General features: G+C 41.6%; 5 protein-coding genes across 7 annotated transcripts; 2 read left to right on the top strand and 3 right to left on the bottom strand.

Moving 5' to 3' along the window:
- Positions 1-4,884: 4,884 nt before the first annotated feature.
- LOC119719831 (60 kDa heat shock protein, mitochondrial-like) lies at positions 4,885-37,529 on the bottom strand. 2 transcript variants are annotated; one of them, XM_038189326.1, is made up of 11 exons: positions 37,435-37,529; positions 22,327-22,520; positions 21,460-21,795; positions 20,430-20,619; positions 19,491-19,659; positions 19,112-19,211; positions 11,666-11,773; positions 10,921-11,058; positions 9,087-9,261; positions 8,380-8,558; positions 6,172-6,339 (listed from the first exon to the last, which is right to left on the bottom strand). In XM_038189326.1, exons 2-11 carry the CDS (start codon positions 22,513-22,515, stop codon positions 6,172-6,174), a joined length of 1,752 nt encoding a protein of 583 aa, XP_038045254.1. In that variant the 5' UTR covers positions 22,516-22,520; positions 37,435-37,529. The 2 variants fall into 2 exon arrangements, with proteins under 2 accessions (XP_038045255.1, XP_038045254.1); XM_038189327.1 differs by lacking the exon at positions 37,435-37,529 and having other exon boundaries at positions 4,885-6,339; positions 22,327-22,515.
- LOC119719832 (zinc finger and BTB domain-containing protein 41-like) lies at positions 22,869-31,559 on the bottom strand. The gene is made up of 2 exons (XM_038189328.1): positions 31,151-31,559; positions 22,869-25,037 (listed from the first exon to the last, which is right to left on the bottom strand). Exon 2 carries the CDS (start codon positions 25,032-25,034, stop codon positions 24,192-24,194), a length of 843 nt encoding a protein of 280 aa, XP_038045256.1. The 5' UTR covers positions 25,035-25,037; positions 31,151-31,559; the 3' UTR covers positions 22,869-24,191.
- Positions 37,530-38,510: 981 nt separating the features above from the next.
- LOC119719830 (10 kDa heat shock protein, mitochondrial-like) lies at positions 38,511-59,106 on the top strand. The gene is made up of 5 exons (XM_038189325.1): positions 38,511-38,669; positions 56,017-56,076; positions 56,573-56,731; positions 57,456-57,545; positions 58,139-59,106. Exons 2-5 carry the CDS (start codon positions 56,074-56,076, stop codon positions 58,193-58,195), a joined length of 309 nt encoding a protein of 102 aa, XP_038045253.1. The 5' UTR covers positions 38,511-38,669; positions 56,017-56,073; the 3' UTR covers positions 58,196-59,106.
- Positions 59,107-59,923: 817 nt separating this feature from the next.
- LOC119719828 (citrate synthase, mitochondrial-like) lies at positions 59,924-84,394 on the bottom strand. Its single transcript, XM_038189321.1, has 10 exons — positions 84,166-84,394; positions 74,828-74,878; positions 72,426-72,533; positions 71,842-72,039; positions 70,882-71,070; positions 68,028-68,227; positions 67,051-67,180; positions 65,596-65,697; positions 65,071-65,280; positions 59,924-63,631 (listed from the first exon to the last, which is right to left on the bottom strand). The coding sequence occupies exons 1-10, from the start codon at positions 84,211-84,213 to the stop codon at positions 63,467-63,469; spliced, it is 1,401 nt and encodes a 466-aa protein (XP_038045249.1). The 5' UTR covers positions 84,214-84,394; the 3' UTR covers positions 59,924-63,466.
- A 140-nt stretch (positions 84,395-84,534) lies between these two features.
- Positions 84,535-100,170, top strand: LOC119719829 (proteasome subunit beta type-3-like). Of its 2 annotated transcripts, XM_038189323.1 has the most exons (7): positions 84,535-84,785; positions 87,935-88,119; positions 88,637-88,744; positions 89,017-89,194; positions 96,487-96,581; positions 98,477-98,539; positions 98,593-100,170. In XM_038189323.1, exons 1-6 carry the CDS (start codon positions 84,783-84,785, stop codon positions 98,523-98,525), a joined length of 618 nt encoding a protein of 205 aa, XP_038045251.1. In that variant the 5' UTR covers positions 84,535-84,782; the 3' UTR covers positions 98,526-98,539; positions 98,593-100,170. The 2 variants fall into 2 exon arrangements, with proteins under 2 accessions (XP_038045251.1, XP_038045250.1); XM_038189322.1 differs by having other exon boundaries at positions 98,477-100,170.
- The last annotated feature ends 19,170 nt before the right edge of the window (positions 100,171-119,340 follow it).

Below are 119,340 nucleotides of genomic sequence, written 5' to 3'. Positions count from 1 at the left end.
AGGGGCGCCAAGATCGCCAGATCTTACCCCCTCTGTTTTTTTTCTTGGGGGTAGGCCTACCTGAAGGACCGGGTGTACTGCATTGTGCCAAACACCGTGCGGGAAAGTTCGCCAACAAATTACTGTTGAAATCCAAGCCCTCAGAAGAACACGGATGGTCCGCAGAGCTATTGCAGACATGTCACGGGCACAATGCATTGATCTGAATGACAGACAGGTGAACTAAGGTCGAGCAGCAGGACAGTGAAAATGCGAACCTTATCTGTAATTCAGATTCAAGTTCAATAAATGTTATTCCATTTAATTGATGTCCTGTTCTGCCATTCCTTTTATTTCCTTCATTGTCCAGATGCCCATAGTTGTCATTGAGTCGATAGCAAAAGGCTTATTCTGAACATTGTGTTGGTACAGTGTTTTCAGTTGGGTAGTCACAAAGGAAGGCCTCTTTTCATTGTCTGAATATCAGTGAAATTATACTGACTGTCTTCAATATCCAGACCGAATGTTGGATGAAGAGAAACAAAACTAGTTACTTTTCCCGTTTTTGTGGGAGACAAGAACTTATAAAAAGGAACATTTATTTTTTACTCTCCCTAGATACTAGGGGAATAAAATCCAAATCCAGTCTTGTAGCAAGACTACGTGATTCCAACCGACTCCAGCATCCTCCAGATCGAGAAGGGACATAGTTTCAGTTACGTTCAATTCTCATCACTGGTTTTCACACAAAATTAAAAACGCTTCTTCATGGGCAAACTTACCATCTTGTACACACTATTTTTTTAATCAAATTATTATCTTAAGTTCGAAGTAAAGTGCTATTAGTCCCTGGGATAGGGCCATTTAACCGAAAATGTTTATGATTAATCTTAATATTATTTTCTGTTGTAGGGTACCTTGGGACATCCGAAAATGGGGCTCTTGCACAGCCGGTATTTTTGCCTTCCAGCTCCAAAAAACAAGAAAAAATATGGTTGGTCCGTATTCGTGATCCCAGGGCATATATTGCTTTGCGGACACCCCCCCCCCCCCCAATCCTGTGACTTTGCCCTGATTGGGGACAGAAATGAGTTTGAAACTCACACTTATTCCAAAGATACACACTTTCTTTAGGCCCCTATAATTTAAAAACTGCCTGAGACCACAAGCTTTAATTTAAGTGGTAGATAAGCTTTCTGTCTTGAAAATTGGGCTCGCTATGGCCATTTTTGCTTCCCCTACCCCTAAATCACTCAAAGCGGCTTTATAGTGGGTGGCATAGCAAACCTATTGTGCATTTTATGATAACAGTGCCAAATTTGGTACGGAGATAGACCAATATCATATCAACAAATGTGGATATTGGAGCATCGCAGATCTGGCCCTTGATGGCTGTGGGAGCCATCATTTTAAAAGTACTGAGTCATGCTGAGACAGCACTATTTTGTAATGCGTTTTCTCGTGCAATATTGAGGCTAACATGGTTTTCTGCCTTTTTTCTACACGCTTGGATGCGAAACAGGCATAAACAATGGATTTTCTTTCAATACGTCATTGAAAAAAAAACCTTAATAATGCCTGCCAGCTGTCAGGCCTGGCTACACCTGCAAGAATTGTACTTCACTGTAATGTAGAATACAGATGTATATGTAGACCTACACAAAGTTAGTTGGGAATTCAAGTTCTGACTCGCCAAAAATGACGTCCTGGCAATGTTTCAAGAAGACCTTCCAGTAACATAGCAGGAATGGGCCTGGCAGAAAGCTTGCCCCACAAATAAAAATCAACTGATTTTAGTCACAAAAAATGCTGAATCATCATTTTTTTAAAAATGCAATTCTGTTTCAAGCTTTGGTGAACAAAAAAAATTCTAGGTAATTTTTATCACTGTCAACCTTAGTTTCCCTATACAGACATGCTTGTAAAATTCAGCGATGGTGATTCCTTGTTATTTATGGGGTGTCGATCGAGGAACAAGCTGGTTAAAAGTTGGAGGGGTGGGGGGGGGGGGTTTGGACTGTCAACAATATCTATGCACATTCCAAATATGCTGCATTTGTTGTCTATTATTTACAAATAAGTGAAAATATGGCATGGGAACACCATTTAGAGAAAACTTACGGAGCACATAACAATATACATTTGCTAAAAGAAAAGGCCTATATATGCACTGGGATAATTTTTTTCGGGAAGGGGGCCAGAACATGAACCCGCCTCCCCCCCCCCCCCCACGATACTCCCTCCCCCGGGGCCATGTCCCACTTTCCCGGATTGGTTTGTACATGTATTTCATTAATTACACGTTTTTAGTGCAGTCCGGGCATGTTGGTCAGTGACAGGTCCAACTTAATGAAGTCTTACAGCTACAGACACTTTTTGAAATTGCTTCCACACAACGAAATAAGCAAAACGAATACAACCAATGAATTATGATATTTTAGTTGGTTTGGGAAAAACAGATGACAAAATGTGGCATAGTAGTGAGCCCCTGCAAACTGACCTCCCCCAACGGTGGATTAAAGGGGGAGGGGGAGGGCAACGGGGCCATGCCCCCCCCTTTGTTTTTAGTTACGTCGCTCAAAAAGGCAGCTATTGCGTACACCGCCCACAAAACTCAACCAAAACAATAAATATGTAACCCCCTCCCCTTGCTTTCTATATTAAAACACAATTTTTTTGGGGGGGGGATGTAGTCGAAGAAAAAATGTGTCCAAAAATGTCCGCCCCAAATTTAATGTGAAAAACATGGGGAGGAGGTGCACATTTATTGTTTTTGTTGAGTTTTGTGGGTGGTGTATGCAACAGCTGCCTTTTTAGCGACGTTACTAAAAAAAAGAGGGGCATGGCCCTGTTGCCCCCCCCCTCCCCCTTTAATTCGCCGTTGGGGGAGGTCAGTTTGTGGAGGCTCACCCCCACTATGCCACTTTTTGTCATCCGTTTTTTTCCAAACCAACAGAAATGTTATATCTCTAATTCATTGGTATCATTTTGCTTATTTTGTTGTGTGGAAGCAATTTCAAAAAGTTTCTATAGCTATATAAGACTTCATTAAGTTGGACCCGTTTACCAACATGCCCGGGCTGCACTAAAAACGTGTAATGAATTAAATACATGCACAAACAAATCCATTTTCTATGGACAGATTGGACACGTTCGGGAATGTGGGGCATTGGCCCGGGGGGGGGGGGGGGGGGAGGATCGTGGGGGGGGGGGGGGGGGAGGTGGGTTCATGTTCGGCCCCCACCTGAAAAAAGTATCCCAGTGCGTATATATAGGCCTGTTCTTAATAGCAAAGAAAACGATTACGAAACAGTGCTGACTCAGCATGACTCAGTACTTTTGAAATGATGGCTCCCACAGCCCTCAAGGGCCAGATCTGCGATGCTCCAATATCCACATTTGTTGATATGATATTGGTCTATCTCCGTACCAAATTTGGCACTGTTATCATAAAATGCACAATAGGTTTGCTATGCCACCCACTATACAGCCGTTTTGAGTGATTTAGGGGTAGGGGAATCAAAAATGGCCATAGCGAGCCCAATTTTCAAGACAGAAAGCTTATCTACCACTTAAATTAAAGTTTGTGGTCTCAGGCAGTTTTTAAATTATAAAGAAAGTGTGTATCTTTGGTATAAGTGTGATTTTCAAACTCATTTCTGTCCCCAAACAGGGCAAAGTCACAGGATTTGGGGGGTGTCCGCAAAGCAATATTTGCCCTGGGAACACGAATACGGATAAACTTGGAACGAACCATATTTTGTCTTGTTCATCCATCCTATCAGGATCGTAAAAAGTGCAAACAGGTCACGACGGGACCATTTTTGAGAGAGCAGAGGCCCAAAATATGTTAGCCGTTTCTCAAAAAATTAGCTCCCAAAATATCAGTTTGGAGCTGGAAGGCAAAAATACCGGCTGTGCAAGAGCACCATTTTTGGATGTCCCAAGGTACCAGAAAATATTAAGATTAATCATAAAATTTTGCGATTAAATGGCCCTATCCCAGGGACTATTATTATGTATGGCACAGTGCCGGCGTGGCAAGGAATTCTGCCCCCCCCCCCGCACAACGGTCCGGTGGGACAGAATTCCCTAGAGAAACGTGCCCCGCCCATAATCTTTACTAGTGGTTCTATTTTTTTCTGATACTCGTAATGTTTCCTGACCAACGGGAGTGATTTGTCTTTCCTTTTCTATTATTTTTTGCTATCTAGCAAATATCGCGTGGAAGCTGCGTAAAATGAGTGGGGAAAAAAGTAGCTCCAGCGACTGTCGCGCGTGGGTGACCTCATCCTTGGGGGACATGTTCTCCGTTGGAGACAATAAAACATAATAACCTAGGATTAACTGTCTTGGCCGGGAGGCGTAATTTTTTTTCCTACGAGGGTTAGGGCAATGTCATGAATAATTCAGTTTTTCCTTTGAATCATTGCAAGACTTAGGTTCTCGTTCTATTTTCCCCTTAATTTAAAATTATCTCAGTGATAAATTTGGAGAAGAAAAATAGCTGATGAAAATGAGCAGCGACGACGTGGATTCGAACCAGGGATCTTTGTATCCATAGCTATCCACTAGGCTACTGTGTGGTAGCTCGACGAAGACCGTTCTTTAAAATGCTTTAATGTATTGTAACTAGTTGAGTAACTAACAACAATGCTGTTGATGTCATTGTCCGTTCTCATGGATAAACATGAATTATTCATGACATTGCCCCTAACCCTGCTAGGAATAAAAATTACGCGGCCGGGAGAGGGAGAATTTCAGACATCACTACAATGTGTGCACTTTTCTAAATAAAGTTTCGGTCATCATCCATGATAAATACAAGTACGTGTACATGTATGCACACACACAAACACCCATGTCTACGTCATAAAAAAAATAGAACGCAAAATACATGAGTGATACTGAAACTTGAAAATTGTGTTTTATGGTATTTATTACCAAATATGGAAAACATTACCATGCCGGTGGTTTTGTATTCAAAATAGGTACTTTTTTAATGGTGTCTGTGACTGGCATACCGAATCCCCTTGAAACAAAGTATAATTATGAGTGATTCTCACTGAAGAATTCTTAACTTTGACATTCATGATATTCAACCATGTTAATTTAAGGAAGTTTCCCTTTTTGAGAAACAAATTATGCAACTGGCTAACAGCATGATACAAATGTACATGGACAACGGTGTAAAAAAATGTACCTCTCTACAAGTTTGTACACACAAAATCCTAACTTTGATTCAAATAAATGCCAAAGTACAATATAAAGACTTGCAGTATCCTCCATTTTATAAAGAAATGAATACAATATATCTTAATTTGTCAAAGCATAATTGGGAAAAAGTTCACCTATCTAGTGGTACAATTACAAGTTTATTGAAGAAAAAGTGTGCAGTTATCCGCAATTTTGATGACATAATAAAACAAAAGATCAGAATCAATTTGTCTAAACTATACAATGTACATCCAGGCAACAAGTTAAAATGAAGCCTAAGATACCATTCACTTTGATACCAATTTGCTTAATTAAAACCGATCTTTCCAAACCTAATTAATAGAAATTTGAAACCAGATTACTTGAAATGTTGAAACTTTTGAAAATAGTTTTAGTGTTAAAATTTGTATTATTCAATTTACTCTGGCAATGTTTCTGATAGATATGTGCCACCACCCCAACATCATATAATCCCATTCCTCCATGAACTGGGACTGGAATTTAACATGAGGCCTTCTGTCTTGATACATGTACCAAAGCAAGCCCAGTAAATACAAAAAGCCTCATAATTTGGAAGTTGCTGACGAGGAACAAGGGACTCAATTTCTTTTCATATCTCAAAGGGTAAGACCAAGTTAAAATAATGACTCATCCACTCATATTATTGTGATTGATAACTCCCCATAATTTCAACAGTTACAACAGCTGGAATCATTATCATTTGGACTATTCAATAAACATCCAGTATAGTTTAATAGTCAGGCTAATTATTGAAACAAAAAAAATCATATCTGTATTTAGCAGTTTGAAATTACACGAGACAGACCAACAAATCTTTGAATATCTTCAATCACTCACATGTAGCCAAGAAGAGAGACATTGACAAACATGGACCACTATTGATTTATAGTACATTCTATGTAAAAGCCAAAGGATCTATTAAATATGTTATAACAGTTCCTAATGAATAGGTGCTTACATACCCATACCACCCATACCACCCATTCCCCCCATGCCACCCATACCACCCATTCCACCCATATCAGGCATCTTGTCGTCTTTAGGGATTTCTGTAACGATAGCTTCTGATGTGGATAGCAGCGACGCCACACCCGCTGCATCAACTAGGGCTGTTCTCACAACCTAAATCAAAGGATGAAACATGGACAGTCATTCAGCAGTTGTAAACTATCTACACATCATCAGACACCATGCACTCAAGCTTGGGTTGAAATGAATTCAGTTGAAGTCTATGGGAAATGAACATGAATCTATAACTAGCTGGCTCAGTACTCATTCTATGGCATTCCAAATGTCTTTCTACCAAAGAGCAATAAAGTCAACATGACACTGATTGGTGCCACTCACTTCATTTGTAAAACCGAGTTTTTGCCTGCACTGCGACAAGTGCTTGGGCGGGCATATTTCACTCAATCAGATAGTACTTGCATGGTTTTTGTCAAGCCCGCTTATTTTTTGTTACGTTATGCAGTTTCAACCTCATATGAATAGGAAACTCTACCTTGAACTATAAGTTTTGCCTTGTTAGGTCTTTTCATCCTTTTTTTTAAACACTATACACATGCATCCCTGGTGAAGAGCAGTGGTGAGTGAAGACAGGGGTGGAACAAACAATCTCACATGAAAAGTTCATGAGTGAAATCTTTACAGTTCTCTTGACATTGGTTGTGTATGTGTGTTTTTGCATTAAGAGTTGTGTAAATTTGTTCAATATTGGGTTTTACCTTTTACAACTTCTTGAAATTATTGTTTGCTAAGCAGTGATGTAGTGCCTTGATGCTGGGCCTTGGCCTTAAGGCTGCCTTAAGGCTGGATTTTAGGGCCTTGGCCTCGAGGCTTGAGGGCAAAAGCCTTGGCCTTAGCCTTGAGGGTTCAGGGCCTTGCAATTTTGAGTCAAGGCTCTTCAAGGCCCATAGATTTTTGCATTTTCCAGATAAATCTGTTCGAAATTTTGCTGTTACCATTTTAATCGTATTACCATGGAGGAGGGAAGCACCCTATAGATTTGTGTGTTGGGCACACTTCCACTTTTGTAGCATCACATTTTGTTACCATTGTAGTAGATTTGCTGCAAAAATATTCCGTACACTTGTGGGGCTAATGAGATGATCACTTTAATTGCATATAACTATGGAATAGATCTGATTGGTTGTATATGTCTACCTGATATTAAAAGTGCTAAAGATTTGCATGTATCTGTTTTAGATAATGCTGATATTTCTGACCATGTTGGGCCAGTAAATAAAAATTTCCCAAATCATTTTCTTGGATCTCCCTTTTGTTACACTTGGGAGAATTGTGTGTCAATATAGAAGTAAATCATTATTTTGTTTAGTTAAACCATATTGAAGACCTGAACTTATACTTTAATAGATACAGTGCAGTCATAAAACGGTGTAGGCCTATGCGAGCATGTTGATTGCAATAAAAGAAATGTTGTTCTTCGTAACGAGCAATTCGTGATGATATGGGCGGATCTAGGGGGGCCAAAAGGGGCCATGCCCCCCCCCCCCAAAAAAAACACGAAACCATTTTTTTTAATGTGATGTCGTAATAAAGGCAGGCAATGAGTACACCGCCATCTTTTCCTAAAAAAAACATTGGTTAAAATGGTCAGAAATTGCCTCAAATCGCACCACAGAGCATCTCGAATCCAACAATTTTTCGGGGCCCTTAAGCGGGCCCCGAAGCCCAAGCCGTAATTTTTTGACCCACTTTTTTTTGGGGGGGGGGGGCCAAAATTTCTTTGCCCCCCCCCCAAAAAAATTGTGTTCTGGATCTGCCCTTGCGTGATGATGTGTCACTCATGTGACTATAATTAGTTCTATATCAGTGGTCATTTCATAAAACAGGGCCTTGGCCTTGGCCTTGAGGGTTAAGCCTTGGCCTCGAGGCTTGAGGGTCAAAGCCTTGGCCTTGGCCTTGAATGTCAAAGCCTTGGCCTTGAGGGTCAAAGCCTTTGCTCCAACACTGATGCTAAGTGCCCTCAGCAACTTAAGTAGAAAAACACTTCACAAGCTTGTTCAGATAAGACGGTTGTCTCCAAAGGCCTGCGCTATTTTTCTAGCAAGGTTTCATCTGGTGGAGGGTAGTTACTACTCTACTGCTATCTTAGAGTTTCCAAAATAAATGTTAAGATTGGACTAAATAAGATGTGCTTACCTTTGTAGGGTCAATTATACCAGCCTTGACCATGTCTACATATTGGCCATTCATTGCATCATAGCCTACCTCCGTCTCTGAGGTCATGATTTTAGCAACTACTAATTGCCCCTCAACGCCTGCATTGTTGGCCAGCTGGGTACATGGCATCTGTAGTGCTTTGCGAATGATGCTTACTCCTGTTACAGCAATGAAATAAAATACACAATAGATAACACTAAATTCTAGAAGTTGCGGTATATATAGACTTCAATAAATTCCTACTAAACCTGTTGAAAGCCATAACATAGATCATAACTTTCCTGCAGTAACACCATTGAGTTAGAGGATTGCGTCATCTATACTGTAATGTAATAGGTCAAGTAAGAGCATCTGTATTTCATCCGAGATATGAATTCAAATCAATATGAATTCAAAGGCCATTATGAGACTGTGCATGGGCTTTTGTACTGAAGATCAATTACAGAAAGTGGTTTTCACAAACAGTATTGATATTTGTAGGTTTCAATTAGCTTCGGAACAAAGTACCAGAGTACACTACTCAATAATACACCGGACTTCCCAACATACCCATAAACTTTGAGAAATTAAAAGCCATTAAGAACCACAGTTCATTGATCTTGGTTTTAATGCAATGGGTTAGGTATAAACCTGATATGCATCCACTGTAGTGTGGACTTGTGGTGTATACCTAGATCCTAACTTACCTGTAGCTTGGTCGTTATTGGGTGTTTGGAGATCATCTAATGATGGTATACATCTGAGTAATGCTACCCCACCTCCAGGTACTATCCCCTCCTCCACCGCTGCCCTGGTGGCATTCAATGCATCATTCACACGGTCCTTCTTCTCATTTACTTCTATATCACTTGAGCCACCAATCTGAAAACGAAAGTAATATCGGGTATTTTACCAGAGTGTGAAATAAGACACAAAAACTGCTCATACAAAAATAAATGGCATGGCATCAATTATTTTGAGCTGTTATATGCACTTAGAATGCATTCAAGTTACATAAGTTCGGACAGACATGGTTAATGTCGGATACCCAACTCCATCTTTCACCCTCTAGTTGAAATGATGAAACTGGCATATGGCAAAAATTCGGAAAATAGGCCGAACAATAATACGTGTCCGAAATCTGGGCCGCGCTGCAGTTACACACATGTACACTGTACATGCATGTACAATACACTTCATGCCCAATTTCCGGACACCAACTCCTGATTTATTTTCGATTCAAACATAATTTTACGATGAAAAAAAAAAAATGATCAGTGTTTTCATTGCATAAAACGCCTGAATTACAGTTAGAGTAATGGAGTCATCAACAAAGAAGTTCACTTCTTACTTGAGAAAGTCAAGGAAAAAGTCCGAAAGACAAGGGCACTGTTCATGGTGCTTCAATCATGTCAATCGTGATTCAACCACAAAACTCCACTACTCCACTTGCATTGGTATGTGGGAAAAATCAGGCATTATCGTCTATCTCTTCCAACAAATGCCAGTGAAATGTTTCGCTAATGCTCTCTTCGCTATCCTCGAGATAATCATCATCATTTTTAAAGCATTGCATTTTGAACAACTAAATCTGAAACCGCCGAAAATCGCACAACATAATGATTTTATCCACTGGATCGTTCACGAGGCTACCCATTCCCGACCGGCCATGTGCAGACGGTACGGTGCGGTACGTACGCCGATAACATTGCATCTTTGCACGCACGTGCGACACAGTGATTTTTCCATGTCACCTGTCAATGTTTAACCTTTTGTCCAGCCGGAAAAGGCTCCTATCAGTGTTATGGCCTGTGTTTCTACCGTTGAAACACTCCAATAACGACTGGTGAAAGAGATTAAAACTACGTTTGCGATGATTTTAACGTGCCATTTCCATCGACTTTTCTTCGAAATTATGATTGAAATAAAATGACATTTTGTGAAAAAATCGTTACACAAAATCAAATTTTGTGGGACACAAAGAAAATCTGAAATTTCGTTGGAAAATTCAAAAAGTCAGATTTCCGATTAAAATCGGAAAAGTTTCATCTCTGCATTCTATTTCTTTGCAACGGTTTACATGACATGTATATTTCCAATGTTTATGAGCGACCACTGAATTGAACCCATGGAATACAGAACTCATGTACCCCACGTACATCACTTATGATTTTTTTCCATGACTTTTGAATAATATCATTATCTCCTCTGCATTACAGTTAAACTAATCGACCATTAGCATCTGTCTGTGTACAAGAGTCTAAACAAACAAATGTGGTCATGCCAAAAAGACTTCATTATCAAACAATTGAATTCTTAACGATTTGTTTGTTGTGATACAATCAATGAGTTTTGTACACCCTTGAGATAACGGCTTTGCCTCAGTATGAACATTTAGATATGACTTTTACCTCTTTTATGGGGCCCTTCACAGTTACAAAAACCCCAAAATTTCTTTTAAAAAAAGGCAAAACTGTCAAACTTTTTCTTTTGACTAGAAAAGTAATGGAAAAAGAGTTGGTAGCCTGCAATGTTGTTTACCTTTAATACTGCCACTCCATCAGACAGCTTGGCAAGTCGCTCACTAAATTTCTCCTTCTCATACTCGGAGGTTGTTTCCTCAATGTCATCCTTGATTTGAACAATACGGCGATCCAAGGCTTCCCGATCACCTTTACCCTATTCACAAATGACAAGGCCATGTGTGCATTAGAAGAGACCGTTCTACAAGAATACAGAGTCAAAGAAGAGCCCACTCATCACTGTTATAACAGCATTACAGAAAGAGTACTTACTGTTTATAACCAATAATTATCAAGCCCCTCATTCAGGCTTGATATTTTCGAATGCTTGGCAAATGCACTAGAGGATCACATCCATGCTGAAAATCCATTCTAAACATTTGATTTTTCCCCCAACGTGACTAAAAAATCTTAGGCAAACAAAGCAACGGTTTCTAGCAGTGTTTATCTAATGGTTTTTTGGTGATGAGCACACAACTTTACTTTGTGAGTGTGGTACTTGTCATGTACAATTATAGTAACTTTCTCTCTAACAAATAGGAAGAGAGTACACTGGAACAAGACGCAAAAATGAATATCTTTTGTACTGGTTTACAAACTAGCCTTAAATATGTAAATGAAATGAGTTCAAGTGTAATATTGGAAATGTATTTATTAACAAACAAGAATTACTTCACATTTTATAAAAACTTTCAATGACCATTTCAGGAACTCAAACATAAAACCCGTCAAAATACAGAATAAACCCGTTAGGAAGTACTCACTTTGAGTATAAGTGTATCATCTTTAGTGACAGTGATTTCACCTATCTGGCCAAGGTCCTGCAGTTGGACATCTTCGATCTTGACATCCATGGCTTCATCTCCAAACACCTGAGAACAACACAATGTCAGTTCAACTTCTTATTAAGAACAAGTTCTTGTCCACATTATTAGATTTCACAAAACAATATAAGTTCTGGCTGTAGTGATCCTCTTTTGGGTGAGACAATCTATGCTAAGACATGTAGTTTCAAATTTACACGTGCAAGTTGACCTTGAAGTTTGGGTTCTGGTATGGTTTGGATCTTTGTCATTACCAAGAGGTTTGGTTTCAGGTTTAGCAGTAAAAGGAAATGTATGCTCTGGCTAAATGAAACTAGTGTTTATCTACTCGTCAATCACCAGCAAGCATTATGAGTTCAGCAGGCCTTTTCCCGGACCCAGCACATTTCAGTGTTTTTTCCTAGTACTATGGATGAATTATGAGGTCTCCCAATGTGCATACCAACTGATGCTGGATGTTTCTCCCCCTGGTTTGTAACACCAGACACATTGGCGCTGCAAATGAGCCACAGCATTCTGTACCAGTGTTGGAGGTCTTGAGGCCTCGAGGCCGATTTTCATGGCCTCGGCCTTGGAGCCTTCTGGCGTCAGCGAATTGGTCGAGGCCAGGTCGAGGCCGGCTCGAGGCCGCCCATTTTGATGTGTTTTCTATTTCAATTAATTTAAATTTTTTACCATATCTAACCTTCGAGATACTGCCACAGTGGTTTCGTGAAACGAAAGCATATACAATGTACGCACGAATGAACACTGGTAATGGTTGCATTGAACGTACTCGCGTACGTAGCGTCTTCGCCTAGGCTGCGCTATGGCCGTATATGCGGGGACAAAATCGCATCCGAAGATCAGAACAGCCAATCAGAGGGCGCCTCGATTATTTATGCTGAGTTGTACATGTAACTGCTGCCATGTTGGCTGTTCTACTCTGCATTAATAATATGATAGAGCCCTGTGATTGGCTGTTGTGAATGATCCTCGGATGCGATTTTGTCCCCGCATAGGCCCTATACGGCCCTAGCGCAGGTGATGCACGTGTGTACGTTAATGAACTGAGGATTTTTTTGTACACACCCGGAGTTGCACCGAAAATGTCTCTTTTTATCTTGTTCAACTTGATTCTTTTCGCATTTTGCATGGATCCTCTGCTGCAATAAGAATAAATCTACAGTCACATAGGGGACTTTTTATTTGTAATTTGAACGGAAATTGAAATCATTTGCAAAAATAGCAAAAACCGCCGTTTAAGTCAGGGGCTTCGTTTCCATGTCATACCAATGACGCCATTAGCCAAGTAACGCTGGAAATTTCAAGCTACACTTGTCCGACGTACGTCCCTGAATATGAGTGAACGTCACAAGTGCAGTAGCCAAAGCGATAATGGGACAGGGAACTGAAGTGAGATGAATCAATGAAGAACTCAGAGGAGATTATTCTGTTGTTTCGGTCTGTTTTGTTTTGGTCTGTTTGTTTCACAGCTTCTGTGTCTAGCTTCTTGTTGGACAGTGGAAGTGATTCATCAGCGAATCGAACTCGTTTGGGCGTAGCCAGGGATTTCATCTGGCTGGGCATCTCACGTAGGTGCGAACGGTTGCGACGTAGTCTGTGTCCATTGGGTGTGGTGACTTCATATGATCTAGGTTCCTTACAGACTGTTGTGACTTCACCAGGCAACCAAGTGTGGTTCTGCTGGTCCAGGATTCGCACTCGTTGGCCAACATAGAGTTGCGGGAGTTCTTTTACTGCTTGTTTGGCATCATGGTCGGTCTTCATCTTTTGTCGTCTTGCCTCTAGCTGGTCTCTGATATCCTCAGCTTTCTGGGGGTTTCCTTGCAGGTGGTTGTTTGGCAAGGTAGTTTGTATCGGTCTGCCGAAGAGAATTTCAGCTGGTGACGGTAGTTTGGAGTCCACAGGGGTTGCACGGAGGTTCAAGAGTGCTATGTCGACATTTTGTCCAGACTTCTGGCATTTCTTGATCACTGACTTGACGGTTCTGACTGAACGTTCCACGAAACCGTTTGAACGTGGATAACGTGGAGACGAAGTTGTGTGCTTGATGCCCCATGTGTTACACATGTCTTCGTAGTGTTTGCCTACAAATTGGGGGCCGTTGTCTGACATAACCTCAGCTGGTGCTCCAAGGAGGCTGAATGTGTGTGAGGTGATGCCAGCAACTGCTGCACTGGTTGTGCTGTTCAACTTGTGAACAACAGGGTACTTCGAATGATAGTCAACTATCAGTAGATAGTTGTCTCCGTGGATTTCAAACAGATCAGTGCCAAGTTTGGTCCAGGGGGTCGAAGGTACTTGATGTGGCTCCAATGGTTCCTTTTGCTGTTTGGGTTGGGATTCCTGGCAGTAGGAACACGCTTTGACAAGTTCATCAATATGGCGATTGATGTTGGGCCAGTAGACCGACTCTCTGGCTAGACGTCTTGTCTTCTCTATACCCATATGGCCTGTATGGAGCTGTTGTAAGATATCCGTCTGAAGTGAGTCTGGAATGATGACTTGTCTTCCTTTGAAGATTATTCCCCAGGAGATACCAAGCTCGTCCCTGTATGGCCAGTAGACCCGTAGGTCTCGAGGTAGTTCCTTGACGGAGTCTGGCCAGCCACTGTATATTATCTGACACAGTGCACTTAGTACAGGGTCTCTTGCTGTTTCTCTCTGCAGTTGCTCTTGCTTAGACTGCCCAAAATGCACAAGGTCCATGCACATGGCGTCTTGGCCTTCATAGACATCAAAACTGCTGACCAGTCTGTCTAGGGGTATGTCATCACTCTTTGTCGGGTTTGGCAATCTGCTTAGGGCATCTGATAGCGTCATTGTTTTCCCTGGTCTGTACTGTACGTCAAAGTTGTATCCTTGCACCTTAATTAGCAAGCGTTGCAGACGAGGTGGTGCACTCGAGAGGGGTTTCTTCCAGATCATCTCAAGTGGCTTGTGGTCAGTGTGGAGTGTAAACTCTTTCCCGAAGAGATAGCTATGGAACCTGGTGATGCCGAACACTAGGGCTAGTGTTTCTCTCTCTATGTTAGAGTAGTTGGCTTGTGCCGGGGAAAGACTCTTCGACGCGAATGCTATCGGCCTGTTGTTTTGAAGGAGGCAGGCTCCCAGACCCTTCTGTGATGCGTCGACTTCCAGCACAGTGTGTATCTCTGGGTTGTAGTACTGGAGACACGCTTCAGTGGTGATGGAATATTTCAAGGCTTCGAATGCTGCTTGATGGTCATCCTGCCACAGATATGGCACATTCTTCTTCAGGAGATCCCCGAGGGTCGCTGCTTTGTCTGCCAGGTTAGGGATATATGCAGAGACGTATGTGATCAGGCCTAGGAATTTTTGCAGGTCTTCCTTGTCCTGAGGTGTTGGAATGCTGTGGATGTCCTCAATTCTGCCTGGGTCCGGCCGGATGCCGGTGTCGGAGTACAGTGACCCAAAGAAGTTGATTTGGTTGGTCTTGATGTGGCATTTGTTGCTGTTGAAAACTAAGCCTTCACGGCTGGCTGTTTGAAGTAGATTCAGGAGGTTGGCATCGTGTTCTTCCTCAGTACGGCCATATACAGCAACATCGTCAGCAATGCCGACGCATCCTGGGACCTGTTCTATGATGTCGTCCATGCACTGCTGGAAGATGTCTTGGCTGATGGAGAGACCAAATGGAAGGCGCTGGAAACAGTACCGGCCAAATGGCGTTCGAAAGGTGGTCAGCTCTTGGGATTCTTCCTCGAGCTTGACGGCCCAATACCCAGCTTTAGCATCAAGCTTCGAGAAGAATTTGGCTTGAGAAAATGCTGGGTTGAGTTCCTCCAGTGTGGGTATTTTGTGCGGACATCTCTTGCGGCTCTGGTTCAGCCGCTTAGGATCCAGACAGACCCTAAGTGTCCCATCTTGTTTCAAGCTCGTGGTTATCGAACTACACCAGTCGGTGTGATGGGTGACCTTTCTAATTACACCTTGCTGTTCCATCTTGTCGATCTCTATTTTGAGCTTCGGCTTCAGGTGTATGCTACACTTCCTGGGCGCGTCAATGCTCGGTTTAGCATCCTCCTTCAGATGAAGAGTTGCTCTGGCTTTGAAGTTTCCAATTGTGTCAAATTGGTTAGGGTACAACCTCACGAGGTCGTGGACCGACTTGATGGTGTCATGTGACAGATTTTGGGGTTCACCTACTCCTGGTTGTTTGGGTGATGCAGGGGGTTGAGGTGACGATTCAGTGGAATGGATGGTGACCACTTCAAGCTCGCTGCACATGGGCAGGCCGGCTATGGCTGGTCCGGGTACATCTACGACGTAGAATCTGTTCTTTGTCCACTTCGGTGTCTTGTAGCGGCATAAAAGCTCAATGCACCCTAGGCATACAATCTCTGTACCGTTGTATGCCATCAGCTTGGACTTCACAGGCTGGACGAAAGACTTCCATCGACTTCCATACATCTGTTTGATCGTACGGAGTGGCAACGTGTTTCCTCCGGCTCCAGTGTCAACTTTTGTGATTAGTCGGTGTTTGCCGATGAGGTCGGGGCAGATAACGTCAAGCGTTGTGTATGCCTCCCTGTTGTTGTCTATCGAGCTCATGCAGAGGTTCGAGACAGTAACTGTGTGGAATACTGTTTCATATTCCTCTGAAGCTTCTGCTGAATGGATGGGTTGTTCATCTCTGTTGGTGTCATTTGGCTTCTGCTTGCCGGCATTGGATCGACTTTTGGATCTTGGTCTGCGAGTTGTATTTCCTCGCGATGGGCTGCGGCCACGTCTGGACGGAGATTTGCCCTTGCGTTTACCCTGGCTTCGGGTCTTTCTGCAGAATTTGGCCCAATGGCCCTTGGAACCACATGATTTACATGTGTCCCGGTAGGCAGGACACCGTCTTGGTTGGTGGGATAGACCACAGTTGCCACAGGTTCTGCCAGTGGGTCGGAAAGCATGGACAGCTGTATGTGACGCCTCCAACGTCTCAAGGCACTTTTTGCCAGCAAGGATGGCTTCGTACTTCCGTCCCTCTTGTAGCATGTCATCGATGCTAAAACCAATGGGTTTGTCTAGAAGATCTTTCTGGAAAGATTCAGATGTGGTAGACGCAATCACTAATTCGATGATGCGTTCCGTCATTTCCTCTGGCCCGAAGTTACATTCGTGTGCCTTTGCTCGGCATCTGTTGACAAAGTTGTACAGGGATTCATCTGGTTTCTGGCGATACCGCATAAGCTCCAGGCGATGTATGCGGAAGTTCACTTTGATGTGTAGCTGCTTCTCGAACAACTCCCATAACTGGTTGGGGATCAGTTGTTCTTCTGCTGACAGGCTTGAAGAATTTATCATTTTGAGGCCTCCAGTTCCGACTGCTATTTGTATCTTAACAGCACGCTTGGCAGGATCGGTGATTTCCTGGTCCCTGAAGCTCAGGTCCATCCGTTGTTTAAAAAGCTTAAACTCTTCTGCGATGTCTGTGGCACCCCAGTTCATTTCTGGGAACTTGGCCATGATGCAGGGCTGTGGGATAGAAATCTCTGGGATACAATTCAATATGCTACAGCAAACGAAATTGTAAACAATAGCAACTGCAATGTAGCTTAAAGGTAAGTGCTACGATTAGTGATCACAATAAATCACAACAATATAATTATTTCAATAATAATTTTGACTATTCAACAATATATTTGTCAAAACACATATTATTGTTCATATATGAAATGTCCAGAGTTCTTTTGGTGAGCAGTCCTTTCTCCAAGAATGTCCAAACACAGTTTGTCCTGCTGTTCCACAGAAATGAGCGATGTACTGTCAGATTTCCAACTTGACTTGATGTCCCGTACAGGCCTCCGTAGATATGATTGATGCACAGTTCCGGCACTGGCGGATGAATACGGCGAATGTTCACTGTGATGAGCGGGAAGCGCACAGTTCCGGCGATGATGCGGAGTGATAGGGTCAAAGGTCACACTTGACGTAAAGATGCGTGAAGCGGTTCACAGGGCTTGTGATGTTCACGGAACTATTTGTTCATACGCACAGCTACAAGAATGTGTGCACGATAGCAAAACAATGTTTAACAATATGAAGGTGATTCAAAGGTGTACATTGTTGCGTGAACTGGCTGGGTGGGGGGGGGGGGGGGGGCTGATGATCACTCCCGTAGATCAAACTTTTGACAAAGTTATTGTAGTGACTTGCCTTGGTCACGCGATGGTGCGACGGGCTGGTCCCTGACCGGTCGACCGTGTGTACGGGTCGAGTAAGCTCGGTCGAGTCCCGGTGCGGTCGCGTCAAATCGGAGCTCGATCAGCTTTCACTCAGCTCCACGAAAAAGACGAAAAAGTCCTCTGTCGCTATGATGCCGATGGTCGACTCGGGGAGAGGGGTTTTCTCTTGTCCGTGCTGTCCACAGCACGGTATAGCGGTCCGTCTCAGCGTTGGCTCGGTGATGGCTTAGGCTTGGCTCAGTCCGGCGAAGACTCCGGGCTAGGCTACGCACGCAGCTGAGTTTCAGTTACGTTGCGTGCGGTGTGCAGTGGGCTTGGCTACGGTGGGTGTGCGGCATACAGTGTGTGATGTGGTGCGCTGAATCTACGCACGCGGCGAGTACATATGGATATGTACAGTTCACACTGGCGATCACAGCGGAAACGTTGTTGTCGCGGAGACAATTTCTGCTGCTCTCCGGTAGTTTTCAGTTACTCTGCTTAGTTGAGAGTGATGGGTGTTCTCTGGCCTTTTTCACCACCGCTGCCACCATGAAGTGAGATGAATCAATGAAGAACTCAGAGGAGATTATTCTCAGGTTCTGTGCCACTGCAGCTTTATTCATCAGACATAATGTAAGCGTGAGCGCGGGCGAACTGTTCACCTAATGTGCTTGCGCGCATACAAAGTAGTGCTCATGAAGTATCACAACAGGAACCAACCCGTTCTTCGCATGCATGCCTTGTGCAACGTACGCAAAGCATGTCTGTCCTGTGCTTCAGCTTTCCACGTGCGTGCATGATATCACTCAGTTCATCAAAATGACCACGAATTCTTGGATCATCCAATTTGGCTGCAATGGCTACGAACAATTTGAAGATCATGGCAAGAGGAAACACATTGCAAGCTGTAAATTTTGTAAGCCAGGCACTCCAAAACTCAGTGAATTCAACCAAAAAGATGTTAAAAATCCAACAAAATCTTAGCCTTGTTTTAGTGATTTATATTTGATTACGTGTTTTAATAGCTGGCCTCGGCCTCGGAGGTGGTGGCCTCGGCCGTTGTGGCCTCGACTACAACACTGATACCCCACAGGATCCACATTCTCCTGACTTGCATAAAATACTGTTCTTTTTGTTGCTATCTTTCAACAAAAATCCAAAATCAACTAATTGAGTTGTTTGCAACAACATGACTACCTACCAATCCTCCAGTAGCTATGGCCATATCATGTAGCTGGTTCTTCCTGTTATCTCCAAAGCCTGGTGCTTTGACAGCAACTACCTGCAAACCAACCTTCAGCCTGAAATCACAACAGATACCATACAACATGATAATTGACACAGTCATACCCAAAACCAAAACACAATTTCATTTTGTAAAATTAAAAAAAGGTTGTGCTGACAAACATTCAGGGATAAAGTGGATTCTGACATTTTTGCCTGAAATCTGAGTTACAAAGAAAAGTATACAGGCATGTATGGTGTTATTCACAAATGAAAACAGCCTGGAATCAGGCAACGGCAGGACTTACATCCCAACACATTGCTGCATATGAATCTGGTTAATATGTGGACTTCACCTGTTTAGAACCAGTGTACTGAGTGCTTCTCCATCCACATCTTCAGCTAAAATGACTAACGGTCTCCTCTGTGCATTAGCTAACTCCAGGGCAGGCACAATGGCCTGAATGCTAGAGATCTTCTTCTCACTCAACAGAAGCAGGGCGTCTTCAAAGAAAACTTTCTGCCCTGCAATTACAAGTGGATTCATGTATCAATCATCATAAATATGTTTCAACTGATTAGTTTCAAGTGTTCAGTTAATTCATGCCATATATAAATGAAAAGTGACTGAATTCAACAAATGTTTATAATGAAAACTATTTTTATGATGAAGATTATTATTTCAAATAGAGCTTGAATTTCCATTCAGCTGGAAATATTTTTTAGAAGCTATCTACAATTCCTCACCCTCGCAGTAAACTAACGTGACCCACAGTAAAACTGTACTCCAGAACTTTGAGATCAAACCAACAATGTCTTATGTCTAATTCTTCTATATCTACAGAACATCTCAGGTGTTTTTAATAAAAGTGACTGAAATGGTTTTTTTTGGGATATGATATTAGGTATTACAGTATCCCAAGTCAAGTATACTTTAAATAATTGGCTGTCCAGAAGTACCATACAGATCAGTACATTAGGCCATTGCATACTTTCCATCTCACCAAGCCGTGTTGAAATCAACACTTCCCAACTGTGATCGCTGCGGAACTGGGTCTGATATAACATGGGTTGACAAGGCATTCCAGTCATACTTACATTGGTGCGTGCATGGGTCTAGGCCAAAGATTGTGGACTTTTGTTTGCCCGGGAAGAGCCTCTCAATTCTAGTCCCTCCCAGGAATGAATTTACCAGCGTAGAGTGTTAGACATGTGTAGAAGTATGTTTGATTTTTACGAGTGTGACAGGGGTTCCTGATACCTCGGGGATCAGCCCTGGGCCTATTGATTCTTACCTTTAGCAGCGTTGATGAAGTAAGGGGAGATGTAACCTCTGTCAAACTTGAGTCCTTCTATGACTTCTAGTTCATCATGAAGTGTCTTGCCATCTTTGACAGTAATTACACCATCACGACCAACACGCTTCATAGCTTGGGATATCAGGCCTCCAACTGCTTGGTCCCCATTGGCTGAAATGGTTGCAACCTAAAAAACAGAATCCATTTCATGGAATGATTAATACCAAAGATGGACTTCAAATATGTTCCAGTTGGTTTTCTCAACCAGAAGGTTCATTAATTTGAGAGGAAATGGGGATGAGGAGTTAAAACTGAATATATTAGTTCATGAGTCATGGGTCACAAAACAAGAACATGAATAAATGTTACCCCAGACACTCTTGTTAGAATAAGCCGAGGCTAGCACTGATGAATAACTGTAACCTTTGCTATATTGAATTTAAACAAAGACAATCAAACTAAAGAACTACATTGACCTCCAATGTCTCCCCAAGCATAACAATTCCCCTCTTTGTAGCTACAGTTGAGACAGTACTCCTGTATGGTTGCGAGAGCTGGAGTCTTACTTCCACCCTAGAAAAGTCTCTTGATGGATGCTACACAAGAATGCTGAGGGCAGCACTGAACGTGAGCTGAAAAGGGCACATCACCAACGCTGTACTCTAAAGCGGGCTCCCAAAAGTTACTGACAAAATCGCCAACAGAAGAATGAGGCTTGCTGGCTACTGCGTGAGACACAAAGAGCTAGCAGTTAGTCAGCTGGTGCTCTGGGAGCCAAGACACGGTAGCCGCAGGAGAGGACGTCCACCCACAACACTTATCAACACACTGTGTAGGGAAACTGGGATAGAAGGGACTGCTGAGATCAGATCACTAATGGAGGGCCGTGCAATCTGGGCATCCATTGTAAATGCTTGGTTGAGGCTGCCATAAGTAAGTAAGTACATTGAATCGGATACTGAATGTATGATTGTATGGAATTTGTGTCAAGATATTAAAAAAAACAAAAAACCAAGCACAATCTTACCTGCGCTATTTCCTCTGGTGTAGTGACAGGCTTGGAGAGTTTCTTGAGAGCATCAACCACACAGTCCACTGCCATCATGACTCCTTTACGGATCTCTACAGGATTAGCTCCTTTACTGATGTTCTCAAAGCCTTCCCGAGCTATGGCTCTGGCCAGCACCGTGGCTGTTGTGGTCCCATCTCCAGCCTCTTCATTGGTATTATTGGCCACGTCTTGTACCAGCTTAGCACCCAAGTTCTTTTGTTTGTCCTTTAGCTCAATAGATTTGGCTACAGTTACTCCATCCTTGGTGATCTTAGGGCTACCCCAGCTCTGCTCAATAATCACATTACGACCCTGGCAAGGATAAAATAAAAGGAACAGTACAAGCTTGAAGCAAGTCAACTTGTATGGCCTCTCTGTCCTGACTTACCAGTCAATGGTGAAGTCTTATTATTCCCAGGAATAGATCACAAATATTATTTCAAATGTGGAATGTATATAATTCTGTTCACCCCTTCTCCAATTGACCCTAACCCTCCATGGTATTTTAGCTAGAAACTCTGCTAAACATGCAACACTTGTCAAAGTGGGAAGCCCACCCCATTTAGTGAGAATCAACACGTCAAAAATCACTACTTTCCATTGTGTACTTACTCGACACAGTGCTAACTCAACCAGAGGCCTTGTTTGCTCAGTCATCCATGGCAATGACAAAATGAACTTAATACCGCTGAATAGAGGACATCCTGAACTTTTTCCTGATATATGTCTTTTTTTCTGAAATATTGAGTGGATTTGTGATAATTTACATTTAAAGATGGGTATAATTTTTAAGACACTGTGAAGATACAACATTGTCAAATGGAAGACTATTACTATTAGTACCTTTGGTCCAAGTGTGACTGCCACAGCATCAGCTAGGAGATCAACTCCTTCCAGCATCAATGCTCGACCCTCTGCACCAAACTTGATGTCTTTAGCATAGCAACGTGTCAATGCAGGTGCAGCGTATGAGGAGGAGGGTGCTAGAGCCCTGGCCAACACAGGCCTCATGATAGCTGGTAGACGCAACATGGCCACTACACAGGAGGCAAAGATAAACAGCAATTTGCATTCATGTACGTGTTAACCTTGTATGAAAATTTGGGACACTCAATACTGCGGATGAGAGTCCCAAAACCTAAGGTATTGAAAACATGCAACGCAAGAAAATAGACTGGCACCTGAAACAACCAGTCCAACACAGCTTCAGTACAGCATCAATCAACTGTGCCAGAAGAAACGTGGCAAGTTAGGAACTAGTCTCTATTTATTACACATTTCTCCATAGTCAGTCACTGCCTAATGACACTGAATGAAGAGGTCAGTCTTTTCAAATAGTTAGACCATAGTAAGCCTGTTCGGTATGACGATATTTCACGATATTGTGACGTTCTTTCCTCCCACAAATTATTTTATTGAGTTGCGTGCGGGAGCGGCTCCGCACGCGGTGGGGATTCTATATGGGCGGCGGGTTCTCAACAACCCGGGGGGTGCGTCCGTTTGGGGAAAATATATCCCCACTTGCAGGCAAACCCTATTGGACAAGCAAGTAATTGACAATCGGAAACAAGATATAACTTGTACTACTCAATGCACCATTTAATTCGCACCAAATGAATCGGAGGTACATGTACCTCCAAGCACAGTTACCTCCAGTCACCTCCAGTTACCTCCGGAGGTGATCAGACCTCCAAATGGTTTCCAAATAAATTATTCACAAGATTTCTGGCTTATATTCTCTCCTAAATTTCACCTAAAATATGCGGACTTTGGATAACTGTGCGCTGAATTACCCCAAGCTAGACTTGCCCTAAATTAAATAGCTGGGAAAAGTGTCACGATATAAATCACACTATTTTCTACTCACAATATTAGTTGTGGAGATCAGCGCACGTCCGCTCAAAGTGACAGCAAAATGGCAAGTGAAGTGCGCCGCGCCTACGGCGTACGCGTAACCAAGCTCCTTAGCAACTTTAAAATACGCGCTATAAATTTGGCTTCAGTAAGCGCCCAACTATGCGGTTTGTGCATGCAGTGCAATGCCAATGCGCCCAATTCTGCGCCGCACACTAAAAGAGCCCAACGCGCAACAGCGCTTTCGCTGGTACCCTGTACCGCCAAGCACTCATGCTTGCACGCTATGTACATTTTATGTGCGCAGCTAAAAACGCCCAATCTCTAATTTCTATCGCCCAATGAAGACCAGCTGCCAGAACTAAAGAGAATCGCCGCGTGAGAAGTAAGTCATGAAAGTGTTTACCAATTTGCGCTACATAGCCCCACTCGAAGCCTGAACGGTCCCCGTTCACTTAGGCTGAAACTCTAACAAGCAAATTGGTTAAAAAGGTGAGGGATAAAGGCAGCAATTATTTTGTGATTAAACAATTCAGCAATTCTAATTCTTTCAAGACATTTCCTTAAAAACATTGACTCTATAGCTAATTTCACCGATGACCAGAGTCTGTTGATCCTCAACAAAAACACTTGAACAATGAATTCGTCAACAATTATCTGAATTAACAGTAAAACATTAACTGGGACGATAGAGTCCTTATCCGCAACACTTAATATTTCAGAATAAAATAAAAACACTTAGACTCTCTTGTTGATTAACAGGTGGCACTAGAGTCCTGATCCGCAACGCGACGAGGAACAATTAATTGAAGTTAAAAGTTAAGTCCAGATAGACGAACTTGAAGACTTTGGATCTACTTGCTGCCGGCTTCATACACCCTGGTCCGCGTCACCTCGGAAACCTTGTCGCCGTTGCGGAAATTCGTCTTGGTGACGACCTCTGTCACCTTGGTCAGGCCGTTGTCGATGGCAATATTGAGCAGGGATGATTTCTTCTTGGTGACCTCCTCTTCTTCGTCTGAGTCCTCGCTTGACTCACTTGACGAGGCCGAGGCTGTAGGCAGATTTTGCTGTTGAAGTTGGCTTTTCAGCCAGGCTAGGGGTTTCCCGCTCACTGGTGCCGAAACCGGGCTAGGTGTCTTGTTGTGGGTGGGCAGCGGCTCCTCAGCGGTTGCTGGTAGTAAGGATAGTGATGCGGCTGGCGAGATCACCACCTCCTCAGCTACTGGAATGTCCATCTCATTCCAGACACTGCATGGTGTAGGCTGAGGAGGTGCCACATGCACCGCTTCTCGTGGTGTGGGTGGAACTGTAGCTGGATATTTAGCTGGAGCATTTACTGTCTCCGGGGGACAGCTCGCCGTTGCTGCAGGTCTTGCCCTGGGGCTGTAGGACACTTTTGCGATATCCCTCCGCTCCATCCAACGGTGACTGTGTGGTAGCTGCCCCTGAGGGCTGCTTGAAAAATGGAGGTCATCCATGTGTTTCGGATGTACCCTTCTGTAGTGTCTGCGAAGGTTGTCCCGCCGTTTAGACTGGAATTCACACCTCTGGCAGTCGAGGTATCTGGGTGGGCCATGGCAATCTTGCAGATGCCGGTAGAGACTTCGTCTCTGCAAGAATACTTTCGGGCACTTGTTGCACCTCAGCAACCTGCTCTCGTCCAGATCGTCTGGAGTGGTCATTGGTAATGGCATAGTCTGAAATAAGAAACAAGAAGAAGAGAGGGTTTAGTAACATTCATCACCCTCTAACAATCCCTGTACCTCTTGGGTACTCTACGATTTCTTACTGGCAACTGCCGTCGTTTTACAGGAGGTACACCGCTCATCAAATCGGAGGGTTTCATAGAAGATTTTGGAGGGGTCCTCACCCACTCATTCAATGCCGCAATGTTTTCTTCAGATTCACATTCCTGAGTTCCCTCATTGACATTGTTAATTACCTCCATGGAAGCGGCTTCAACCGGCTCTTCCATGGCCTCACTCTCATTTCCTGACTCATTATCTACACACTCAATAGATCTGTCTTGGGGAGGGATTTCCATCCGCTCATTACTGATTTCTTCATGCTCACTTATTAGGCTTTCGTGCCTGGGTTCAGTCCAATTTTCAAGGGTTTTGCCCTCATACAGTTTCAGCCGGTCAAAGTGCACTACTTTTGTCCGTGCCCTTTTACTCTTTTGGAGTCGGAACACTACATCCGAAAGTTTATCAACTATCAGATACGGGCCCTGCCAACGACTTTCTAGTTTTGGACAGACTCCCTTCCTCTTGGCTGGGTTATAAACCCAAACAAAATCTCCTTTGTTCAGCGGTTTGCCAGACACATTTCGGTCGTAGCCTCGCTTCTGTCTTCTCGTACTGGATTTAAGATGCTCACGAGCCCGATCGTGAGCACTCGTTAGTCTTGTTCGTAACTCTTCTGCATAATCCAAGTCGCCACTCGCAGGGTGCTCGAGGTGAACAGTCAATAGATCAATCGGCAAAGCCGTTTCCCTGCCCAACATCATCATGTTGGGTGTCTCTCCTGTGCTTTCCTGCGGAGTGGATCGATATGCAAATGTTGCATATGGCAACTGCAAATCCCAATCCTTTTGCTGCCTGTGAGGCTCTATCATGGTTGCAACCATGTTGATGAGGGTTCGATTGAACCTCTCTATCAGTCCATCGGATTTTGGATTATAGGGTGTGGTTCGTGTTTTGTGTATACCGAGTGTACGGCACACTTCACCAAACACGTTTGCTTCAAAGTTTCTTCCCTGATCAGAGTGAAGTTCTGCAGGGACCCCATATCGGCAAATAAACTGGGTGACAAGGACCTTGGCAACTGTTTGTGCTGTTGTGTCCACAAGTGGATATGCTTCGATCCACTTTGTAAAATAATCGCCCACTACCAGTATCCAACGATTCCCATCGTCGGTGATTGGTAGCGGGCCGATTATGTCCAGTGCTACTCTTTCCATTGGATGGCCAACTGGAACCTGCTGTAACGGTGCTTTGTTCCGCTTAGGTGGTGATTTCCTCTTTGCGCATCGTTCACACTTCCTGAGGAAGGAACGGACATCTGCGCGCATGCCACACCAGTAGTAGCGACACTTTACTCTGGCCAGTGTTCGCTTAAACCCAAGGTGTCCACTTGTTTTTCCTGCATGCAGTTCTTCCGTCACCGCTTTTCGTAGCGACTCAGGAAGTACAATTTTCCATTTCAGTTCCTTGCCATCATCAGACTCCCACCTGGTGTATAGTACATCATTGTTGATGTGTAACTGATCCCAATGGCGCCAATAGGTCTTGATGGAAATTGACTTCCCAGAAACGGTGTTCCATTCTGGCCTTTCTGTTGAATCTCTTTTGGCCTGGATTACCCAAGAAGTGGAGGAATCCTCTAGTTGGGCCTGCGTTATGGCTTCATTGGTTATTTCTGGCTGTACCTTTGTTATTCGAACCACACTCTCGTGTACTGCCGTTTCTGACTCATTCTCTAGAGTCCTTCCGCATTGTCTACATGGTTGCCTAGATAGGCCGTCTGCATTGGAATGTTTCAAGCCTGGTCGATGTACAATTGTATAATCGTACTCGCCAATGACTTCCAACCACCTAGCCAACTGACCTTCTGGGTTGCGAAAGTTGATAAGCCATCGCAAGGAGGCATGATCAGTTCGGATGATTATCTTCCGTCCGTACAAATACTGCTTGAACTGTCGTAAGAAGAAGATCACTGCGAGTAGTTCTCGCCGCGTCACACAATAATTCCGCTCGGGTTTAGATAGGGTTCTGCTAGCATATGCAATCACCCTTTCACTCCCTTCTTGAGTTTGTGAGAGCACAGCCCCAATTCCATCCCCACTAGCATCAGTGTCCAGTATATACTGGCCCTCTGGCTTGGGGTAGGCTAATATTGGTGCCTCTTGCAGACACTTCTTGAGGGTCTCAAATGACCTCTCACAATCTGAGTCCCATATGAAATCCCGAGACTTCTCGGTAAGTTTGTGCAGGGGCTTTGCTATGTCTGCAAAATTTCTGATGAAGCGCCGGTAATAAGAGGCCAGTCCCACAAAACTTCTAACCTCTTTGACGTTACCAGGCGTTGGCCAGTCTCGAATGGACTTGGTTTTGTCTGGATCAGTGGCGATGCCACTCTGCGATACTACATGACCTAAATACCTCACTGTTTTCTGAAACAGGAAGCATTTTGCTGGCTTTAGTTTCAGGTTTGCCTTTCTGAAGCGACTGAACACTTCTTTCAGGCGATCCAATTCCTCGGTGACCGTTTTCCCATACACGATCACATCATCGAGGTACACAAGCAGTGTCTGCCACTGCAACCCTGCGACTACTCTTTCCATTAACCGTTCAAATGTGGCCGGGGCGTTGCTGAGCCCAAAGGGCATTACTTTCCAATTGAACAAGCCTCCTCTGACCACAAATGCAGTCTTTTGTTTCGCTTCGTCATCAAGCTCAACCTGCCAATATCCGGAGGATAGGTCTAATGTGGAGAACCATTTCGCTCCGGACAGGGCGTCTAGGGAGTCATCTATCCTTGGAACAGGATATGCATCTTTTATTGTAACTGAGTTTAGCCCTCGATAATCCACACAAAATCTTTTTGTGCCATCTTTCTTAGCAACAAGAACCACATTCGAAGCCCAAGGGCTTTCAGATGGTTCTATGATTTCTCTTTCTACAAGACCTTCAACCTGTCGGGATATTTCTTGTTGATTGCATTCAGGTTGTCTTCGCAACCGCTGCTTCATAGGTCGGGCAGTGCCCGTATCGATGGTGTGTTTCACCAGGTTGGTCTGACCTAGATCGGATTCACCCTTGGAGAACACATCACCAAACTCAATTAGGAGTCTCTTGACCTCGTCGTGATAACGAGGCTCTAAATTCTCAACGCTTCTGTCGTAGAGTTCTCTGAGATGTAGTGGGACGTGCACTCCCATGGTAGAGTCCTGCTTGCACTCAGTTTCAATGTCACTTTCCTTCACTTCTGTGAGGACTCCAGCTGTAGTCCCACAGCGGAGTACCCGTTTGTTTCTACTTGGGTTTAATACCCTTAGTCCAACTGTGTCTTGGTCAGTCCTTACAAGTGTTCTAGCTAACACCAAGCCTCTTTGGGCAAGCTCTCCACCATTGCCTATTGGCTCTATTATTCCAAGTTTGGCAATCCACTCTTGGTTGGACTTTACATGCCCCAGCACTATAGCTTCATGCCCAGGTGGTATAGTAGTGGTTGTGTCCACCACTACCCGATAACAGAACGAGGACCCAACTCGATCTGTACAACGGATCTTTTCACCATGGATGTGTAAGGATAAATCATTAAGATCTAATACTCCTCCGGTCGGGAGAAGATAATCCATGCCCAGAATTCCTGGGATCGGCAAATCGGCCACTATTGCCTTAACAAGAGCAACTGTGTGGCCAACCTCAATGTCAACTTCAACTGTACCCATTATGTTGCCCATAAGGCTACCTCCAGCCTGACGAACTTGAATATGGCTTGTGTTTAATTTGGGTCGTTTTTCCATAGGGATCTGGGAGTAAACAGACTTCGATATAATCGTGTCTGTCGACCCTGTATCTACCAGAAATTGTACACTGATAGATCTTAACACCCCTCGTACAAATAACCCTTCTTTGGGTTCCTCTAGGGGAACCGAGTTTGTTTCCCGTTTTTCTAACTCTGGTTTGGATTCTGTCCTCTCTGGGGGACAACTGGTTGACCCATTTTCTGGAATAGCGGTCTTTCCATGGGTCCCGTGGTAGACCGCCCGGCGTTTCCCGAACGATTTCTCGGGGAGGGACACTTTCTTGCAAAATGCCCCCATCCTCCGCAATTGTAACAAGTCAACACCTCTGATTGTGTAGCGCCTCCAATGTGTACCTCACTATGAGGTATTCCCATCGGTTGGGGCGCCTCACTCACTGTCTGGAATTTATCCTTATCTGAGCGAAATGCTTGTTTAGCTGGTCCCAACTGTGGGTTTCCCTTGTTTTCACTCGCTCTACAGTATTTGGGTTTTCTTGGCGATGGATCTCTCTCAGCTTCCATTCGCTCAAAGTTTTCTGTTGCCAATGCAGCTCTGATTGATTCGTCAAGGGTTTGGGGCCTCGCCCTAAATATGCCCTCTCTGATTGACTGGTGTTCAATGGCATCAGCAAAGTGGACCCGTGCTAGACGGTCCCGTCCACTTTCATCGAACTCGGGGTAGGCTAGGGCCACTAGCTCCATTATTGCCTGCCCCAACTCTCTCAGGGATTCTTTCTGACCCTGTCTGCGCGTTCGCAATTCCATTAAGAAATTTTCGGCCATTTGTCCCGGCCCGAATTGCGCTTCGAGTTGATCTATCAATTCTTTATACTGGAGTTGTCCACTTTCTCGGTTACAACGCCCTAGCACTTTCAGTGCTGCTCCTTTTAAGCTAGCTGCTAAAAACACAGCCGATTGTGCATTGCTCCAGCCGTTTGCTGTTGCACATGCTTCAAAGTGCTGACGGTAGTCTTTCCAGGGACTTTTTCCGTCAAATCTATCCGGCATTATATTCGGCCGACCACCACGTCCGGTCATTGGATGCAATCCAATTTCATCTCTCTGTCCTGTCCGTACAGGCTCTGAGACTACGGGACGAGGTGTGGAGGTCACAGGCCCTCCATAACCTTTAACCTGAGGACCTCTTATAGCCACACGGCTGTTTTGATCCTCACTTTGTCTGTCTTTGCTACTACATTGCATGACTGTATTTGTTGTTAGGGGCACCGTAGGACTGATCCCAGTCGCATACCCCGACGTTTGGAGCTTCAACTCCCCCATTAAATCTTTGAATTTCACCTCTGGATCATCCTGCACCTCCGGGAGGTGCAATCCAGGCATTTCAACATTATTCCGATTTATAATCGGTTTATCTACTTTGTTCGGCTGGACTTTCTTATCCAACGCCATGCTTCTAAGTGTGTATCGGAGCTGCTCTTCCTGCAGCTGAATTTCTTTTTCCAGCTCCTCTAATCTCATTGATATGAAATTAGGGGCGGTTCCATGGGGAGGTACACCACTCTCACCTCCGGAGGTGACTGTACCCGAACCTGATATGACCTCTCTGGAGGTCCTGTGGTCCGCCATAATATCCCAAGCCCCCTTTTATTTGTACACACAACTGCAAAATAATTCTCAAATAACACACACTCTATATAGCACCTCCGGCGGAGGTACACAAATCAGTGAGGCGCTCACACTCGGAAGAGGTAAGCAAACACACACACAAAAATACAACTACTTGCCTACCAATACTAAATTTTTCCCTACAAGAATCCCACTTCTGACACCATTTGTGACGTTCTTTCCTCCCACAAATTATTTTATTGAGTTGCGTGCGGGAGCGGCTCCGCACGCGGTGGGGATTCTATATGGGCGGCGGGTTCTCAACAACCCGGGGGGTGCGTCCGTTTGGGGAAAATATATCCCCACTTGCAGGCAAACCCTATTGGACAAGCAAGTAATTGACAATCGGAAACAAGATATAACTTGTACTACTCAATGCACCATTTAATTCGCACCAAATGAATCGGAGGTACATGTACCTCCAAGCACAGTTACCTCCAGTCACCTCCAGTTACCTCCGGAGGTGATCAGACCTCCAAATGGTTTCCAAATAAATTATTCACAAGATTTCTGGCTTATATTCTCTCCTAAATTTCACCTAAAATATGCGGACTTTGGATAACTGTGCGCTGAATTACCCCAAGCTAGACTTGCCCTAAATTAAATAGCTGGGAAAAGTGTCACGATATAAATCACACTATTTTCTACTCACAATATTAGTTGTGGAGATCAGCGCACGTCCGCTCAAAGTGACAGCAAAATGGCAAGTGAAGTGCGCCGCGCCTACGGCGTACGCGTAACCAAGCTCCTTAGCAACTTTAAAATACGCGCTATAAATTTGGCTTCAGTAAGCGCCCAACTATGCGGTTTGTGCATGCAGTGCAATGCCAATGCGCCCAATTCTGCGCCGCACACTAAAAGAGCCCAACGCGCAACAGCGCTTTCGCTGGTACCCTGTACCGCCAAGCACTCATGCTTGCACGCTATGTACATTTTATGTGCGCAGCTAAAAACGCCCAATCTCTAATTTCTATCGCCCAATGAAGACCAGCTGCCAGAACTAAAGAGAATCGCCGCGTGAGAAGTAAGTCATGAAAGTGTTTACCAATTTGCGCTACAATATTTCGATTTGATTTTCATATCGGAAATCGTATCGATCTCATAAAAAAAAAATCGGCACATCGTGGAATTCGATATGCTGAAAAATATCGCGATATTCTTTTGTAGTACCGCTTTTGTAACCATATAGTCAACCCCTTGAGTTTTAAAACTGTCGCTAAAGCGCTCCCATGAAAAACCGCAAATTCACTGTTACCGCATTGTACCGCGCGGTCTTACCTAATCATGGGCAGAACCAACTGACTAACGTCACGTGTATTGGATTTTGCGTCTTCCACGTGGCAGTACAAACAACACAATTTCACCCCACATACCAAGTGCCGAAATCGTAATCACGTGCGTAGTTAACCGAAGGGAAACAAAGTCTCTGACATTTCGCAAAGAAAATACTGTGCCTGTTTCATTTTGACGGAAATGTGAAGTTGTACAGACAGACAAAACACCGCAAATACTTGAATTGTAGATTATGACGTTGAGAAGTGAATGTTTCGTTTCGGTGTGCGGCCAGAGGAGACACCCCGGGTCCGCAAATTTTCTTTTTCCAGCCAAAACGACATCCGCATACGCACGTTAAGCGCCCTCTACGATACTTTTATGATACATGCACACCATATACATGTATTAGTTTCCCTTGATTGAGGCGAGCAGTGCGACAGCTCAGTCAATAAAAATTTTGTGTTTTACACCGCGAGGTTGCAGGTTCGATTCACGGTATTGCACATGAATTTTTTTTTTTCATTTTCTAACCTGAGGCTTGGGAGGATTTGTTTAAAAAGGGAAATAAAGTCCGAATTTCATATATTTAAAATTTTTGATTTTCTTCTCATGTTTTTAGAAAAGTATAGTCCAAAACGCCATAGCGTATTGCAGATGTCGTTTGGGAGAAGAAAAAAAAATCGCCACTGGGCCGACTCCGCGCAGGCGAACTAGATCAAATTTTCCTGCACGTATTTTCCTGACTCGTTCCGTCTCTTCCTTGGTTGTGCCCGGGCACTTACACTTGCTTAGTGCCAAAACTGTCCCAAACCCAAACTTCAGCAACAAAAAACGTCGTAAACCAACTGTTCAATCGTGCCTTTTATTTCGTTCACAGAACAGAAAATGCATCACAAGAAATTGGACTGATCCATTAATTTTTGTAAAGGGGTGCTTCACCCTCATTTTGGAGTTTTTCGAAAAAAATCTTTAGAAAAAAAAATATTTTGTTAGTTTGTAACGATGAAGAACTTTTTCTGAACCAGGAGATATTTCGGACTCCATTAAAAAAAATATTATTTGTAATTCTGAAAAGGTGGAAATACTGGTAAATTGTTTTCAATGAAGCACACCCTTGCCGCAAATGGTGCGGGCTGTACTATGAGTGCACGTGGGGATCAATGCGGCGTGCATTGCGTGCTAGTGCTTCGTTCTTTCCTCGCGATAGGATTTCTATTTGCACATTTTTATCCAACATTTCAAGGTAATTTTTTTTGATATTTGAATGTGGAATTTGTTTTCTACTTAAATTGGCAAAGTAAATGAGACTCGAGTCAAATAAAATTGACGATTTTGTTCAGGACATATTGGGGTTTTTTTCGCGGCAGTGGATCGTGACTTCGGTCGTGTTTTTTTGTTTTGTTTTGTTATTCCATTGTTCCATGAATGGAAAAATGACGGCATCACGATAATATCGCGATATCCGATATATTTTTTTCACGATATGCCGATTTAAAAATAAATGGATATCGAACAGGCTTAGACCATAGTTGGACATGTACCAGTCTATTTTGGTGAACTTAGTCTAGTACTTGGGCAGAAAAAAAAATTACTTCTGCTTCCGATTACATACCTATCAAAATTAGGGTCGGTCGTTTGGAAAAAAAAAAATTTGCCAATTTTTTTTGTGCAGATTGAATGGGGTATTCAATTATATGCGAAGTTTTAGCCTGAAGTATTTCCATTGCACAACGAAAACTATACACAAAATGGCCACAAAAAGTGAATAAAACCTACCTTAATTATTGTCAATATATTTACGTTCGATAATTCGTAAAAAATAATGGAAAATTTAGGTCGTTCGCACCATATGCACAACGCTAGTCAAGACGGGAAGCTGGCCAAAACTCCGAAGTGTGTGATGCACTGTGCATGTGTGGCCCGCGGCCGACAGACCTCGTTTTTATGGTCGAAATTTCTTTCGGGAACCACGCAGCATTGTATCACTCCAAATACGAGTAGTGCAATCTCAAAATGAACTCTTGAACACGGAAAATACATACACAGACAGGCTAGATCAATTCTGTGAATTAACTTGCAAAATGTTCTTTCTCCATCGGTGTTTTCTTGGCATTTTTATGATGTCGAATCCGACCAGTTGACAGTGCACGTGCCTGCAATGCATAGCCATGCTAGCGCTATCGATCGCAAAGCCATGACAGACTGGTTACCGCATTTTCATCATGTCTTCTTTCAAATTGGCCCCTGCGCGGCGGGAACCAGTCGTTGCTGCATTGAGCAAGGTTTACGCGTGTGATTATAGTCACCGTGACATCGAATTGCAAAGTAGTTATAATCGCGAAGCGAATTTGTAAAAATAACGAAGGTTTCTTTTGAAAAAAAATAGCGAATGTAAGTAAGAAAACAAATAAATACAAGCATTTATTTGACGCAAAAGGGTTGTTGAGAGGTATTTTGTGAAGACAGAAAAGACAACAGGTTTTTATTTTTATTTATTCAATCATTATTATTATTATTTTTTAATTGCTGATACATTTCTTAGGGTCGCAGCCTAAAAATAGGGTCGGTCGGGTAACCGGAAGCAGAAGTATTATTTTTTTTGGCCTTAGTAAAAGACAGTAGGGAGTTAGGGTTTTAATTAAGGTTTGCATAAATGTAACACAAAACTGACTTTAGGTTGATGATGTTAATTTGGTTCCATCTTTGAAATTAATTAAATCTTTGAAGAAAAGTTAATACTAGAGAAAGTGCTGAGGGAGAGGGGGTGTGCTGGTAGGTGGGTGGGGGTGGTTTCAAGGGGGGGGGGTTCTAAAGGCATGAAAGGGGGAGGGAGATGCACCCCCCCCCCCCCCCCCCCCCGAGGTCTATGCTTCTTGCAGCTGAAGATACATCAGTTGACTTGCAGTTCACATAAACATGATAATTGATATAAACTAAACAACTGTAGAAAACCTCCCAGTACATTACATATGTACATGTATATGGAGTGAAAGACATCAATATTATTAGATGTTTGCCAATCTCCTGAGCTGAGCCTTAATTTTTAGAAACTTGTTTCGAAGTCGAAACTACACATGCTAGGCCTACAATTAAAAAAAAAAAGACTCCCCCCTCAACAAAAAACCCCCATGACAACGATTAATAAATTCTGTATTTATTCAGTTCCAAATGGACAAATGATTATAAAAAAGGTCTAGGCTACCATACCTACTGACTACACTGAAGTAGCTTGGAATACCTTGCTCTAAGCATGCTAAGTCTCTCCCTTGCCCAGTTGCCAATGCATGAGCTGGAGTAACTATAGAATGCAGGGCCACGCCATAGCCCAGGTTGGACGAAGTCTTCATTGCATTACGACTAACGTCCAGGATGAGAATTCTCTTCATAAGACCACCCAAAATTTGGACCAGATTTTTGTTACGTTTTACCTCGTTACAGAAGCTTATTTCACGCCTACATTTTCTATGTGTCCTTACCTATTGGGCCGCTGGGTTCAGGAATTCCATATGTGATGCTGACCGACATTAATCAGGAAAATAAACTCTAAAGCAACGTTAAACTTGTACGTGTTTGTAGTCTCTTTTCGTCAGTTTATTCCCAGAGTCGTACGTCATGTACATGTACGTGCGTACGTACGAAAGCGCGCACGCACGCTAGTGCCCTCATTTGTTTAGTTTTGGTTGGAACCGTGACTTCACTCCAGCCAACCGATGTCGCGAAAACGCTCAACAAATGACCAAAGCCGAAACGTGTTTCTGGTAACTGGCGCGAAAACACGCTCGGTCATTGGATTAGTGACCGCGCCTTCAAGTAAGTGCGCGTGCGTACGAGGGTGGTTACTAAGCAAATCGCGCGTGCGCACTGCATATTCATGCTGCATAGTCTGGCCCCCGGACCAGACGTGATATGAGCGTCGAGAATAATTGTCCGGTCTATATCTAGGGAACCAGACTACACGCTGCATAGACGTACATCATGTACGACTAGAATAGACTCGGCGGTGAGAAACTGATAAAAAGAGTCTACAAACACGTACAAGTTTAACGTTGCTTTCAAGTTTATTTTCCAGATTAAGGTCGGTCAACATCGCATATGGAATTTCTGAACCCAGCGGCCCAATAGATAAGACTACATAGAATACTACGACGTAAAAATTAGCTTCTCCAACAAGGTAAAAATATTGAAAATACTGGTCATAAATTTTTTCGCCTGGTTTTGAGCACTTTATACCCTGGACTCCCTCCGTTACGTAGGGATGAAAGGGAGTCCACCTGGGCTAGGCCACGCCAGAGCAAGGGTTTTTTTTATGTACTTGGAGCCTTGGATTGAGGCTGGGGTCAGTGGGCAGCGTGATTGACGTGTGCAGGACGCACGCCGCAGGCCCAGTGGTAGTCCGGTTCCCAGACCAAAAGATTCTGACTATTCCTGGATCAGGAATAGTCAGAATCTTTTGGTCTGGGAACCGGACTACCACTGGGCCTGCGGCGTGCGTCCTGCACGCGTGATTGACAGGTGAACGATCTGCGCGAGGGCATTGTTCAGTTGGACCATGGAGATAGCTCCATGGTTGGACCAAGTTGCCAAGAAGGATCCAGAAAATGTCATAAATTACGCAGCAGCTGGGCAACTGACACTGGCAGCAGGTTCTAATTTTGTTATTAAGAGGGTAAGTGTATTTTTAAAGCATAAATGAACTGTGTTTGAAGTCGCAATGTGGAAATCACTTTCAAAATTTCGGCGAGTCAGATTCCAAGATGGTGGACGTGTGGCCTATGTTTACGGAGGCAGTCCAGTAAACTGGCCACATTATGGGGCTACAGTCGACCTAGCTCCGAAAATCGATCGTGGAGTCGTGGAGCCGCAGTCGATATCTCCGAGAATTGCGCCCTCTATCGGTGCGCGTCTCTGCGACTCCGCACCTCCGCCACTCCAGTGCCCCGCGTCTCTGCGACTAGACTCTGCGACTCCACGACTCCGCGCCTCCGCCACTCCGGACAGTGCCCCCTCGCCCTCCTCCCTTCCTAATTTGCGAGCCCATTTAAAATGGATACGGATGCTTTGTTCTCAAAAAAATTCCGCCGAGAATTGCGCCCTCTATCGGCGCGAGTCTCTGCGACTCCGCGCCTCCGCCACTCCAGTGCCCCGCGTCTCCGCAATTAGACTCTGCAACTCCACGACTCCGCGCCTCCGATCCGTACCGTGCCCCCAACACATTTACAAGCACGCCCTCCCTTCCCATCCTTCATGAGAAGCTTAGAAGACAAGTTCATTCGCTGTACTTAGCACTTTTTGCAGCTTTGCATATCTATTACTAATTACTCCTATCCATCCACGCCTCCAAGCAAATTAAAAAACCTTGCTCCGGCGTGGCCCTGCATTCTATAGTTGCTCCAAAATAACATTCACATTCACAATCAGTGCATTTTTAACGGTCATATCACCCAGCATGCCCAGACTCCAACATGTCCAAGCGGTTTTAAAAACAGACTAGGGGCCTACAGAGAGTGATTAATAAAACCTGCAAAGCACACATTTATTCCCTTAAATAGTTGCTCGTAAAGTTAACATTTTGAAAATCGTCAAATTAACATGTATGAACACTAAAGTGTCTTTTTGAAGAACATTAACAACACAAATATTTCACAAATCTGAGGTTTTTACCTGAGGTTTGGTTGAAAGTACAACAGCAAACTATACCCACGGCCGGCACGGTCTCACCACGATATTACATCAGGGACATGCCGCATGCATGCAGCGCAGCTAGCTGGCGCTTATCACACGTGGGTCATTGGAAGTTTCTCGAGCGTAAGTAGTCTTGCTTCGTGACTGCCCCACCGAAATGTTTGTAGTTAGACTTGATTCAAGTCTGAAAAAGTTATCAAACGTGTGTCCATAACAAGCTTACGACATGGAGCTATTAAAGCTCGGAGGCCGGGGAGAACAAGATGCGGGCTTTAGTTTAATTGAGTTAAAAGAATCTTGAAACAAACGGTGGTTGCTTGTTTTGTTTATTGACAATTTAATTTCTATGTTCCGCGTGGTGATCGATTTTGTGTACATTGGGCCTTGCTCTATGATTGGGCTAACATCTTGGCCCCTGTTGCTTACTAGAATTGCTCTACTTCGAGCTTTATTGAATTTTTTTTTGAGGGGGCCTAGACAAGATTTTTTTTTTGGGGGGGGACTAAAGCCCCCAGGCCCCCCCCCCCCCCCCCCCTAGAACCGCCACTGCCCTAGCCCTAACGAGAAAGCTATTCAAGCTAAATAAATTGGGGGAGAAATTAAAGAGGAGGCCTGGTGCCATCGTGATGTGATTTAAATACACAAAAACTTTAAAAAAAAACCTGGCTTTTATTTTAGTAACTGATCCAATAATATACCCATCCCCTCAATTTCACCTTTTGATAATTGTAAAACAATGTAATAATATTAATAGTGTACATGTAATAGAAAATAAAACAATAAATTGGAATTCGGAATTCGACTGAATCGAACCATCGATTTTTCCCCGTCGCAGGTTGACTTTTTCCACCAGGTCACGTCCGCGTCTTTCACGGTAACTCTTTTTCTGTTTTAGCCTCTGAAGAAGAACTTGCCAAGTTCGCAACGTCAGGCCACATTAATTTTTTTAATTCTTTTGTAACTCTACAGCGTTTTTGAATTATTATGAAAGGCGCAGGTGCAGTCTGGTTCCCAGGCGGTCAACTCGGAAATTTAATTCAACAAAATTTGAGCTGATACCCAATCTCGCAAGATAAAGGAATTCTCGTTAAATAAGTCAGGGGATCGTTGCTCGTGTCTTACACACGTGTTCGCGTGTTACGCGTACGAGAGCTCGAGAGCCGACTAGATAGACTGTGGTTGTTCGCCGGTTGCCGATTGCACGGTCACGAACGGTACGTATAAATCATCATTTAACGTAAAGTAAATTGTGTTTTCGAGATAGATATGTTTAGGTAAGAAGACTCTTTTAACGAAGAGATAAGCTCCACAGTTTGTTAAAATTGTTGAACTTAGGATACTTTTGGAAAGACATTCATTTCATGTTCATATTTCATTGCACCATGATTGCACATTATGCAATTGCATTGCCACTGTGCTTGTGCATGCAGGATCGACGAATCCAGTATAACAGTAACTGGGGGGAAGGGGTGGGGCATGTTATTGGGAGGGGGGTGTGAACAGATGTTGAAGGTATGCCCCTATGGACCTTTTTACTGATATTATGATGGACTGCACAACCCACCATTCAAAATCATCAACATTTTTCATATAGTATTAACTGTTGTTAGTTCTGTTTCTTCGTGAATGACTGTTGCACGGTATCATGTATGTCTGACTATGATGAGGTACATTTTTTATGTCATCTGGGTTGGAATAACAGGGGAGTCCGCTTTTTGGCAATCGTGTATCTGTGGGCCCGGCATGTTCATAAGGGAACAACATCCACTTTCAAATTATTTGACCTACCAAACTAGGGTTTTGAAATTTTGAGGGAAATTTGGGGGTAAAACAACGATGACAACGACAAAACGCAACACGAAAATAAAAATGGCGGCACTGTGCGATGTACCGTGAGCGTGCAAGGCGCGCTGAATCGCACGGCACCAACTGTTAACCGCGTAGGAAAATTGTTATTTCCAACCCAAGAAACTGTTCAAAAATTACAAAATAGGTGTCCTTATATTGAGAGAAGTCTGCTTTAGGTTGAAAATGTCATATTTGAGTAATAAAAAAACACTCTTGATGCTCATTTGATCGAAACAAAACAGGGGCCCTACACTACACGATCGCCCGTTTTTTTTTAGGGACTCCGCCATTGTTCGACCTATGAAAACATAAGCTTAGTAATACGCTTACTTCCAGCTCTATATGTATGTCAAATTCCCGATGAACATTAGCTGGAGTTACTCAAGCTACAATTTGTCCAGGATTTGTCATTTTTTCTTTAGAAAATCCCCATAAATTGCCATAGGCATATACATGTACTTTCTGGCCTAAGTGTTTTTTTGGGGGGCTCAACATAAAAACTTAAAATTTTTCTTTCGTCCCGTGTGCAGCTAGCAGCTGCAGGAGGTTGAAGGAAATCAGCAAGGCTCCTCTCTGCACACATGAACGAATATTAACTCTGTGCTTTGGGGTGTCATCCATAACAGTTAGGGCCTAATCGCGGTGCTGATCCGCACCGGGCTGAACCGCGGGCTGAATCTCAGGCTGTGACATTAAATAGTACTAGTACTAGTAGGAAGACAGTGCTGCCTACTTCCAGAACTAGAAGGCACCCATCTGTTTGGTAGTTCTAGCACTATTCATTTTTGGGGACTTTTTGAAACAAATTGCAACAGTGGATTTTGTTGCATTGTGCAAACCCAGTGCATACCAGCCTTGATACCAAGCAGTTACCCTGCTAAGTAAATGCAACCACGTGCAACAGTGGATTCTATTGTATTGCAGTAGTAGGGGAGGTGGGGGAACCGGAGCAAAATGGAAAAAATCTGCGGCAAGCCTGAGCACGCCGCTCTCGATTCTAAAAATAGTTGGGGAAAAATATAGGGGAATCCCCCGATCTCAAAAAAAAAAAATCTGACGCCGGGTGTGGGGGAGAAAAAAAAAAAAAAAAAAAAAAAAAAAAAAATCTGACGCCGGGTTTGGGAGAGAGAGAAAAAAAAAAAAAAAATCTGACGTCGGGAGAGAGAGAGAGAGAGAGAGAAAAAAAAAAAAAATATCTGACGCTGGGAGAAAAAAAAAAAAAAAAAAAAAAAAAAAAAAAAAAAAAAATCTGACGCCGGGTGTGGGGGAGAAAAAAAAAAAAAAAAAAAAAAAAAAAACTGACGCCGGGTGTGAGAGAAAAAAAAAAAAAAAAAAAAAAATCTGACGCCGGGAGAGAGAGAGAGAGAGAGCAAAAAAAAAAAAAAAAAAAAAAAAAAAAAAAAAAAAAAAAATCTGACGTCGGGAGAGAGAGAGAGAGAGAGAGAAAAAAAAAAAAAATATCTGACGCTGGGAAAAAAAAAAAAAAAAAAAAAAAAAAAAAAAAAAAAAAAAAAAAACTGACGCCGAGAGAGAGAGAGAAAAAAAAAAAAAAATCTGTCATCGCTAAAATGAGGTGATGTCACCACCACGTGACCTTGAAAAATATGTGAGTCACCACCACGTGACCTTGAAACGTGTTGAGGCACGATAGAAATTTGGCGTAAACAACGCGACCTTGAAAAATGTGTGAGTCACCACCACGTGACCTTGGGAATTTTTACTACAGTCAAGCTCTCATGGATTATGAAATAATTGATCGCCCTCCAAAAAAAATGAGAAAAAAAAAAATATATTATATTTCCTATAATAAATGGAGAGTAATATGTTCAGACCGACCGTCAAAGGATATTCTAAATGGAACAAAGCCACGCTGCGTGATTACGTGCAGCGGTATAATATACCGCACAATGAAAATGTTTCTCTTACTCGTAAAGTTTACATCGAGGGGATAAAACATTATGAAAGTAAATTTAAAAACTTGAGGAAAAAGAAACTTTATGAGCTCAAACAGATTGTAGACGAACACAATCTAGAATACGTACCGACGGGTTATAAAGGACGAGTTTTGAAAAAAGATTTAATCTCGGCGATTAAAACATACAGACAACCCGAATACTTTACAGAGTCAGCTTTTAGAGAAACGAGAAGGTTTAGAAATTATTACAGAAACTGGGAATTAAACCCCAGACTTTATAACCATGATTTAATCAAGTTTTTTGATTCGCACAAGGAACAAATAGTCAATAAAATCAAGTCAGAATTGAGAGAGCTGAGAGGTTTAAAAATGGAGCTCACAATCAAAATAAAATATGAAAAAACCAAACCGGATGGTACGATCGAAACGATCGAAGCTATTCATTATAGCAAGCCAAAAGCCGTTTTAAATCAAAGTCAAATAAAACAGGCTTTAAAAGAAGAGATCGACCAGATATTTAGAAAGGATGAAAGGTATACGAATCAAGGATCGGGTTGGGCAGTCGATACAATACTCGCGTTATACATCAACATCAACAGATATAATCCAGCGAGAGGTAGTTCTTACATAAACCTACCCGAACATCTTAAAATTAAACAGGCGATGATCAACGTACAAAACAAAGACAACGAGTGTTTGAGATGGTGTTTGAGATCTGCCTTGGGGTTATACACAGACAAAGTAAAAAATCAAATAAGAAATAATCCTAAATATAAAATCAACGAAAGCAGACCGTCGATTTACACCAAAGACGACGGACTCAGTTTTAAAGGCGTTGACTTTCCGACACCGGTCGATCAGATACCCAAGATAGAAAGACAAAATAATTTATCGATAAACGTATACGGTTATGAGGGTGAGATATATCCATTATACGTGTCTAAAAACTATGGGTCACGAGAGATTGATCTGCTTTTGATTTCTAAAGGTGACAAGCATCACTATTGTTGGATAAAATATTTTACGAGGTTGATGTACGACGTTACGAAACATAAATGTAAGAAATATTTTTGTCGAAGATGTCTATGTCATTTTACCAATCAAAACAAATTAGACAGACATATCGCCGATTGTAAGGGTATAGATGCGCATCCATCAAAGATTGTATTTCCTATGGGTAAACCAAAATACATAGACGGGCAACCAGGCGAAAGAGACGTACCGATATTAGAATTTAAAAACTATAGGCACAAACAAAAAGCACCATTTGTCATTTATGCTGACTTTGAATCCATACTACAAACAACAACACCCACACAGACACTAACATCTAAACCTACTCACTCAGACAAAGAGACAAACACAAAAAAGATTAACGTTCACAAAGCTAGCGGTTATTCGCTAGTTGTAGTTCGATGCGACGCTAAAAATGTGTATCAAGAGACTTATAGAGGCAAAGACGCTTCAACTAGATTTATAACGACGTTGTTACAATTACAAAGCGATATTAATTGCATATTTGAAAAACCCCAAACCATGAAATTTAACGAGCGAGCTAAAGACCATCATGATAAAACAAACGCGTGTTGGATTTGTGAAAAACCAATTTATCCCAATTACTCGAGCAACTGTCAGTGCCAGAAGCCCAGAGAACCCAAGACGATAAAACAAAAGAAAGAATATCAGTACAAAAATAGTAAGGGATTTATCGAGTCTAAATGTCTCGACTGCAAAAAGAGCATTAATAAATTTAGAAAGGTGAGAGATCACTGTCACGTCACTGGTAAATATAGGGGTGCCGCACACGCTTATTGTAACCTCAAACTACAAATTAAACCCGGTTGTACACCGATACCGGTCTTTTTTCACAATTTACAAAATTACGACGCTCACTTGATCATGCAGAGTATTTCAGAGTACGGTAGCCAAACAGAAATACAAGTGATCGCTAAAAATTCAGAAAAGTATATTTCGTTTTCGATAGGAAATCTACGATTTTTAGACTCGTTTAGTTTTATGGCATCATCGTTGGATAAATTAGTGAAAGCTTGTCCAAAAGAGTCGTTTCAGCTACTCAAAAAGCATTTTAAACATCCTGACTCGCTATTACAAAAAGGAGTTTATCCGTACGAATATATGAACTCGTTTGATAAGTTTCAAGAGACCAGCCTACCACCCATCGGCAAGTTTTATAGCAGACTAAAAGACGAACATATATCGCAACAAGACTACGACAGAGCTCAACGCGTGTGGAACGAGTTTAATATACACAATCTAGGAGAATATCACGACTTGTACGTGACTACCGATACGTTATTACTTGCAGGTGTATTTGAAAACTTTAGAAGAACGTGTATTACAAACTACGGGCTAGATCCAGCCAATTATTTTACCGCACCCGGATTGTCGTGGGATGCTCTATTAAAACACTCGGAAGTTAAACTCGAACTATTGCAAGACGTAGACAAACATTTATTTTTTGAAAAAGCAAAACGAGGAGGTATATCGAGCGTGGGTGGAATGAGACATCACAAAGCCAATAATCAATATCTCGATGACTACGATTCAAACAAACCCTCGAGTTATATCGCTTATCTGGATGCCAACAATCTGTACGGTTGGGCTATGAGTCAATATCTACCGTACAGCGATTTTAAATGGACACCCTCGAAACCGTTTACCGAAGAAAGAATATTAACGCTTAAGAAAACGTCCAACACCGGTTACTTTTTTGAAGTAGACCTCGATTACCCGCACGATCTACACGCCAAGCATAACGATTATCCCCTAGCACCCGAAAATATGGTCGTACCCCAAGATTGGATGTCTGATTATCAAAATGAGTTATTGGATACCGAACCTAGTAGCGACGTACAAAAATTAACGTGTACGCTTAATCCAAAACAAAAATACGTGTTGCACTACGTTACGTTGCAGTCATACCTCAATCTAGGTTTGAAATTAAAAAAGGTGCATCGCGTGTTAAAATTTAAACAAGCGCCTTGGATGAAATCTTACATCGATAAAAACACGCAACTCCGAACCAAAGCAACCTCTGATTTTGAGAAAGACTTTTTTAAACTGATGAATAACAGCGTGTTTGGTAAGACGATGGAAAACGTCAGAAACAGGATTGACGGTTACCTACTGAGAGACAATAACGAGAGCGATCAAGAAAAATACAAAAAAATAATTCAAAAACCGAGCTATAAAACAACAACGCCGTTTTCAGAATGTAACCTGTCGTTTGTCGAAACGTACAAGACTAAAACCTTGTTAAACAAACCCATTTACTGCGGAGTGAGCATCTTAGATCTCTCTAAGACGCTGATGTACGATTTTTATTACAACCGATTGAAAGACAAGTACGGAGATAAAATCAGGTTGATGTATACAGATACGGACAGTCTGTTGATTGTCGTTTACACGGATAACATATACGAAGACATGCAATCTCACGGGCGACACTACGACTTTTCGAATTACAATCTGGATCACGAGTTATACGATCCAACCAATAAGAAAGTGATCGGTAAATTTAAAGATGAGTTTGGAGGTAAGGTCATTCAAGAAGCCGTTTGCGTAAGACCTAAGATGTACTCGATTTTAGCGGATGACAACAACATCACTCTTAAAAAAGCCAAGGGGGTCACAAAATCGGTCACTGACAAAAAATTAAAACACCGGCACTACTACGACTGCATCTTTAAAAATAAATCTAAAACAGAAACGATGACTCACATTAGATCGGAAAATCACATCCTTTACACCATATCTCAAAATAAACTATCGTTGAGTCCGTTGGACACAAAGAGGTACATTTTACCGGACGGTATAAACACGCTCGCTTATGGTCACCGCAATCTAGATATTAATTAGGCGGTAATTGCGTGTCCTCGGGTACGACTTGAAGCTCTTGTCTCACAAAACTCCTTTTTGGGCCGTTTTGAAGGTAATAAAGAGTAGGACCCGTCGTGACTTTTTTACCGTTAATCATTTTAAATTGACTCGTTCGTTTTTCCACATTATAAATGTCTACGCTCCAAATGGGATCCGTGGCTCTTCTCGAGGTTCCACCCTCTTGCTCGCCCGGGTAATATAAATATCTAACCATAGCGTCTTGCGGTAATTGTTGCTCTTTTGTTTTAACGGGGTTAGCCGGCGATTGCCGGACCTGTTCTAGTTTAACCGCCTCTGACGGTGCTTTAACTATTAGTCTCGTCGTTTCATCGTTTATAGCTTTGATCACGCTGGGTAATCGCTCGACCCATTGCGTGTTTCTACTCTCGGGATTTAACATTTCTTGAGCGTACTGATGACCAAACAGTCTCTCGGCTAGCGTTCGATTAAATCTTTCTACGATACCCTGCGACCGGTGGTTTCCGGGTTCGCCTACGATAATCTCGACGTTTTTTGAAGCCATCCATTTTTTAAATGCACCTTTAAATTCGGTACCGGCATCTACTCTCAACGTTTTAGGGTAACTCAAAGGCGACCTCGCGTAAATCTTGACGATAGCATCCTGGGTAGAATCTGCCGTTTTAGAAACCAAAGGTTCTGCTTCGTGGTATCGACTCGCTACGTCAACAACCGTCAAAGCGTATTTATAAGTCTTGCGTTTTACTTTATCCCAGGGTAGGTATAGCACATCCATTTGGTGAAAGTCGTTTGGTGTTTCAAACTCTCGCGAAGTACTCGTAGGCCTGGGTACATACGCAGGAGCCGGCAGATAAATTTGCCAGATCGCTTGTTTTTTAAGCCAATCCCTGATTACCTTTTTATCGAATTTGGTTTTATCGTGTTCAAACTTTTTATTTTCAAGTCTAAGGGATGATGGCAGCGAAGAGCGTAAGAGACACGATTTAGCGACAGAACAACTCTCGGCCGCCAGAGATCAGTGGCAACGAGAACGAACAAAACGACTCGATTTTCTCAACGAACGTATCAGAAAACAAAATGCCTCTAAACAAACATTTTCCAACGTAGACCAAGCGTTGCGTTACTACAACGAAATGACCGGAGAAAACGTCGAGTTACCCCGCGAACCCAAACTCGAAGATTTTTACGAGCCTAGCGACCAACAAATAGAAAAAGAACTGGTGTTTATCGCGGGAGGAACGCTTTTGGTGGGCTTCTTGGCTTACAGATATCTTTAAATTTAAAACTCGTATTAATAAAATGAATGCGTATGGAAAAAAGCTCAATCCCAGCAGGCTATTAAAAATACCCAGATCTATCAAGGGTGAGAGAAAAGAGGTGGTCATTACCCACAATCCTAGTAGTATATCGGCGGGGCAAACGCTGAGAGTTAAGTTTCCTCAATTGGGCGTAGACGACGTGATCGTACCCGGCACTTGTAAATTAGCTTTTAGTTTAGAACTCGACGGTGGAAGCGACGACAATAGAACCATTTTTAGCAATTTGGCCAGAAATTTAGTCAGTGAAATCAGCGTCAGGCTTCAAGGTCACGAAATTATAAGTTATCGTAACGCCGACGTGTATCACAACTTTAAAGACAATTGGATCAACAGCTCGGCAACTCGAAACATGGCGTACTCGGGCATAGAAAAAGAAAACGTGTCTAAACTAAGAATTGGGGCTGGAGATGCTAACGCGGGCGCCAACAGCGGTAAAGATCAGGCTATCGCGGATGCCTATGGTAACAGATATTGTATTCCCCTAGACATTGACATACTGACTTCGCATCACCCTTTTTACCCCAGCGGTTTAAAACAACCTCTGACGTACGAGATAAAGTTTAACGATCACGAAAAAGTAGTCAACAGTTCAGATACGGCGGCGATGTATTCTATCTCAGACTTGTCTCTCGAATACGAAGTGGTGACCAACAGAGACCTAGCTATCACCATCAGGAATAAACACAGGGGGTTAATGCAATATCTGTTTGATAAAATCCACTCGCTAGAAGTTAGATCCGTCAACAAATCGGACATGCTTTGGAACGTCAGCGTCAATCAACCCATCAGGAGTCTCAAGGGTATTTTGTTTTTGTTTAAAGATCCCGCGGTCAAAAATCCGCAGCGATTTTACAATCCAAAAATAACCAAAACATCGGTGACTGTAGAAGGTAAACCCAATCAACTCTACAGTCAAGGCATGTTTCAGTATCAACACTGGAATGAAATCAACAAGTTCTTTGGAGACAGCGATACCGAAAGCGGGCGCGGAGTAGCTAAAGACTTGAATTTGACGGGTTTTGACCTCGGAGACTACCTAAAAGACAAGTACGGTCTGTGGCTCGATTTTAGAAGTAACGACGACAACTCCGCTCACGGATCCGGTAGGAAACTCGGAGACGGAGGAGGCATCAACATTCAATTTAACAGAGAAGCCGAAAGTCAAGGTGACCTCACGATGTACGTATTTTTGGTCATGGATGCTCAATTGAACTTGGAAGACGGGAATTTTAAATCTCTGTTAAGTTAAAATGACACAACCGCATTGCGCTTTAATCGTCGGCAAAACAAATTCCGGTAAAACCAAATGGATTTTGGATCTGTTAGAGTCAGACTATAAAAATACATTTGAAGCGATAGTCATCATTTGCCCTACCATATTTAAAAACAAAACGTACATCGAAAGAAATTGGATTCAAGCAGATCCCGAGGTATACCTCTGCGATCCGGATTTGTACAAGATGACGCTCAACGAAGCGATCGATTTTTACAGTAAAATATTCGAAGGTGTTGCCACGCTGTTTATCGTGGACGATTGCTCTTCGGATCAAGAGATTAAATATCGTAAAAAGACGTGCGCGCTAAGCAAGATGGCGTTTAGCGGAAGACACATAAATCACAGCTGTTGGTTACTGACCCAAAAGTACAACAGCGTTTTAAAAGATTATAGAGAAAACACGGCATGGTTAGCGTTATTTTACTGTAAAGATAAAACATCGTTTGATCAAGCGTTAGATGAAAACGACGTCGTACCCATTGAAGAACGAGATTATATAAAACGACGTTTGAGAGATGTGAAATATAGTAAATTGGTCGTATACACCGAACCTCCAGTTAGTTACGAGCTATTTGAGTAGGTCAATAACCTAGCTTGTCAACAGATATGACCTAGCTCATCAACAAATAGGACCTAGCTCATCAACAGATATGACCTAGCTCGTCAGCAAATATGACCTAGCTTAGTAGCAACCTATTTAACAAGCTATACATGTATTACAATTTGTTAATCAACAAACGTCAACAAAATACATTTTGCTGTTAGTAAATGATAGCAATATTCGAGTATTTGCAGTTTTTGGCTATTATCGTCATATCGATTAATTTATCGTTTTACACCTACGAGTACCTTTGCCTTTGTAACAAAGTTGCAAAAGCTACAACAAAATTAAATTCCTTTCTAATTAAATGGAGGACCTAAAACTTACTTTAACGAACGAACAAGATCACAACGCAGAACATAAAGATCGTTTGTGCGGTGTCGTAGCGGCCGGAAACTCTAGAAAGTACTTGGGAAAGGAATACACCGTTAAACATATCGAAGCTCTTGACAGCAAAGAACTCGACAAATTATATCATCTGTACGAAACTAAATTTGGAAATGAAATTGTTAAAACCGTTGGTAAATACACTTTAAGTCTATTTTCGAGAGTGTTAGCTGTGGTTACACCCGTACAAGTTTTAGGATATAACGTCACTATAGATTCTGAAGAAGAACTCACCAACGACTTGAGTTCTGATCCTATTATAAGCGCGAGTATGGCTGGTATGTTGAGCGACGTTTGTTACAAGTACGGAACTTTAATATCGCCCCTAGTTGCTACGATTATCACAACAAAACATTTGAAATTTAATAAACCTAATATAATAAATGGAAGATCAGAAAGCAGCGATCACAGCTCAACCAGCAGAGACAGAGACGCCCCAACCGATAAAAACAACGTCGTCACCGACGGTAACGAGAGTGACCAAGACTAAAAATCCTAAACGAATACAGCAGGGTAAAGCTTTAGCCGAGCACAATAGACAGATGAAATTAAAATTAGCAAAAATGAACGTAACATCGGACGAAGCTACGAGCTCACCGGACTACAACTCTTGGGTGATGTGGGGGGCTATAGCGTCTATAATAGGAGTGGGGTTGCTGGTACTAACAAGAAAGACAACTGCGCCGGTTGTACAGCCAGTGCCGATAGTCACGCAACCCACTACACCCATCGCCCCCAAAACGCTAGACATGGAATAGATCAGACCTTTTAGGTCTGTAGCTAAACCAGCAATTTAAAAATTGTTATATTAAAAACGATGAGTAACTTTGACACCAACGGAATAGCTAATACGATTTATCACGGAGCCGTCATATCGGGTCTTTCGATGGGATACGCCATGGTAGGAAATAAACTACTCAAAATGAAAGTGCCGGATTTAAACAAGCTAAGCGTAGAAGATGTGGCTAAATTGACGGGTATTATAAGTGGAGCTCTGGCCACGCAAAATTGGTTGGTGACCCAGGGTATACTACCGGGCAGTATAATGAAAACGGCTTAATTTAAATAGGTTTATTAAATAAATGGCCGATGGAGGATTTGACTTTGACCCTGTTGATGATTACGATTACGATGACGATGATGATGTAGCAGAGACCAATGTAGATGACGACTTTGATACTACTACACCACCGCTAGACACAGAAAGCGTCCTGGGCACGGGTACAATAAGCAGTTTATCTATAGAACTAATAAAAGAAGATGTTGATTCATTTTACAAACAAAATAATATAGACCCCGCGTTTATCGACCCCAACGATTTTGAAATTGGTAAAGACAGAAATCTATACGTTAAAACATATAAAGGTCGAGAACCATTATCTTATAGACGAGGTGGTCAAAGAATATATTACAAATTAAGTACCTTACAAAGTAAATATGGTACCGCATTTATTCGCGACACCCTCAAAATCGCTGACTATAAACCAACACTACTTGCCAAACTAAAAGATAAACTCGAAAAAGTACAACCCGAGAGTATCCCCTTGACAGAACTACCCAGAGCCACCGATGAGGTAACCGAGATTATAGACGATTTACAACGCGACACCGGCGCTCAAACGGAGGGGTTAAATTACAGAGAACTCCAGGGTTTAGACAAAAGTCTTCAGACGTTAAGAGGTAACCTAGAACTTAATTTAGCGCGTCTCACAGAACTAGACCAAGAGATATTTGATGCCGAACATGATTTAGGTGATCATAGGATCAGCAAAGAAGAACGACGAGAGTTAAACGATAAATTGAGCAACTTAGACGCTGAAAGATCCGCCAGATTAGAAGCCGCAAAAGCCAACGAACGAGGGCTCAAAAGTCAGATCGCTAGAATCAAAGAAACGATTAATAAAATATTGGGCGACGACACGACTCTGGCGGAAAAGATTAGAACTCTGTTTAGAGAACAAGGTGTGACCGTAGTGAGTATTTTAGCCGCTTTGAGTTTAGCCATCAGCACCATAGTGAGTAGCATCGTCGCTAGCGTGAGAGGTGTGGGTGCCCCAACCGCGCCAAAACCAACACCAACACCAAAAGGTGGTATCAAAGAGTGGATTTCAAAACAACTCGCTAATTTTGCATCTGCTCTTCAAAAACTCGGAGTGAGCGCGTTGGGTGCTCTGCCGGGTATCATAGGCAGCGTATTGAGTTGGATATTTAACGCGCTGAGTAAGTCCGTATCGTGGTTGGCCGAACACGTGTGGGCTTTGTTTTTGGGTGTGGGAGCCTTGGTGTTTGCGTACCTGCAAAAACGATGGTAGTAATAGTTATCAAGTTTAAAAAAAAAACAACAACAAAAAAATAAGCCTTACCAGCACAAAGTTGGTAAGGCTTATTTTTTTTGTGTTGTGAGATTAGAGTGTGACTTATCGCGTTGCCTCGTAAGCCAAAATACCCATACCAACGATAGCTAATATTCCTACCGTCAACGATAATTTTTCGTCTTGGTGAGTTTGTAGTTTCGTGGGCTCGTGTGTTAAAACTGTAGGTGTTGGTGTTGGTGTTGGTGCTGGTGTTGGTGCTGGTGCTACAAAATCGTTTGTCATAGGCTCTAGGGGTGTTGGTGGCGCGACATCATCGGTGTCATCAAAAGAGTCGTCCGGCTGAGGTTGTGAGTTTAAATCTAACACCAAACCAGTTTTCATACTCTGGGTAGCGATTTGAAGATTGTTGTTATAACCGTCGTGCGTTCCAACCCTCAAGTTCATATCCGATGGAATTAAATACAACCCCGGTTTCACAACAAAATTTAAAGGCGTTCTGGCATACTGCAAAGAGTCTTGAAATTGATCGATACTCGTTTCCATGTCGTCTACTGCATTGATGATATCTTCAACGATGACGTTAAATTGTCTCTGAGCGTCTAATCCGGTGCCCGGTGATAATACGCTCGTTTTTGTTTGAGCCTGCGCACCGAGTAAAGCGTACACGTAAGATCTGATCGATTCGTTGATCTTTATGATTCCCGCGGAGGTAAACGAACTCTTGGCGGGTATAAAATCTAACCAAGCCATTTTGACGATGTCGTCTTGTTCGAGATAACCCTTCCAATGCTTAAAAAAAGCATCGTGTTTTTTTGGATCGTCTAAACCCCAATTTTTATCACCCGTGGGGTTGATAAAATCGTCGAGTGTGGTCGTGTTTTTATCATAGTCTAACGGCAAGAGTAAAAATGATTTTGTTTTTTCGTTCCAAAGAAAAAGCCGACCTAAGCCATAAGTCTTTTGATCTCTCGTCTGTTTAAAAGACTTATTTTGATCGATGGCAAACGTCCGACAGATGTTGGTAAATGCTCCACGATCATAGGTGTTGCTGAGAGCGTCAAACGAGTCTTCTCCCGGTATTGCTACGGCCATGTCGTTTAATATCCTTCTCACCGTAAAGTATAGATGAAAATTAAATAAGGCTTTAACGTAACGGTTGTTCGAGTTTAAAATATCGATTCCAACACCACAGCCCGTTGTAGCGCAATAGATCGCAAAGTTTAACTGATTTTGATAAAAAGACATGGGGTCTATTTTCCAACGAAGTACAGCATCGTTGGTATTGAGGCGAGATATTTTATAGTCCGAGATTAAGTCGGGAAACGGGGTTAAAAACGTGTTAGACGCGTTGACTGTAATCTCGAGTTCGCCAGTGAGATACGGACTGTCTAGTACATGCGCTGGGGTGGTAGCTTGTCGTTTAGCTACATTTTGATTTACTTGTCTCGTTACCTGATCAGCTATCGATTGTATCTGCTTTTTTAACGACTTAAAATCACTCATTATTTTAGTTTCAGTTTTAATATAAAAAGACTTTAAAATAAATGCATTCGTTTCACTTGTTTCAAAATGAGCAGACGTTTAAATTAGAAGACGTCGTAGATAATTTAAACGGTCAAAAATCTATACGCGTAAAAAGGGTGTTGTTTAACGCAGGATATTTTAATATTTCCAGCGCCACGGAGATTGATTGGTTTACGCAAATAGATGGGAGACCCGCGTTTACCACAGATAAACCTCCCCCCATACCCGCGGAGTTTCTTTCAGATGTACACATAAGAACGCCGGATAGAGATTTTATAGAGCGATTGTTACCCGATATACCATACCACTTTTTAATTAACGATGAAAATGTTTTACAAAAAACTATAAACGATCTTATAAAAGCGTACGAAGACGATAGACTAGAATCCGTTTTAGAATCAAACAAAAGAAAAAGAGCTATTATAGCTGAACGGCGAGGGTTGATTTTAGCCGCCATGAATTCAGAAATACCAAAAACTGAATTAGAACTTAATACGCTTCAATCTTTAGTAAGAATATTATTTGTTAGAGAAAGAAAAATCTTTGAAGGTGAGGAATTGGCTTTAAAGTTTATTGAAGGAGAAATGGGTGCGAGCGAATTGAGCGAGTTGAGAGATAGTAGGGAAGCAGGGGTAATTATAAGGGGAAGTCTTATCGTGACGGGTGAGGATTTAGATTTTATTCCTCCGAGTCATTTAGAGCCGTTGCCACTCGGAGTCACCGGTTCGGTCATCATAGCACCGGGGTGGTACGACGTCGATTGGTTCGATTTCATTTTAAATTCTATACCCGGGGTAAGTTTTCGAATATTTAGAGAATCTAAAAAGGTGACGTTGGTGATAACCGACGTCAATCTCAAATTGCGCTTGAACAGAGAAGTATCTCGATTACTCAATTTACCCAAAGGAAGACTGGTACCCAAAGTGGTGTATACGGGGTCTTACGACGTTAATCCGTTTAAATTTTTGTTTATTCACTGCCCGCAATTAAGTACGAGTGAAAACTTTTTTAATGGTCGTCCTTCTGACATCTTAAAAATCGTACCCGTGGCTACGCGCAAACCCGATATTGATAGAGCCGAGGGATTCAAAAATCTTAAAAACGGTATAATCGACAAACTGACATTTTCTATCAGCGGTGAAAAAGGACAGGTATTCAACAACAAGGGTGAGGGTATCATTATCGAGTTGGAGATCTTTTAATTTTAAAATCTTTTTATATTAAAAACATGAGTGTAGATGGTAAGGCGTTATACCCCGATATTTCTGGAGATGTACTCCGATTAAATAGTAACGAAGAAACAAAAGTGTACAGACTTAAAAAGATTGAAGAGATTCGATCTTTAATCTTGAAAGAGAGAGACCACCGAGAGCGCACTTATAAAAAAATAAAGAGAGTGATCGACACTATTAATTACGTAGAGATAGGATTAGAAGGATTGGGGGTTGTAGCGGGGGCTGTCAGTATTCCCGCTCTCTTGGGTGTTATATCAGCCCCCGTTGGATTGGTGCTAGAAGGAACGTTTATAGGCGCTTTTGGTGTAGATATTCTGCTTAGAATCGCGTCTAGGCGATTATCCGCCAAGCTAAAAAAGCACGACCAGATTAAGATATTAGCAGACTCCAAACTTAACACGATTGAAGAATACGTGTCTCAAGCCATCAACGACGGAGATATATCGCACGAAGAGTTCTTATTGATTACGAGAGAGCTCGCCAAATTTAACGAGCTTAAGCAGAAAATTAGAACAAAGACCAGCACAAAGCTTCAAAAGATTAAAAACGATACAGACTTTGAAAAAGAAGTTAAAAAACGGGTAGACGAACGGCTGGCAAAAGAAAAAAAATCTCTTATCGAAAAACTTACAAGTTCAAATTCTCGGTAAATAAACATTATGAAAGCGAACCACCGAGTTATACCTCTATTTCACCTCTTAGGGCTACGCCCTCGGCCCCGCCTTTATTGTAGTGGTCATCGTATATTTTTAGTGCTTTATTAAATTGATTTTGAGTCACTTTAAATAAATCTCTAACTCGTTCTTTGTCTAATCCAACGACGTGATGATAACACGCCGCTATTAATGACCGTTTGACGCAACCATTTCCCCTCAATGTTTTGTAATTAACGAGCTCGTTATATTTATTGATTGTTTCTTGGACATCTTCTGAGTCTTGCTCTGGACAAACAGACAAAATAAGTTTCTCCACAGTTTTTCTTTTGTTTCTCTTTAAAGTTGACCAATTGATACGATCTTCTTGCACATTTTCTGCCGAAAAATCAAAATAACGTGAAACTATTTCACCGCACGTTTCACAAATTAAAAAACCATTCTCGATGATTATATGATGATCGCACTTATCCCCAAGTTGTGACGTCCCAAAGTATTCCATCTATTTAATAAAAACCGATATTATTTTTTATTCATTTTTCAAATACTCGTCGGTCTAAACATATTACTCTCCATTTTTATATTAAAAAACAGCTCCTCACCTTTTACAGGGTAAGGAGCTAATTTTTTTTGTCTCGAGTTTCAAGGTCACGTTGTGGTGACTCACACACGTTTCAAGGTCACGTTGTGGTGACTCACATATTTTTCAAGGTCGCGTTGTTTACGCCAAATTTATATCGTGCCTCAACACGTTTCAAGGTCACGTTGTGGTGACTCACATATTTTTCAAGATCACCTCATTTTAGCGACGACAGATTTTTTTATTTTTTTTTTCTCTCTCTCTCCCGGCGTCAGATTTTTTTTTTTTTTTTTTTTTTTCTCCCGGCGTCAGATATTTTTTTTTTTCTCTCTCTCTCCCGGCGTCAGGATTGTTTTTTTTTTTTTTTCTCCCGGCGTCAGAGATATTTTTTTTTTTTTTCTTTTTTTTTTCTCTCTCCCGGCGTCAGATATTTTTCTCTCTCTCTCTCTCTCTCTCTCTCTCTCTCTCTCCCGGCGTCAGATTTTTTTTTTTTTTTTTTTTTTTTTTTTTTCCCTCTCTCTCCCGGCGTCAGAGATTTTTTTTTTTTTTTTTTTTTCTCTCCCCCACACCCGGCGTCAGATTTTTTTTTTTTTTTTTTTTTTTGAGATCGGGGGATTCCCCTATATTTTTCCCCAACTATTTTTAGAATCGAGAGCGGCGTGCTCAGGCTTGCCGCAGATTTTTCCCATTTTGCTCCGGTTCCCCCACCTCCCTTACTACTATTGCCTTGGCACTTTAGTATTATGAGCAGTTACCCTGCTAAATGCAACAAGATGCAACAAGCACAGGGACTTGAGTTGCCTGTTAAATGCAACAGTATATTAGTATGCAACAACTTTTTACCTTTGTTGCTTTCTGTTGCATTTTGCAGGGTCAGGTAAAAGGAGCCTTATATATTTGCACCGGGCAAATTGATTATTCAAAACTCCTCTCCACTGCATCTTCTCCCTCGTCTTTTACCACGTGGTTCAATTTTATCAATGCTGAGTTTAAAGTAACCTAACATGTTTTTGTTTTCATTTTTAACAGGAACATTTGCATTGCGTTGCTGACCAAGCAAGGTTACTGACCAAGCAAGGAGCAATTATGGTAGGTTGCTAGACTTTGAATGTTGTCATTTTAAGGGTCAGTACAATTAGGGTTTTTAATATAAATTAAATTTAAAATTAATTTTAAATAACACCTTGAACTTGAGCCAAGACATTGAGTTACGTAAATAGTTGTTTGGGTAGACAGCTTTATATAATTGTTATGGTCCTAAAAATCACAAAATTCAGTTGTGGTTGTTTTGAAGAAAAAAATCAGTTCTATTAATGTACATCTACAGTTGTGAGTAAGTTTGGTAAAAACCAGTTACAAAAGAACTCAAAGGAAGCCCTTTTATTTTCTAATTATCTCTGTAAATGCCACACAAAATCTCAGTAGATGCATCAGGCTAATAGTGACAGTGAGATTACTGAAACTTGTATCTTGTCTCAAGTGTTCTACGTTGAATGTTGAACTGACTGGTAGATGGCCTATTGAAGATACATGCACACAAGTGACATCAGTGTATTTGACTTCTTTTTGTTTACTTGGTTCATAGGCTGGAGTACGGAAATTGAAGCCTTTGTTTGATCGTATCTTAGTGGAGAAATTTGCTCCAGAATTGAGGACTAAGGGAGGCATTATGCTGCCTGAGAAGTCTCAGGCTAAAGTACTAGATGCAACGGTATGTGCTGTAGGTCCTGGATCCAGAAACCAGGTAAGTGGTTCTGAAAGACATGGGGCCAATACAATGATATCGCTAATAATGGTTGGCAGAAAATCTGAAGCATACTTCATAGCATGACTTGCTTTGCATGTATGGAGATTTCTACTGCTGGCTCAACTATTTGAAGTAAATTCTGCTGCTGAAGTTGGCATGCTTTTGCTGTGCTTTCTGCTATCAGTCTCTGTGAAACGGATGCAGGCTCTATTTGCAGAAGTTCATGTGCTAATCAGCGACACGAAGTTAGGCACTGAAGTGCATGTGTGAATGCCATGCAGGAACATTATACGACCAGTTCCTTCTGAAAGTGCATCCACCCATTGCATCTTCACGTGAAGAACTGAATGGAACTGGCACTTGGGTGTGTTTCAGTGATTAAATCAAAATTAACTGCAAGTGTTGATTAATGTTTAATGTCTCAAACTTACATAGTTTAGTGACAATTGAGATATAGAATAATTAATTATAGATAGTATATTCACCTTTTTTGCCCCCCCCCCCCCCCCCCCCCCGGAGTAAAGTTATCCCTGCATGAAAACTTCACATTCAACTCCTTGGACATTTTAGATACACGTAGGGAGTCAAAAGTCATCCCTTCATGAAGAAGTTACAAATTGCATTCATCAGTCAGTGCAAACTGTACTTTGATTGTGCAGTTGGACGTTACTTTTCAGAGGCCAGATCTACTAACTTCCTATTATGTCTCAATTTTTTTCAGAAAGGAGAAACAATGCCAGTGAGTGTGAAAGTTGGAGACAGGGTTTTACTTCCTGAATTTGGAGGAACTAAAGTTTCCCTTGAAGAAAAAGTAGGTTTACAGTTTGTTGCAAGTTCCCTGTGAAAGTGCAAATAAAGTGACTAAAGTCACACATTTTCTCAAATACACACAATCCTTACAAGAGATATTATGTTTACTTCATGGCTTATGAAATGAATGAGGAGTATACTGCCTAAATTCGTTCCCTTTACAGTTGCAAATTTAGTCGTAGACCTTAAAACTCAAAATACTGAAATACAGAGTGGGGGACATTCTAGCCCTTCTACAGCTCGAAATAATTTTTTTTTTTTTTATTTCACCATAAGCCTTGGCTTGGCTTGGCTTATGATGTATTATACATTGATTCCTAGCTAGGATGATTCCTTTTTAAATTACAATTTAAAAACATCATGAACCTTTAGTTTTCCTGGCTTGCAAGATGGATTCACAAGACATCCCAAACAGAAGGTCTACCCATATCGAACTCATATTGAGAATCATCAATAACTGTGTGGATGGTTGATCAACTTTGATTAATTCTCACTCTATTGAATGATCAAAAATATTTGCAGTCACTATGAACTGTACTTACTTGTTTCTCAAATGGCTTAGGTTTTAACATGAAATTGTTTTTCTTGTTGCAGGAGTACTTTTTATTTAGGGAAGGAGATATTCTAGCCAAGTGGGAGGAATCTGCCTGACATTGATGTTGCAATCTTGACATAGCTGTAAACATTGTAATTATAAAGCCACCCAAAGCGAGACCAGACAAAGCCGGTGTATTAACTGTACATCTCCCTGTCAGCTATGGACACATACACACCCTGCACTTGTATAGAAATGTTGAATACAATGTTGATTGGAACAAGATGATCCGACAGGCTGAATGACAGTTCAAGTCAGTTATAGGGACTATTGATGTGCTGTCTGATCACAGATGCGTTCCACAAAAGACAGTGACTTTATGAGGATTATGTTGCATTTTATTTCTTATAAATCTCTCTGTTTAAATATGATTGACATAATACGTAAATCATGCTGAATTATATATTTACACACCTGCCCGATATTCTTAGACTGTCATTGTTTTCCAGGCTGATGGCCTGTAGTGTGTTTTCAAAAATATGTGAGATTTGAGGTTGCATTAAGTGTTAAGTATATGGTAACAAAAAGATTTAACATAACATGAGTGATTTTACTTCAGAGTGTAGAACTGTGCTTAGACATTAGACTTTTCCTTACCATTTATCATATTTGTCATATCAATTTTTTTTCTGTTAGTAAATTCAAATTGATATCTTATCAGAGCAGTTTTGTGTCTAATTTTACACTATGGTACTATTTTGCCAGTTACTGCATGCAGCACATTGACCCAGCTTGGCAGGTGTAGTATTCCATATACATGTACACATTAATTTTATTGGTCTATTCATGGAAGCGTGCTCATATTTGGCAAAAAGGAATCTAACTTATCCATTACCAAATTTATATTCTGTTAAAGTTTGTATGGTATATTGGCTGAAGACCATCAAGTAAAGTCCAGCAACCTTTTCTCTGTTACTTTTGTTACTGACAATAAAAAGTAATTTCTTTGGCCATGTCTGCAGTCATACTGTTGTTTTACAGGATGCATGAGTAATTGGGTTCTCTCCAGAAATGGCCTTAGAGAGTTTGAATGTAGGCCTTAATTTGTTTCAAGTTCCCAACACCACACTAAATGGCATCAGTAAGGGAGGGCTTGATGTGACCGACTTACAATCATGGTATTCATTCAACACTATAATGCAGTTAACAATTGACGTCTGCTGTGATGTGGGATATGACATTTCAACACCCAAGGGGCACAAAGCACCCGTGACCCTGGGTTAATATACTACATGAAGTTGGGACTTCTTACTGCAATTACTCAATACTGTTGTATGATTGCTTGTATCTTGGAAAAATGCGTGGCTGATCTTAATCTCATTACATAAAAAGTGAGGTTTTAAAAGCTTTTTTTAATACCCTATCCACAGGAGCGTACATTGTGATTTTCAATAAAAAAAAATTCAGTGTAATATTTGGAAACATTTTGCTAACAATTGTGTTTATTTTCCATTTGTCTTGAATTTCTCATGTTATTCATTAGACTGGAATGGCATTGTTTACCAAGTGAATCTAGTGTCCAAAAAAAAAGGTAACCCACCGGATCTTACTCGCGTTGCACTTAGGAGGATTTTTGGTAGTGATGTAAAATTGAGGATTTTTTTTAAGTATGGCATGTGTAGGTGCCCATGTTGTTTCAAATGTCAAATTAAACTAAACGTGGACTGATTTTTTGGTTCAATGTCTCCTTCAAAAGAGCTTTTGTATATACAGAAAATATATACAGTACAAAATTTAAACACTGAACTTCCAAAATCAATAGTCAAAAAATGAACGCAATCACGTCGGATTAAAACAGGAGAAGCTTTATTTTCACGGGGTCATTTCAATCCACTCAAATGTCGTGCACACAAGTTAAACTGCAGATCAACACATCTTGTATGTAATGTGTAACATCTTTTTAGACACTATCATTCTTATTTCATTCAACACAATACATTGTCTTCATTTAATTTTACATACATTCTTTTCATGAGGCTGTGAATGAAATACATGTATCCTCTGAGATTTCTTCTTTTTACCAAAGTCCACTTTATGCTGCAATTATTTATTACTTCAATAAACAACTCAACAAATTTTGAAAATGAAACAAATAACTGATAACCAAATTAACCAGAAGTAATTGCTACTGTGATAACAGCTGCATTTCTGACACAAATCTCTTTTGTATAATACAGTAAAAAACTTGTCAGTTACAGTCATTGAACTTTCAGTGCAGTGAAAATCAGGGTTGAATTCCACATAAACAAATCTTGTAAACACTTTATGAATGATAAGTGAGTGGAACACACCCTGGCTGGAAAGAATGAACTAGGTTGGTGGCAATGTTCAATCCTAGCAGAGTGGATGAAAAGAGACTGGATGAGCAATGTACATGTATGTCCACTGTATAAAACCAGATGTACGGCTTTGCACGATGAAGTGTGCAACTTGGCAGAAGTTTGTGAGATACATTATGTAAAGTTAAGTATAAAAGGGTAAAGAGGATGAACCTGTGTTTACAGGGAATGGATTGCCCATCTCTCTTTTTTTTAGCGATTGGGCCAGACTCGTATGCTGTTGTGTGGGAATCGCCACACCTGCTCCACAGTGAGTCTGTTACTTTCCAAGCATTGAATAATGCTGGTGCCCATTTCCCATTTAACACCTGGGTTGAGAGGAGTAATTGAGGTAAAGTGCCTTACTCAAGGGCACAACACGCAAGGGCACAACACGCATGGGCACAACACGCATGGCCACAACGGGCTCGAATCCACAACCTCACGATCATGAATCCTGTGCTCCACCGCTAGACCACACGTGGCCATTATGTGAAGTAACTGTCTTGAAAAAGAGAGGGTTGACTCTTCTAGTTCTCCGCACTACCTCTCTTTATGGGGATAGTTTACATTGGTGGAACTGCAAACCAAGTTTTAGATGTGTAGAGTTGTTATTACCCCTCATCAAAATGTTATATTGTTCAAGGATAAAATTGGCATCATGGACAAAACACAACAATTGATATTTCCCAAAGCAACCTTTTGAAAAATGAATTTGTTTAGAAAAAGAATGAGGTTGAAATGCTATGTGGAATTGAGATGAAACACAAACGTGTACTATGGAGAACTACATGAGTGTCAGCCTAATTAAAATGTTAGGGTATATATATTTAAATTATTTACAATGTTCACAAAATGCCAATATACAGCTCTTAGTATTATATGCCAATGAAAAGACTGTTGATTAAAGCAATCATATATTCTTCACACTTTTGTTGTCAGAGAATACTAAGAAAACACAAACTTTCAAAACGAAACTACGGGTATGAAATGATCACGGTACTCATACATATTCATGATGTAACTTGGCATATCATGCAGTGTGATGGAGTGGTTTTTCTGCATGTTAACTTACCAAAAATGCATCACGCATGACATTATTGCACTCATACATGTCAGCAGTGATGAGCAAGTACTAATCTCAGAATCTACTAAATGCAACTCTTATTTTTTGATGAACAAACGAGATTAAAATCTAAAAAAAAAGTTATGAATATGCATGAGGTAAAGTGTAAAAACAATTCAGTATCATTGTAATTGGTGGTAGGCAAGTAAAAGCAATGAATTTCACTTACTGTAGAAATGTATGTGGACTTTTGAGTTACAACAATTCGGCCATCACAGGAACTCAAATTGCCTATACTCTACCCCGGAACCATTTCAACATTTTATGTTTCATTTTAATCAGTTTATTGTAACAGATTGTACAAAAACCCTTGACAGCATTTCCTTTCTAGAGCCAAAGTCCTCTACTCTAAGGATGTTTATAACCTAACATGATGCTGCACGTACAAGTATATATCTCTTAGTCTTATACCGGTACATGTACTGCTATATATCTCAGGCAATATGAACACTGCTAATAATCTAGAACCAAATCCTCCATGGAAACATGCTATCTCTAGTCAAAAAAGTGTAGGGGCCCAAGCCTTGCATAGGTAGTGTACAAATGTGACCATGTGACCATTAAAGGTTGTAAAGTTGCACATGTTGATTATGCATTACAGCACAAAAAGCTAACAGTTAGAAAATATGGCCAGGAGTCAATCAGAAATGAAGTGTTTTGATATTCTCCTTCCGTTCTGAAAAATCAGGAATGATTGACATTCCAAAACTAGTGAATATCAGTAAGCCAACTTTGAAGCCAGTTCATATGGAAATCTAGTAAATGATAGTTGAGTGACTTTAAAACACATAACTTGGCATAGAAAAGAATTTTGTATCAAAGCTGATGATACCATTTTTTTCAATTATGCATTAACCTAGAAAGTGAAATGTTCAACTTCACAGCCCATTGGTGGGAGACGTCACAAATGTGAGAGTAGTCTTTACGCTACAGTACAATATAATCTCCTAGCCACGAGGGGTACACGGTGCACTAATACATCCCAAAACTTTTTTTCTAGCTCTATGTAGATACATCCCTTGTAGAAAGACACTATTAACAACACATCCAAATTTTAAAAATGCTTTCCCTTTTCCCCTTATAAAAACCACCTACGTCCATATCTTGGTAAGCCCATGAAGACAAAGTTGACAAAAACAACTATTGCTGGAGGTCAGATCAAACTGTTTATCATTTATGAATAACATACGGCAACTTAGTAAATGTAACATTACTTGTTGTTTGCATCAATATGCCCAGTTCAATATTGCAACTGCACATGCATGCATCAAGATGATTGATGATTTGTTTTCTTGAAAATCAACAGTCTGCCCTATGAATGCAAAGTCACAGAAGGTACCATCAACATTGAATTAAAGTGTCATCTGGAAGCACATACAAAATCCTGAAAACTTTGAACTGCATTCGTTTTTTCTGATAAGTGGCAGAATTGGCGATTGCAGATTCGTTAATTATTCCCCAATAGACATGTGTACATTTATCTGTTGCATTTACACGCAACAGAAAATCATCAGATCTTGAAGACAGTTGAAATAACGAACTGGTTTGCAATCTACTGAACTAACAATGGAAAGAGATTATGGCTGCATGCGTAAAATAATCAATCACTGTATCTAAACTGCATTATAGTCACACATTACAATTATAACTATGGTTATTCTGTGTCCTTATAGGCATTGACAACATATTTATCTTTTGTACAATGTCTGATCATAAATGAACATTACTGAATGAACATACATGTACAACAAAATGGCAGAAAATAGGCTCATCTTGAGTGGATCCACTTAATATACATGTACAACACCTGGTGCTGAACACGTCCTTTTTAAATTGCAATACATGTAGTTGTTTTACTACCAGGATGTGATTGGGTGCTTGATTTACTTTGCTCCCACCAGTTTCATCAGGCCAGGTGTGCTCATTGACTTGGGTCGTTCCAGGGGCAGACCGAGGGCGCGATCCCACACCATAGATGCCATAGTGCCCAGTGCTCGGGACACACCAAACAATACTGTATAGTAGCTCATCTCTGTCATGCCATAATGCTGCAAAAACACACACAGGAATGACCAAAACATGCTCAGAAATTATGATGGGCCTAAGCAGTCTTGCCGACACTTTCATTCAGGGTAAGTCGAATTTGGGAAAGTAAAAGTCAGATAAAAAACGCTTGTCGTTTATATCAGGATGGCACTGTACATCTTCAGCGTGTTGCATAGTTTTCGGTTATATATAGTTATATATTTTCGGTGTTGGTACAGCTCTCTCTTTTTTCCTAATAAGCTGTAGTGGCACCAGACTCTGTAATTTGGGAGGGGAGGGGCAAGTGATGGACAATGGGGAGATGGATTTTCAGCCACCTGTGAAAAATTAACAAAAAGGGGGGGGGGGAGGGAGGGTGCTGGAATGAGGGAGCAAGGGTAACAATTTTTGAGGGCCAACTCCCCCTTTCGACCAGCACTGCCACTACCAATCACCACTAAGGAAGCACCACCCTAGGGTATGCCAGGCTGTGTATTTGACCAACTAGGCTACAGATCAAAGTTTAATATGATTTAATACATAGCTGAGGCCAAAAAAAAAAAGTCTCCGGTTTCTGGTATGGAGCTTGCCCCAAAAGTGGTGCGGCGACGCGGCTTTTTTTTTTTTTTTACCTGTTTTTTTTTTTTTTTTTGGCTTCAAATGTCGGCTGATGACTGCAAATGGTGCCCAACTAAACTTAGTGCAAATATATGGGAGTCCAGAGAGGCCACATAAAGCTTATTCTCGATCATAACCCCATCTAAAAACACGTTATAATTGTGCAGCAGCAGGATTCCAGTCAAACCAGTGAGTTTGGCGGTTTTGAGACATCATCTTGTATTGAAAAAAAAAACTTTTTCATTTTGCCGACGCGCATGGCTACGGCGACGCGCGCGCATACCAGAAACCGGAGACTTTTTTTTTTTTGGCCTAACAGACTGTTGTCCAATGAATTTGAGTTAATCAGAACTGATATTGCATGACCTATATGACTGCTAAGTTTTTTTTTTCCTATGGAAGTTGTTATTCTGATATTCACTTTTTAATGGAAGAAGTGTGTAGTAGCTCTACAAAAAAAAGTAGACCTAAAAAAAAAGTATGTTTGAAAAAAAAAATGTTTAAAGTGTCTGATACTGAATCATTTTCAAAATGTACAAAGAAAAGTGAGCCGAGGGTTATTCAAATTTGAGACCTCCTGAACAACCTAGTTATGATAGATGAATTGGCCTAGTCTGTTTCTAATGTAATTTCATGTTATTAAGCAAATGTCACAAAAATCCCCAATTTTATTTTTAACTTATTATATTTTTGGAATACACACTGTATACACTCTTCCAGAAAATTCCTCAATCGAATACTGGGTTTTGCTTGTCAAATTCTTAATCCCATCGTCATTTCATTCTTCATTTTGGACATCATACTTTACAACTACGATCAAGTGTGTGTCCTTTTTCTTGCTTACCTGCAGGAGTACCCCACTGTGTGCATCCACATTGGGCCAGGGGTTCTTAGCTTTGCCGTGTTCCAGCAGGGTATCAGGAACCACTTTATACAGCTGAGCTACCAGCTTAAAGAGAGGGTCGTCAGGCAGGTGCTTCAGAGCAAACTCACGCTGACAGGTGTATCTGGGATCTGTCTTGCGCAGGACAGCATGGCCATAACCTGGTACAACCTGCCATGATAATACACAGATACTAAGCTTTAGAGAGTGTGCAACACTACAGCGATTAGAATGCTTGAAAATTCAGGTAAGGGGAACTACATTAAGTTTTTGGTGGCCATGACTTCTTTTTGTCATGCGCATGCTGCAGTTAATAGCCATAGCTGTATCTAACAATGCCCGTTTCGGATACAAAATTCATTAAATCCTAGGACAGTTACAAAACATCCTCTTAATTGTAATCCCTTCAAGAAAACCTTCTGAATTAGTTCATCAAAGCAAAAGTACTGCCTGTCTGTTTGTGCTTCAAGACAATTATTCCTGTACCTGTCCTGATTTGAGAGTGTTCCAGATGAATTCTTTCAGCTGGTCATCTGATACCTCTCCTCCAAGCTGCTCCTGAAGCTTAGTGATCCACACCAGAACCTCCTGTAATAATAACCATGCAGTTATGCAATTAGCAATAGTCTCAAATATTGATGAAAATTTCAACAAGTCTTGAAAAGTACACATGAATGTATGGCAGATTAAAACCTTCCTATGCAAATATACATTTTGTGCCAAGTTGTCCTTTCAGTAAAAATCAATCAAGTGACTGTTTTCAACAGTTAAGAGCTCCCACCCCACATAAAGCAGGATTGACTGGCTGTGACTGTTTACGTAACTTGATAAAGCTATGCTTTGACTGTAGATGATTGATAAGCCAGATGTGCCAACCACTTGTTTTTGTCTGTTGACTGAATTTGACTAGTCACAGTGCTTGCTTGAAATATGATTTGACTGTTGGTGACTAGCCTGTGTAAAAGGCGTGGCAGGGGAAGAGAATTGAATTTTTGACTGTCTATGACTGTTCAGATAGTAAGAGGGCTCATACATGTATCATGTAATAAGAGTGTAATCAAATCACCATGTATTACTCGTGATTGTATGCCTGACATAATACATGCTACAAGTAATGTTTTCTGTGATGTGCTCCATTGTACATTTGTCATTTGCTATGATTTTGATCCAAGATTCAATGGGGATAAGTGGCTCCAAGGCAAAGCCAATGGTGTCATTTGTCCCTGACAGTGTGTATAAAAGCCATGGACCTTTTCACAAATGTACCAAATAAGTAACAATACTCTTACTAAATAAGTCATAGTGGGGAAGACAGGAATTTATGCACCGCACTTTATAGTCTAGGGGCTAGACGTTGTTATGGTTTGATACGCGATAAACCGCCGCCACGAGAGGGCGCTATCACGACCAAACAATATCGCCCACGGACTTGTCAGAACAACGTCTAGGGAATCTGCTGAAATCTCCCCCGAAAATGGAGGAAACTAGTGCGCATGCGCGACTTCTGCAGGCAATTGTGGTCCATTTTCAGTCCTACACACATGTATAACAAAAGAGCTGACCAGTGAAGTTGCACAAAGGTCTTGCCGCATCATTTATTGCGATGGAAATTTGAGAGTCTGCTTCAGAACTACTATAATTCTTTTGAATTTAGGCCGCATATATTAGGCCAAACAGGTGCGCGCGCATTACACAACCAATACCAGTTTCCCTAGACGTTGTTCTGACAAGTCCCTGGGCGATATTGGTTGGTCGTGATAGCACCCTCATGCAGCGGCGGGTTATCGCGTTTCAAACCATAACAATGTCTAGCCCCTAGACTACGCACTTTAGTGCTAAGGTCCAATGCTTCAGGCATTGATTCTCACGTTTACGATGTAACTCAAGCACATCCGTGTTGACATGTATGATCGATAATACCTACAAGCAGAGAGGACTGACCTGATTGGCTAATCCATGTAAGGGTCCAGCCAGACCATTCATGCCTGCAGCTAAACTCAGGTAGGCATCCGAGAGAGCACTCCCAACCAGATGAACAGTGTGAGCACTCACATTGCCTCCTTCATGGTCACTAAAGTCAAAGGAATTCACACATTTACAAACATTTTATTTGAATTATTCCTATCAATTCCCTAAACTCATGGTGCTAATTCAAGAAGTTCCAATCACAGAGCTATATTAAATACCTAGAGCGCTAACTCCTCATTCCCTCGCATTTAATACTTTCAGATGTGTCCTGAGCATAAGACATATGGAATGAATGTGTGTGACCGTGATTGTACCCTTGTTTTGTTTCAATCAGGAACATGATTCCCATACTACCCGTAAATGCACATCCCTAATTGCCACATCAATATTTTAAGCACTTTCTACTTCTCTGAAGTTAGCTTGCATTCAGCTGAGCTTGCGGCTCATGTACTCAGTAGTGACATGAAATTCCGCCTTAGTTCTCAGTCATGACATGCTGGCCAATCTAAGGACATGTATACATGTGCAAATAGACAAATACTCTTTCTCATTTCTATCAATAGGATAAGTTTGACATCGTACCAGTTCATATTTGGTAGTTTATCTCTTTGAATTGCACTGAATATCACTTTCAAATTTAATTATCCTCCGTAGTAATTCACTACAGTTTGAGTTTTGGTGTCCGATATTGTTTTTGACAAATGTGTATTGATAAAATCAGCATGTTTAAAATCAGTGATGCATCAGCCAACAACTATCTGTCATAAAGTCTACACCTGGCTATAATTTATTGAGAAATCCATATTTTGAAACGGACTTGGAAAAGTAGTTGGAAAATTAGTAAGCTGCCTTAAAATTTAAGTGATTTGGAATGTAATGACATTAAGGAGACATAGGGAAGTATTAACAAATTCCTTTATCAAGTCACAGAGTCAACTTTGTGAGTGTACCTGTGAATGGTGAGGTACATCCTCAGAACTTCCTTGAACATCTCATCTTCATAACCGAGCATGTTAGCAAAGTTTGCTGACCAGTCTAGATCTACATCAATGGGGCATACACTGCTACCTTCTCGGTACACATTGCGGTAGATAGTAGCAGCTACAGTAGTCAGTTTGGCACACAGATCCATAGCATCCTCATAGGTGTACTGCATAGAGAACATGGAAATTAGAAAGCACTTTTATCTAACCGCTGTGTGGAAATCCTCTTGGTAGGGGCCTGTGAAGTGGAACTTTTTAAGGGAATTCTTCAAAAAGTAAATTCTGTTCTCAATTCCTTGTGTTGGCACTTCTTTCCATGTGTGCTTGTTCAGTCCATCTTGTATATGTTACAGGCTCCGTCCCCAAACTATACAGGGTGAGTAAATAAAAAAAAAAGGAAACCCAAATGGCAGGACAAATTATTTAATGAAGTTCTGCATGTAGCACTTTCAAAATCTAGGATATGAAAGCCCCATTAATAAGCTTTCTTTTTAATAGTACAAGAATCATACATCCCTATGAATTGTTTTCGCTCTGCTAAAATAACACTTACCTTTTTTGTGATCTGTGGACCAACTTTAAAACAGTGTTTGTGTTCAAAATTCTGTAACTTGAAAAGTACATGAGTGATTTGAATGATTCTTGTACTAAAAGAAAGCTTATTAATAGGGCTTTCATATCCTAGATTTTGAAAGTGCTACATGCAGAACTTCATTTAAAAAATGGTCCGATATTTGGGTTTCTCTTTTTTTTTTTTACTCATCCTGTAGGTCTTACCATGCAACATACACACACGGATCCAAAATGTGTTTGTGGAAAGGCAAATTCATTGTGTTCAAACGCTATTTTTATGCTTATTTTCCTTTTTTTCATTTTAGTTTATTTCATTCAAAATAATCAAGAACACAAAAATACACCACAAAGAACAATACAAGGATAAAAGCTAAACCTAAGGACCGTTGATTTCATCTGGATCATAGCCCAATAATCCAATTATAACAACACAGGCTTATTTCCTTTGGGTTTGCCATAAACCACCGACAAAACCATCATGTCATTTGAGGTAGAAATTTCAGTATCACAGCATCATAAGCACATAGAATATATAGAATATATTTTTGATAACATCCAATTGTCTATTTTTGTGAGTTTCTCTGTTGATTTGGCAGTCAGTCAATGCAATCTTTGTGCACCAACTATTACAAAGGGCTACCTTTTCGGTTCCAAATTTGTACAGAAATGCCTAAAGGTTAAAAGTGCATCCCAGCAACAGTTTATTGAGGTGCTAGCACAATGTCGTGTTTACCCACTACAGGCTGCATCATACTCAATGCAAAAGTATGGAATGGAACATGGCAAATAGAGCAGAACACATTTTAATTGCAGCAAATGTTTTGTGACATAAAAACACTTGATGCAGGTACCAGCATCCTGTAATTTATAATGTGTCACAGAATCATCCACACACAAATAGTCCAGTAAGAATGGAAAAGGACCCTGACATTTTAGTAAAAAGGCAAATTTTGGTGGAAATGCATTTATTAGGACTCCAGCTATCTCCCAAAACAATTCAACCAAAATCAACCTTGGGGAAATATGTTAATTAATAAAAACAAAAGGGATTTGCAATATATATTAGAAGGCATGTATTTCCGACAACTAAGCGAAATCCTATCCTTTGAATGAATGGGCAAAGATTCTTGCAAGTTTTCAACTTAAAATAATATAAAATGGCAAATTTACTATGATAAAAGAATTTTAAGAAAGCATTGTTGTCATCGTAGTTGGCCTCATCATTGCCATCACCCTCAAAATGCCAAATGGCTACTGCCTTCAAAACTCTTCAAATTTTTTGGAAAGAGATGCCCCTTATATATAATGAAAACGATTCCACTTATTCCACCGAATACCGTTTTCTAGTGGCGATAAGGGGAAGGGGCTATTGGGACACTATGGGCGTTTTCGAATCCCTGTTTTCGAATCCCTGTTCTTGAAAACACGCGTGTAACACGAGAACGTGTTCTCGAGCTGGTTGTTACGAACACGCGGGTGCGTGTCGCATCGATATAAAGCAATGCAAAATGGCCGACAATCGTCTGAATTTGTACTTAGTCCTATTCCAAATGAACGAGGACGACTGTTGCAAAACCGGACATGCGGGGATGAAATTGCAGACCTGCATTATAATGGTATTCTTATTCCAATCATTAGGGTATTAGCAAAAAAAAGCAAAAAAAAAAGCACAAAACAATTTACGAATCTGCACAGTCCGCCATTTTGTTCAAGCTGCTCCTCGCCGAACCCTCCATCAACCGGGAGTGAAAAAATCGATCCGCGAACGCCCTCTCGGGTCTGTTCGTCACGTTCGAGACCGCTGTTCTCGTGTCGGGTTAACCCGAGTGTTGTCAAGAACAGGGATTCGAAAACGCCTATTGTCCTCTACTGTTCAAGGCCCAATGTAATACGCCCCCAACTATAGCACAGTCCCGACTATAGTTGGGACGATCCTAACTACATGTACAATAAAGATCATCCCAACTATACAGTCGACTCTCGTTAGTACAAACTCTGTTAATACAAAATTCTGGTTATAACAAAATAAAGCCTTGGTCCTGACTGTGCATTTATGTGCACAGTGAATGGGACTGATGTTCCTCTTAATACAAAATTCTGATATAACAAACAATTTGGCTAGGTCCGAACGAGTTTGTTATAACGAGACTCGACTGTAGTAGGGAATGTCCTAACTATTATTGGGGCCATTGCTATAGTTGGGCATAGCACGTATAATACTGACGTAAGGGGAAACCCTCATACCTACCTCCCAGTACATAGCCTTATTGACTCCATCATTGTATGCCTTGGAAAACTTGCTGTCGCTATTCATAGCAGTAATGGCTGCGCTGAACTGCGACATGGGATGTAGGTTACTGGGGAAGTTATTCAGCATCTGAACAACATGCGATGGGATGGCACCACGGGCTGCCCATTCCTTAGACACTGCTTGCACCTGAACAACGAACACAACACAACAAAACAATAGTCACAATCAGAGCTTTCTTGGTCTCAGTGGTCATCCCTAATGTATCATGCAAGTAGCATTTCGGTCAAGGGCATGTATGATAAATGCAACTGACACATTTCATTTATTAAACTTACATATTTCTGGTGTCATGCAAATTTTAAAGTCGAACAAAGAAATTGACTGGAGTGGGGATTGAACCTACAACATCTGAATATACAGATGCTCTACCAGTACTCTACTGGTACTAGCACTCTTGAAGAAAGAGACGACAAGAATGGGAAACCGGCCAACATACATGTAGGGCTGGACAGCTCAGTTGGAAGAGCACTGGTAGGGTAATCTGGAGGTTGCAGGTTCAAACCCTGCTCCAGTCAATTTATTTGTTTAATTTTAAAATTGTTAGTCCGTGTCCGTTTGCGGTTTATTCGAGAAACTAACTTCCAAGTTCTTCTCTAACTTCTTAAGTATGTTAAAGATGTTTAAGATATTTGTTCTTCAGATTGTTGTCTTCAGTCCAATGAAGGGCTGTCTCAAATTCAAAATGTCGCAGAAATAAACAAATACCGCTAATAGAATAAATAGACCTTTTGAGTTATGGTGGAGTTAGAGGTAAATGGTTTTGTATTGCCTGGTAAGCACCAGTAAACCTTTAGTTCCTTCCCTGTTACTAAATTACAATCACAAAGAACACCCCCTGAAACACCTGTAAATACTCTAGGTTTCAGGATGCTCTACCTATGAGACAAGTCTAATTACCTGTTTTTCAGTTGGTATTTCTCCAGTCATCAGGAGCCAGAACAGTCCCTCCGGTAGAGGTTCCTCGCCCCCTGGAACCTTAGGCAACAGTTTCTGACATTCAGGTATTGTGTAACCACGGAAACGAATCCCTTCTTCTGGATCCAACACAGAGGTCTCTGTCACCAGACCCTTGATACCTCGCATGCCTCCATACAGCTGCACACAAACACATGTAACCATGAGAAAAGTTGAACATGAATGCTGCCTTTAGATCATGCCACAATGAGGGTGCACCGTTAGGGCATTCAATGGCATTTTACTCTAGAGACCTGAATACACCAGTGTGAATGGCAAATATGTATGACAAGGATATTGGCTAGTACCAGTACAGAACATAAAGGTCTCTGGTACAGACAGATCCGAACACTGTTTGGGTTCCATCATCATGTCTTAGGACAAAATACATGTACAAATAAAACACGGTTTGAGGGGAAGAAGTGCTAAATTACAAATCCGAAATTTACAAATCTTGAGGTTGATTTGTTGAAATGTGTAAATATCAGAGTACGCTTCAACAAATCCGTCGCCAATGGCTTGCTTACCTGGTCCACCACCACCTCACCAATCACCTTGTCGCCATAGGTTTTACGGAATTCTATCACCTCCTTCTGTTTCTTGGGTATCATGTCAGCTAACACATCCTTTAAGTTCTGTTGAAGTTGAAAGTTGATGTAAGAGTCATTAGAGATGAAACATTAAGCTTTTTTCAAACATCAATTGAATTTTGTCGATGCACACTTTTGCAGAATAATTTTTCTACAGAATATTCTTTATAGCTATATAGGGTCATTCCATGCAGTGCTGCAACTGATCCTCAAAGTTCGGTTCGGTTGCGGTTCAAATTTTTTTCTCAGAACTTCGGTTCGGTTCGGCTTCGGAAGTGCATACATAGCCTAATGTACATGTCCATACAACAAGGTATAGGGCTACAATGAAAAGCATATAGGCCGCTCCCGATCCCCTGTTCGAACAAACACGTGTGCACTGCGCACGTCTGACAGAAATAGTCATCGCAATTTCCAAATGCTAAACAACACAAGTTGAAGGAAGAATCTTATTTTTGTTGTGTAAACAAGGTACCGTTATAATTTGATTTGATGACGATGAGGAATGAAAATCGTACATTGCTACCGTGTTACCTATCCAGTTCCGTCCCGTCCGAGCATGCCCTGATGAGCACTAAAAACTTGCTTCGTGGCAATAATTGCTGATTTGTTTTGTTCTAAGAACAAACAGATCCTTTTACTGTGCCAAACTTATGAAATCATAATTATTTTTAGCAACAAGCTGACAAGTACTAGCTACCGTAACAAAACAATATAACTTTTCGATTCGTGACTGCCATGAATATTCATTCTTTACGAAAAAAAAAAAAAAATATTGCGAAAACTAAGAACTTATTCTGAACATGGGAAAGGTTTCAGACACCATAAAAAGTATTTTTTTAAAATTTTGACACGGTGAAAAAAACTTTTAAAAAATGCTGGTTAATTTTGCCAAGGAAAGCACACCCTTCATCGCAATTGGTATGGTCCAAATGTACTACGTCACGCTGGAACAAGGCGCAGCAGGGCCAGATACTGACCACACTGGATGCAAAGAGCACGCTTTTCATTAAGAAAATTGCAAGGGGCGTACGATTTTTTCAAAGCGTATCGGCCCGATATCCTATTGTATGCCTTGCTAGAACACTGCAAATAATGAAGATGAATGCGGTGACTTGTCAACATGGTAAATTCAATCACATGCACTTTAATTTTGCCCTTATATTGTAAGCATTAGCATTCCTAGCGCTATCAACAAATACTTGTCAAACTCTTCCGAACCGACTTCCGGGTTCGGTTCGGTTCGGGTTCGGTTCGGAAGGCCAAGTTCAGCTATTTTTAGTTCGGTTCGGCGGTAGCACTAATTCCGTGCCAATTCAATGGGCCATGGCACCATATGTCACAGATTTTGTTCAAACTTGGTGGAAAGATTCTGTTAGTTGCTGTATAGATGAGGTCGAAAGCAAACATTCATATTGCTTTCCATTGAGGTGTTACAGTAGCACAAAGTTCAATGAACTTTGCCAAAAAAGGGGAAACTAACTGGCCCATAGAATAAATCGCTGACTTTAAGGACCCATATCTTCAGATTGAAATAGATTTAGAAGCTGAATTTGGATACATGGGTACAACAACTGTAGTAGAGCAGGAATATAGGAAAATAATACATCATGCCTCACATCTTAATTTTAGGGGGGTCAACAATTATCCGTCATGATGCGTCACATGCATTTTTTCAAATCTTGAAGGCCCCTTATCTTGGAACTTTGCATAAACTTTTAATTTTAATGTAATCTCTGATTACTAATATTGACATTTATGTGAACGAAAGAGCAATTGTAGATGTCTTCCCTTGGGTGACCCCGAATATGGCCCCAGCCAGAAATCTGCCTTAAAATTGGCCCAAAACAAGGGCGGAAATATCTATGTGGCTCAGATGATATAATTTTCTAGGTTTTCTTTTTAGAAAAGAGTGCATCTTTAAGATATGTTGGGCAAGTAAAATATGGAAGGATGCACACAGGGGTGGGTGTTAGCTTTCAGAAGTTACAATGTCAATCCCTTCCACAACCAATAATGCACTGGACAGTCGTTTTGGTACTGATCCAAGTCTTAACATTGGTATTTTCAAATTGAAGCTACAGTACAACCATGTGACTTCCTTAGAGCAGTGTCTGCTTAAATAATGCCAAACTAAACTCTCCCTTGACAGACGAAACTTTGAGTGTCCAAATTCCAAATGTTGTCACCTGTGACATTTAAGAATGAATCCTTTTGACATGCATACAACCACAGGGGTGGATTGGAATAAATGGAAACAATGTTATGTAGATTTGTTGCAGTCTTAACAGCCTAATAATAGTAAACATGCAAGGTATGTACAAGTATAGGATACTTACCGTTGAATCTGAGACACTTCTTGCACCACATGTTAGTGACGGCACCAAATTCTAGGATAGGAGAAGTGCATAAATACTGATTATTGAAATGATTTCATTTAAACATCAACATCTACATGTACATACAGGCTCAGGCTGTTTTCAGTGACCAGATCCCAAGCCGATTTTAAACCACACATTTATAACTGTTCCACCACACAATTATCCCCTTATTCAGTTTATGCTACTACCGATTTTTGAGATATGGCAGACAGAACAGGAAGGCACTAGGTTTGGCTAGATTCTGGTAAATACAACAGATTTAACAAAACTCGAAGTATCACCCTCGTATTGTGTCTACCATAAATGTGTCTCAAAAAACGATGTAGCAGCAATGACATGGAATAGAGTACTACTATTTTTCTTATAAAAGGCCATTATACAGGGTGAGTCAAAAAAGGGAACCCAAATGGCGACCCCTATTTAAAAAAAAAAGAAGTTCTGCATGTAGCACTTTTCAAATCTAGGACAAGAAAGCCCAATTCATAAGCTTTCTTTTAGTAAAAGAATCATTCAAATCACTCATGTACATTTCCAGTTATGGACTTTTGAAGATAAACACAGTTTTATAATTTAGTCCACAGATCACATTTAAGGGTATGTGATATTTCAGTAAAATTAAACAATGCTCTATTATGAACCTGATATCAGAATAATCCCATAAGGCTCCGGGTAGCCAATTAGAAGGCAGGGCAAGACTATAAACTCCAATGACGTTATAAAGCATATTGTTTTGACATCGGAAGCAGAAGGTGTTTAAATAAAGGTTATGAAAAGCGCCAGTTATCATGGTTATGAGAGTGTTCTGATGTGTCTTTTTGTATGTGAATTATTTTCGCTTTGCTGAAATATCACTTATCTTTATTGTGACTCGTGGACAACATGTTTAATTAACCCTAACTCCCTAGGCCTTTTTGCTGGGATGTAGCCTCAATCCTGCAAAATCCTCCAATTGGCCTCATGGAAAAATAGCATATAGCCTCAATCCTGCAAATTCCTCCGCTATTTCTTGAATATGGTCCATGGAGGGATGACCACTGCCTGAATCCTGCAAAATCCTCCAGCTATGTCTGTCAATAGGCTGAGGCAGAGGCAGAGGCAGTGACATTCTGGAGCAGTGCGGAGGATTTCAAGTATAATCAAGGACTAAATTTATGCACGGCTGAGCATAAACAACACAAGGTCCGGCCCAAGACCTTGACACAGTGCGAACTCCGAAATCAGCAACGCACTTTTGCCATGTAACCTCAATCCTGCAAATTCCTCCAATTTGCAAAAAGGATTTTGGAGGATTCAGGGCGGTTAGGGTTAAACTGTATTTGGGCAATTCCGTGAAAATGTCATCCATTGTCATAAATTGTTTTTTATAATAAATGGTCATGTTGGCTACCATTTTGAAGCTGATAAGGCACAGAATACAAAAAATTAACTCAATTTTACATCAAATGCAAAATTGACACAAAAATGGGTGGAAAAAGCACTTATTGGTTAAAAAACAACATTTTAATAAATTGCAATTTTAGGTATATTTTGCCAATTAATTAAAGGGAAAATACAACATTTGCAAACATCAAAAAATAAAACTACCAAATCATTTTGAAATACCTTGCTGGACTGTTAGTGAATGACAGTGTAAAGCATCCTGTAAAATCATGGCACCTGGTATAGTATACCAGTGGTATACTGTCATTTTCAAGAAAAGTGGTATTTTTGTATCAATTTCCAACGCTGATCGGCCGATCAGCGTTGGAAAAAACTGGCTTTTTTTCAAATACTGGCCCCAGTTGACCATCGCACTTGTTTGCAATCGATTACACACCTAACGGGTACAAGCCAGCTAGACTGGTTCCCTGACCTTACAATTCCCCAATATATGTAAACTGCTCTGTTTCTTCTTAAATGGAGTCAGGGAACCAGACTACAGGAAAATGATAGTTTTTCTTGGTTTTTATAGCATTTTCGAACCAAAAACCTCAAAAAAGTCAGTGTAACTATATTTGCTATATATTTCCAACCCCCCAATTCCATCCATTTCTGAAAATTACGGCAAAAGCAAATGATGTTTATTCCCTTTAAGTATATTTTGACAAATTTTCTTGAATTTTGTAATTTTTAAGCAAAAAGCCGCGTTTTATTGCCTAGAATTACAAAATTGAATTTGTTTTGCATTTTACCCAAATCTTGCCGCTTTTAAATTTTACCAAAACTATGTGTCAGTCTGTTACCGAAATATCTAAAAAATATTTTTTTAGTTTTTTATATTAGTTACAATAACTTTCTTTTTTGGATTCTCTGTAGTCATCAAGCTATGAACAAAATTGACAAAGAAAACTTATGTACCATTTTGTTATTATTGAAATAAACCATGGTAACAGACTGACGTCTGTGGTAACAGACTGACGGTAACAGACTGACACATGTACAAGTCTATGGCTCTAGATGCAATGCATTGTGGGTAAAGTGCATAGTTAAATCAGTCGCCCAGGTGAAGGTATTCTGACCACTACTTCAGCCATGTGCTTTGGCCTATTTTCTTGAAATTTGGCAAGAATGTTGGCTGGTAGGTACTTAATAAGTTGAACTCATTTGGTTGTGCTACTGCCACCACAAGAGGGCGCTTTACTTTTTTATGTTTTTGCAATTTTTGGTCAAAAACAGTATTTTTGCCATAATATGTACATTTTGCATTCAAATGCTTTCAAATTTGTTACAAATATAGTTTGAGTCAATATAGAAGCATTCAAACAAACTTCCCCATCCTACGGCAACACTAGAGGGCGCTATATCAACTTTTTGGGCCAAAATCATCATTTTTCTTGATTTTGGCCCAAAATTTGAATTTTTCGTCCAAAATCACACCTGTACTTACACAATGGTTTCAAACACCTAAAACCTCAGTTTAAACAGGAAAAAACATGACAAAGAGGTCATACATGTAGGTTTACTGTACATGTTGCACATGAACTCAGAGCATGTCAGTCTGTTACCACCGATGTCAGTCTGTTACTGAGCATATTTTTGATCACGCCAATTTAACCGGCAGTGATTTACGAAAACCACCACCATTTATAAACAGCGAGGACTTACCGGTAGCTTTATAATATATTTAGTGTACCATTACTTTTTATTTGCCAACTTCACTGAATTTTTCCACTGAACACTCAGTTTGGAAAAGGCAGGATGCACAAGTGTCAGTCTGTTACCATGGCAACACATAAGTTTACCGGACCCCAACAAAGAATAAATTTGGAAAGAAAAACTGCAGGTTATAGGGGCACTTGCAATGAACAAAAATGTTCTTGAGTTTTGGTCCTAACTTACTACAACAACCTTACAGAAGGGATACATTGTGAAAACCCCTCCCAAAATGTCAGTCTGTTACCCATGGAATTGCCCATTTGTGTTTAAAAGTCCATTATAACTGGAAAAGTACATGAGTGATTTGAATGATTGTTTTAATAAAAGAAATTATTAATTGGGCTTTCATCCTAGATCTGGAAAGCACTACAATGTACATGCAATTCTTTAAGAAAAAGGGGGTGCCATTTATTTATTTATTTTTTAACTCACCCCGCATATTCACATTCAAAATTCTGTTTTAACATGTCTACATACAGTACAATCAAAATTTAATGTACACAGTTAAACATTACATACAGGGCAAAGTACCCCTGAAAAATGCAACACTCCACAAAGTCTACGACTATGAGTCTATTATTATGCTTTATTGCTAAATAAAGAAATCATGGAATTTAAACCTGCTTTGTACTTATCAGGGAAGACTGAGAGTCAATCTGGAGTTGGACTGTTAATTTTTGAACAAAGGTGACTTTCGTAGGTGCGATACGTTCCTCTCAATGTTTAGAACTAGGGGTTAGTGCATGAGGGAACTAATATACTAAACCACAACCATTATTTCTTTGAATCTAGCAAGACAATGCCAACCTTACTACATGTAGATGTAGATGGATTGCATTCAGCAATCATCTTTGGGGTGTGCTGTGTTGTTCATTTGTTAACAATGAATACACGAGGTATACTCATGAATGCATATCCCTGTTGAACAAAAGCACACACAAAGCAAATGATCTATAGTCTTAGTAACTTCTGACCAAGCTTCGAATTGCCTTTACTGAACCATGATTGAACCTTATCTGGCGATAGAAGGGTTTGAGTGGATATCAAGTCCAAATTCTATAAAAATTCAGACCCAGATTGCATACCCAAACAACTAAAAACTTCAAAAAACAGGACCTAAGATGTCAATATTGTTCCAAGATTAGGATCGTGGTACTAAAACTGACTTAATGACTAAATGATTAAACCAACAGGAATACTGTGGAAAAAGATTAGGTTTTTATGTTGTATGGCTAATTTGTGGTATTAGCAATAACAACAAAAACAGACAAATACGAAAATTAAGATAGCAATCCCTACAATGCACCAAGAATGCACAAACTATGTTGATTTGTTTAAGCACCAACTGGAAAATCGATAAGAAAATGGCATTTCCTACCCCAAATAAAGAAGTCAAATTAAGAAAAATGGGCTAAGAATTGAAAGAAAATTGCTAAAGGCTGTAGTAGTCATTTTAAAAGGACAAAACTGTACAAAAAAATAGTCAGACTTCGGCGATCGTGTATCTACGGGCCCGGTTCTAGTATTAGGGAACAAAATCCACTTTTAAATTATTTGACCTACCAAACTAGTTGGCGACATTAAGATCGTACATTGTACATGTATGATGTATGTACATGTATGCCATAGATAAAGGGCAGGGGTTTGAATTTTTGAGGGAAATTTGGGGGTAAAATGACGATGACAACCACAAAACGAAATGCAAACGAGATCCAGTCTACTTTTGATCATAGTCGATGCATTGCGCTCGGTAACGGAATCGCACTCGGGATATACGGGGACCATCGAATGAACGCTGGGCATGAAGACCACATTGCATTGTTCAAACACGAGTCGGAAATTTAACATGTTCACGATCGCGAGGGGAGCTCTCGGAATTGAACAGGAAATTTCACTTTTCATCTGGATCGTATTAAAGTAAACTTCAGTACCTCCATAATCATCGATGTCTACTTGTACCTCAGGTGGCGTATCTAGTTATTTGGAGGCCGTTTTTAGAATGAAATCCGATGTTTTTGTTGGGCAATGTTGGGTTTTTGTTAAAATGTTAAAAAGGCGATAAGTTGGGTCCAAGTTACTCGGACTAGCCCTAACCTCACACTCGCCAATATATATAAAAAAAAAAAAAAAATGAGTTCAATATCAAATTTTATTTCTTTTTTAAATTGGCATTTTTAGGCTATCACCATGTTTGTTACAGGATAGATGGGCGCTGACTCTTGGGAACCTTTACATAGGATTACACTGATTTTGAGTCTGGAGAGTGGAGTGCTGCATCATATTGGTAATACTATAGCAAGAGATGAAAACTGGGGTTTCGATCCAACTTGGACCCAATCCAACTCGGACCCACTACTGACTTGTCCACTACTGCGGCACTAGTCACTATATCCTTGATCCTCCTATTTCTGCGCAGATAAGGCTTTGCAACCCAGTAGCTTAAAAATAGCAGCAAAGCAACCACTCTTTTCCTCAATAAAAAAGTTATTTTGTTGGCTTATGATCATCCACCGTACCAATTAACAAAGCGAAATCTCTTTATTTGTGGCCAAAGCGTGCAGTTTTGGCATTGTAGAAAAGAATCATGCCTAATTCTGGGCCAAATTAAACTTGTATTTCTTCAATGTATTTTTGTATGCTTTAGTATAGGAGTAACCCCCCCCCCCCCCCGAGTAAATCCAGCATTTCTATTAGCTTCCCCCATCCCTTCATAGTAGTCTATCCCCCTGGTAAAGTTTTCCAGTAACAAGTTAATTGACATTGTATGTAAATTGCACACCCTGTAAGACCACAGACCCCTCAGTAGCAGACCAGCGGCAGTAGAGAGAGCACATTATTTCTGAGTTTCCTCTCTTTCCCCCTTGATTTGTCTTGGGTGCGCCTTGCCCTGTGTGCATTTCATCTGCTCGAGTTTTTGATTTTCTGCCTGAGTGTATTTCTTTACAGTCCACTTATTACACACTGTGTTGGTTTAAGTCTTTGGTTTAAGGTTGAAGTCTTTGTTTTAAGTTTTAGGTTTTATTCTTTGCTGTTAGTTTCTGGTTTTTGGTGAAAGGTTTTTGTAAAATAATTCTTTTTGGTCCTTTTTGGTTTGAATTTGAAATCTAGAATTTGTGTCTGAGTCTCTATAAATTCAATCTCCTCGCGCCTTTTCCTTCAAAGATCCTGAGTTTAGTTTAGTTGTAGTAGTTTTAGTGAGAGTTCCCCATAGTGAGTCAGTTTTCACGGTTACATGCGCAGGGGACGCTTCCTGAAAAATGTGTGCTGTCCGGGCCATGTAACTCAATATAAACTTTTTTTTTAATAACTTAGACTTGTTGGCTTTAGGAAAATATATTTCCTGAGCTTTTCAAACATATTTTCTTTCTTTTTCCTTTCTTTTTTCAATGCCAATACACTTTTCGTAATTTCACGATTATTTTCAATATCCCATTTTGGAGATTTTATACAAAGGCCTATTTACATAAATAGATTTTATACATATTTACCTATTAAATGTACTGATCCCAATGATATTGTTATTCTGATCATCCCAATCAACGGAGACAGTTTTAAGATGTCGGATTTTAAAACTTTTGACCAAAAAAATTCCAAAATAATATAAGAAATGTTTCTTTTTTGTTGCACCGTAAGTTTTACTCCCTCGTTGTAGAAACTGCAAATTCTTATCTATGACATCTTAACTATAATACTGACGATATTGGGAGACCAAGAAAGGTCACCTTTCGGTTATATTTTCGACTTCGGCTGGCCCGGAAGCATCTGCTTGCATTTGTACTTAGTAATTAGCTGTAAAAAATGCCGATGTTTTTCATTTTTTGCCTGAATTCCTGGTAAAGCCTTCAATTTCCACATTTTTTGGGCTGCTGGCTAAAGTTCGTGCATCAAAGGTAGCTTGAGTAACTCCAGCTGACATGCTTATATTTATTCACATGTAGCGCTGGAGACAACCTAGTCATGAGAGTGTGGTAGCAAGAGACATTAAAATAATGGCCTCTCAAAAATTGTCCATTTTCACCTCTAATATCCCACCCCAGATTTCATTTACATACCTCATACATTCAGCAGTCATTCACGAAGCTAATGATCGACTTGAAAGTCAAGCTACATCAATACGATCCCAGACCCAGTGAAAGTATGTCATTTTTTAGGAATGTCAGACAAGTCGACCGTTGAGACAACTCGACTCGGGACAAGTCGACCGTTGAGACAACTCGACCGTTGAGACAGGTCGACCGTTGAGACAACTCGACTCGGGACAACTCGACCGTTGAGACTGCTCGACTTAATGGAAATGAATACACGTGGAGCAGAAAAAGTTGCACAAATCTGTGGCAAGACCGATCACGGGTGCGGCGCGGGCATACTCGATGTACAGAGGGCGTCGCGTCGGGCCAAGCACCCCGCCCGGCCGCGAGGACCGGACCGGGCCCGGCACGCGGGCACGTCGACCGGCGCGGCAAATGGGCGCACAGGCCCGGCACAAACGATGTCACCGTGCACGGTACGGCCACGTTGACCGGGGATGCGCGCACGTGGCCTTGAAAAAAACGAACGATGTGCACGGACAATCACGCTGCGCTATATCGGCTCTGTTATATGCAACAAAAAAACTCATGTGTCATCACTCCCAAACGGCGATCAGCTGCCGTCAAAATCCCCGGTACTATCCTCGAAACTAGGCCCAAAACATGTGAGGCGACTTGTCTCAACGGTCGACTTGTCTTTCCATTTATCGCACATACGGTCGAGTTGTCTCAACGGTCGAGTTGTCCCGAGTCGAGTTGTCTCAATGGTCGACTTGTCTTACCCCCATTTTTTAGGATGCACGCCTTGCAAAATATAACTTAAAGGCGAGTGCGCAGAATTAGGAGCGCATAGCTTTAGGAGGTCTGACGATACACTTCCAACATTCATAGGGCATGTAGGGCATGCAACAATCACTGACAGTGACAATAAACGCAGTGGCTATCGTTACGGCAGCCGTAATGCATTTCCCATTTTCTATCGTTACGGTAGTAGTACTGCAACTTTTATAAAAACATGAGAAGAAAATATAAAATTAGAAGGAAAAAAGTGAATTTGAACGTTATGAAATTCAGACTTTAATTCCCTTTTAAAAAAAATCCTCCAAAGCCTCAGGTTAGAAAAGGAAAAAAATTCGAGTGCAAAACTGAGACGCGAACCCGCAACCTCGCGGTGCAAAATCCTACCCTCGAGCTGTCGCACTACTCGCTAAAACGTAGGGAAACTAATAATTAGGAGCAACTATAGAATGCAGGGCCACGCCGAAGCAAGGTTTTTTATTTTGCCTGGAGGCGTGGATGGATAGGAGTAATAGATATGCAAACCTGCAAAAAGTGCTAAGTACAGCGAAGGAATGCACTTGTCTTCTAAGATTCTCATGAAGGATCGGAAGGGAGGGCGTGCTTGTAAATGTGTTGGGGGCACTGTCTGGAGTCGCGGAGACGCGGGGCACTGGAGTGGCCGCAGTGCAGTGGCGGAGGCGCGGAGTCGCAGAGACTCGCGCCGATAGAGGGCGCAATTCTCGGCGGAATTTTTTTGAAATTTGCACGCGCGCAGAATGATCGCAGTAATTTTCGGGTTCGATAGCTCGGAGCGCGCCGCGGGGGGTACGTACTCGCACTTGTACGCATGCGCATACTATCGTTCCGCTCCTACACCATACCCCCCGCGGCGCGCTCCGAGCGATCGGACCGAAAATGACTGCGATCATTCTGCGCGCGTGCAAATTTCAAGTGTTAGGTTGGCTCAGTGCGGAAAGGGCATATTTTCCATCATTTTTGCAAAAAACCGACAGAATCCACCGATGTTTGTTGGGTGCACATAGCGTGAGTATGTCATGAGGTATTGTACGGAGTTTAGGGGCAAACTGTGCAGCGGTTCTGTGGGAAACGGCTTCGTTGGGATGGACGTTTTTGTACTTAATTAGTGTTTTGTGCTGACAACAATTTTGCGGGGTTCTGAACCTATGAGGCTCCACTGCGTGGAGCCTCATAGTTCTAGGAGTATGCCGTAACGATAGCCACTTCGGACAATAAAACATAACCAACTCGGACCTAACCGTTGTCCGTTATGACCGACAATGACCGACCGTGAGTACCGGCCGGGCTAAGCTAGCTCTTCATTCAACCACTTACTTTGGCTTGAAGAAAGGTCCGTCTTGATAACACTTTGAGCAAAGACATTTTTTTGATTATGATGAGCAGGCAACCTGTGTTATGCTAGTTGAGGGCTCGGGAAACAGGCGAATTGAGGAAAACTAATTGCAATCTACCGGCGGCACGAAAGGCGCACGTACGTTCGTCCGTAAGAAAGTCAGGTGCCGATGTTCAGCCGACATATAATCTACATGTATGCTGCTGGGAGTGCTGATAATGCATAATAGGTGGTGATTGAACGGTATCCAGACGTCCATAGTTAGGCTCCTTCCTTGGTACTCGGTGGTAAACCAAGCACGATAGTCTCCCATAACAATAGTCCGTGTACCAACGAAGATGAAACTGCAATATTCAACCATTCGCAAACCCATGCCGGCGTGCATAGTTGATTGAGTTGGTTTCGCTTAATTAAGATCTGCAGCAGATGCACAAAAGATCGAACAGTACATCACATTTTTGTTGTTGATAGTTACAGTTTTCCCCTGCATATTTGTGATGATTGCAGTCTGATGAGTGCTGATAGTTCATGATTCTTGTGGCTGTTTAGTCGGTCTTATTATTCTCGTCGTAGTGTCATACACCAGTTTACGTACAAGATGGTAAGCGCCCTCACTTTGTGTGGAGTGGTGGATGGTTAAATGGTATCGGGACAACTCGTACCCGGGACAACTCGTACCCGGGACGACTCGTACCCCAAATTTGCGACCCGGGACAACTCGTACCCGGGACGACTCGTACCCGGGACAACTCGTACCCGGGACAACTCGTACCCGGGACGACTCATACCCGGGACGACTCGTACCTTGTACTTTTCTTACCATTTACTTTTCAGTCCATTTTAGTTAGATGTAATTGACAAATCCGAAGATGTGGAAAACCAAAAGCCATTGAGTTTTGGGGAATTGCCAGTGGTGACAAGCAAGAGATTGTTCTGGAGAGATTCTGGCAGCTGGCCGATGATCGCGGAGTTCCCCGAATTCGCGGAAGGAGCTATAGCAATCATGAGCTTCTTAACTTATTTGATCTTCATTTATTGCGAAAACTTATTTCTAAAATAAGTGGACCGATTCATTAAAATTAGTGAGTAGCGTGAGATGCCATGTTTCACACGTCATTGTGTTCCCGTTTGCAGGGCTATAACGCCAGCTACTAGGGCGGAGTTTGCTCGTAACTTATTTGATCTTCAGTTATTGCATTACTAAATAAGTGTACCGAGTCATTATGAAATGTTACATAATTATGTCACCTTCTACAGTTTTTATGACATTTATTTTGTCTTTCATTTCATGGGGTTTTATTTTACGGGGATAACTCAATCAACACAAATCATCATACCATCAACAATCCGAGTAGCGTGTCAATCTTTGCCTATGTGAAATAATTAAAAAAGCCACTTAATTACTATTGTTATGTTAGCCTTGTATAAGTAGCGTGAGATGCCACGTTTAGCGAGTCATTGTGTTCTGGCCCAATGGATAGTTCTGAAGACGCCGCTCCCATTTGCCACACGAACATCCGTCGCAACCAGCAGGCATTCCAGTGCGATGTCTGCGACCAGTGGCAGCATCGGGCGTGCAACACGGGTTTTTCGGCTGATGAGTACGTCCGGATTGTCGCATAGCTATGGACTGGTTACCGCATTTTCATCATGTCTTCTAAATTGGCCCCTGCGCGGCGCGGCGGAAACCAGTCGTCGCCACGTGATTATAGTCGCCGTGACATCGCATTGCGAAGTAGCTATATTGCGAAGCGAATTTGTAAAATTAACGGAGGTTTCTTTAGAAAAAAAGCGAATGTAAGTAAGAAAACAAATAAATACAAGCATTTTTTTTTATAGAAAAGGGTTTTATTTTTATTTATTCAATTTTTTTTTTATATTTTTTTAATAAAATTTTTAGGGTCGCAGCCTAAAGATAGGGTTGGTCGGGTAACCGGAAGCAGAACTACTCTGTTTTTCAGCCTAATTGGTTGAAAATAAGTATGATAACAGTCGGCACAAGTAAGGCACAGATACGAGTACGCTGCACAGTGTTTTATTTTCAGACGGGTACGAGTTGTCTCGGGTACGAGTTGTCCCGGGTACGAGATGTCCCGGGTACGAGTTGTCCCGGGTACGAATTGTCTCGGGTACGAATTGTCTCGGGTACGAGTTGTCTCGGGTACGAATTGTCTCGGGTACGAGTTGTCCAACATTCGGTTAAATCATGGAGGAATTCTTATTGCTCCATGGTTAAATTAGGTTTTGTTCTTTTAATCATGGTATTTAGTGACAATGATGAATGAAAGCACAATGTGTCTACTCTGTACTCATGCAATTCGAAGAGGGAAAAAAGACCAGTCGACAAGGAGGAGGGCACTCTGTGCATTGTGTGCAACTGCAAGCTCTCTGCTTTTTTGGAATATATAATTTTCTACTGTTTTTGATGTGGTTTTGTAGAAAAAACTGAAAGTGATTTTAATGCAAGTTTGGATTTCGTCAGAATCTGCAAACCAAAGAAAAATGGATTTAAAACAGTCACTGCCAGTGATTTTTTGAGACACTGGAAAAGAAATGTGTACGTTTAATGCAGAATAAACATGATAAAGTGTGATTTAATATTTTGCATATAAAAAGGAGTACAGAAATATGATTGAAATGCTCAAAACTCACATTTTTTCAAAATCTTTGTCTTTATTCATGCTTATTTATATATGGCGGACGGAAATCATGATTTCGAAAATTCTGACATTTGAATATAATAGAACAGTACTGTGAATGTGCACAAAAATCAAAATTTTAATCACAATTTCCTATTCAGAAAAAGGGTCACCAAATGAACAGCGCCCTCACACATTTTTATAAAATGTAAGGTGTGGAGATGGTTAGGCCTACTTGAGTTCTGGAATTAAAAGGCACCTGTGTGACTTAGCAGTAGCACTATCATTTTTTGGATCGTCGTACATGTAATGCTATTGGATTTGGTTTAGAGCTTTGATAGACAAATTACTTGCATCTAGAATTCCACTTTCTCAAACAAATATCTCTCCCAAAAAGCTGCCATTGTAACGGTCTCTACACACATTCAAGGTTCGGATCACTTCACAGGATGAGATTATCAATTCAGAATTAACAGTAAATGATTGATTTATGGCAGTGGATATTATCTCGGATGCGGCTTCTTTTAAAATATGAATACAATATTGGAGTAATTGCAGAATACCCCGCAAAGTAAGTACTCTAACTAAAATCCAATTCCCATAGGGCATGGCCTTCCTTAAAAATGATAGTGCTAGAACTTAAAAAGGCACACAGGTGCTTTCTAATTCCAGAAGTAGGTTACGTCTACATGTAGCTACATGTAGCTGAGCAATCTGTGCTGTGCCGACATACTCACATAATATGTAAGCTATAGGCCCTGACCTATTTGTACAAGCATTGCTTGATTTCAGAAGCATAAGTGTAGTTAAGGCCTCCTCCTTTAAGTTATTTGAATAAATTGTCTTCCCAAAAATCTGAGGATGACTTCTTTTATTTTAAATAACCCTATTTTAGTCAATTTTGAACAGTATTTCAGATAGAAAAACAATTTTCTTACCTTATTTTCCTATAAGCTTAACATGCTTAATTGTATCAGCAAACAAGGTTTGGCGTTATCACAATATTCATTTTCATGTGGTGATGGTTATTGTTACTTATTTTTTCCCAATGTAGATTGTATTTAAAATTAAGTTTTAATCAAATGTCTTTCCCATTTATGATTTTTTATAGAGTATTATGTCATATAATGGCTCGGCCATTTTGGCAATGATTGGCAAAGACTGTGTTGCCATAGCATCAGACAGGAGGTTTGGAATTCAGGCACAAACCATTTCCTTGGATTGTCAGAAGATATTTGAAATGGGCCCAAGGCTGTATGTAGGGCTGTCTGGTCTAGCAACAGATGTACAGACTGTGTAAGTATAATAAATACCACTGTCCTTTACTGCATTTGTATTGACTAGGTTCAATTTTTGAAAGCATTTTTGGTTGAAAAGGATAACTGACAAACCGTAACTCTGCCAAATGCAACAAAAAAGTAACAGTGGGGAAAAGTTGTTGCATTTAGCAGTCAACTCAAATTTTATTTTTTGTTGCATCTGGTTGCATTTAGCAGGGTAACTGCAATAATGCCGAGGCTGGAGTGTAATATGTTCACCTCAAAATGCCACAGAATCCACTTTGTTGCATTTAGCATGGTTCTCATTCAGCTGTGCTGAATGTTGTTGTATACTTAGGCAGGGTACCTGAAGAAATCCTGATGGGCTCAAGCCTTTTATAATTCACTTAAATATCTTGCAACTTAAACAGTGCTCTACATGCCCCAACCAAAATAACCCGGTCCTAAATTGGTGGTCTTCCAAATTTTCATTGTCTTTTTAAGATGGTCTAGAAGAGGGATTGAAAGTCGGGTACGTCTTGTTTTATTTTCAGTGCCAATCGGCTGAAGTTTCGTCTCAACTTGTATTGTTTACGTGAAAATAGAGACATCAAGCCCAAGACATTCATGAACATGGTATCCAACCTATTGTATGAAAGAAGGTGAGTACTACATTGTATTCTTATGAAGCTGAAAATGTCAATATTTTGTAGGTGGTTTGTAATGGTGCTCAGGCATTGAAATCTTCACTGAGGACTGTAACTCTATGAAAGTAATGATGTGAGTACAGTATATTTCAGGCAAAACATATTGATAAAAGAAATGAAACAAATTGGGTTATTATTTGACTGGAGGTGTAATACATCTAATTGTGAATCCTGATCATTGTGTACAGTGCTAGTAGTCATGTTATCTGTCTGTGTTCTGTTTTCAGATTTGGTCCATACTTCACCGAGCCAGTCATTGCTGGTCTAGATCCTAAGACATATGAACCATTCATATGTAACCTAGATCTGATTGGATGTCCAATGTTTACCGATGACTTTGTTGTGGCTGGTACATGTACAGAGCAGCTATACGGCATGTGTGAATCACTCTGGGTGCCTAATCTGGTATGTTGTGTCTAAGGACGTTTGTATGTTTATAAACAAACAAAAATGAAATCCATTCACCAATTTACCCAAATATTGATACGAACCCCAAATTTTAAAAATGAGACATTGTGTTTGCAGGTTCTGCCTTCCAGTTTTAGTTTTAGAATCAACGATGCCTGTGAACCTGTGATGCCTGCAAAATGTTCACCTGTTTGATTTACAAAGCATTAGAAGCCCTTATTACTTGATCACATCACAGGAAATTAAGTGATGCATTTTTCAATGATTAGGCCAAATGAAAAAAACAACATGTTCAGCGTCCTGCCTTTTTTTTAAAAAGGAAGGAGGAGGCTCTTTTTTTCCCCTCAAAATTTTTTTAAGTGGACTCAGGAAATGACAAACCAGCTTTATATGGGCTAGATGCAACAGAGAAAGAGGTCAAAATGATGTCAATGTTTAAAATTCATCATTTTTTCGTTAAAAAGAAGAAGAGAGAAAAAAAGGAGGCAGCCTCCAAAAAGGAAGTGGGCGGGACGCTCAACTGTCTATCGAGTCAACCAGATGCAGTACAATTTATTGTTTGATATTCTTAATATACTACCGTGCTAGAATCAATGCATGATACCTCTCCAATGTGCGATGCAAACATACGGGGAAGGTGGCATCCTCCTTAGTACAGTGTTGGCTAAACATTTGGATATAAACATTTGAAAGTTTCATATAACTTTCACCGCATTTGAATGTATATTCCAATCTGTAGGTACATAAATGTATGATTTCTTTTTAGAATTAGAATAAAGCTCTGTTTGATATTGCAGTGACAACAGTTTTGCAGTTTGCGAAAAGTCATATAAGTATACTTTAAATGGTCTTTTCCCCACCAGTTTTTCAGCAGGGAATCAGGATTAACCCTTACCCTACTTGACCCTCCAACGCATGCCAATATGTGCCTCAAGAAAATCTCCTATGTTTTTTGCATGGCCCTCCAATATCTGCCATGTCATTTCAAGGGTAACTGGACAGGCACTCCAATACATGCCACAGAGAACAATGAGAGTCCTCTGATAACAAAGTGAGTGCCCCCAGCTGGTCAGTATCAGGCACCCTCCAGGGCCTCCAACTCCTGCCAATTGGAGCCTTCACTGTTGTTGTTGTTGATGTGGTGTAATGGCACGTTCGGCAAACTAGTGCCCTTTGTGCCATAAGCAATACTTCTGCGTTACAGAACAGTAAGCTAATCAGCAAAAAAAGACGTACGACATGAAAAACAGAGACACTTCGTGAGAGCTGCGAGAGACAAAAGGAAAGAAATGCCAAAAAAACAACCAAGCAGTGACAGTTCGGTAAAGCATGGAGGCAGGAGTGGGGGGAGCGCCAATGATCCGCCGAACATGCAGTGTCGCTGGTGCCCTGCAAGGCCGGACCGTTCACCATGCAATTTAAGGGCCCGGGCCCCGCCGGGTTCGTCGCAGGTCCGCAACGCCTTCAGGTGATGAGGGCATCACTGTGTCCAGCCAACCATCGACGCTCCCCTCTCCCGCACATGCGCAAAATCTACAATATCAAGGAGGCGTGACTAAGCAGAGTAGAATAGAGTTGTAATGGAGGCGTGGCAAAACAATTAGATGTTAATGTTGCATTTGTGGATATATCGTAGAATTTCGTCACAGTTGTGTTTCTGACCTAGAAGTTGTTTGAGTGTCATTTGAGCATCAGAGTATCCAAGTGCCTTCTGGAGTGCCTGTCTTTGGACTTTGTAATTTGTGCACTTAACCATGAAGTGTTCGACGTCATCCGTGCATCCACATGTAACGCAGAGTTTGTCGGGGTGTTGACCAATGTTATGCAGGAAGGTATTAAGTCCTTTGCAAGTTCCCAGCCGAAGTCTGTGAAGGGGGATTTCTTGTTGGCGTCTTTTACCCCAATTTGTGAAGGTGAAAGATGGTTTAAGTTTGAAATGTTTAGACGGATCGAGGTTTGGAATAATTTTCATCCATTGGTCTATAAGGTCATTTTTAAGGCATCGCTTGATTTCGGTATCAGAAAATGGGATATTGTGATCGACATTTGGCTTTTTTGTGCCAGATTTAGCAACTTTGTCAACTTTTTCGTTACCAGGAATTCCCCAGTGACCAGGGACCCATTCGAAGACAACAATGTTGCCTTGGTGCTGTATATTTATGAGGGTATGGCGAATGTCACAGATAATTTTATTCTGAGGAATGGGGTTCGAGATGGCTTGAATTGCACTGAGACAGTCACTGAGCACACATGCATGAATGGGTTTGACATCTTCGATCCATTCTAGAGCTAGAAGGATAGCAAAAAGTTCAGCTGTGAATATGGAGATGCCATTGTTAAGTCTGATGCTTTTGGAATACTTGAGTTGAGGAATATAAAGGCCACATCCAACAGTATTGAAATCGGGGTTAAAGGAACCATCAGTATAGATTTGGAGTGAATTGTTCCAGACAGTGTTAATAATTTCTTTGCTAATACTGCCTCTGATGTTGATATCATTTATATTCGAGACCTGGGAGACAATTTCTGTAGATAAACTAGGTTTATAATAATGCCAATATGGGAAAGGGTTGATTAAAGGAAACGTTTCAATAGGGTATTGAGTAATTCTAGCTTCAAAAGGGGTTTTATGAGCAGTTAGTCTCCATTTCTCTGTGAAGTAGTTTTTCTGCCAATTGTCCTGTTGGAGATGGTGGTTAGGATGTTTTTTATGGGCATTTATTTTGATATTGTGCAGATTACTTAGGAATTGGCGACGAAGATTCAGTGGGGGGTCGCCACATTCAAGTTGAAGTTTATATAACGGTGAACCTTGGAGGGCTCCAGTGCAGATTTTTAGTGACTGGTATTGGATACTGTCCAACTTCTGTTTGATAGTGGCTGAAGCTGAATCAAAAGCTTCGCAGCCATATTCAAGGATCGGTTTAATAAGGGCATTATATAACTGGAAGAGTGTCTTACAGTCAGCTCCCCATTTAGTTCCGCTAATGCAACGCAAAAGGTTAAGTTTTCTCTTACATTTATTGACAATATTGTTAATGTGGTGCTTCCAGGTTAACTTGCTGTCAAAGGTGACACCCAGGAATTTAGCTGATTGGAGGATTTGGATATTATGGTCTTGAAGGAGGAGAGAAATATTAGATTTCTGTTTGTTTGTGAAGAGGATCGCTATCGTTTTGGGTTGAGAGAGCTTGAATCCCCATTTTCCGCACCATGAAAGGATATTGTTGAGACTTTTTTGGATTTTCTTTTGAATGAATGGGATGTTTCTGTTTGACTTCCAGATCGCTATATCGTCGGCATATTGGGACATGTGAACATCTGGTATGTGGTGGGAAAGATCGTTAACTGCAATATTGAACAAAAGGGGGCTGATGACACTGCCTTGAGGGACGCCATTTTCTTGAATTCTTTCTGAGGAGAGGGTGTCATTAGTTTTTACTTGAATTTTCCTGTCGCTGAGGAAGTTGTTGATCCAGCAGACAACGCGACCATATACGCCCATGGCTTGAAGTTTGATGATGACCCCTTTGCGCCATAGCATATCATAGGCCTTTTCGACGTCTAGGAAAACCGCAAGGGTGCTTTCTTTGTTCGCCCGGGCTTTATTGATCGATGACTCCAGATTGATAATATGATCTTTGGTGCTGCGGCCTTTCCTAAATCCACTTTGATGTTGGCTGAAAAGTTCATGCGTTTCAATGTACCAGAGAAGACGGCAATTTATCATTCGTTCCATCAGTTTACAGAAGGTGGAGGTGAGGGCTATAGGTCGGTAGGATGAAGGGTTGTCAGGATCTTTCCCTAGTTTGAGAATTGGGATGAGAATAGTTTCTTTCCATTGCACGGGACATTGGGAAGTGTGCCAAATCATATTGAATATAATAAGCAGGTATTCACGAACTTTGATGGATAGATGTTTAATGACCATATTACTAATTCCGTCTTTACCAGGGGTGGTGCACTTAGAAGCATCGATGGCATGGTTTACCTCATCAATGTTAAAAGGCTCATTAATAACACTATCATTGCTGTAATTAAGTTGGATGTTATTTTCAGCATCTTGTTTAGTCTTGATGAAGGGGGGATTGTAATTACTAGTACTACTTATTTTGGCGAAGTTGTCGACAAGTGCCTCTGCCTTATCTTCATCTGTGATAGCATCGATACCATTGTAGTGGATGACTGGAATGTTAGTTTTCTTCTTGGTTGAGTCGATCCGTTTTACCTTGTTCCAGATGAGTTTAGTATTAGTTTTTGTTGTAAGGTCGCTGCAAAATTTCTCCCAGTCGTTCCTTTTAGCAGTCTTGATGGTTTTCTTAGCGATTGCACAAGCCCGTTTGTAGGTTATTAGGTCAGACGGGAGCCTGGTTTTCCTTACTTTTTTCAAAGCCTCCTTTTTCTCCTCAATGACTCTTTTACAGTCTTCGTTCCACCAAGAAGTAGGCGATTTATGATGGTTAGGGTCTGTTTTTGGGATAGAATTGGTCATGGCAAGGTCAAGATCATGTATGAAATTGTTATAAACATCATCTATTTTTGCTGATTCATCCGGTTTATTTATGAGTCGATTGCATTCATCTTCGAATTTCCTCCAGTCAGCTTTTTTCAGTGACCATCTTGGTAGTTTATTGGAAGGACTTTTGTAAATGCGATGATTGATTTCGATGAGAATTGGGCAATGGTCGCTTCCCCAGGTGTCATCAAGTACTGACCAGTCACATTTGGCGGCTATGCAAGGAGAAGCTAGAGTAATATCAATGCAGGAGAGAGAGCAGTGAGATGAGTTAATCCTAGTTCCTTCTCCGGTGTTAAGGCAAACCATGTTGTTACTGGATATAACGTCGTCAAGAACTTGCCCATTGTGGTCAAGTTTAGAGCTGCCCCAAAGTGGGTTGTGACCATTGAGATCTCCGCAGATGATATAGGGCTTGTCAATTTTTCCTATGATCTGGTTAAGAGAGTCAAATTCTAATTGGGTACAAGGATTATAAATATTAATGATGTTGATTTTATTCTTGCAGTCATCATAGATTTCACCAATCTGAAATTCTACAGGAGTGTTAGATCCAGATTTGTACTTAAACCCAACGCCATATTTTACAAGAAATGCACATCCTCCACCACTTTTTTTGGTGGTGTTTTTCCTATCACATCGGTAGACATCATATCCAGGCATTTTGAAATTTTTGTCATCTTTCAACCATGTTTCTTGTATACAAATGATGTCAGGTTTAGTGGACCAGGAATTTATAGCCGCTTTAAGTTCTTTATGATGTGCTGTGAGAGATTGTGCATTCCATTGTAAAATAAGAAGGCTAGTCATAATAGTGGAGATATTCATGATGTCGTATTTTGTTTACCGTTTGGGATTTGATTTCCAATTTGTTGGTTAGTTGGTTGAGAGTCGGTTTTCTTCTGCTGTGTTTTCTGAGTATCAGTTTTCCTTGTGCCGGTTGGTGACTGCGACGTTGTTTTGCTCCGTCTACCGCGTTTTTCTTTGGCTTTTTTGGTTCTTTAGGGAGACGGAGGTGTTCGATTAGAGACTTTGTTGCATCTATTCTCTCGTCTTTGTTCTTGATGGAGTCCCAGATTTGCATCACTCCAGTGAGTAGTTCTAGGATGTTTTGTTCACTGCAAATGCACTGATGCGTAGGCTCCGTTTGTGTGGCTGTCGTTTGTTCGGTTTGGGTAGTCGCATCTGCCTTTGTGGTTCGGTGGATGATCTAACTTGGGGTTGGCTAGGTCTTTTGTCCTTAGTCGTAACATTTGTTCTGGGCCTGGGGTTTGGGTTAGATTTGTTCTCAACTATTGTTGCTGCCGGTTGCGTAACTTGTGTTTTAGGTGCAGGTTGACTGGGTACGTCACGGCTGAATGAGATGTCTGTTTTTATGGCTTTTGCTGCATCAGAGTAAGATATATTGTACGATACCCTGATGTTTTGTATGCGTCTTTCTTGCTTGATAGTATTGCATCCTGCATATGCTGATGAATGTTGTTCACCACATCTGCAGCACTTAACCTGATCCTTTTGTTTACATTGATCATATGAATGGGATCCCCCGCATCTAACACATCTGGTTGAACTGCGGCAGTTGCTGGCAACATGCCCAAGTCGCTGACAATTGAAGCAACGTACTACTGGTGGGACATAGGGTTTTACTCAGAAAATTTCGTATCCCAGTTGGAAGGTTTCGGGTAGGGTGGGTGTATTGAAAGTTAGACAGACAGAAAGACTTTTTTCCAATTTGCCATCTTTTCTGCGCATCAGGCGCTTAACATCCAGAACTCCTTCATCCTTATATGTCTCTAGGATTTCTTTATCTTCAATCTCAATGGGGATTCCTGTAATAACTCCTTTACTTTGAGTTTCTGATTTCGCAAATTCTGTAGTTATTGCCCATTTGTCAAGTTGCGACATGGCTTTGAGATTTTTGGACAGAGCTGGGGTATGACACCTAACCGTAATTCCGCCTTGGCTGTTTTTGGTGACACTTTTTACAAGATTACTACCTAGGTTGTTCAGGGCTTTAGCTATTTTTATTGGGTTAACTTTAGCAAGTTTAACATCTGGGGAATTTATGATGACAAGTGTCGGTTGGCTCTTGGTGTTTTGACTCTTTGTGAATCGCCGTTTAGGTTGGGGATTTTGTGAAGAATCGCTGTCTGAGTCAGAGTATACATCGCTGTATGTTATGTGCCGTTTGCGGCTCTTAGTCTGGAATTGAGAGCTATCTTGTGCCTGACTTATTAATCTGTCAAGTGTTGATCTAGGTGGGTCATCATACTGGGGGGATGGGTTAGACATGTTAGATTGTGACATTTGATCCCATGAAGTTTCAGACTCCATGTCATCCTCCATTGTTAGTGGAAATCCAGGCCTAGGTTGGCCCAGAAATCTGGAAAACCTGAATTACAGCCTCCTGATATTGAGATTTTGCTTACCAGAAGAACGATGCCAGCAAGATCTTGTACTCAGAATCGAAGATCGAAGCAAAAAAACAGTTACTGTTTTTTTCAGAGATTCAAAAACTTTTCGCGCGCTCACGAGCATCCATAAAACACGTCCGATCACCGCGAAACCATACATCCGATCACGCCTTCACTGTTAAGACTTGTTATCTGCCAAATAACTGCAGCTGGAGGGCATTGGCATAACCAACTGACATGCAGTAAACTACCCTCAGAGAGTAAGGGTTAAAGACTAGTTGTACATGTTTCATAAGTGATGGAACAGTTTGCATCAAAGTAACCATTGTTGAGTAAATCATGTTGACATTTGCCACCAGGAACCTGATGACTTATTTGAAACAGCTGCTCAAGCCCTTGTCAATGCTGTGGATAGAGATGCAGTGTCTGGATGGGGAGCTGTTGTCCATATCATGTGAGTAATACAGCCAGTCGGTCATCCCTAGGTCCGTTAATATGAATGTACATGGACTCGGTACACAAGTGCCCCCGCAATAATGACCGAGAGAGAACAGTGTTGTAGTTGAGTTATCACAAGTCCTCACAAGTCCTCTAGTCTCAAGTCAAGTTATAAGTTATTCAAATCAGGCATGAGATTTCTCAGACTCGTCTGATATCAGACCGTTTGAATCTTTGGATCTTTGGAGGACATTATCAGCATAGAGAGAATGCATCTTTCAGACCTTTCATTCAAAGCATTCCTGTGTTTGTCAACCTCTGTTACTTGTGACTGGACTTGTGAAGAGACTTGTGATTTGCTTGTGACCAGACTTGTGATGGACTCGACTACAACATTGAAAGAGACAAATGTCACCGACACTTAAATGTCACCGACACTGTGCGCACCTGGAACCCAGGCACAGACCCTACAAGTTTGTGCACATTCAGGTGGAACTTAGTTTTATGAAGTTCATCCCATGTGGAGTGGCGGCACTACCGGGGGGGGGGGGGGGGGGGGGGGGGGGGGGGGGGGGGGGGGGGGCATGGGCATGGGGGGGATTTCCCCCCCCCCAAGTTTTGTCCTTGCACCCCCCCCCCCCCCCCCCCAGTTTTTCCCGAACACTTTTATATTAATAATGTTTGTTTTCTTCGCTGTAAAGATTCATAAAATTTGGAGCCAATAGAAGCATTAAAACATTGGCCACACATGCATTTATACAGCCGTAGATAGTGTGCAGCCAACGTCTTTGTACATTTGTTATACATTTGTTATACACCATTCTGCGGTTTTTTACATTACTTTCATTCATAAAAATGACTGCACCTCTAAGTTGCTCTTGTGGCTTATTTCCGGACCATTGACAATGGTGCGTGAGCGCGTACACAGGCTTGAGAATTTTTGTTGACTGCCCCACGAAATTATTTCCTTGCCCCCAATTGCCCCCCTCCCCAATTTTAGAGTATGGCGCCGCACTGCCCATGTGAAAGGAAACCATGCATAGGCCTAGTCTGAGGATCAGATGTTCATTTGTGCAGAGCCACACTGTAAATGCCTGATATACCCATGCTGTTTTTAGATCATTTAGAGCAGAAAGTCAGGCAAAGCTGTAAATTGGTCAGTGGGTGCCATATTTTCTCATACAACATCGGGTTACTGAAGACATGATAGAAGTCGCCCGCTGAATGGTCAGAATCTGGAGGTCAAGATGCAGTCTTGTTTTGCATAATGTGCACGCACTATTCCTTTATTTACCTTTCTTTAATAATTGACATAATTTCCAGCGCCTTCAGTACCTAATTGTTGGTAGATACGTGCACTATATAAGACTCCGTTATAATAATAATAATAATAATAATAATATTCCAAAGACTAGAGTAGGTCTGACAAGCAGTGAAATCTAGTGTTCCTACATGTGCCCACTGTAGCACATGCCCATTTGATGGCTTACCATGCATATTATGCTAAATCATTCAGCTGGGATAATGATATGGGGACTTTGTCCTAATGCACTCTATGTAGGAACTGTAAAACGTGCTGTGTGGGTTACTCATGACAATCAGTGATGGACACAGATTATTTGTGTGCACACTGTTTTACACTCGGGTATCACACGCATACAGTATGTGTGTTAGTTTTAAAATAATTTATGCATTAACAAGTACAATTCCCAGAAAAAGTATCTTGCTGCCCCCTGCACATGTATGCTGCATTATGGAAAGAAAAGATAATGTGACTTGGTTTCTAAATATTGATTCTAAATAGAGATACTAGTAAGTGGAAAATTTACAGTGATTTTTGGACGACAAAAATTATGGAGGTGTTTTTCACAATTTCTGATCACAATGTTTCTGTTTCTTTTTCATCCGTAGAGAAAAAGACAAAGTGACAACACGGACTGTGAAGGGTAGAATGGACTAGTCTGGAGCTACACGGTTTGCACTGACTTTCTGAGATTGGAAACTTTTCAGTGCTTCATTCGGGAAAGATAAAACATGAGTCAAACATTGGCCCACAATTTTATCTCAAATTCCATCAATAGCCACATTTTAAGAGAGCACAGCTAAGCTGATGTCTTTCCTCTGTTTTCTGTTCAAATTTTATGAAGGGTTTAATAGTCATCTTTTGTTTTGATTCATATTCACCAACGAAAGAACTTTTAAAGTTAGTCTGAATCAGGATTTTTGTCAGTAAGCTACAGCAGATCTAGTAATGCACAAGTCTGTTATAGCGCTCTTTGTCCAGGGCAAAGGGTGAATTGGTCAATTTGTATCCACATTTTAGAATGTCTTACCAGAACCTTGTTGGCAGTTTATCCAATGGTTCTGAATAATCTGAGTATATTCCTTACTGCTTTAGTTATTTAATTGATGTTTGAAAGCTTAGTAATTTTGATTCATCATTTCATGTTGTTACATAATGATGGACATTGATAACCCTGTGATGATAGTAACCAAGAAAAGGCATGGGCACTGTTACTGGGCCGAGTCAAGGATGGGGTTCATTTTAAGTAGCCACACCAATAATACCTTGAGTGCTATTGAAGGTAGCTGTCACATGTCTGTTCCTATTTACAAGAACCTTTCCATAGAAAAACTTTTAATACAAATTTACCAAAACAATACAGCCACATTCAAGATGTAGGGCTATTCCCCCTGTACATGCATGTGCGTTTTTGTTGTCAACCAGAGTTGTAACGAGTCACTGATTTTTGTGACTCGAGTCGAGTCGAGTCATTTTAAAGAAGTGACTCGAGTCAAGTCGAGTCATTAGGTCAAGATGGTCAAGTCGAGTCGAGTCACAGTGTGTAGTCGAGTCGAGTCGAGTCAAGTATTTAGCTCGAGTCAATTCGAGTCACAAATATTTGAGCACTGTACAATAAATAAACACAAGAGAGAAAGTCATTTTTGGCTGTTTAGATTTTACATTCGGGCTACTGCATGTGGCGACACCACATTTGCCTCTTAATGAAAATAAAACGGGGGTGCCAGCTGATTGTCATTCAACTAATGGGGACACTGATCAAACCACGTATGTATATGTATACATTATTCGCGAACATTCTAACGTGAAGTGAACAAAAACCGGCACCGGCGTAAGTCATTGAAAATATTTTTCCCAAAGTTTTGCTTTTATTTTTGGGACTCGAGTCTCATTAGCCTTCCTCGAGTCGAGTCGAGTCATTCTGATGAGGGACTCGAGTCGGGTCGAGTCATTTACTTGCAGTGACTCGAGTCGAGTCGAGTCATTTGCCCTTAGGGACTCGAGTCGAGTCGAGTCACCAAAAATTGTGACTCGAGTTGGACTTGAGTCGAGTCATTGACTCGAGTCATTACAACTCTGTTGTCAACCAAACTACAACTGGTGGACCCTGTGTAATGAATACTTAACATACTAATCTAAATGAACATCTTATGTTGGTATTATTGAATAATTTGTAGCATATTTAAAATCAGATCTGTCTTAGTTGTGAATGTTGTTACATGTAATATGGCAGAGGGGTTGCCGAACAACGTTTCAATTGGATACAATTTTGTATTAAAATAATGCTGGTGTTCTGATTCAATTGTGTTTGTGTGTGTTTTTTTAATCATTCTGGTTGTAACACTTTTTTTAAAACTCGATGTTTAAGTCACATTTTTGATACCAGTTCATGATCTGCATTATATAGTTAATTAAATGACATGCCCAATGCAGATTTATGTGGTTCTGTGAACTGGGCTGTAAATTCTTTGCTTTTTTTCTGTTCCATATATGAGTAGACGTATTTTGCATGTACAAAAAAAAACGCTGAATGTCGGAGATTTGCATATGCTTATGGCTATCCAGCCCTATGTTGGCAGTTCCCCTACATATGGATTATTTTTCCTGATCAGATTGGGCGCACAGCCTATAATATACAGCAACTCTTTTTACCCGCTTATTACGCTGTTTTTGTTTTTTTTTTTTGTGTTTTTTGGTGGGGGGGGGAGGGGTTCTCTGTATCTCTCTCTGGGTTTTATTTATTATACGAAAAATTAAAAAAAGGCTGCTTGCCTCGGTTTCTTTCCGCGCTGATTCAAAACATTCAGCCCTACCATGGACAAATTATCTATATATATAAGAGAGAAGTTTACTCGCCCCCGAGACGATGTTTGCTCCTGAAAGGATCCGAGACCGCGGGCTCCCGCGGCCCCAAAATCGCTCCACGTCCGTGGAAAAATGCGGAGGGTGTCTTCCGCCGGGTCGGACGCTTCGGGTCGTCCTGATTTTCCCGTACGGACCGGCGATCCGTTTCGTCGATTTTTCGTGACTGCATTTTGCGCAGGAATTTGCCGTCGTGTGCGCTTTCACGTTGACTGCCTGGCCGCCCCCCGTGCTGGCTTTTCTGCGTGTCTAGACTGTGCGAGGTCAGCGAGGTCAACGTAGGGGTTCCGTTTACGTGTTCTACTCGGCCCTTCTGCGAATGCGTTCACCAAACGTTAGTATGTGGTGACCTTGGTAAAATATTTTTGTCCATGGTGCGTGGCCACCAAGTGTCCCTATTCTTTCATATGCTTCGCTTGCCGCCCCTGCGCCGAGTGCAACGAATACTCAGAAGGACTATACATTAAGTATGCCTTGCGCGGTCTGACCAATCGAAAGTCTACACTGCGTAGTATTTCCGGGCTATGCAAAACTGTCGATGGCAACGCGTACTGCAGCCTGCTCCACACCCTGCAAACGAGGTTGGGTCTACGGTGCTCCTATTTGCATGATTTGAAGCACAAGCATTGAGTGACGTGTATAGTGCTCTGTTGCTTCCATCGTGTGTTAATACAGCTCCATGCTTCCACCAAGGCTGAGCGTTGTGAGTTCGCTGCCCGCCACAGTGTTGCGTTATAATTCGGGGGCCTGTCTGGGATCAACGAAGGATCGATGCATTGCTTCAAACATCGCGATCTCAAACGCAGTCACACAAAAAATCAACAAAAATGTGTCCGATCCGGCGGGAAGACACCCTCCACATTTTTCCACGGACGTGGAGCGATTTTGGCGTCGCGAAAGACCGCGGTCTCAGATCGTTTCAGGAGCAAACATTTCTCGGAGGCCGAGTACAATTTGCTCTTATATAGATGGTTGACCCAAGTTGAATAACAGTTGACTCGACAAGTTCCTCGCAGACGGTCTCGCAAATTGTAAGACGTTCAAGTTTACGTTTGTTGAAGAGTCCAATATACTGAAACTTAATTATGACCTTCTTAATTAGCCTTCGCCTGTGTACTACGGCAAGCCTTTCAAGTACGTTTTCTCACAAATGCCACTGCCTCACAAAATGCCAATTTAACAGACCAACGGGAACATTTACAGACTGTTGCCATGGTACATAATTATCATGGGCGTCAATCGGTGGGGGACGGGGAACCCCCCCCACCCGCCCCCCCCCCCCCCCATTTTAAAGCGGTGGAGACTTTTTGGGTCCCTCCCCCCCCCCCCCCCCCCACTTTTCTTCCCCGAATAAAAATTGTAGCTACTACATGTATAATGATTCTATTACTCAGAATAGCTGATTCAATGACACCAAACTCGAAAATGATGTTTAAAAGATGATCTTTTGCTAAAAAAAAAATTGTTTTAGTGGTCAGAAATTGCCTCAGATCGCACCACAGAAATTGCTTTCTATAACTGCATGTCTTCTCAACTAAATCCCCCAATTACATTCATCTCCCCACATTTTCATCCCCAACTCTACGCCCTACTACGGAAGCTTGAATTGCCTTCCGAGATACCGCGTTACCGCGATAATTTATCGCAGAAATCAGGAAATCAGAGATAATTCCTTCCACGATACCGCGTTACTGCGATAATTTATCACAGAAATCGTGAAATCAAAGATAAATCATTCAACGATACCGCGTTACTGTGATAATTTATCACAGAAATCCAGAAATCAAAGATTAAATCATTCAACGATACCGCGTTACTGCGATAATATATCACAGAAATCCAGAAATCAGAGATAATTCCTTCCGCGATACCGCGTTACTGTGATAATTTATCACAGAAATCCAGAAATCAGAGATAATTCCTTCCGCGATACCGCGTTACTGTGATAATTTATCACAGAAATCCAGAAATGCGATAATTTATCGCAGTAACGCGGTATCGCGGAAGGAATTATCTCTGAATTCAGGATTTCTGTGATAAATTATCATGGTAACGCGGTATCGCGGAATAGGTATCTTTGATTTCTGGATTTCTGTGATAAATTATCACAGTAACGCGGTATCGCGGAAGGAATTATCTCTGATTTCTGGATTTCTGTGATAAATTATCACAGTAACGCGGTATCGCGGAAGGAATTATCTCTGATTTCTGGATTTCTGTGATAAATTATCACGGTAACGCGGTATCGAGGAATACGTATCTCTGATTTCTGGATTTCTGTGATAAATTATCGCGCGGTAACGCGGTATCGCGGAAGGCAATTCAAGCTTCCGTACCCTACCGATCTATGATCGGGTAAATCAACGAGGGATCGATGCATTGCTTCAAATATTGTGATCTTTGAACTATGTTGGGTTGGAATAACGAAGAGTGCATAAATAATAATATGGCGGTTGTTGGCTGTTTGGCCTTGCTTATATTATGGTTGAACCATGCCAACTTGAATAAAATAGTTAAATCGACTTTTTCCTCGCAGGTCTCGCAAATTGTACGAAGTTCAAGTTTACGTTTGTTGAAGAGTCCAATACTGTACCTTCATAATGACCTTCCTCCATGATTCAGACTATGTAATTTTATGGTAACACACTCAACATTTCTATTGCAAATGCCACCTTCACGTTTTATTCCATTATGATTTATTGTCAAAACAGTACAATCAGCCTTCGCCTGTGTACTATACGGTAAGTCTTTCAACTCAGTTTTCCCACATGAACAAACACGACTGCCTCACAAAATGCAACAGACCAACGGGAAAATTTACAGACAGTTATACATGCCAAGGTACATAATTATCATGGGCGCGGCGTCAATCGGTGGCGGACGGGGGACCCCCACCACCAATTTTAAAGCGGGCAATATCGTTTGGTTCCCTACCCCCACTTTTCTCTTCCCCGAATAAAAATTGTAGCCTACTATAATATTTTTGCTCAGAACAGCTAATTCAATGACTCCAAACTCGAAAATGATGTTTAAAAAATGATCTTTTGTTTTACTATATCGTACGTGGTCAGAAATTGCCTCAGATCGCGTCACCGTAAATTGCTTTTCTATAGCTACATGTCTTCTCAACTAAATCCCCCATTTACATTTAACTCCCCACACTTTCAACCCCAACACAAATACGCCCTACCCGATCTATGATCGGGTAAATCAGCTTGTTGTTTTATATTAGTAAGGTGAATTGTTGATCTGAAGTTGTTGAATTCACTTTCACGTTATGCCCACCCACCATGATTCTGCAACCACTCTTTTTACCCGCTTACTAAGCTGGGTTTTTTTTTTGGTTGGGGGTGGGGGGGGGGGGGAGGGGTTCTCTCTATCTCTCTCTGTGTTTTTATTTATTGATTCATTTTGTGGTGAGGAGGGGGCTTAATACGAAACAATTAAAAAAGGAACACTTGAAAATTGTAATCATGACCAATAACAAATACATAAACATTTCAAAGTGCAGGAAAGGACTATCTCTTTTGTAAAATGTTGTAAAAATGTGTGGCTTGTTTGGTTTTAGTTTGTTTGTTATGCCCACCCACCATGATTCTGCAACCCCCCCCCCCCTTTACCGCTTACTACGCTTTTTTTTTTGTTTTTTTTTTGTTGGCGGGGGTGGGGGGGGGGGTTCTCTCTATCTCTCTCTGGGTTTTATTTAAATATTTATTTTTTGGTGAGGAGGGGCTTAATTCGAAACATTTAAAAAAGGAACACTTGAAAATTGTAATCATGACAAATAAAAAAATTCATAAAAATTTCAAAGTGCAGGAAAGGACTATCTCTTTTGTAAAAATGTTGTGGCTCTGAAAAGAGCCGTTTTGGTTTTAGTTTGTTGATTCGATGATTCATTTCTTCGAAGGCTTGGCCGACACTTTCTTCTGCTTGCTCGATGTGCTCTTGCTGGCTGGCTTCTTGGCTGGCTTGTTGGAGGATTTCTTGGCAGATGATTTAGTTGACTTGGAAGGAGTTTTCTTGGCAGCTTTCTTGGGTGACTTCTTCGGCGCGGGCTTTTTGGCTTTCTTCACCATTTTGGCTTTCTTGGCTTTGTCTGCAATCTTTGCTTTCTTGGCTTTCTCGGCTTTCATTTCCCGTTCCTTCTTGGCCTTGATTCTCTCCTTCTCCTTAGCTGCCTTAGCCTTGGCGGCAGCTTTCTCCTTGGTGCTGTCAATCTTGAACGTACCGGCGGCTCCCTTACCCTTGGTGCGGATAAGTTCACCCTTCTCTACACCAGTGTTGAGAGCATTGCGGATACTTTTGGCCTTCTTTTCGACGTCTACCCCACAGTTTTCCTGGAGGTACTTCTTGATGGCTTGAGAAGAGGCGCCGCCTTTGCCCCCTAGAGTGGCAATGGCTTCCTTCACCAACTTGAGAAGGGACGGAGATTTGGTTGCTGCAGCAGAGGTAGACATGATTTTGTCACGAGATTTGCTGTTGAACAATCGAGCAGATGCTGAAACTGGAAGACGAGTAATGGCCTCACAGAAAATTTTGGCCGCCTTTTAACGATACGCTGCGGTCGCGGCGCGGACGCACAACAATGCCCATTCATGATCATGCAAGCCCAACCAGCCGAGGAGCGGTGGCCCGTTTTCTCGGCATTACCTCTTATTTTGTGTTTGACATTCCAGTGTGTTTTGATTCCTTATTATTGCAGGGGTATTTCTAGAGTTTGAAACTGATCCAAGCGGCTACTACGTGATTTGATCTTTCCACTGATATAAAATTGTACGTGATTAGTAAAAGCCATATGATATAAATCGGCGTTTATGACGTGTGGGCACTTCGCCGCTGACCGGTAATTTTGTATTTTATCGGTTTAGCTGATTACACTTTTGTTTCCTTCAGCGATATTTCTAGAGTTTGAAGCGGGGCCATCTTATTGTGGGTGATTCTCTCTTTCTACCGACGACAGGCCCTCACAAAAATGTAAATTAATCATTAAATACTACACGAACTTTGCCGAAATAGGACTGTCAACGATAGTTGACCGTTATAGCGCCCTCAACACTCTTACGGCGGCCGATGCTGCTTGCCTCGGTTTCTTTCCGAGCTGATTCAAAACATTCAGCCCTACCATGGACAAATTATTGGTTTATATTATTAAGGTGAATTGTTGATCTGAAGTTGTTGAATACACTTTCACGTTATGCCCACCCACCATGATTCTGCAACCCCCCCCCCCCCTTTTACCCGCTTACTACGCTTTTTTTTGTGTTTTTTTTTGTTGGCGGGGTGGGTTCTCTCTATCTCTCTCTGGGTTGATTTAAATATTTATTTTTTGTTGAGGAGGGGGCTTAATACGAAACATTTAAAAAAGGAACACTTGAAAATTGTAATCATGACAAATACAAAATTCATAAAAATTTCAAAGTGCAGGAAAGGACTATCTCTTTTGTAAAAATGTTGTGGCTCTGAAAAGAGCCGTTTTGGTTTAGTTTGTTGATTCGATGATTCATTTCTTCGAAGGCTTGGCCGACACTTTCTTCTGCTTGCTCGATGTGCTCTTGCTGGCTGGCTTCTTGGCTGGCTTGGCTGGCTTGGTGGAGGATTTCTTGGCAGATGATTTAGTTGACTTGGAAGGAGTTTTCTTGGCAGCTTTCTTGGGTGACTTCTTCGGCGCGGGCTTTTTGGCTTTCTTCACCATTTTGGCTTTCTTGGCTTTGTCTGCAATCTTTGCTTTCTTGGCTTTCTCGGCTTTCATTTCCCGTTCCTTCTTGGCCTTGATTCTCTCCTTCTCCTTAGCTGCCTTAGCCTTGGCGGCAGCTTTCTCCTTGGTGCTGTCAATCTTGAACGTTCCGGCGGCTCCCTTACCCTTGGTGCGGATAAGTTCACCCTTCTCTACACCAGAGTTGAGAGCATTGCGGATACTTTTGGCCTTCTTTTCGACGTCTACCCCACAGTTTTCCTGGAGGTACTTCTTGATGGCTTGAGAAGAGGCGCCGCCTTTGCCCCCTAGAGTGGCAATGGCTTCCTTCACCAACTTGAGAAGGGACGGAGATTTGGTTGCTGCAGCAGAGGTAGACATGATTTTGTCACGAGATTTGCTGTTGAACAATCGAGCAGATGCTGAAACTGGAAGACGAGTAATGGCCTCACAGAAAATTTTGGCCGCCTTTTAACGATACGCTGCGGTCGCGGCGCGGACGCACAACAATGCCCATTCATGATCATGCAAGCCCAACCAGCCGAGGAGCGGTGGCCCGTTTCTCGGCATTTCCTCTTATTTTGTGTTTGACATTCCAAGTGTTTTGATTCCTTATTTATTGCAGGGGTATTTCTAGAGTTTGAAACTGATCCAAGCGGCTACTACGTGATTTGATCTTTCCACTGATATAAAATTGTACGTGATTAGTAAAAGCCATATGATATAAATCGGCGTTTATGACGTGTGGGCACTTCGCCGCTGACCGGTAATTTTGTATTTTATCGGTTTAGCTGATTTCACTTTGTTTCCTTGAGCGATATTTCTAGAGTTTGAAGCGGGGCCATCTTATTGTGGGTGATTCTCTCTTTCTACCGACGACAGGCCCTCACAAAAATGTAAATTAATCGTTAAATACTACACGAACTTTGCCGAAATAGGACTGTCAACGATAGTTGACCGTTATAGCGCCCTCAACACTCTTACGGCGGCCGATGCTGCTTGCCTCGGTTTCTTTCCGCGCTGATTCAAAACATTCAGCCCTACCATGGACAAATTATTGGTTTATATTATTAAGGTGAATTGTTGATCTGAAGTTGTTGAATTCACTTTCACGTTATGCCCACCCACCATGATTCTGCAACCCCCCTTTTAACCGCTTACTACGCTTTTTTGTTTTGTTTTTTTTTTTTGTTGGCGGAGGGTGGGTTCTCTCTATCTCTCTCTGGGTTTTATTTAAATATTTATTTTTTGGTGAGGAGGGGGCTTAATACGAAACATTTAAAAAAGGAACACTTGAAAATTGTATTCATGACAAATACAAAATTCATAAAAATTTCAAAGTGCAGGAAAGGACTATCTCTTTTGTAAAAATGTTGTGGCTCTGAAAAGAGCCGTTTTGGTTTTAGTTTGTTGATTCGATGATTCATTTCTTCGAAGGCTTGGCCGACACTTTCTTCTGCTTGCTCGATGTGCTCTTGCTGGCTGGCTTCTTGGCTGGCTTGGCTGGCTTGGTGGAGGATTTCTTGGCAGATGATTTAGTTGACTTGGAAGGAGTTTTCTTGGCAGCTTTCTTGGGTGACTTCTTCGGCGCGGGCTTTTTGGCTTTCTTCACCATTTTGGCTTTCTTGGCTTTGTCTGCAATCTTTGCTTTCTTGGCTTTCTCGGCTTTCATTTCCCGTTCCTTCTTGGCCTTGATTCTCTCCTTCTCCTTAGCTGCCTTAGCCTTGGCGGCAGCTTTCTCCTTGGTGCTGTCAATCTTGAACGTTCCGGCGGCTCCCTTACCCTTGGTGCGGATAAGTTCACCCTTCTCTACACCAGAGTTGAGAGCATTGCGGATACTTTTGGCCTTCTTTTCGACGTACTACCCCACAGTTTTCCTGGAGGTACTTCTTGATGGCTTGAGAAGAGGCGCCGCCTTTGCCCCCTAGAGTGGCAATGGCTTCCTTCACCAACTTGAGAAGGACGGAGATTTGGTTGCTGCAGCAGAGGTAGACATGATTTTGTCACGAGATTTGCTGTTGAACAATCGAGCAGATGCTGAAACTGGAAGACGAGTAATGGCCTCACAGAAAATTTTGGCCGCCTTTTAACGATACGCTGCGGTCGCGGCGCGGACGCACAACAATGCCCATTCATGATCATGCAAGCCCAACCAGCCGAGGAGCGGTGGCCCGTTTCTCGGCATTTCCTCTTATTTTGTGTTTGACATTCCAAGTGTTTTGATTCCTTATTTATTGCAGGGGTATTTCTAGAGTTTGAAACTGATCCAAGCGGCTACTACGTGATTTGATCTTTCCACTGATATAAAATTGTACGTGATTAGTAAAAGCCATATGATATAAATCGGCGTTTATGACGTGTGGGCACTTCGCCGCTGACCGGTAATTTTGTATTTTATCGGTTTAGCTGATTTCACTTTTGTTTCCTTGAGCGATATTTCTAGAGTTTGAAGCGGGGCCATCTTATTGTGGGTGATTCTCTCCTTCTACCGACGACAGGCCCTCACAAAAATGTAAATTAATCGTTAAATACTACACGAACTTTGCCGAAATAGGACTGTCAACGATAGTTGACCGTTATAGCGCCCTCAACACTCTTACTGCGGCCGATGCTGCTTGCCTCGGTTTCTTTCCGCGCTGATTCAAAACATTCAGCCCTACCATGGACAAATTATTGGTATATTATTAAGGTGAATTGTTGATCTGAAGTTGTTGAATTCACTTTCACGTTATGCCCACCCACCATGATTCTGCAAACCCCCTTTTACCCGCTTACTACGCTTTTTTTGTTTTGTTTTTGTTTTTTTTTTGTTGGGGAGGGTGGGTTCTCTCTATCTCTCTCTGGGTTTTATTTAAATATTTATTTTTTGGTGAGGAGGGGGCTTAATACGAAACATTAAAAAAGTAACACTTGAAAATTGTAATCATGACAAAAAAAATACATAAAAATTTCAAAGTGCAGGAAAGGACTATCTCTTTTGTAAAAATGTTGTGGCTCTGAAAAGAGCCGTTTTGGTTTTAGTTTGTTGATTCGATGATTCATTTCTTCGAAGGCTTGGCCGACACTTTCTTCTGCTTGCTCGATGTGCTCTTGCTGGCTGGCTTCTTGGCTGGCTTGGCTGGCTTGGTGGAGGATTTCTTGGCAGATGATTTAGTTGACTTGGAAGGAGTTTTCTTGGCAGCTTTCTTGGGTGACTTCTTCGGCGCGGGCTTTTTGGCTTTCTTCACCATTTTGGCTTTCTTGGCTTTGTCTGCAATCTTTGCTTTCTTGGCTTTCTCGGCTTTCATTTCCCGTTCCTTCTTGGCCTTGATTCTCTCCTTCTCCTTAGCTGCCTTAGCCTTGGCGGCAGCTTTCTCCTTGGTGCTGTCAATCTTGAACGTACCGGCGGCTCCCTTACCCTTGGTGCGGATAAGTTCACCTTCTCTACACCAGAGTTGAGAGCATTGCGGATGCTTTTGGCCTTCTTTTCGACGTCTACCCCACAGTTTTCCTGGAGGTACTTCTTGATGGCTTGAGAAGATGCTGAAACTGGAAGACGAGTAATGGCCTCACAGAAAATTTTGGGCCGCCTTTTAACGATACGCTGCGGTCGCGGCGCGGACGCACAACAATGCCCATTCATGATCATGCAAGCCCAACCAGCCGAGGAGCGGTGGCCCGTTTCTCGGCATTTCCTCTTATTTTGTGTTTGACATTCCAAGTGTTTTGATTCCTTATTTATTGCAGGGGTATTTCTAGAGTTTGAAACTGATCCAAGCGGCTACTACGTGATTTGATCTTTCCACTGATATAAAATTGTACGTGATTAGTAAAAGCCATATGATATAAATCGGCGTTTATGACGTGTGGGCACTTCGCCGCTGACCGGTAATTTTGTATTTTATCGGTTTAGCTGATTTCACTTTTGTTTCCTTGAGCGATATTTCTAGAGTTTGAAGCGGGGCCATCTTATTGTGGGTGATTCTCTCTTTCTACCGACGACAGGCCCTCACAAAAATGTAAATTAATCGTTAAATACTACACGAACTTTGCCGAAATAGGACTGTCAACGACAGTTGACCGTTATAGCGCCCTCAACACTCTTACGGCGGCCGATGCTGCTTGCCTCGGTTTCTTTCCGCGCTGATTCAAAACATTCAGCCCTACCATGGACAAATTATTGGTTTTATATTAAGGTGAATTGTTGATCTGAAGTTGTTGAATACACTTTCACGTTATGCCCACCCACCATGATTCTGCAAACCCCCCCCCCTTTTACCCGCTTACTACGCTTTTTTTTTTTTTTTTTTTGGTGTTGGCGGGGGTGGGTTCTCTCTATCTCTCTCGGGTTTTATTTAAATATTTATTTTTTGTTGAGGAGGGGGCTTAATACGAAACATTTAAAAAAGGAACACTTGAAAATTGTAATCATGACAAATAAAAAATTCATAAAAATTTTAAAGTGCAGGAAAGGACTATCTCTTTGTAAAAATGTTTGTGGCTCTGAAAAGAGCCGTTTTGGTTTTAGTTTGTTGATTCGATGATTCATTTCTTCGAAGGCTTGGCCGACACTTTCTTCTGCTTGCTCGATGTGCTCTTGCTGGCTGGCTTCTTGGCTGGCTTGTGGAGGATTTCTTGGCAGATGATTTAGTTGACTTGGAAGGAGTTTTCTTGGCAGCTTTCTTGGGTGACTTCTTCGGCGCGGGCTTTTTGGCTTTCTTCACCATTTTGGCTTTCTTGGCTTTGTCTGCAATCTTTGCTTTCTTGGCTTTCTCGGCTTTCATTTCCCGTTCCTTCTTGGCCTTGATTCTCTCCTTCTCCTTAGCTGTCTTAGCCTTGGCGGCAGATTTCTCCTTGGTGCTGTCAATCTTGAACGTACCGGCGGCTCCCTTACCCTTGGTGCGGATAAGTTCACCCTTCTCTACACCAGAGTTGAGAGCATTGCGGATGCTTTTGGCCTTCTTTTCGACGTCTACCCCACAGTTTTCCTGGAGGTACTTCTTGATGGCTTGAGAAGAGGCGCCGCCTTTGCCCCCTAGAGTGGCAATGGCTTCCTTCACCAACTTGAGAAGGGACGGAGATTTGGTTGCTGCAGCAGAGGTAGACATGATTTTGTCACGAGATTTGCTGTTGAACAATCGAGCAGATGCTGAAACTGGAAGACGAGTAATGGCCTCACAGAAAATTTTGGCCGCCTTTTAACGATACGCTGCGGTCGCGGCGCGGACTCACAACAATGCCCATTCATGATCATGCAAGCCCAACCAGCAGAGGAGCGGTGGCCCGTTTCTCGGCATTTCCTCTTATTTTGTGTTTGACATTCCAAGTGTTTTGATTCCTTATTTATTGCAGGGGTATTTCTAGAGTTTGAAACTGATCCAAGCGGCTACTACGTGATTTGATCTTCCACTGATATAAAATTGTACGTGATTAGTAAAAGCCATATGATATAAATCGGCGTTTATGACGTGTGGGCACTTCGCCGCTGACCGGTAATTTTGTATTTTATCGGTTTAGCTGATTTCACTTTTGTTTCCTTCAGCGATATTTCTAGAGTTTGAAAGCGGGGCCATCTTATTGTGGGTGATTCTCTCTTTCTACCGACGACAGGCCCTCACAAAAATGTAAATTAATCGTTAAATACTACACGAACTTTGCCGCGAAATAGGACTGTCAACGATAGTTGACCGTTATAGCGCCCTCAACACTCTTACGGCGGCCGATGCTGCTTGCCTCGGTTTCTTTCCGCGCTGATTCAAAACATTCAGCCCTACCATGGACAAATTATTGGTTTATATTATTAAGGTGAATTGTTGATCTGAAGTTGCTGAATTCACTTTCACGTTATGCCCACCCACCATGATTCTGCAACCCCCCTTTACCGCTTACTACTCTTTTTTGTTTTGTTTTTTTTGTTGGGGGGGGGTGGGGGGGGGGGATCTCTCTATTTAAATATTTATTTTTTGGTGAGGAGGGGGCTTAATACGAAACAATTAAAAAAGGAACACTTGAAAATTGTAATCATGACAAAAAAAAAATTCATAAAAATTTCAAAGTGCAGGAAAGGACTATCTCTTTTGTAAAAATGTTGTGGCTTTGAAAAGAGCCGTTTTGGTTTTAGTTTGTTGATTCGATGAATTTCTTCGAAGGCTTGGCCGACACTTTCTTCTGCTTGCTCGATGTGCTGTTGCTTTTTTACCCGCTTACTACGCTTTGTTTGTTTTGTTTTTTTTGTTGGCGGAGGTGGGGGGGGGGGGGGGTTTTCTCTCTATCTCTCTCTGGGTTTTATTTAAATATTTATTTTTTGTTGAGGAGGGGGCTTAATACGAAACATTTAAAAAAGGAACACTTGAAAATTGTAATCATGACAAATAAAAAATTCATAAAAATTTTAAAGTGCAGGAAAGGACTATCTCTTTTGTAAAAATGTTGTGGCTCTGAAAAGAGCCGTTTTGGTTTTAGTTTGTTGATTCGATGATTCATTTCTTCGAAGGCTTGGCCGACACTTTCTTCTTGCTCGATGTGCTCTTGCTGGCTGGCTTCTTGGCTGGCTTGGCTGGCTTGGTGGAGGATTTCTTGGCAGATGATTTAGTTGACTTGGAAGGAGTTTTCTTGGCAGCTTTCTTGGGTGACTTCTTCGGCGCGGGCTTTTGGCTTTCTTCACCATTTTGGCTTTCTTGGCTTTGTCTGCAATCTTTGCTTTCTTGGCTTTCTCGGCTTTCATTTCCCGTTCCTTCTTGGCCTTGATTCTCTCCTTCTCCTTAGCTGCCTTAGCCTTGGCGGCAGCTTTCTCCTTGGTGCTGTCAATCTTGAACGTACCGGCGGCTCCCTTACCCTTGGTGCGGATAAGTTCACCCTTCTCTTACACCAGAGTTGAGAGCATTGCGGATGCTTTTGCCTTCTTTTCGACGTCTACCCCACAGTTTTCCTGGAGGTACTTCTTGATGGCTTGAGAAGAGGCGCCGCCTTTGCCCCCTAGAGTGGCAATGGCTTCCTTCACCAACTTGAGAAGGGACGGAGATTGGTTGCTGCAGCAGAGGTAGACATGATTTTGTCACGAGATTTGCTGTTGAACAATCGAGCAGATGCTGAAACTGGAAGACGAGTAATGGCCTCACAGAAAATTTTGGCCGCCTTTTAACGATACGCTGCGGTCGCGGCGCGGACGCACAACAATGCCCATTCATGATCATGCAAGCCCAACCAGCCGAGGAGCGGTGGCCCGTTTCTCGGCATTTCCTTTATTTTGTGTTTGACATTCCAAGTGTTTTGATTCCTTATTTATTGCAGGGGTATTTCTAGAGTTTGAAACTGATCCAAGCGGCTACTACGTGATTTGATCTTTCCACTGATATAAAATTGTACGTGATTAGAAAAAGCCATATGATATAAATCGGCGTTTATGACGTGTGGGCACTTCGCCGCTGACCGGTAATTTTGTATTTTATCGGTTTAGCTGATTTCACTTTTGTTTCCTTGAGCGATATTTCAAGAGTTTGAAGCGGGGCCATCTTATTGTGGGTGATTCTCTCTTTCTACCGACGACAGGCCCTCACAAAAATGTAAATTAATCGTTAAATACTACACGAACTTTGCCGAAATAGGACTGTCAACGACAGTTTGACCGTTATAGCGCCCTCAACACTCTTACGGCGGCCGATGCTGCTTGCCTCGGTTTCTTTCCGCGCTGATTCAAAACATTCAGCCCTACCATGGACAAATTATTGGTTTATATTATTAAGGTGAATTGTTGATCTGAAGTTGTTGAATACACTTTCACGTTATGCCCACCCACCATGATTCTGCAACCCCCCCCCCTTTTACCCGCTTACTACGCTTTTTTTTTGTGTTTTTTTTTGTGTGGCGGGGGGGGGGTTCTCTCTATCTCTCTCTGGGTTTTATTTAAATATGTATTTTTTGTTGAGGAGGGGGCTTAATACGAAACATTTAAAAAAGGAACACTTGAAAATTGTAATCATGACAAATAAAAAATCATAAAAATGTTAAAGTGCAGGAAAGGACTATCTCTTTTGTAAAAATGTTGTGGCTTTGAAAAGAGCCGTTTTGGTTTTAGTTTGTTGATTCGATGATTCATTTCTTCGAAGGCTTGGCCGACACTTTCTTCTGCTTGCTCGATGTGCTCTTGCTTTTTTACCCGCTTACTACGCTTTTTTTGTTTTGTTTTTTTTTGTTGGCGGGTTGGGGGGGGGGGGTTCTCTCTATCTCTCTCTGGGTTTTATTTAAATATTTATTTTTTGTTGAGGAGGGGGCTTAATACGAAACATTTAAAAAAGGAACACTTGAAAATTGTAATCATGACACAAATAAAAAATTCATAAAAATTTTAAAGTGCAGGAAAGGACTATCTCTTTGTAAAAATGTTGTGGCTCTGAAAAGAGCCGTTTTGGTTTTAGTTTGTTGATTCGATGATTCATTTCTTCGAAGGCTTGGCCGACACTTTCTTCTGCTTGCTCGATGTGCTCTTGCTGGCTGGCTTCTTGGCTGGCTTGGCTGGCTTGGTGGAGGATTTCTTGGCAGATGATTTAGTTGACTTGGAAGGAGTTTTCTTGGCAGCTTTCTTGGGTGACTTCTTCGGCGCGGGCTTTTTGGCTTCACCATTTTGGCTTTCTTGGCTTTGTCTGCAATCTTTGCTTTCTTGGCTTTCTCGGCTTTCATTTCCCGTTCCTTCTTGGCCTTGATTCTCTCCTTCTCCTTAGCTGCCTTAGCCTTGGCGGCAGCTTTCTCCTTGGTGCTGTCAATCTTGAACGTACCGGCGGCTCCCTTACCCTTGGTGCGGATAAGTTCACCCTTCTCTACACCAGAGTTGAGAGCATTGCGGATGCTTTTGGCCTTCTTTTCGACGTCTACCCCACAGTTTTCCTGGAGGTACTTCTTGATGGCTTGAGAAGAGGCGCCGCCTTTGCCCCCTAGAGTGGCAATGGCTTCCTTCACAACTTGAGAAGGGACGGAGATTTGGTTGCTGCAGCAGAGGTAGACATGATTTTGTCACGAGATTTGCTGTTGAAACAATCGAGCAGATGCTGAAACTGGAAGACGAGTAATGGCCTCACAGAAAAATTTTGGCCGCCTTTTAACGATACGCTGCGGTCGCGGCGCGGACGCACAACAATGCCCATTCATGATCATGCAAGCCCAACCAGCCGAGGAGCGGTGGCCCGTTTCTCGGCATTTCCTCTTATTTTGTGTTTGACATTCCAAGTGTTTTGATTCCTTATTTATTGCAGGGGTATTTCTAGAGTTTGAAACTGATCCAAGCGGCTACTACGTGATTTGATCTTTCCACTGATATAAAATTGTACGTGATTAGTAAAAGCCATATGATATAAATCGGCGTTTATGACGTGTGGGCACTTCGCCGCTGACCGGTAATTTTGTATTTTATCGGTTTAGCTGATTTCACTTTGTTTCCTTCAGCGATATTTCAAGAGTTTGAAGCGGGGCCATCTTATTGTGGGTGATTCTCTCTTTCTACCGACGACAGGCCCTCACAAAAATGTAAATTAATCGTTAAATACTACACGAACTTTGCCGAAATAGGACTGTCAACGACAGTTGACCGTTATAGCGCCTCAACACTCTTACGGCGGCCGATGCTGCTTGCCTCGGTTTCTTTCCGCGCTGATTCAAAACATTCAGCCCTACCATGGACAAATTATTGGTTTATATTATTAAGGTGAATTGTTGATCTGAAGTTGTTGAATACACTTTCACGTTATGCCCACCCACCATGATTCTGCAACCCCCCCCCCTTTTACCCGCTTACTACGCTTTTTTTTTGTGTTTTTTTTTTGTTGGGGGGGGGGTTCTCTCTATCTCTCTCGGGTTTTTTTAAATATGTATTTTTTGTTGAGGAGGGGGCTTAATACGAAACATTTAAAAAAGGAACACTTGAAAATTGTAATCATGACAAATAAAAAATTCATAAAAATGTTAAAGTGCAGGAAAGGACTATCTCTTTTGTAAAAATGTTGTGGCTTTGAAAAGAGCCGTTTTGGTTTAGTTTGTTGATTCGATGATTCATTTCTTCGAAGGCTTGGCCGACACTTTCTTCTGCTTGCTCGATGTGCTCTTTGCTTTTTACCCGCTTACTACGCTTTTTTTGTTTTGTTTTTTTTTGTTGGCGGAGGTGGGGGGGGGGGTTCTCTCTATCTCTCTCTGGGTTTTATTTAAATATTATTTTTTGTTGAGGAGGGGGCTTAATACGAAACATTAAAAAAGGAACACTTGAAAATTGTAATCATGACAAATAAAAAATTCATAAAAATTTTAAAGTGCAGGAAAGGACTATCTCTTTTGTAAAAATGTGTGGCTCTGAAAAGAGCCGTTTTGGTTTTAGTTTGTTGATTCGATGATTCATTTCTTCGAAGGCTTGGCCGACACTTTCTTCTGCTTGCTCGATGTGCTCTTGCTGGCTGGCTTCTTGGCTGGCTTGGCTGGCTTGGTGGAGGATTTCTTGGCAGATGATTTAGTTGACTTGGAGGAGTTTTCTGGCAGCTTTCTTGGGTGAATTCTTCGGCGCGGGCTTTTTTGGCTTTCTTCACCATTTTGGCTTTCTTGGCTTTGTCTGCAATCTTTGCTTTCTTGGCTTTCTCGGCTTTCATTTCCCGTTCCTTCTTGGCCTTGATTCTCTCCTTCTCTTAGCTGCCTTAGCCTTGGCGGCAGCTTTCTCCTTGGTGCTGCTGTCAATCTGAACGTACCGGCGGCTCCCTTACCCTTGGTGCGGATAAGTTCACCCTTCTCTACACCAGAGTTGAGAGCATGCGGATGCTTTTGGCCTTCTTTTCGACGTCTACCCCACAGTTTTCCTGGAGGTACTTCTTGATGGCTTGAGAAGAGGGCGCCGCCTTTGCCCCCTAGAGTGGCAATGGCTTCCTTCACCAACTTGAGAAGGGACGGAGATTTGGTTGCTGCAGCAGAGGTAGACATGATTTTGTCACGAGATTTGCTGTTGAACAATCGAGCAGATGCTGAAACTGGAAGACGAGTAATGGCCTCACAGAAAATTTTGGCCGCCTTTTAACGATACGCTGCGGTCGCGGCGCGGACGCACAACAATGCCCATTCATGATCATGCAAGCCCAACCAGCCGAGGAGCGGTGGCCCGTTTCTCGGCATTTCCTCTTATTTTGTGTTTGACATTCCAAGTGTTTTGATTCCTTATTATTGCAGGGGTATTTCTAGAGTTTGAAACTGATCCAAGCGGCTACTACGTGATTTGATCTTTCCACTGATATAAAATTGTACGTGATTAGTAAAAGCCATATGATATAAATAAATGTGTTTATGACGTGTGGGCACTTCGCCGCTGACCGGTAATTTTGTATTTTATCGGTTTAGCTGATTTCACTTTTGTTTCCTTGAGCGATATTTCAAGAGTTTGAAGCGGGGGCCATCTTATTGTGGGTGATTCTCTCTTTCTACCGACGACAGGCCCTCACAAAAATGTAAATTAATCGTTAAATACTACACGAACTTTGCCGAAATAGGACTGTCAACGACAGTTGACCGTTATAGCGCCCTCAACACTCTTACGGCGGGCGATGCTGCTTGCCTCGGTTTCTTTCCGCGCTGATCAAAAACATTCAGCCCTACCATGGACAAATTATTGGTTTATATTATTAAGGTGAATTGTTGATCTGAAGTTGTTGAATTCACTTTCACGTTATGGCCCACCAACCATGATTCTGCAACTACTCTTTTACCCGCTTACTAACGCTATTTTTTTTTTTTTTTTTTGGTTGGCGGAGGTGGGGGGGGGGGGGGTCCTCCTATCTCTCTCTGGGTTTTATTTAAATATTTATTTTTTGGTGAGGAGGGGGCTTAATACGAAACATTTAAAAAAGGAACACTTGAAAATTGTAATCATGACAAATAAAAAATCATAAAAATTTCAAAGTGCAGGAAAGGACTATCTCTTTTGTAAAAATGTTGTGGCTCTGAAAAGAGCCGTTTTGGTTTTAGTTTGTTGATTCGATGATTCATTTCTTCGAAGGCTTGGCCGACACTTTCTTCTGCTTGCTCGATGTGCTCTTGCTGGCTGGCTTCTTGGCTGGCTTGTTGGAGGATTTCTTGGCAGATGATTTAGTTGACTTGGAAGGAGTTTTCTTGGCAGCTTTCTTGGGTGACTTCTTCGGCGCGGGCTTTTTGGCTTTCTTCACCATTTTGGCTTTCTTGGCTTTGTCTGCAATCTTTGCTTTCTTGGCTTTCTCGGCCTTCATTTCCCGTTCCTTCTTGGCCTTGATTCTCTCCTTCTCCTTAGCTGTCTTAGCCTTGGCGGCAGCTTTCCTCCTTGGTGCTGTCAATCTTGAACGTACCGGCGGCTCCCTTACCCTTGGTGCGGATAAGTTCACCTTCTTCTCTACACCAGAGTTGAGAGCATTGCGGATGCTTTTGGCCTTCTTTCGACGTCTACCCCACAGTTTTCCTGGAGGTACTTCTTGATGGCTTGAGAAGAGGCGCCGCCTTTGCCCCCTAGAGTGGCAATGGCTTCCTCACCAACTTGAGAAGGGACGGAGATTTGGTTGCTGCAGCAGAGGTAGACATGATTTTGTCACGAGATTTGCTGTTGAACAATCGAGCAGATGCTGAAACTGGAAGACGAGTAATGGCCTCACAGAAAATTTGGCCGCCCTTTTAACGATACGCTGCGGTCGCGGCGCGGACTCACAACAATGCCCATTCATGATCATGCAAGCCCAACCAGCAGAGGAGCGGTGGCCCGTTTCTCGGCATTTCCTCTTATTTTGTGTTTGACATTCCAAGTGTTTGATTCCTTATTTATTGCAGGGGTATTTCTAGAGTTTGAAACTGATCCAAGCGGCTACTACGTGATTTGATCTTTCCACTGATAAAAAATTGTACGTGATTAGTAAAAGCCATATGATATAAATCGGCGTTTATGACGTGTGGGCACTTCGC

This window comes from Patiria miniata, unplaced genomic scaffold (assembly GCF_015706575.1).
Source record: "Patiria miniata isolate m_02_andy unplaced genomic scaffold, ASM1570657v1 HiC_scaffold_8, whole genome shotgun sequence".
NCBI lineage: Eukaryota > Metazoa > Echinodermata > Asteroidea > Valvatida > Asterinidae > Patiria > Patiria miniata.
Note: the sequence above shows the minus strand (reverse complement) of the source record. Positions and strands in the feature narration are given on the sequence as shown.

What these genes read in the sequence shown, in the direction of transcription:
- LOC119719830 (XM_038189325.1), top strand. An exon ending in GTCCTGGATCCAGAAACCAG is followed by an intron (nt 56,732 to 57,455) that starts GTAAGTGGTTCT and finishes AATTTTTTTCAG; the next exon opens with AAAGGAGAAACAATGCCAGT. An exon ending in AAGTTTCCCTTGAAGAAAAA is followed by an intron (nt 57,546 to 58,138) that starts GTAGGTTTACAG and finishes TTCTTGTTGCAG; the next exon opens with GAGTACTTTTTATTTAGGGA.
- LOC119719832 (XM_038189328.1), bottom strand. Translation starts at nt 25,034, where the DNA reads ATGCCATTACCAATGACCACTCCAGACGATCTGGACGAGAGCAGGTTG.
- LOC119719829 (XM_038189323.1), top strand. An exon ending in AACCTATTGTATGAAAGAAG is followed by an intron (nt 88,745 to 89,016) that starts GTGAGTACTACA and finishes TTCTGTTTTCAG; the next exon opens with ATTTGGTCCATACTTCACCG. An exon ending in GGAGCTGTTGTCCATATCAT is followed by an intron (nt 96,582 to 98,476) that starts GTGAGTAATACA and finishes TTTCATCCGTAG; the next exon opens with AGAAAAAGACAAAGTGACAA.
- LOC119719828 (XM_038189321.1), bottom strand. Translation starts at nt 84,213, where the DNA reads ATGTCTTTGCTCAAAGTGTTATCAAGACGGACCTTTCTTCAAGCCAAA. An exon ending in ATGTACCTCACCATTCACAG is followed by an intron (nt 67,181 to 68,027) that starts GTACACTCACAA and finishes CTTTGACTTTAG; the next exon opens with TGACCATGAAGGAGGCAATG. An exon ending in TACATGGATTAGCCAATCAG is followed by an intron (nt 65,698 to 67,050) that starts GTCAGTCCTCTC and finishes TTATTATTACAG; the next exon opens with GAGGTTCTGGTGTGGATCAC.
- LOC119719831 (XM_038189326.1), bottom strand. Translation starts at nt 22,515, where the DNA reads ATGTTGCGTCTACCAGCTATCATGAGGCCTGTGTTGGCCAGGGCTCTA. An exon ending in CCATAGCTACTGGAGGATTG is followed by an intron (nt 11,774 to 19,111) that starts GTAGGTAGTCAT and finishes TGTTGTTCTCAG; the next exon opens with GTGTTTGGAGATGAAGCCAT. An exon ending in GTATAATTGACCCTACAAAG is followed by an intron (nt 6,340 to 8,379) that starts GTAAGCACATCT and finishes CCTTTGATTTAG; the next exon opens with GTTGTGAGAACAGCCCTAGT.